Below are 144,179 nucleotides of genomic sequence, written 5' to 3' on the forward strand. Positions count from 1 at the left end.
AGGGTGGCGCAGCAGCGTCACCACCCTGTAGGCACTCACTCAGTTGGCACCCACCCTATCTGCTGTGCGGCCCCCACTCAGGACAGGATACAGCCAGGGTGATAGTGCTGCTGTCACTGCAGGCCCTCCCAACGCCAGAGAGGTCAGTAGGGCTTCCTCTGCACTGAATCACAGGTTAAACACATCCCCAGACAGCCACACTTAGACAGTTACACACACACACACACACGCTCGTGAAGACAGTCACACACGCATGTACTCATTCAGCTCGTTCATTCAGCTCTCAGCTGCATACGAAGGATTTTGTCCACACTCACAGCGAAGTGTCAGATTGTTGGTTTGGTAGAACTCACCTGGTTACTCTTGACTCATTGGCTGGCAGGACTGAGGTGACTGAATCGGTGTGGTAGGCGATATAAATGAGTGACAGGGTTCAGGTAAAAAACCTTCTGATGTCGTGTTGTCTTCAGCTCCCATTGTTATCCCCAGCCCAACAACCCAACGGGACTGACCCAGCCAGTACGGCACGGCACGTTGGTTAGATTTGAGCGGGTGCCCAGAGGCCATCTGAAATATGCTCATCTCTCTCTTCCTCTCACTCTTTCTCTTTCTCTCTCTCTAAAGGATGGAATAAGTCACTCCGGTGTGCTCTTATGAAAAATCAGCCCATGATTTCTCATCTGTTGCAAGTCTCCGCGGTCCCCGGCAACGACACAGTTAGACCACACCTGAATGACTAGGGATGGGCATTTGACATTTTGTTGACTGTTGAAGTACTCAAATTATTTTTTTTCTTCTAGTACTCGAATGAAGAAGAATAAAAACACGTTGAACACCTGGCCCCTACTGGAGAAAAAAACAAGAGCGTATTTATCTATAAGCCAACAGTGCACAACAACCCCCAATTTATCATAAACATTACAGATGACAAATCCTCATTTGCCCCATATACTGTATATTCAGTCAATAAAAAAAAACGAGTGCCATTTAAAATTCATTTATTGATGCCATAATGAGCTGTGTTACCGGTTCAGGCTCTGGCGTGGTCACAGCGGCGCTTTTGCAGTGCCAAATGATGTGACGCTCGATTGCTGCTGCTTGTTCCCCTCCGAGAAAGTTTCTTGGTGCTTGATTACCATGTGATTTGTCAGGGAGCTGATCGTGCTGTGATAGGAGAGCTTCCTAGCGATAGGGAACGAACGCAGGCCGGGGGTACATCTGTGCGCACTCAAGCGCACGTGTTCACGCCACAGTGACAAGATGGAGAAACCAGACATGTGCTCCAAACGAAATACAAGGAGGAAATTGACATAAAACTGGTAAACATAATTCAAGAAATCACAGCGTTGGGCAGTTTGTGAGCTCTCCAAACAACGTGTCCACTGTGAGAATGAGAACGGTACTATTAATACAGCACCAGTCAAAAGTTTGGACATCTCCTCATTCAAGGGTTTTTCTTTACTTTTACTATTTTCTACATTGTAGAATAATAGTGAAGACATCCAAACTTGAGAGAATGTCAAGAGTGTGGAAATCTGCCATCTATAAGGGCACAAGGCGAGACCCAAAAGGCGAGACCCAAATATTATAACAAAAGGGGTAGGCAAAAGGCAGGTCGGGGGACAGGCGAGAGTTCATAAACCAAGTCAGAGTCTAAATGGTACAAGACGATAGGCAAGCTCGAGATCAGGGCAGGCAAGGATTCAGTAACCAGGTCAGAGTCTAAACGGTACAAGATGATAGGCAGGCTCGAGGTCAGGACAGGCAAGGATTCAGTAACCAGGTCAGAGTCTAAACGGTACAAGACGATAGGCAGGCTCGAGGTCAGGACAGGCAAGGATTCAGTAACCAGGTCAGAGTCTAAACGGTACAAGATGATAGGCAGGCTCGAGGTCAGGACAGGCAAGGATTCAGTAACCAGGTCAGAGTCTAAACGGTACAAGACTATAGGCAGGCTCGAGGTCAGAACCTGCAAGGATTCAGTAACCAGGTCAGAGTCTAAACGGTACAAGACGATAGGGAGGCTCGAGGTCAGGACAGGCAAGGATTCAGTAACCAGGTCAGAGTCTAAACGGTACAAGACGATAGGCAGGCTCGAGGTCAGGACAGGCAAGGATTCAGTAACCAAGTCAGAGTCTAAACGGTACAAGACGATAGGCAGGCTCGAGGTCAGGGGCAGGCAAGGATTCAGTATCCAGGTCAGAGTCTAAACGGTACAAGACGATAGGCAGGCTCGAGGTCAGGGGCAGACAGAGTGGTCAGGCAGGCGGACTGGGAAAAGAGACTGGGAAAAGCAGGAGCTGAGACACTAAAAAGCTGGTTGACTTGACAAACAAGACGAACTGGCACGGAGTGACAGGAAACACAGGGATAAATACACCGGGGATAATAGGCGACACCTGGAGGGGGTGGAGACAAGCACAAGGACAGGTGAAACAGATCAGGGCGTGACAGTCATCAAGGCAAAGGGTGGTTACTTTGAAGAATCTAAAATGTAAAATATATTTGACACGTGTTTAACACTTTTTTTTGGTTACTACATGATTCCATATGTGTTATTTCATAGTTTTCATAGTTTTGATGTCTTCACTATTATTCTACAATGTAGAAAATGGTAAAAAATAAGAAAGAAAAACCCTTGAATGATTAGGTGTGTCCAAACTTTGGGCTGGTACTGTACATTGAATGAATAGAAATGACCGTAACCAAACATTTTAGATGAATGAGGAAATGGTAAAGACGGTAGCCTACATTTTACTGGTGATACTTCGGATGGATGGTGGGGAATTCATAAACATTGACAAACAATTCATGCCGTGAAAACAATGAATGTGTGCATTAGTGGAGAAAGACGTACCTTGTGCGTCTTCGCCGCACAGTATTTAAAAAAAAAAAAAGACCTCTCTATGACCCTATCAGAGAAGTCACGACACAGCGGGGTCACTGTGCCACCCGGGTGATCAGTGAGGTGAACGTTTTAGTCGGCACGAACACAAACACATACACAGAATGGGGATCAGGCTCATCAACACTGTAGTAACAGGCACACGTAGACCTCTAAAGCACATTCATTTCTATAATACACGTGAACTATTCAATCAATACGCAGGTGTGTAGGATAGAAACAAAGGCAAACTAGCTAGGTCTTGTACAGACAACAGATGACAGTGAATGAGAGTGGAGGGTTGGTTGACTGCGACCAACTCTTTTCACGCCACCTCGATGCAAAGTGATTGTCGTAGCAGGTTAGGAGAGCGTTTTTGCTAACCCTAACCTCAGACTCCTAACCTGCTGTTAATTATCCTAACCTGCGATGGAAAGGTCATTTTGGTTATCAAAGTGGTGTGAAAAGATGGCCCAGTGGATTATCGATCAGCCTGGGGTTTCTCCAGATCGTATGACCTTTGATTTGCTCTCACCGGCAAGGGGGATAGACGGTCCTTTTAGAGGAGGATGAAAAACCTCAGCCTATGGATGGTTTGTGTTGAAACACAGAGTTAGAGAGAGTTGTGTTTGACTTAGACCCATAGGGATTACAGGGTTCAATCCACCGGCTGGAGGAACTGCTGGCTGCAGCACTATTTGAAACCTCACAAAGCTTCTGCCTGGGCTGGCTCTGAATAATAACCCCCCCCCCCCCTCCCCTCAGTCTGTCTGCTGACTGAAAGTTTACATGACACTGAGAATCAACCGTACAGAATTACAAAGAACATAGAAAAGCACTTGATAACGTCATATTCATCCCTATGACCATCCAAATTGTTCTGGCACTGTGGAGTTAACAGTTGAGTTCAAAGCCGTGGGGAGCATAATATAAAACCCAGGGAGGGGGCATCAGAACTGGAGCCCCTCCCCTCCTGCAGAGATCAGCAGAACCCAGAAACCCTACTCTCTTTTATACAGCAACACTGGGCCAATTACAATCGGGCTCCTCTCCCACTTCTCAGTATCAGTGTACAGAGAGAGAGCGAGAGAGAGAGAGAGAGAGAGAGAGAGAGAGAGAGAGAGAGAGGCTGTCTCCATTGACTACTTGACAAGCTGAGGAAGGAGGAGGAGGATACTGCTGTACGTCCCTCCAGGCTGCCACCCAACGGTGTTTAGTCATTAGAGTCTGTAAGACACTTCTGCTGTCTGCCTGGACAAACAGAGCTCTGATCTCTCCGAGCGTCGCATCCAGAGCCGTTTCCAAAGGTTTACTATTGGACTGTCTGTGTGTGTGTGTGTGTGTGTGTGTGTGTGTGTGTGTGTGTGTGTGTGTGTGTGTGTGTGTGTGTGTGTGTGTGTGTGTGTGTGTGTGTGTGTGTGTGTGTGTGTGTGTGTGTGTGTGTGTGTGTGTGTGTGTGTGTGTGTGTGTGTGTGTGTGAGTTTTGGTGAGTTTGTATGTACCACAAAGATCCTCCTGCTGTACATGTCTATATGTAGGCTACCCCAGCTGTGGAGCTTCTGTGTGAGAGTATGGCTGCTTTTGGCCAACCTTCCTAGAAAGAAGCGGAGAGAGAGAGAGAGAGAGAGAGAAAGGGAGAGAGGGAGATTTGGAGTGCTTGTATGTGTGTGAGTGTGTGGAGAGGTTTCTGAGATGAGTGGAAGATGCTGGCAATTCTGGTCGCCTCTAAGATGAAGTCAGGACTACCCAAACCGGTGCACAGCGCCCTGCCCATCCCTCAGGCACAGAACCTTGCCAGGTCCAGGACCTCCAGCCCTCACAGGGCCAGACCTCCAGCCCTCAGACACAGCCCCCTGAAAGCCCTTCACCGGCAGGGAGAGGGCCAGGGAAAGGGAGAGACGACCCCCACCCCCAACAGAAGCCTCTCCACCGCAGAGAGTGAAGACCGAGAGGACCCTCAGGTCAGAGCACTGTTCTTCTCCATCTCATATTTGTTGCATACTAAAAAGACAAAACCTGGAGTGAACTGGGATAAAATATAGGATCTCTGCACCTGTTCAGCATGCGTAATTGGACAGCGAACACTATCGGCGTTTTGCAGCTGCTGTGTGTATAGGAGAGATGCAGGCTAATGTGTCTAAGGCACGTAATGATGAATGGCGTGTGTGTGTGTGGTAAGTAATGTAAACATATGTCACAGGTTAAAGCATTAGTCGCATGTTGTTTAAGGCAGTGAAGAGGAGGAGTTAATACTCTAATCAGACGGTCATTCAGCGGTGCACATAGAGAACGACGACTCTTCCCTTGTCTTCACTGTCACTACTATGTGGAGCTTGTGTCGTATTTAACTAGGCAAGTCAGTTTAGAAGAAATTCTGATTTACAATGACTGCCTAACCCGGCCGACGCCGGGCCAATTGCGCACCGCCCAAACTGGACTCCCAATCACGAGCCAGATATGATACAGCCTGGATTCAAACCAGGGACTGTAGTGGCAACTCTTGCACTGAGATGCAGTGCCTGACACCGCTGCGCCACTCATGGAGCCCCATGCAAGGAAGTGTTTGTTTGAAATCTTCTGTATGTAATGCATTCATTTCAATAGATATCTAATTCTCTTCGACGTACCTTAGTTACTTTCTCACGGGGAAATTTGAAAAGACTAAGGTTCGCAGTGAGAACAGAATACAACAGCAGGGTTTGGCCTCATGGCAGTTGCTGGTGTGAGAATTTTAACCCCTTATGTTGGCCTGTGTGAGTGGCAGGCAGATGTGTGAGTGGAAGGCAGATGTGTGAGTGGCAGGCAGATGGGCTTTAAGAGCTCTACACACCTGGTCTGGCTGATGTCTGCTAACGTATGCCTTTATATTCGTATATTTGCAGAACTGTACAAAGATTATAGTTCAACTGAAAGTGACTATAGATTATAGTCCAGGAGTGCCGGTCTTGTGACTATATTGCTGGCCTGGCCATGTATAGCCTATATGTAGCCTATGTGAATTTGGCCTATCCCATAGCCTACTGTCCCAGGCAGGCAGCAGGAGCTGATGTTCCTCTTCATGTGGTGGGGAGGATGAAAGATTCCTGCATAGCCTATCATTACACAGTGAGAGTGAACAGCGGTCAGGGGGTTTTCTCCAGCGCTCTATTTGGAGTGGCAGTACTGTGCTGTGGCTCAGTGTGCTCCACACTGCAGCCCGGCTACAGAGTTCATGGGGCTGGGGTGCCAGGGGGCCAACTGGAGAGAAAACGGGAACACACAAGCGTAGAATAATATTGTTGAATTTCATATTTCCTTTTTATTTTGTTGGCGTATCCTAATGGGGGACATATGGTGAAGGATTAGAATGAAAATACCTCTTTCTGGGATTGGTACATTATGGAATCATGAAGAGTTAGCCAGTGTGGTGTTTTGTGGCGTAGAACTACCAGACACAGACGTCAATTCAACGTCTATTCCACGTTGGTTCAACGTCCATTTCATTGAAATGACGTGGAAACCACGTTGATTCAACCAGTGTGTGCCCAGTGGGATTGGAGTGTGTTTGTTTTACATATTGGGAAAGTTTGGAGAAGCGACAACCAGATCTCAGTCTTCAGATCCCAGATATTTCCTGAATGGAAGCACAGTATGTTCACAATGAACACTGTACGCCCAGTGAACCAGACAAAATGAGTTATTCCTTGACACAGTCTCAGCACATCAGTGAAGAAGATCACAGTGAATCTTACTGCTGATTACCTGCATTCTCTCTACCAAATGAGAATATACACAGCTTCTCTTCCACCTAAAACGTGATTTATCAGCTACATTCACACAGTACATGACATTCGGTATAATGAAGATCGCTGGTAGTCATTTGCTACTCGACAACACCTGCTGCTGGCGGCATGAGTTTAATGAGATTAGCAGGCCTACTGTGCGTGTGGGGGGGTCTGCAACCGCTCGTTCGGTCCTACCAGGAAGAGAGAATCCCTTTAAGACACCACCACAGCCTTCTTCTGCAGTAAACACACATCCAGCTGGCCTGCACTGACTTCCAGCCGAACACCACCATAGCCTTCTTCTGCAGTAAACACACGTCCAGCTGGCCTGCACTGACTTCCAGCCGAACACCACCACAGCCTTCTTCTGCAGTAAACACACATCCAGCTGGCCTGCACTGACTTCCAGCCGAACACCACCACAGACAGGGTTCCATTCCACCAGGATGGTTACGTGTTTATTTATGTGAGGATCAGATGAACACCGCCGATGGTCTGAAGTGGTGCCGTAATGCATAAGGTTTGGTTGGGTGGAGTAGTGCTCGGTTTCTCTCTGCAATACTACAAACAAACAAAAAGTAGGATCAGACGCAGCCTAATTCTGGATGAGTTATTCGTGTGTGTGTGTGTGTGTATGTGCGTGTGTGTGTGTGTGTAGGACATTAATAATGAAATAGAGTGGCTTTGAGGGAGGAAGAGGAGGAGGGGGGAACAGTAACATGATGTGTTAGAATAGATTACCTCTGGTCCACTGACACATGGGATGCACTGGCCACACACACACACACACACACACACACACACACACACCAACACTGCCCCCTGGTGTTGGCTTTTCCCACCTGGACAGGACAGGATATAGACGAGGGAGCTGGTGGACCATAGAGTTTAGACTAGTTTATTTTATTTTAATTTTCACAAATAGAGAGACAGTTTGTAACAGCTGAAAAAAGCTAAAAGGCTACACGCAGGAGGGAAAAAGCACAAAAGGGCTTGTCGGGTAACCTCCACCTAATGACCATAAATCACACATATTTAGCAGTGTGGACAAACAAACAAATCATAAAACAAAAACTAGACGCAAAAGAGATTTAAAAAAATCCCAGAAAGAGGTTTTTTCATTCTAATCTTTCACCATAGTGGGGCAAAAAAGTATTTAGTCAGCCACCAATTGTGCAAGTTCTCCCACTTAAAAAGATGAGAGAGGCCTGTAATTTTCATCATAGGTACACTTCAACTATGACAGACAAAATGAGAAAAGAAATCCAGAAAATCACATTACAGGATTTTTTATGAATTTATTTGCAAATTATGGTGGAAAATAAGTATTTGGTCACCTACAAACAAGCAAGATTTCTGGTTCTAAACAGAAAGTCAAGCTACTGGGGGTGTAGAACTGTGATAGACAGTAGGTGCCTCTTGATATTTTGTTAAACAATGACGGTGTTAGACATGACTAATGCTTACTAATGGACACCCCAGCTGGATGGTGAAAGCGGTGCTCGCCTCATTCAATGTTATATCAAGAATATTCTCACTGTCTGCCGCACTTTGTGGTTCGTGTTTCTTGGCTCACGCAGCGTCCGCATGCTGTGAGATGTAAGAAAGAGGATCGACACCATAGCGATAGATGGAGTATGTTTTAGTATGGGAAGCGCCATTGATGACTTTCAGCATTTTGAAGTAGTTAACTGGGTGGGACTTCCTATGGGTTAAGAAAGATCATATAATTCCGTCCAGGTCATCGGGAGGGATCAGCCAATGAGTTATGCTCTCAAGCAAACATTCCATAACTGCAGGTGGCAGTAAATCGCCCACCTTGGCTTTATACCTGTTCAAACAACACAGTTCCGGTGGCAGTATTTGTCTTTTCAGTTTGTTTGCCAACTCATGGAAGTAGTAGATTAATAAAATGTACTACTCACAGACACCATAATGGGACAGATACAATGATGTAATGTCTAAGTCTATGATCTACACACGCCTTCTCTGTCTGGTTGGAGAGGTAACTTAAGCCCTGAGCCTTTTGTTTTCAGTGGTAGCTAGCTATAGGATATACATGGCTGTTCAAATCAAATCAACAGCAGTGTAAAGAAGGGGGGTGGAGCAATGCAAACAGTCTGGGTGGCCATTTGATTAGATGTTCAGGAGTCTTATGATTTGGGGGTAGAAGCTGTTTAGAAGCCTTTTGGACCTAGACTATGCGCTCCGGTACCACTTGCCATGCGGTAGCAGAGAGGACAGTCTATGACTAGGGTGGCTGGAGTCTTTGACAATTTTTAGCACCTTCCTCTGACACCGCCTGGTATAGAGGTCCTGGATGGCAGGAAGCTTGGCCCCAGTGATGAACTGGGCCGTTCGCACTACCTTTAGTGCCTTGCGGACCTGTTTAAAGGTCTTACTCACATCGTCTGCGGAGAGCGTGATCACACAGTCTTTCGGAACAGCTGGTGCTCTCTTGCATGTTTCAGTGTTATTTGCCTCAAAGCGAGCATAGAAGTAGTTTAGCTCGTCTGGTAGGCTCGTTTCACTGGGCAGCTCTCGGATGTGCTTCCCTTTGTAGTCTGTGGTTTGCAAGCCCTGCCACATCCGATGAGCATTAGAGCTGGTGTAGTACGATTTGATCTTAGTCCTGTATTGACGCTTTCCCTGTTTGATAGTTCATTGGAGGGTATAGCAGGATTTCTTATAAGCTTCCAGGTTAGAGTCCCGCTCCTTGAAAGTAGAAGCTCTAGCCTTTAGCTCAGTGCGGATGCTGCCTGTAATCCATGTCTTCTGGTTGGGGTATGTACTGTACGTACGATCACTGTGGGGACGACGTCATCAATGCACTTATTGATGAAGCCAGTGACTGATGTGGTGTACTCCTCAATGACATTGGAGGAACCCCGGAACATTTTACAGTCTGTGCTAGCAAAACAGTCCTGTAGCTTAGGATCTGCTTCATATGACCACTTTTTTTAATGACCTAGTCACTGGTGCTTCCTGCTTTCATTTTTGCTTGTAAGCAGGAATCAGGAGGATATACAGTGCCTTGAGAAAGTATTCGGCCCCCTTGAACTTTGCGACCTTTTGCCACATTTCAGGCTTCAAACATAAAGATATAAAACTGTATTTTTATGTGAAGAATCAACAACAAGTGGGACACAATCATGAAGTGGAATGACATTTATTGGATATTTCAAACTTTTTTAACAAATCAAAAACTGAAAAATTGGGCGTGCAAAATTATTCAGCCCCCTTAAGTTAATACTTTGTAGCGCCACCTTTTGCTGCGATTACAGCTGTAAGTCGCTTGGGGTATGTCTCTATCAGTTTTGCACATCGAGAGACTGACATTTTTTCCCATTCCTCCTTGCAAAACAGCTCGACAACATGAAGACCAATGAGCTCTCAAAGCAGGTCAGGGACAAAGTTTTTTGAGAAGTACAGATCAGGGTTGAGATATAAAAAAATATCAAACTTTGAACATCCCACGGAGCACCATTAAATCCATTATTAAAAAATGGAAAGAATATGGCACCACAACAAACCTGCCAAGTGAGGGCTGCCCACCAAAACTCACAGACCAGGCAAGGAGGGCATTAATCAGAGGCAAAAAAGAGACCAAAGATAACCCTGTAGGAGCTGCAAAGCTCTGGTCAGATGAGACTAAAATTTTGCTTTTTGGCCATCAAGGAAAACTCTATGTCTTGCACAAACCCAACACCTCATCACCCTGTTACCATCCCTACAGTGAAGCATGGTGGTGGCAGCATCATGCTGTGAGGATGTTTTTCATCGGCAGGGACTGGGAGACTGGTCAGAATTGAAGGAATGATGGATGGCGCTAAATACAGGGAAATTCTTGAGGGAAACCTGTTTCTCAAATCTCTGGAAGAATGACTGGGACTGAGGTTCACCTTCCAACAGGACAATTATTCTAAGCATACTGCTAAAGCAACACTCGAGTGGTTTAAGGGGAAACATTTAAATGTCTGGAATGGCCAAGTCAAAGCCCAGACCTCAATCCAATTGAGAATCTGTGGTATGACTTAAAGATTGCTGTACACCAGCGGAACTCATACTACTTGAAGGAGATGGAGCAGTTTTGCATTGAAGAATGGGCAAAAATCCCAGTGTCTCGATGTGCCAAGTTTATAGAGACATACTCCAAGAGACTTGCAGCTGTAATTTCTGCAAAGGGTGGCTCTACAAAGTGTTCAGTTTTTTTGTCTTATTTCCTGTTTGTTTCACAATAAAATATGTTTTGCATCTTCTAAGTGGTAGGCATGTTGTGTAAATCAAGTGATACAAACCCCCCCAACAATCTATTTTAATTCCAGGTTGTAAGGGAACAAAATAGGAAAAAATGCCAAGGGGGTGAATACTTTCGCAAGTCACTGTGTAGGTGGTCCAGAGTTTTTTTCCCCTCTGGTTGCACATTTAACATGTTGATAGAAATGTAAGTTTCCTTGCATTAAAGTCCCCTGCTACTAGGAGCCCCCCCTCTGGGTGAGCGTTTCTTTGTTTGCTTATGGTGGAATACAGCTCATTCAATCCTGTCTTATTGCCAGCATCTGACTGTGGTGGTATGTAAACAGCTACGAAAAATACAGATGAAAACTCTCTAGGTAGATAGTGTGGTCTACAGCTTATCATGAGATACTCTACCTCAAGCGAGCAATAGCTCGAGACTTCCTTCGATATTGTGACTTCCTTAGATACGGTTATTTAGAAAAATACATAGTCCGCCGCCCCTTGTCTTACCAGACGCCCCTGTTCTATCCTGTCGGTACAGCGTGTAACCAGCCAGCTGTATGTTGATAGTGTCGTGATTCAGCCACGACTCCGTCGATTTTATTCTCCACAGATTGTACGTTTTTTAGCAGAATGGAGGGAAGTGGGGGTTTATTCGATCGCCTACGAATTATCAGAAAGCAGCCCGCCCTTTGGACCCTTTTTCTCTGCCTTCTCTTCACGCAAATCACGGGGATCTGGGCCTGTTCCCGAGAAAGCAGTATATCCTTCGCGTCGGGCTCGTCAGTGTCGTGTAAGGCAAAAAAGCATTCTGCTAGTCTGTGGTGAGTAATCGCAGTCCTGATGTCTAGAAGTTCTTTTCGGTCATAAGAGAGGGTATGTACAAAAATAAGTGAAACAATAAGTTACAAACAACGTAAATAAACAAACAAAAAAACACAACAGGTTGGCGACACGTAAAACATATGCCTTCCTCTCTGGCGCCATTTTACTTTCAAGTTCTTCACATTAAGTTTTCACAGTTTTTGAAAGCAATTATGCACATTTGTAACTATTTATCTATATTGAGCTTCATGAGCTACTTGATTGGTTTGTGACTTTTCATTGACCCTATTGTTGCGTTGTGTTTTGTTCCATAGTGAAAGTCATAGCTTTATCTGTAGGAGACAGCCTGAGGTTTTAGTGTCAAACTCAACACTCTTTTTTTTCTCATGCAAATCCACCAGAAACAGATCAGCGAAACACCATGCAGGAAACAGAATAGCAAACCTGTGTTGTGCTCTTAGCTGTTTTGTAATGTCTTTATAGTACCTTGAAAGGTGTACATTTCTTAAAACCATCTTTCTCTGCCAGGCTACTTTCTGTTGTCCACGTTAAGCACTCTACCTACCCTCGATCACCTGTTCAGTTTTGCCATTCAAACCCACAGATTGTCTTCATCTGTTTCACTTTCATGTCCGATTACCCGTCTGGTGCCTCCCTCTTATCCCCCTGGTAACTCCTCTTAACCCCCTGGTAACTCCTCTTAACCCCCTGGTAACTCCTCTTAACCCCCTCTTAACCCCCTGGTAACTCCTCTTAACCCCCTGGTAACTCCTCTTAACCCCATGGTGAAGTACTTATCCCCCTGGTAACTCCTCTTAACCCCCTGGTAACTCCTCTTAACCCCATGGTAACTCCTCTTAACCCCCTGGTAACTCCTCTTAACCCCATGGTAACTCCTCTTAACCCCCTGGTAACTCCTCTTAACCCCATGGTAACTCCTCTTAACCCCCTGGTAACTCCTCTTAACCACATGGTGAAGTACTTATCCCCCTGGTAACTCCTCTTAACAGCATGGTGAAGTACTTATCCCCCTGGTAACTCCTCTTAACAGCATGGTGAAGTACTTAACCCCCTGGTAACTCTTCTTAACAGCATGGTGAAGTACTTATCCCCCTGGTAACTCCTCTTAACAGCATGGTGAAGTACTTATCCCCCTGATTCTCATAGAGCGTAAACTCTGGGTGGATCTGTATTATCTAGCTACAGTATAAGCATAATAATCTCATAAACAGTTTGGGGCAAAAAAGTGTAGACTATTTTCCGTCAGATCAAACAGACTTAAAATATGACTGAGATGTTAAAATGACTGAGATGTTAAAATTACTGAGATGTTAAAATGCAGCAGTAGTAATCATCCAATTATGAGCAAAGCTCCTCAGATTACAGACACCACACACCGGTGCTCTCAGCCAGTGAGTTTCTGTCTTAATACATGACGTCATACTTCCTACTCTTTGAAAGACATGATTCCTCACTCTCAGAGCAGAACGTACGTTGTGCTCGCTGGCCTGATTTCTGGAGGAATGTGAGTGTCACGCCTTGAAAAGCGAGTGTGTTCTGAAAGGGGTTATCTACAGGCTATTGCTTTGCCTGCATTAACTGGTAATGGTCTGGTATTAAGTGAATTGCTTGTATTTCTAATATGTAAAATTGTATTCCTATGTGTTTTGTTGTTGGGCAGATTTACACGGACTGGGCCAACCATTACCTGGTGAAGTCGGGCCGTCAGCGACTGATCAAGGACTTGCAGCAGGATGTTACAGATGGAGTGCTATTGGCTGAGATCATACAGGTTGTCGGTAAGGACTTGCCTGGCATTCTATTGGTAACTTTTTTTTTTTTTAAATCAGCAGATCAATTGGAATGCTTCCATGTAACCATTATGTGTTTCCTATTGGCTTTCCATTGCAATGCAATGACAAGAACAACATTTTTGCATGCTTATCATATCATATAGCCGAATATTAGTGTGCTATGATGAGTATGATATGTCACAGTGCATCTCTCTTCTCTGGCCTCCAACTCGGTGGCCTCTTGCCTCTCTCTTCTCTGGCCTCCAACTCAAGTGGCCTCTACGGGTCTTTACTGTGGAGAGGTTAGGCGGGATCTTTAGGTCAGGAGGGTCTTTAAAATCAGGAGGGTCTTTAAAACTCTTTCCTGCTCGGAAATTCAGCAATTTGAGATTCCAGCTCTGCCTTTAGCCTGCCAGGGTGGATGAGAAGTGGAGCAGCCAAGCCTGTCATTATTTCCTGTGTGTCTGCACTGTACATTATATTTAAGTGGGGTGAATAGAGGCAGCGTGGTTAGCGGAGGCTAAATGAGGATCATAGCGGTGGTATTTGACTGAGATGGCATCAGGTGCAAAACCCGGCTGCTTCCCACGGTTAGCGTAAGTTATTACTGCTTTAGGATAGACACTGTACGGGCGTCTTCAATGTGACTCGTCGTAGTGCAGGGGAAGTCCCAAGGAGGATGTGTTACGTCATCGTTAAATGTCCTCTTTCTTTTCATGCCCTCTCGCTCTCTTTTCATCATTCTTTTCTAGCGAATGAGAAGATAGAAGACATCAATGGCTACCCAAAGAGCCAGACTCAGATGGTGAGTGTTGTGTTTATTCTGTAACATAAGGGAACCAGCCCTCCAGCCCCTAAAACAGTGATAACAGGGAGGCGTGAGCCTAGCAGTACTTCATAGTACGGATAATGAGCTATCGCATGTGTGGTAATTGTGCGAACACAACCGGATGATCCGTCCCAAATCTGAAATCCTGACGCTGAGTGAGGACCCTTGGTGGCATGTGCTTCTTTCCTCACTGTTTCCTGTAAGAGAACGGCCTTTCTACTGATGCCCTACTAACACGGTAGGGAGGCTGTGGGGAGGCATTAAATAGACCGGTGTCCCGCTGACAACCAAACAACCTCCCTTGCCTATCATACTTATCCGTGGATCCATGGGTTAAACATCCGTTCACTTCGTTATTGTTGTGATCGCGCTCGACATACTCTAGAAGCCTCTATTTTGGTTGTATGATAATCCAAGATAATTAGTTTAAAGGCCCAGTGCAGTCAAAAAACCTGATATTCATGTGTTTCATATATATTTCTACACTTTGAAGTTAAAATAATACTGTGAAATTGTGAACGTTTTGACAATGCCCTTTCGGTGTAAGAGTTGTTTGAAAAGACAGCCTGAAATTTCCGCCTGTTTCGGTGGGACGGAGTTTTAGCCTGCCGGGAGGCATCACAACGCGGCAAATTAGTTAGTAGACCATTAAGAAAGAGACCAAACATCTCTTCCAATAAAAGCTCGTTTTCAGGTTTCCCGCCCTTACTCAGACCAGGCAGTCCTAGCAAAATCTTGCTTGAGTAATTGCTCTTTGCTTATTAAAAGCTACTTTTGTTGACGTTTTGACCCTTTGAATTAAAAACTATGATAGTAAAGGTACTTAATTGTTAACCAGAAATGACTTGATGTTCAGATAAAAACTGCTGTGTTGGAACTTTAATATTATTAGATATCTCCCTTGCTTTCAATTTTGCAGCTCATTCTCTTTCTCTGACCTTATTTCACTCCTACAAACTGTCTGTCACTTGGACCACCTCCCTCAGTCTAATATATCTCACTCTAGCTGACTCACCCTGGCTCACCCACCAGCACCAGCTCCCCTACACATTAAATGACAGATCCCATTGTTGTACAACATTTTTTCTCTTGTGGCGGGCCAGAAATTGGGAAAGTATTATTAAAATAAGAAGTAGCTCTATGAATGGAAGTCTTTCAGTAATCTGCGCTCCCTCAAAGTGAACTTCCTGGAGTTTAGTGTAATGGGTGGGAACACGTTTAGATTTCCTCAGAAACATGTTGCTTTTAGTTGTTGGGAAACGTCCCTGCTCTTACCAATGGGTTATTGTGAATTGCATGAAAAGATCTGTGGTAAGGTCTGAATTAAGAGAGGTTAATCATTCCATTGTGGCCTGTATGCTAGTTTAGTTCTACTCCTTTACTACTATGTTTGAACTGTCTGAAGGATGATTTCTGCTTGTGGATTAGACAGAATTATTTCACCTTGCATCACTAGTGGTTGGATATAATCCACAGAGGACCATATGGTTCTTGATTTGACTCAGGTTTTCCTACATCGCAGACGAACATCAAGCCTAATATTACCTTATCATTGTATGGGGGGAAATATTTGTTAATGGATGACTCTGCTTTATCTGCGCTGACAAAGTACCATGCCCTCCTCTCTCCTCTCCCCTCTCCCCCAGATTGAGAACATCAATACCTGCCTAGGATTCCTGGCAGCTAAAGGGGTGAACATCCAGGGACTCAGTGCAGAAGGTACGTCATCTACCGGACACTCTCCCTCATATCGACTTCTCATCTAGAGCCTCTAACGAGTAACTCCACGTTAGAGCCGACTGTGAAGAGGAAATGATACCAAAGATGACCAGCCTCTCGGTCTCTCCTCCTATTGCAGAGATCCTTCATGGGAACCTGAAGACCATCCTGGGCCTGTTCTTCAGCTTGTCCCGCTACAAGCAGCAGCAGCAGAAGGTCTTGAAGCAGCAGGCCTCTCATCACCCAGAGCACAGCAACCAGCCTGGACATACTCCCCATGGGTCACCGGCCCCCGCTCAGACCCACACCCATCATACCCACAGCTCCACCGCACCAGCACACAAAGCAGCATCAGATATGCTGTCTAGGTAACAGTACCTTGTAACAACCCAACCTCCAGCTTCCACAAATGGCAAGAGATCAATGGTTTGGAGAAGATTCAGATATAGTATGCAAGGTTATTTGTGAGTGACCCCCCCCCCCAGTCATTCCCCATAAAATGTGACGTTGATTCCTCATGTTTCCTCATGACACTGGTTCCTCAGGTTTGTTTATGTCATCCATTCGCGTGGTCTCGTCTTCTGCGCCTTCCATGCGTAGCGGGCCACCTTCATTCCACGTCTGTGAATCGCTTCGCTTTCCGTTAACTGGTCCAAATCTCTGTGATCCTCTTGGTCTCACCCAATCAGCTTTCATATCTCTGTCTACTCTTAACATTCGTTCTTACCTGTCTCTCTCTTTTCTCCTCCATGCAGTCTGTCATCCAAGGCTTCTTCCACTCAGAGTAAAGGGCTAAAGCTCTCTGTGGCTCAGAGAAAATCCTCTAGGTCAGCTCTCCTCTATCTCACTTCCATAGACACTGCATGCCGCAATCCACTCACACTGGAGAGGCACCACGTATTGTGTTTGAAAAGCTGCCACCATCCCCATTCTCCCACCTAACTTCAGGTTGTCTTGTAGTATGTTAGACTACTTTTGATGTGTTAACACTTGCTTCCTGGTGGGTTTGCTGTGTGCATGGTTTCAGTAGACTGGAAGTGCTTTTCAACTTGTCCTTAAAGAAAAAAGTATTCTGTTTTACTGTGTGTGAGTATGTGCAGTAGCTTTTGATGAGTTCGGGAAATGCCCAGCATGAGGTTATGCAATAGCACCACCTAATGGAATAACTGTGCAACCACATGCGTCTTTCTTGAACTCTTGTCCATAGATTGTCTGTTCAAGTTCTCACGAGATGCTGAATGCACTCCTTAAAAGGGAGTTATTTAGACTGATTTGAGGAATATTATGTAATCCTCTTTAGGAGATGTTTTTTATACTGTTGGGTGTTTTATTGAACCTGTAACTTTTGTCCCCCCCCCCCCCCCCTGTGGCCCACAGACTGCCAGCTCCCACCATGCGGGTCTCAGCTCCAGGCAGCGAGGGGAAGCCCCGCGCGGCCTCCAACGGCAACCGTCGCAGCCAGAGCTTCAACCACTACGACAAGCCCAAGCCCTCCAGGAGCGACAGAGGTGAGTTACAGTACAGGAGGATGTCGGGTCTGTGCTTTTAGAGGGAAACCACTTTTTAAAAATCAATGGGTGGTCGTCCAGGGCGACAACAACAGAGAAATATCTAAACACATCTGGATTGGTAACAATCCTGTCTATCGTACAGTCTATTAGTTGTGTGCTGTTAGCTGGTTGTAGCTAGAGTCGTGCTGCGAGTTAAAGACCTCTTCCTTAGAAGAATGGTGTGGGAAACAGCTGTCTGCTGGGAGAGAACCATTTATCCACTACCGTGTGACTGAACTGTCAACAGTCGCACCATTAGAGGTACATTAACAGACTGGACCACAGGGAGGTGAGAAGGCATGGTTTCCCCGAGCCGGAACACACACACACACACACACACACACACACACACACACACACACACACACACACCACACCTAAATAGCTAACCGCATAGACAGTGATCCTAAACACACACACACACACACACACACACACACACACATAGATAGATGACCTATGTAAACGTGGTTTCTGCCTTTACATTTCCTCTGCTCTTAAGAGGAGCAGGTAATGATTTAACAAACACGGGTGCCACTCAAGCTGACCTTGTGGCGTACAGGCTCCCCTGTGGATCGTTCGAGGTAAAATGTTACACGAAATGAAAGATATGAATTATTCCGGTGTCTTTCTACATTAGGTCTTAGGTTTAGGGTTGAGGTTTTATTTGAAATGCTTCAAAGAGAACCTTTAAGCCGTTGCCATTTCTGTTTGTGAAGTAAAGAGCTATTTCGGCACCTATAATTTCAGCTGGCTCGCCACCTTCTTATCCTCTATTTGAGCACTGCAAAGTGCTACATTTGACATAACAAATGTGTCACTTCCTCTCCTTTCTGAAGCCTATATTTACTGTTTATTCCTGCCTCTGTGTTGGATTATAGTGTGGTGGACGTCACATCACACCATGGCTTTACAATCGTAGTGGTGTAAATACATCTGTATGAAAAGGTGGCCTTGTTTGACGTAGAATTATACATCCCATAATGTATACTCACTGTACGACTAAGTCCTAGATTGACAGATTGAGTCCTCGGTGGTATGAAGCCAGACAGGCGGTACTCCCCAAGTACTGTGATGTATGTTAGTGAGAGCAGAGCCGAGCAGAGCAGCGTGACAGTGGGAGTTAGCGCTCTGGCTGGGCCGGGGCCTGGATAACCCAGTCTACGGTCTACTTAAGCCAGCCTGTGGTAAGCTGCTGCTGCTGTGTTGATGAGGCATTCACTGTGCATTGATTGAGCCCTAATTAGTGTACTTGTGGTAAGGAGAGGGAGGGATAAAGGGAACGACAGAGAGGGAGGGATAGCGACAGGGAGGGTGGGATAGCGACAGGGAGGGTGGGATAGCGAGTGAACGAGAGCTGAACAGATAGGAAAGGGTAGAGAGGGGAAAAGATAGGCGGTGAGGGAGAGAGCCTCATAGCTTGTTAAGTGTAGATCTCTGGTGGAAAGGACACAGTGAGAGTTACGGGAATCAGAAAAGGTTAGTGTTCACTTCTTGGGAGAGGATAGAAGCATGATTGGAACTATACAATGACCACTGTCATTCCTGACCTGTCAATCAAGGAGCATCTGAGAGGGTGAGTAGGGGGGGGGGGGGAGTAAATAGATTTGTTTTTGTTGCCAAATTTTGACTGGGGGGGGTATAGGGTTATGCTAGTGAAACAGTAGACGCTAGAGCTTGGCTGTAGATTGTTTATGTGTCTGTCTGTCCTTATGCGTTACAAAATGTTTATTGTAGTGGAGTCAACAGGAGATTTGATGAAGTAAAGTCACTGTCGTTCCTCTCTGCTAGAACAGGATGATTATCCCAGATGGTGTTCTATTTGTGTTTATTCATGTGAAGGAACTTTCACTTTTTACATCATTTAGCAGACGCTCTTGCACAGAGCGACTTACAGGGGTGAGTGCCAACATTTTCATACAAGTGCCTCATGGGAACCGAACCCACAACCCTGGCGTTGCAAGTGCCATGATCTGCCAACTGAGCTACCAGTGTCTATAAAGAACCAGAGCATTTTGTCTAACTCACTTATACATGTGCTACGTAGATGCATTTCTTTAGGCGGTGAATGAGAGACATGACGACTACAATGAATTCGCCACAATCACAAAAAAAAAAATCTTGTTCACCTCAATTCTGTCCTACTATATGATGTGAAAGGTCCAATGTGTTTCTAGTTACACCCGGTGGAACAGAACACTCGTATGTCGCCGCGAGTAACTGAGGTGAAAGGAAGTACTCATGATCGTTAAAGGGTTCCCACACAAACAGAATTACGGTCTAGTAATTGAGAATGTAAAACAGTTTCCCGCTGCACTTGACCATTAGACCCTGGAGCAGCTGCCGGGCTGGGAATGCTGTGAGCACACCTTTCCACGGCACGGGGACACTGGGAAGTATACCGTATGGAGCGTCTGAAGCTACTGAGTACATAGTGTAACTAACGGGGAGTTGAGTGCTTTTGGCCAAGTGTCCCTGGTGATTTGACCTGTAAACCTGAGCACTAGTGGTGGACACAGAGAGGCCAGGACACCTGCTGGGTATCCATTTGTTGGGGAAGAATCAACTCTTTTCGGGGAGGGAAAGGGTTTGGTGTTGAGTTGTACGTTTTGTTGGAGACTGGTGCGCAACACTGCTGATAAATGTTGCACTTGAAACACGCTACTTCCTAGCCAGGGTTATGAGCTTAACAAGTGAGCCTGATAACACGCCGAGAGTAAAAAAAACATTAAGAACACCTTCCTACTATTGAGTTGCATTCCTCTTTTTGTCCTCATTAACAGACTCAATTTGGTCTGGGCATGGACTCTACAAGGTGTTGCGAGCGTTCCACAGGGTTGCTGGCCCATGTTGACTCCAATGCTTCCCACAGTTGTCAGCTACTGTCATACCCCTTTCAAAGGCACTTACATCTTTTGTCATTCACCCTCTAAGTGGCACACATGCACAATCCATGTCTCAATTGTCTCAAGACTTAAAAATCCTTCTTTATCCTGTCTCCTCCTTTTCATCTACACGGATTGAAGTGGATTTAACATCAACAAGGGACATCCATAAGGGATCACCATTTTCACCTGGATTCACCTGGTCAGTCTATGTCATGGAAAAGAGCAGCTGTTCTTAATGTTTTGTACACTCAGTGTATAAGCTAAGTGAATTATGCATGTGTGCATGTATGTGTTACAAAGTTCAACATTGTTTGAGCGTTATTTGTGAGCTGAGGTGTGTGTGTGTGTGTGTGTGTGTGTGTGTGTGTGTGTGTGTGTGTGTGTGTGTGTGTGTGTGTGTGTGTGTGTGTGTGTGTGTGTGTGTGTGTGTGTGTGACAGTTGTATATGGTCACTGGTGTTCAGTGTTGAGTTGGCAAGAACAGACAGGCTTTCATGATTGACTCTCTCTCCCAGGTATTCTGCATAGCCTTGCACTCTAAACTGTACACAACCGGCCGCTGATGTTTGGGTTTGAAATTTAAACGTCTGCTAGCTGGGGCAGTACATTTTTGTTTACCTCCCCTCAGGCATGGTAAAAGACAGGTATGTGGCTGGGTTTACTCTGAAGGTGTGCTTACTGAGAGTGGATTAACGTCTGAAGCGAGTTTCCCTGCTTGTTGTTGCCCATGTAGACTACTGGACTTAGAGGTAGGTCAGATATGCTTAAAGGATGTTAATAACAATAGAATTCCCAGCTAATTGATCATTAAATATCTGCATGTTAAAGATTGCTGGGTACTCTAAATCATACTGAGAAATATGTATTTTTTTGATCAGAACTGTTTGCAATGAATATTTCAAATTTTGGAGTGTATTTCATGACTCTTATACCAAATTGTACACACACACCTCAGCTCACAAATAACGCTCTAACAATGTTGAGCTTTGTAACACATACATGCAGTAAATCGCACACATGCATAATTCACTTAGCTTATACACTGAGTGTACAAAACATTAAGAACAGCTGCTCTTTTCCATGACATAGACTGACCAGGTGAAACCAGGTGAAAATGGTGATCCCTTATGGATGTCCCTTGTTGATGTTAAATCCACTTCAATCCGTGTATGTGTTTACTCAGCATGTAATTCACAGAGTAATCATTTTGTATTGCATTAGATCAGTATTGTGTGAAGCCCAGTGTAGCCATGGAGACCAGTGTGAGTGAGTGAGTGAGTGAGTGAGTGAGTGAGTGAGTGAGTGAGTGAGTGAGTGAGTGAGTGAGTGACAGACAGACAGACAGACATCCCAGGGGAGAACGACTGCCGCCTCTCATTGAAGTCACAGAGGTTCAAGGCCAACTGCAGGCAGGCAGAAAACAGGATCCCCCATTATAGTGAATGGAAAAATTACAATCTTCGTGGTCAATCTTTGTGGTCAATGTTTAGAAGACAATCATGGTACCAAATAATTGCTTCTAATACATCAGATCTATGTCCTTGAACCATCTTTTTTTTTATTGCACACAGAAGAAGATAATTGTTGTTTCTAATGGCAGCTTGCAGTACTCCAGTCAGCCTTCAACTGGAGTTACTCAATGAGAGGGGGCAGCGCTGAACTAGCCTGCAATGTCACTTCCTGGAGAAAGTCAAACAGCGCATGTTATGTCTCCATGAGATGCCATCTTAACCGACTTCATTTGGCTTCAATGCGCTACTGAGTCTTCACATTGGAATGAATGGTGTCACGTGATCGATGGCTTTCGATCCCTTATCCCAATTATAACTATTCAAAGAGAGATCTCGATCTACAGCAGGCACTCTGTCCTCCCTCATCTCTCCCTGCCTCTGTTTGTGTATCTCCACAGAGAGAAGCTCCATGGCCTCCCCCATCATGACTGAGCATGGTCTGTCTCCAGGGCCCATCAATGCTTGCTCTTCTTCCTCCATCCCCCAGCCCGATGCAGGCAACAGCAGCAAGCCCTGGAGGAGTAAGTCCCTGAACGTCAAGCACAGTGCCACCTCCTCCATGTTGTCCGTCAAGCAGGACCCTCCCACCAGGCAGCCCGTGGCCCCACCCCTAGAGGTCCCCCCTAAAGTCATTGCCCAGAAGTCCATGCTGGAGAAACTCAAGCTTTTCAACACCAAAGGAACCTCCAAGGCAGCTGGAGTCCTGACTGACAGTCCGACGGGGAAGGAGACGGAAGCGATGGAGGTGCGCCCCACCGACGTGGATCCCCTGGAAGAGGCGAATGGGAACTCCCGGCCCCGCAGCTCAATGGCGACCAGCCCCAAACTGGCCCTGAAGGGCATTGCCCAGCGCACTTTCAGCCGGGCCCTCACCCCCAGGAAGAGCTCTCTGAAGACTGGGGAGGAGAAAGACAAGGCCAGGCTCAAGGAGAGAGACAAGGCCCAGGAGGAAGGCTCCAAGTTGGGGTCAGTCACAGAGCAGGAGTTACGCAGGGACAACACCAGGCAGGAGGTAGAAGGTTCAGACCCAGCGGAGCCCAAGAGGAATGCCAAGATCACTAGCTTCATCCCAAAAGGAGGCAAGGCTGGCAGTGGCACAAAGGAGAGCTCAGCCTCAGCAGCACACAGTGGAATACCAAAGCCAGGTTCCAAGGCAGGGAAGACCTCTTCTGGTCGAGATGGAGAGAGGCCCCGCACTTTGAGGGCCGGTGGGGGTGGTGGTCTCTCGGTGCACAAGGGCCAGCTGGACAGCAGAAGCTCCTGCTCCAGCCTGGCCGCCTCTGAAGGGAGGTCTCACTATCACCACACCAACAGAGTGCCCCCAGTCGCTACCACAGCCAGCAACACCATCAGTGTTCAGCTACCTCATCCTCAGCAGCAATACAACCACCCCAACACTGCTACTGTTGCACCATTCATGTACAGGTACTACGCCCGCTTTGATGTACAGAATTTGAGCTTTCATAGTTTGATAGTAGGAATATACCACAATGTCAAACATTTTATACATACCACATATCAAACCTTTTTACCGATTGTCGAGGATCTGTATAAGCTTAAAGATGATATTAAATGACTAATTGGAGAGGACTGAACTACATATACTCACTGGCAACTGTTTACTTCTGATGGAGCGCAGAGGTAGAGAGAGGCACAGAGAGGTAGACTGAGAGCGGGCTCTGTGACATCTCTCACTGTCTTTGTTGTTGCTGTCATGTCCTATAGGTCTCAGCCAGATGTGACCGGATTAGACATGATGATGGAGGCAGCAGGGTCACTGGAGTGTCACAGGGAGACTGCAGCCTACAGCAAATCAGCACACAACTCCCTGTCGGACCTCACAGGTAAGACTGGCTCACTACGATGTATGAGTACATGTGTCGCTGTACATCACAATGTCCGTTCACTGGTTAAATCTCACAGCTTTCCGAGCATACTAGACATTTGTGTTTGCTGAGTAGTTATTCAAGAGATTCTCCTCACACTGCACATGCAGATTGAAACGGGGTCTTTTTTTCACTGTTCCGGTAAAAGACTGTAGTTAAGAAGATGAGTGTTGTGAACGGCAAAAATCGAAATTCAAATCAAAATCAAATTTGATGCGCTGAATACGACTGTGAAATGCTTACTTACTTAAAAACCCTTAAACCTCTTAAGGATTCGCCCCTTTTTTATATTTTCGCCTAAAATGACATGCCCAAATCGAACTGCCTGTATGCATATTCTTGGTACCATTTGAAAGGAAACATTTTGAAGTTTGTGGAAATGTGAAAGGAATGTAGGAGAATAACACACAATAGATCTGGTAAAAAATAATACAAAGAAAAAACAACTGTTCTTTTGTATTTTTTTGTTATTTTTTTAAATGCAAGAGAAAGGTTGTAATGTATTATTCCAGCCCAGCTGCAATTTAGATTTTGGCCACTAGATGGCAGCAGTGTATGTGCAAAGTTTTAGACTGAAAATGTTGTACCAAGACTGCCCAAATGTGCCTAATTTGTTTATTAATAACTTTTTATGTTCAAAACTGAACTCTCCTCAAACAATAGCATGGTATTATTTCAGTGTTTCACCCTATGTCCTAGGAAATGTTATTGTTACTTACAACCTCATGCTTAATCGCATTAGCCCACGTTAGCTCAACCGTCCCTTGGAAGAGACACCGATCCCGAAGAAGTTTTTAACCAACAATGCAATTTTAAGAAAATAAAAAAAGTAACACAATAAAATAACAATAACGAGGCTATGTTGCATACAAGGGGTACCAGTTCCGAGTCAATGTGCTGGGGTACAGGTTAGTCGAGGTAATTGAGGTAATAGGTACATGTAGGTAGGGGGTAAAGTGTGTGTGTGTGTGGGGGGAGGGGGGGGGGGTCAATGCAAATAGTCTGGGTAGCCATTTGATTAATTGCTCAGCAGTCTTATGGCTTGGGGGTAGAAGCTGTTAAGGAGCCATTTAGACCTAGACTTTGCACTCCGGTACAGCTTGCTGTGCAGTAGCAGAGAGAACAGTCTATGACTTGGGTGGCTCGAGTCTTTGACAATTTTTTGGGCCTTCCTCTGACACCGTCTAGTATAGAGGCCCTGGAAGGCAGGAAGCTTGGCCCCAGTGATGAACTGAGCCGTTCGCACTACCCTCTGTAGTGCCGTACGGTTGGAGGTTGAGCAGTTGCCATACCAGGCGGTGATGCAAACGGTCAGGATGCTCTCGATGGTGCAGCTGTAGAACTTTTTGAGTATCTGGGAATCCATGCCAAGTCTCCTGAAAGGGAATAGGCAGTGTCGTGCCATTTTCACGACTGTCTTGGTGTGTTTGGACCATGATAGTTTGTTGGTGATGTGGACACCAATGAACTTGAAACACTCGATCTGATCCACTACAACACCGTCAATGAGAATTCAGCCCTCCTTTTCCTGTAGTCCACGATCAGCTCCTTTGTCTTGATCACGTTGAGGGAGAGGTTGTTGTCCTGGCACCACATGGCCAGGTCTCTGATCTCCTCCCTATAGGCTGTCTCGTTGTTGTCGGTGATCAGGCCTACCACTGTTGCGTCATCGGCAAACTTAATGATGGTGTTGGAGTCGTGGGTTAACAAGGAATACAGGAGGGGACTAAGCACGCACCTCTGAGGGGCCCTCTTGTTGCGGATCAGCGTGGCAGATGTGTTGTTACCTACCCTTACCACCTGGGAGCGGCTCGTCAGGAAGTCCAGGATCTAGTTGCAGAGGGAGAAGTTTAGTCCCAGGGTCCTTAGCTTAGTGATGAGCTTTGAGGGCACTATGGTGTTGAACGCTGAGCTGTAGTCAATAAACAGCATTCTCACCTAGGTGTTCCTTTTGTCCAGGTGGGAAAGGGCAGTGTGGAGGGAAATTGTGATTGCGTCATACGTGAATCTTTTGGAGCGGTATGCGTATTGTTGTGGGTCTAGGGTTTCAGAGATGATGGTGTTGATGTGAGCCATGACCAGCATTTCAAAGCACTTCATGGCTAAAGACATGAGTAGTCATTTAGGCAGGTTACCTTCGCTTCCTTGGGCACAGGGACTATGGTGGTCTGCTTGAACCATGTAGGTATTACAGACTCGGTCAGGGAGAGGTTGAAAATGTCAGTGAAGACCAGTGGCGGTCAGTCCCGTTTATGATGAGGGAGGACCATTTTTTTTCATGAGCATGGCCCTATTTCTATTACAGCATGTTGGATGTCTGTCATTCATATTCCATTCACCCAGCTCAATGTAGCATAGATAGGTTTAGGCTACTACATGATACTTGCATTTTCCTTATACCCATCATGCTACAACCTAGCCTGTGAATGAAAGTTTACAACGTTGGTGCACAACAGGTCGGGAGAAAATGTTGAGATGACAAACAGTGACACATGAACAGACAGTGACACATTAAATTCTGCCTTGCACACTCTTGCCTGCATCTAGCTTATCTAGGGTGTAATCATTAGTCCAGCAGTTACAAACGAGAGTTTCTATTGGACAAATTCAGGTATTTTTATCCCCGTTTCATTTGTTTCCGTTTAAGAAACGTTTTTCAACAGGATCGGCGGAATGAATTCACCCCTGATCATGCATAAACACAGTTCACTTTCATAGCAGCCACATTGTATTCCTTCTCGCCTCTATGCACTCTCCTCCTTTCACCCTTTCCCTTCATTTGTGGACTTCAATGAACAACACATCAGCTATATGTGACCAGGCGAAAAAACCTTTCCAAGCCAAACCATGTCATAACCGCTACACACAGCCTACATCGTTGTTCCCATATTAGCTAAAGTAACACAGCTAATAGAACAAATGCGCTAGTAAACCCGCTACAATCATGCAGTAACGTTACAGTGTACAGTCAGTAAGCAGTTACGCCGGTGGGCCCTGGTGGCAATAAAAAAGCCAAAAGATTACCTTGACTTGGAAGAGTTCTTATGTTGTGTTGTATAGTCATAGCCAACTAGCTGACATTGCATCCCTCTGTTTGAGCCGGGTGTTTGAGTAACTAAACTAGCCAGCTACATTTGTTGTCATAATTACTGTGGGGGTCAATGAAAGGGGGTGAGAACCAAGAGCAACCTAGGTTTTGTATTGAAGTCAATGTACCAAGAGGTAAAACAGTGTGTTTTAATCAGTTATTTGGTTACAAGTTAATATATTTAGTATAGTTCTATCTAAAAAGGTTAACTTTTCAATATTTTACCATTTTTATGAAATTCACTGAGGAGGATGGTCCTCCCCTTCCTCATCTGAGGAGCCTTCACTAGTAATCCATCTGGCTCTGCGTCCTTATGAGTGTTGACCTGTTTAAATGTCATACTCACATCGGCTACGGAGAGCGTGATCACACAGTTATCCGGAACAGCTGATGCTCTCATGCATCCTTCAGTGTGGCTTGCCGAGCATAAAAGGCATTTAGCCTGTCGTCGCGGCTGGGTTTCCCTTTGCAGTCCGTAATATTTTTCCACGCCCTGCCACATCCAACAAGCGTCAGAGCTGATGTAGTAGGATTCAATCTTAGTCCTGTATTGATGCTTTGCCTGTTTGATGGTTTGTCTGAGGGCATAGCAGGATTTCTTATAAGAGTCCGGATTAGTGTCCCGCTCCTTGAAAGTGGCAGCTCTAGCGTTTAGCTCGGTGCAGATGTTGCCTGTAATCCATGGCTTCTGGTTGGGGTATGTACAGTGGGGAGAACAAGTATTTTATACACTGCCAATTTTGCAGGTTTTCCTACTTACAAAGCATGTAGAGGTCTGTAATTTTTATCATAGGTACACTTCAACTGTGAGACGGAATCTAAAACAAAAATCCAGAAAATCACATTGTATGATATTTAAGTAATTAATTTGCATTTTATTGCATGATATAAGTATTTGATCACCTACCAACCAGTAAGAATTCCGGCTCTCACAGACCTGTTCGTTTTTCTTTAAGAAGAACTCCTGTTCTCCACTCATTACCTGTATTAACTGCATCTGTTTGAACTCGTTACCTGTATAAAAGACACCTGTCCACACACTCAATCAAACAGACTCCAACCTCTCCACAATGGCCAAGACCAGAGAGCTGTGTAAGGACATCAGGGATAAAATTGTAGACCTGCACAAGGCTGGGATCGGCTACAGGACAATAGGCAAGCAGCTTGGTGAGAAGGCAACAGCTGTTGGCGCAATTATTAGAAAATGGAAGAAGTTCAAGATGACGGTCAATCACCCTCGGTCTGGGGCTCCATGCAAGATCTCACCTCGTGGGGCATCAATGATCATGAGGAAGGTGAGGGATCAGCCCAGAACTACACGGCAGGACCTGGTCAATGACCTGAAGAGAGCTGGGATTCCAGTCTCAAAGAAAACCATTAGTAACACACTAGGCCGTCATGGATTAAAATCCTGCAGCGCACGCAAGGTCCCCCTGCTCAAGCCAGCGCATGTCCCGTCTGAAGTTTGCCAATGACCATCTGGATGATCCAGAGGAGCAATGGGAGAAGGTCATGTGGTCTGATGAGACAAAAATAGAGCTTTTTGGTCTAAACTCCACTCGCCATGTTTGGAGGAAGAAGAAGGATGAGTAAAACCCCAAGAACACCATCCCAACCGTGAAGCATGGAGGTGGAAAAATAATTATTTGCGGATGCTTTTCTGCAAAGGGGACAGGACGACTGCACCGTATTGAGGGGAGGATGGATGGGGCCATGTATCGCGAGATCTTTGCCAACAACCTCCTTCCCTCAGAAAGAGCATTGAAGATGGGTCGTGGCTGGGTCTTCCAGCATGACAATGACCCGAAGCACACAGCCAGGACAACTAAGGAGTGGCTCCATAAGAAGCATCTCAAGGTCCTGGAGTGGCCTAGCCAGTCTCGAGACCTGAAACCAATAGAAAATCTTTGGAGGGAGCTGAAAGTCCGTATTGCCCAGTGACAACCCCGAAACCTGAAGGATCTGGAGAAGGTCTCTATGGAGGAGTGGGCCAAAATCCCTGCTGCAGTGTGTGCAAACCTGGTCAAGAACTACAGGAAACGTATGATCTCTGTAATTGCCAACAAAGGTTTCTGTACCAAATATTAAGTTATGCTTTTCTGATGTATCAAATACTTATGTCATGCAATAAAATGCAAATTAATTACTTAAAAATCACACAATGTGATTTTCTGGATTTTTATTTTTTTTTTAAATGTACAGACCTCTACATGCTTTGTAAGTAGGAAAACCTGCAAAATCGGCAGTGTATCAAATACTAGTTCTCCCCACTGTATGTACGGTCACTGTGGGGACAACATCATCGATGCACTTATTGATGAAGCCGGTGACTGAGGTGGTGTACTCCTCAATGCCATCGGAGGAATCCCAGAACATATTTCAGTCTGTGCTAGCAAAACAGCCCTGTAGCTTAGCATCCGCGTCATCTGACCACTTCAGTATAGAGCAAGTCACTAGTACTTCCTGCTTTAGTGTTTTCTTGTAAGCAGGAATCAGGATAGAATTATGGTCAGATTTTCCAAATGGAGGGCGAGGGAGAGCTTTGCATGTGTCTCTGTTTGTGGAATACAGGTGGTCTTGAGTGTTTTGTGACGTCCTGTTAGAAAGCAGGTAAAACAGATTTAAGTTCCTGCATTAAAGGATTTTCTTGTTTGCTTATGGCCTTCTACAGCTCACTGAGTGCAGTCTTAGTGCCAGCATCGGTTTCTGGTGATAAATAGCTAACTCTCATTAGCATCAAAGGATCCTGTCCATGGAAACCATTTTTTTCAGCCTCGTATTGTTCCCAGGCACAAATGAGGGTCTCTCTTCCCAGTTATACATGTCAGTACTCTATAGCGAGGACTGAATCAAAATGCCACCATGGAGGGCAAAAGCCTCAGTTCCCTGTGGATCCTTTTTAGCCTCTTCGTAATGGATCAGAGATATTGTCTCAAAGTTCACAATGATTTGGCAGGCCCACACAAAGTCTGTCTGAATTCAATTAACAGCACTGTGGAAAAAAAAACGTTATTGGAAACTCTTAGTTTCTCAGCCAGGAAGTAAGTGGGTTTATGTTGGTTGGTACTGTTCATTTGGAGAGCTGCTCTGCTGCCACACAGGAAACAGAAAAATATTGAGATGGAAAAATAAAGAAAAGTGAAACACTGGATTCGCATTGAGCTTTGTATGAATTGCAAGACTCGTTGAGAGAGTGTGGAGAGAGAGGCTTGTTTTGACCCTGGTGTTGACTGGTGAAGTGATGGAGTTTTGTCCTGAGGCAGCCCCAGCCCGGAATCTGTGTCTCTGTGTCTAACATGGCAGCCAGGGGGGAGAGAAAAGGCCAGGGGCTGACTGAATGGAACAGGAAAAGCTCATCTGCATGTTAAAGGCTGTGGATGTCATGGAGTTGCCAAGGCTCCTCACCACACTGTGTGTGTGTGTGTGTGTGTGTGTGTGTGTGTGTGTGTGTGTGTGTGTGTGTGTGTGTGTGTGTGTGTGTGTGTGTGTGTGTGTGTGTGTGTGTGTGTGCGTGTGCGTGTGCGTGTGTGCGTGCGTGCGTTGTGGATGGCTGGAGAGGCCTTTCTCCAGACAAACCAGTCGCCACAGGAGGAGTGGGCAACGCTGGAGCAGTTGTGTCAGCGACATCATTCTCTCTCTGTCAATTCGAGGCCGAAGGATTTTCAAGAAAACGAGCACTCACTTACGTTCTGTTCCGATCCGAATCCTAACGTGTCATGGAGAGGATGTGTCAATATCAGACAGGACTTGTGTCAGAGACTTGGAGCACCTAGTAAGGACTACAGGGAGAGAGAAGAAATGCTTCCTCACGGAAACAAGGAGGGTGTTGGTAAGAATGGCAGCAGCAATGACTCCTCACCCAGCAGAGCCAGTGGCAGAGAGGTAGGACACAGCAGAGACCGAACCAGGACCAGACTGTCTCTGGGTAGTGTTACCCTGAGGGGCTCCAGCCAGCACAGCCACCCCGCCTGTCACATCCCCATCCCCACCAGACCAACGCCAGACGAAACTAGACAACCAGCCATTGAGCTAAACACCTCTGTGGAGACTCTGGAGAGTCCAGGAAGAGAGGGCGCCGAGAGCTGTGACCCTGTGACCCTGAGGCAGACAGCCAGGACGTCAGAGGTCAGAACCAAGCATGTGACCTGGGAGGAGAACTATGTGTCCAGTCGGAGGCAGAGCCGGCTGTACCAGGTGCACCTGCAGCAGACCTGTGTCTGGGACGGCATCGCTCAACTCAACGAGGAGATCCTCCTCACCATGCTGGAGATATATGAGAAACACGAGAGTAAGTGCTTGTGTATGTGTGCATGCGTGTGTCGTCCCCCCCCTCCCCCTCCACTGCCCTCTGCATGTGGTCTTCAGGGCTGCTTTCCTTTACCGTCCCAGACCTCTCGGACTTAGATGCGGCTTTTTTCATTCGCATAGCAAAAGTTTGTTCATGCTCTCAAAGCATTCAGAGCATGTTACCGTTACTCTGCCGGCGGAACATTCCGTCAGCCCTCACCGTTATGTTTCTCAGTGAAGCTGACGTGAATCGGGACTTGGTCAAGGGAGGTCAGCGTTAAAACGGGAGAAAAGTTACACAATCCCTCCATCAAAGGGCTGCCTGTAAGGAGTTAGTGGTGTTGTAGAGGTTTAGCCCTGTGAATGGGCTCGTTTGTGTTCCCTTCAAGGCCCCCCTGGAATGCCTTGACTGGTAGTGCTCCTCAACTCTCCAGCCCACGTTTCCATGTCACGGCAGCGTGTGTGTGTGTGTGTGTGTGTGTGTGTGTGTGTGTGTGTGTGTGTGTGTGTGTGTGTGTGTGTGTGTGTGTGTGTGTGTGTGTGTGTGTGTGTGTGTGTGTGTGTGTGTGTGTGTGTGTGTGTGTGTGATAGGCAAATACATTTCAATCTGCCCAGTAACACCCTCCACTCACCTACTGCTCATGTTTATTTGGAAAAAGGGTGAGTTAGTTGGCCAAGCTTTTCTCCTTCCCAGCAACTGTTTTGACTGATCGTAAGAACTTTATCAACGTTTTCTTTCCTAAAAAGCACCGAGAATTCATATGCCGTTTTTTTGTATGTATATTTTTTCTGATTGGCCCTGAAGGAGCTACAGGACGGTAATGCAACGTTTGGGACCCTCTTGTTGTGAATGGTCTGTTTCAAGTGTTAATGGGTACCTTTTGAAGGAAAGATGCACATTTCTGAGGCTGTCCTGGCGAGCCTGTGCCACGTGTGTGGTTTGACGTAGCAGCTGTTTCAGGTAGGCTGTCTCTAACAGACCCGCCCCCTCCACTCCTAGGTGAAGACCCTGAGGCCAGGCGCTTGCGGACGGTCAAGAACATTGCCGATCTGAGGCAGAACCTGGAAGAGACCATGTCCAGCCTGAGGGGAACCCAGATCAGCCACAGGTAGATCACTGACCTTGCTTCAGCACCATCTGTGTGTGTCACTCATTACTCACCCATTTTATGCGAGTGCGAGTGTGTGTCATTTCTGATGCTCTTTATGGACTGAGAGGTTTATTTGAGTGGTTTGGCGCCGCACTTCCCAAACATGATTGGATACTTACTTTGCAAAGTGCTCTCCACGGAGCATTTAATGTCGGTCTTCACAAGCTCTGTAATGCATCGTCGATCTATTACCGAGGGCAGAAGAACAGCAGGGTGAAACAAAAACATGACATTCATTTTTGATTGATGTGGGAAGGAAGCGTTCAAAATGAGGACCATTATGTGCAGCATGTGAACCATTTGGATTCCATCTTGTCTACATGACAGAGTCTGCCTTCGGGGTCTAAAGGCTTTAGCCTGATTGGCAGTTGGACTGGTAGAGCAGATGTTGATCTGGAGGCATCCTCTTTTGTCTCTGGTCTGATGAATCTGATGTGTTGCCCAGTCGCCTCGTCCTGAGGCCAGCCGTGAAAATCGTCTCAGAGGGGTTGACTGGACCCCCGTGGTCAGCCAGCACTGGGTTAAAAGCTGCTTTTGTCTTCCGAGTCGATAAAAGGGGAGAACATACATGAAAAGCACTCCTGGTGGGCTGCTCTACAATGCCAAAAGCATTTCTACACTCTTTAGCATCATATGGGAGGGAAAAGTTCAGTTCAACTCGTAGGATTGTTCAGCCAGGACAAACATGTTCATAGTATATGCATTCGAATGGGGTTTTGATGGGGTTTTGATTGACATGCTCTCTGAACGGCATGTAAATGCAGCTTTTCATGTTGAAGTGGCTCATCTCATGTCTCTCTCTCTCTCTCTCTCTCTGTCTCTCTCTCTCTCTCTCTCCGCGTTTTCGTGGTGCCTTCGCCGTGTTTTTGTGGTGCCTTCGCCGTGTTTTCGTGGTGCCTTCGCCGTGTTTCCGTGGTGCCTTCGCCGTGTTTCCGTGGTGCCTTTGTCGCATTTTGTGGTGCCTTCACCGTGTTTCCGTGGTGCCTTTGCCGTGTTTTCGTGGTGCCTTTGCCGCATTTTTGTGGTGCCTTCGCCACATTTTGTGGTGCCTTTGCCGTGTTTTCGTGGTGCCTTTGCCGTGTTTTCGTGGTGCCTTTGCCGCGTTTTTGTGGTGCCTTCGCCGTGTTTTTGTGGTGCCTTTGCCGTGTTTTCGTGGTGCCTTCGCCGTGTTTTCGTGGTGCCTTCGCCGTGTTTTCGTGGTGCCTTCGCTGTGTTTTGCTGGTGACCTGCCTTCACTGTGTTTTTTGTTGTTGCTGGTGAGCAACCTTCACTGTGTTTTGGACACTTATGCTGGTCACCAGCAAAACCAGCATCAAGTCACATCATGCTGGCTTGCAAAGTGACGTTTAATTCCTACTGTAATCTAGCCAGAGTGGGGATATCCAACAATTTGAACTTTTGTTCACCCATAATATGTTTGCAGAATGTCTGCCAGGGTTAGAAAGTATGATAAATGAGACGACACAAACCATCTAAACTGGAACAACCATTTCAGTATCCGGTGCGATAAGTCCAACTAACAGATTGGATTAGTTTAGATTATTATTTTTTTAAAACAACATGTTATTAATCTTTGTTTACTATAAGATTAATGAATCAATGTACATGCAAAAACACAACAAACAAATAAAGATATTGAAACAAACAATTCTAAAAATCAGCTGCAATAGAGAATGCTGGGAAATATGATAATGATGGGCATAGTCAGACCTGCTAGTCAGATCAGCTAGACCATGCTGGACCAGCTTTGTCACCAGCATACCAGCCTCACCAGCATAAGCTGGTATGTGTCAAAAACACAGTGAAGGCTGGTCAAACTAGAGGACGACCGATAATGATTTTTCAATGCCGATACCGATTATTTTAGGACCAAAAAAAGCTGATACCGATTAATTGGCCAATTTGTATATATATTTGTAATAAACGACAATTGCAACCATACTGAATGAACAATGACAATTTTTATTGTATCTTAATATAATACATAAATAAAATATATTTAGTCTCAAATAAATAATGAAACATGTTCAATTTGGTTTAAATAATGCAAAAAACACAGTGTTGGAGAAGAACGTAAAAGTGCAATATGTGCCATGTTAAAAAAAGCTAACGTTTAAGTTCCTTGCTCAGAACATGAGAACATATTAAAGCTGGTGGTTCAATATTCCCAGTTCTTCAATATTCCCAGTTAAGAAGTTTAAGGTTGTAGTTATTATAGGAATTATAGGACTATTTCCCTCTATACCATTTGTATTTCATATACCTTTGACTATTGGATGTTCTTATAGGCACTGTAGTATTGCCAGCCGAATCTCGGGAGTTGATAGGCTTGAAGTTATAAACAGAGCTGTGCATCCCAGCATTGCTAAGAGCTGCTCGCAAACGCAGTGAAGTGCTGTTTGAATGAATGCTTACGAGCCTGCTGCTGCCTACCACCGCTCAGTCAGACTGCTCTATCAAATATCAAATCATAGAAAGGCATTGATGTTTATGGTTAGGTACATTTGTGCAACGAATGTGCTTTTTTCACGAATGAGCTTCACCCGTTTGGCAAAGTTGAATTAGGCTGTGATTCGATGATAAATTAACAGGCACCACATTGATTATATGCAACGCAGGACAAGCTAATTAACTTAGTAATATCATCAACCATTAATGATTAATCGGTCGACCTCTAGTCCAAACCCCAGCGAAGGCTGGTCACCAGTGTCCAAAACACAGCGATAATCAGCTTGACCATGCTGGTTAGACCAGCTTGACCAGCTAGACGACCAGCTTGACCAGCATCTGACCAACATATTGAAATGTATGCTGGGCTATGCTGTTGGTTTCAGCAGGCTCCTGTCCTGACCCACTCACCCCCTGAACAAACCTTTGATTTATTTGAGTGACAGCCCGTTGCCCTGGACAGGGACTTTTTCATGTCTGGCTTCTGACTCACCACAGCCTCTCGCAGCAGGGGTCTGTCTAATTTTGAATCTGGATCTTACCCCCCCACCCTCAACCCATCCTCACCTCCCTCTCTCTCCCCAGTACCCTGGAGACCACCTTTGACGGCAGCGTCACCACAGAGGTCAGCGGGAGAGGCATGCTCAACCTGTCCCCCCGCCCCAACCCAGCGCTGCCCTGGCGACTGGGCCCCTCCAGCCCCCGTCTGCAGGCGGGCGACGCCCCCTCAGTGGGGAACGGGTATGAGGTGGCAACACGGGACAGTGCCAGTCGCATGGTGAGCCCCGAGAGCGGGCGCTACCTCCGCGGCGGGCAGACACCAGGCCAGGAGAGGAACAGTGTGTGTGACCTGGATCCGCCAGATAAGACGGAGGAGCTGGAGGGCATCGCCATGGAGACCATGGGGTACATGAGCGACGGTGACGTGCTGGGGAAGAATCTCCGCATGGACAAAGTCTCCAGTGGGTGAGTGCACACGACATCTGTACTTTTATGTATTCAACTGGCGAAAGCAACCAGGGGAAGAGCAATAACCCCGCTATGAATGGACCACCTCTGTTTTCTGCTTTCTTGTCACTAGATGGTAGTGTTTCTGTCTTCTCTCCTTGTGAGTGTGACTGTCCTCTCTGCTAATGTCTCTTAGTTGTCAGTGGTAGCTCAGAGAGAACGACAGATGAGAGATCACTTGAGACATCAGGCAACGTCTTTCGTTTGGAAGATAGCTTGGTAACATGCTGTCTTATTTGGAAAGCTCTCAGAGGGGAAGAGAGTTTTGATTTCAAAAAAATAAACTGCCCTTTGTGCGCTAGAGAGAAAGCAGCTCATGGGAAATATTCTTCTTAGCCTTGAGATGACATGAGAAAGTGAGAGCTCTTATTCATATGCAACATGCACTCCTAGAGAAAGAATGCTGGTCCCGCTTCGATTTGAATCCTCTCCTTTACTGGGCCTCGAGAGGTTCTGTGGTAACAACCTCACACAATCAACCAGAGGTCTCCACAAAGAGGTAAGTCATGTGACACGGAGCCAAATGCAGGTCAGGTTATGTCTGTAGATGATGTGATGACATAGAATGCTGTGTGTTTCATCTCAGTGGAATTGGACAAAATAGGCTGTTTACTTTACCATCATCTCCTTGTCAGCTTGAAACCGGCACTGGATGCTGGAGAACTTGGATGTTGTTCACCACAATTGTCCTTATTATCTGATTGTCCTCTAGGATCCGGAAGCAATGGAGAAGGTCGGTGGTGACAGGGTCCTTGCTCTGGAAAGGCTTTATGCAAGTTCATTATGAATGTCTTGGTGATGTGATAGCACTTTGTCAAAAAAAGGATAGGACGACCACACCTGTCAAAGGGTGCGAGTTCCCATACAAAGAAACAAATAATAATTATTCCATGTACCCCATGGTCTCCATGGCGATGTGAAATGTATTTAAGAATACGTGTACAGTAGATATATTTGCATCTTTTGCTCAAATGCGTTTAATGCCTGACAATATTCCAGAAATGCTTGGCTATGACATCGAGTCTACAGGGTGGCCAAAGTGGTTCCTAATTCAGCTTCTTAAATTACTCTTTGGAAGTGATATAAATTTGAATTGTCACATCATTCTTTACATTCTGTCATGAATAGCACATGTTCAACCTCATTAAAAAAAAAAAAGATTATCCCATCTCGAGAGGAAAAAAAAAAAGACTATAGCAAAGTGCCTCGCTCCAGCTTAATTAAATAATGAAAAGAAATCTAGTGCCTTGTATTTGCTATTTTTTATTTCTCATTTTTATCGATTTAAACAAAAACTATACATCATACAACACACCACAATATGTCAAGGTCTTGTGCTTTTAATAAGTGGTATTATACGGTGGCTGGTTAGCGGTGTTTTGGTGCATTCGTAACCAAGTGGGAAGTGGGAACATCTGGTAAAAATCCACTTGAACGGCCCCCCAACTGGTAATTACTAGTTAAATCAGCCATGAATCCCCATGTGACAGGAGGAATATAAGCGTGTTGTGTGCAACAGGGAAGGGCAATTGAATGCAAGATTCACAAAAGAAAATGTCATCATTCACACGTTTCTAGCCTGTCTAACAATGGTTAACAAGGTTAACGTGTTATGCTCAGTTTTCACCCCAAAACACCAGAAAATTGCCAAAAAGAGTACTTGCACTAGTCTTTATTCATATTGAAAATCAGATTTATTGAGCTCTCCATGTGGTGTATTTTTAAGGGCACGATATATTTGGCTTTTAAAATTCTATATGGGTGCATCATTTCTACTTAACTTATCAAAGGGACGCAACAAAAAAAGCACTCATTTCGTGGAACGACCCAGTACCTGTTAAGTTCTGCCCGTTGGACGTTAATTGCAATTCTCTCATCAAGTTAATTTGTTTATTTGTCATATGCGCATGAAAGACATGGAGTCACTACATGACCGATAATGTATTGTGTTTGTAGTCATTTTTGTAGTAATTTAAATGCATGTTAGTACTTTTGGTATGCTTTTGGAATTTGTCAAGAGCAATAAAAAATGCATTTTGACTAGGGTTGGGCGGTATGCAGATTTTCATATCATCATACCGTCCTTCTCTCACCGTATTACTGGCTTAGTACACAAGGGGGCGCCAAAAACGCAAAAAAGCCATTGGTTGTCTATTACCAGAATGCAAACTAAATTTGCACAAGTAATAATGAATTTCCATGGAGGCTGCTACCTAAATATGCTAACTAGTGCAAATGAAAATAAACAAATTGTAAAGACAGGCAGTCCAACTCAAAAAGTAATACATATGTAGGTAGGAGCTACCAAATGTTATTTTTTGGTGAGTTTGGATATTTACAAGCGAATGTGAACAAGAGGCATTGTGCAAATGAACAAAGTTTTGACGCATGCTTGTCTGAAGGAAGAAGAGTACTGTGTACACTCTGTGTCTGTGTGGTGTCTGGGAGTCTCTACGGCAACGGGCCTGCCTGCTCTGCTCAGGAGAAGATAGGGGGGAGAAGCAGACGGCCCTGAAGAGAGAGTAGGAAAAACGCAAGGAAATCAAGCTGCCGTGGCAGCTGTAGATAACTCATGCAAAGGGCTTTGACTTCTCAAACACGGCAGAAAGCTAACACACTATGATGCTCCGTGATCTTATTAATTCAGCCACTTACTTAGATAACTAGCAAGTTAAACTTAGGGGTTGCCCTAACGCAGAATTCTTCATTTTAAACGCAGGAAAAAAAGATACAAACGCGTATCTAAAATGTTTCTTATTGTAATTTCTGCTCAGCATCAAACAAATGTTGTGCTTCAGTTGCGCTTCTCCACGCGCATCTCCACTTAGATGAGAATTCACAAATGGGCTTTCTATCAAAAGACAGGGCTCTGACTGATGTGTAGCCTTTCTCGGTGTAGCCAGCCTACACCGAGAAAAATGCCATATTAACTTTAAGCAAAACATGAGGAAATGTAGCTGGTTACATTCCTTCTATGATAAACATTAGAAATATGTTGTTGTTTTTTTTCCAAAAAATACCTTGCTTTTTCATTGTAAACTAATTTACTTCTGTTGTCATCTGATTACAATGAAGCTATTTTCTGCCTAATGTGTTGCACTTGTGAAGGAAATCTATAGTTGCACATCTCTTATCACTCTATTGAAGCAAAAAAAACACTGTTGACTTTCAATGTAAACCCAGATCCCTGTCAATAAACAGCTGGACTCACCTGCTCCCGCTTTCTCCCATTGTGCAATGTACAAACAAACGTGTGACTGGCTCAACTGTCCTGGGGAACTACAGTATGGTAAGCTTCATAATGTAAAATAATGTGACAGATGAAATGAAGAATACGATCTGCTTTATCTCCTAACATATTGCACAAGTTGACTGCAGGTATTTTCTTAAAGTGTAGCTACACATATAAAAATGTATTGGAAAAACTTGTTTCAATGGTACTGAGGGTTTTTGAAAAACCAAGCCCCAGGCTATTTCCAAGTACCCTGGTATACGGTATATACGGAATCACTGCCCAAGCCAAATTTTGACAAAATATATTGTAGCAGCAGTAGCCTATTAGAAGACTTGGAGGCAGGGCGTGTTGGGGGTGTGGCTTTGTCGTAGTGCTTTTTGGCCTCACCATGTGACGGATTGTCATGCCAGTTAATGTGTTATGTTGTGTTCTCTGGTTGAAGGTTACGTTTGTGCACTGCCTGTTCTGCAGGAGCAATGAGACTGGCATAAGTGCATGTGCTACTGAAGAGCCATCTGGAGTTTCATCGTTAATACAGTCAACAGCTAGTGATGGGAAACTGAGGCTTTCCAAAGGCTTTCACTAATATTGTGCTGAAAAACAGTTCATTACTCTGAGCTCTGTTCACAATTCAATAGCAGTGTTTAATGATCAGATACAAGTATTTCTTTCTCCACTGTTTTCATCGAAGCGCTGTGGTGCAGCGATAAGTCGTTGGCTTTAGTAGCCTGTCGTCAGTTGGAATACACACCGAGTTCACATCATGCTTCCCTTTTTTGCCTTCAAGTTTACAATTTTTCAGAGACTGAATCTATGGCATTATTTAGGATGCTTAATTAAGACAGAAGTTTATACTGTACTATATAAAACAAATGATTGCCTTTAAACGGGATTTGACCTCATACCCTCAGGTCCTTGAATGTGCCATAGTTCCCTACTCTTCCTGCTAAGATACCAGTCAGGTGAAACTTTTTGTTAAATCCTAACTATATTTGTAAGTATGGTCAGTGGTGGAAAAAGTATCCAATTGTCCTACAGTACTTGAGTAAAAGTAAAGATACCTTAATAGAAAATGACTCAAGTAAAAGTGAAGTCACCCAGTATACTACTACTTGAGTAAAGGTCTTTAGCTTTAAATATACTTAAGTATCAAAAGTAAATGTAATTGCAAAAATATACTTAAGAATCAAAAGTAAAAGTATAAATCATTTCATATTCCTTATATTAAGCAAACCAGACGGCACGATTATAAATGTTTACTTTTTTTTACGGATTGCCAGGGGCACACTCCAACACTCAGAAGTCATTTTCAAACGAAGCATTTGTGTTTAGTGAGTCCGCCAGATCAGAGGCAGTAGGGATGACAGGGGTGTTATTTTGAAAAGAGTCTGAATTGGACCATTTTCCTGTCCTGCTAAGGATTCAAAATGTAACGAGTACTTTTGGGTGTCAAGGAAAATGTATGGAGTAAAAAGTACATTATTTTAGGAATGTAGTGGAGTAAAAGTACAAGTTGTCAAAAATATAAATAGTAAAGTACAGATATCCCAAAAACGACTTACTTAAGAGTCAGTGAGATGTCGCATTTTGCAACACAAGCGGTTTGAAAAAGCATGTGAAAATATATTCTAAAATACATTCTTTAATCTATTTCAGAATGTATTTTTAAATACATTAAATTCATTTTCTGATCCATTTAACATATATTGTGATATACATTTGACCTATATTTATATATACATTTTTACATGAATGCTGTTATATATTTTGGAATGTATTTCAAATGTATAAATATTTCACAACATTTTTTAAATCTATTTTGTATTTTTTTTTCTGGTTGGGTTAACACATAGGCCTAATACTAACGTGACCTTTAAACTCTACTGGGTTTCACTCTGTTTTGAACCAAGGCCTGACGTGGTCGAGAGTTGAGTGACTTAGTACAAATGAGTGACCTGCTGCAGGTTAACTGTCTCTGCTCAAACCGACCGGTGTTGTTCAGTAACCAGAGTTAGTGGATGGCCCACTGCAAGCACGCAACTCTAAAACCTAAACATTGGCAGATATTCAAGTTATTGATGTTTATGCCCTTTGAAGTGGTAGGGACCAACATCAGACCACTTCTATGAACTTATACTTCTATGAACTTATACTTCTATGAACGTATACTTCTATGAACTTATACTTCTATGAACTTGTACTTCTATGAACTTGTGCTTTGGGTTGTGTATATACATATATATACCATATACCACTGACCTGCTTGTAAATATATTGCTTTGTACTTGGTTTGCTTGCATTGAATTACATTTGCGTTATTCCTTAATAACAAAGTGAGCCAGTCAATGAGTCATCCGCTGTGGCGTGTCTCATGGCAGCAGGCGGTTAATTCAAAATCCTAACTTGTCTTTTGTTTCCCCATGTCGGTGCTGTTTTTTGTTTACAGGAAGGCATAAGGCACCCACTCCACTCCCTCCTTTGACAACGGTTAGGGGTTTTTACCTGTCCGGCTGGTTAGTCAACAACTGGTCTGACTCTGCTTTAATAGCTGCCTACAGTATAGCTCCAGTCACATCAGTCACTGTCCACCTCGAACCACTCAAAAGAGTTCGTCCCAGGAAATGTGGCTGCTATTTAGGTCTTTTGCTTATCAGAGGAAATGCTGGGCCTTTTGTTCATGCTAGTGCTGCCGGGGCTTGCGTGTAATTGGTACTTCCTGATCTTTGAGATGAAAGGTGATATTGAATTTAGGTTGGTGTCTCTCTTTCATCACTCACTATGAAGTGTTATCACCTAAAGCCCATAATCAGGTTGGCTTAAACAGTAACTTTTTAGAGAGTAAGGATTTTTTGTACAAATTATTTTGGGGAGTAATCATAGTCTCTCTGTTTGCTCAGTTTGAGGGTAATTTCCTGATTCCTACAATTCTAAAAGTTTGCCTAATTTATTTGACAAAAAAAGCAGTCATGGTGTAGAGAATAATTGTACCATCTAAACCGCTTTTAAATATATTTTCCATAACCAAATATATTGTATTTTCAGCTGTTTGAAGCTGGTGTATAAAACCGAAAGTAATAGGAAACGTAGGAATGGGCCGCATAGAAATAGCGCACATAGAACATGTCTACGGCTTCTTATACTTGCTTTCAATAAGAATGACAGATCAATAACTCACATTTCTATGTGAATTTGGTTGGGTTGCCCAAGAAGTGACCTATTGTGGCCTTAACGAATCATATCCCTCCTCCAGTTAATGGGGGAAGATGCTCTGAGGAAAATCATTCTAATCAGCTACTCCCTGACTCACAGCCCATACCCCCGAGACATTTACCCCGGCCCCTCCTCTTACCCCTACCCCTTCCGCAAACAACACCCCCTCCCCTCCTGTGCTGGGGCTCTCCTGTCCTGTACTGCCATGTCCTTCCCCTCTTCCTCTCACTCTGCCTCCGCCTGAAACACTGAGCTTGCAGCTCCCTGGTCCTTCGTCTGCTCCTTCTGTTACCAATGACCCCATCATTCCTCCTGAAGAGCTCCGCCATCTGAGCAGACTTGACGGGGATGAGAGGGGTAGAGAGCGAGAGAGAGGCAGTTGTGTTAAGGAGACAGAGAAAGATATACAAAGAAAGAGAGGATAGTAGTAAAGGAGAACTGGCTGGGTGACTCGGATGACTTTGTGTTGGACCACCTTGAGTTCACCATTCAGTAGGGAAATCTCTCCTCTGACCAACCTGCAGGATTGGCATTTTCTAGAAGCTCAATATTGACAGGTATGTTTTCCAATCTACTCAATTTTTTTAAAAAGCAGAAGAAAATAAAAAAAAATTATGTGAAAAAGCCTAAACTGACTGAAGGACTTCAGTTTAGGGTCAGGCACCTTATGCCGAGGTGGGTGTGCTAACCCAAGTAATGACTCCCAAAATGTGTGGACAAAACCCAAGTTAATCAGTAGTCCCATTGAAATCTGGCTTTCGTTATGACTCAAATTCACCTTTTCAACATTGATTTGGGAGCTGTCGTGTCTCTACACACCAAAGCCATTAATATACATGGTTATAAATGGCTCTGGGACACACAACATGACAATGGTAACGTAAACTTCCTCACTTTTTGTTTCGAAAACCAAGCCCTCAGGTTGGGTGTTGCTCAACTCTCCTAACAGTTAGAGATAGAAAATGCTTTGCAATAACAAACCCATAAACATTTTTACAAAAGTAGTACTACAGGCTTGGGAAGCAATTGTATGTGTTTAATGAGTGGTAGTTTAAACAGAGGCAGTTTCCCATGATTTCCTGTCACACTCCAAGACAAGCCGAGAATCCCTGCGTCACCTGGATTAGCGTGAAACCGTGCTCGGGATTATGTGAAGTTGCAGGGATGACAATAAAGCTGTGCTTTCAATGGGACTGCCTCAATGAATTTATCTCAACCTAAGCTGGTAAGCCTATGGCGTTGCTCTGGGCTGAAGGCATGACAATGGCCCTCGAAATGAGTAACTGAAAATGGGTAATTATGGGGGGTTAGTTGGTGTTGACTGAGAGCAAATGTGAATGTTTATTTAGCTGCGGCGGGGTTAATCGTCTCGTATGCTGAGATGACGTTGGGCACGTTCTTCTGTTTTATATGTTGTCATTTCTTCTGTCGTGTCAAACCCCCACCTCTCCAACTGCAGGGATGGTGTGACCGTTCTGAATGCCCGTGCCATATTCTGTAGCCATGTTGACAGGAGATATCGTGGTTTTTCTTTTTTTGCGGTATTATTGGCACTGACATCACACACATACTATGTGGAATAACAATGATAGTGTTACCAGATGATACGAACCAAATATGCGTCTCCAACTGAGCTGTCTCCAGTGCATTTTCCGGATGACATACGTCATGGTTGTTCTGTATAGGGGTCTTCAGGTCAGACACAGCATAAAAGTATATAACAGGATTGTAGTGTGTTGAAGGCTGTAATCCTGTCAGTGAAGTGGATCGGTTCAGCCTGTCATGTAACACAGCAGAGACAGAGATGTGACAGATACAGGGAGAAAGACAGAGACAGGGAAAGAGACAGGGACCGAGACAGAGACAGGGACCGAGACAGAGACAGAGACCGGGACCGAGACAGATACCGGGACAGATACCGGGACAGAGACAGGGACCGAGACAGGGACCAAGACAGAGACCGAGACTGAGACTGAGACTAGGACCGAGACCGAGACAGGGACCGGGACAGAGACAGGGACAGAGACAGAGACCGGGACAGAGATAGAGACAGGGATAGAGACCGAGACAGGGACAGAGACAGGGACCGAGGCCGGGATAGAGTGGCACTGAGACAAGGACAGAGACTGAAACAGGGACAAAAACAGGGACCGGGACATATACAAAGACAGAGACTGAAACAGGGACATAGATATACACGGAGACAAGGACAGAGACAGGGACTGTGGCAGAGACAAGGACAGGGACAAATACAGAGACATGGACAGAGACCAAGACTGACAGGGACTGAGACAGGGACTGTGACAGAGACAAGGATAGAGACCAGGACAGACACCGATATTGAGACAGGTACAGAGACTGTGACTGACAGGCCTGTTGTGTTGTCTGTCTGCAGCTACATGACGGACGGCGGGCTGAGCCGGTACACGCACTGCCTCAACCGCCTGCCAGATGGCATGGCCGCCGTCCGAGAGACGCTCCATCGCAACACATTCAAGGGCCAAGGGGACGCCACTGACAGGTAGGTCAGCACCACCCCTTCCCCTGTCCCCTCACCCCACCTGCAGTGTCTGGGTGAGGTGAGGCTTCTGTACAGTCACACGTTCCTATCGAGGAACCATGTACCGGACAGAGGTTTACTGTAAGTTTGGCCAGTTTTGGATTGGTTTGTGGATTAGGTCCCTGCTTCTGCCAAAGAATCCAGTAGAATGTTGAGTCATCCAATAGGATCAGTCTAGAAGCAACAGAGCTGCCATTGTTGGGAGGCTGACTGAGTCTGAGTGAAAACAGACTGCATTTTCCTCAGTGCTACAGGCTATGGATGGGTAATGGATGGTTTCGGAGTAGACAGTAGACACTCACAGTCCCCCCCCCCTCCCCCCTCCCCCCTCATTGTCTTCAGCCAACCAACTCCTTTTTGGAGGTAATTGGTATTTTGCTATTTTATTAGGATCCCCTAATAATAATACTCTTCCTGGGGTCCACACAAAACATGAAACATAATACAGAATGACATAATACAGAACATCATTAGACAAGAACAACTCAAGTACAGAACTACATACATTTTAAAATGGCACACGTAGCCTACATAACAGTACATACACACAAGGTATTGTGCCGTGACGTGAGGTTTTTCATTATCTTTAAAACTGGTTTGCTGTTCATTTGAGCAATATGAGAAGGGAGTTCTCTAATGGCTCTAGACAACGCTGTACGCTTTCTTGATTCCTCTCCCATGTGCCTGTGTTACAGATCTAGACTACATTGCAGGCTCATCTCTTTTCTGATTCCCTTGTGGTGTTTACAACCTAATGAATGGAGGTTAGAGAGGTACACAAAGACGATCCAGCTGTGTTCCTCCGCACAGAAAACTGCCCTGTGCGCTTTACGCACAAACCGACAGGGGTGTCCTGATTTATTGATGAAGGTGTCTACAGTTGTGAACAAAGGTTCACACCAGAAAGGACACTACTATCTTAAATAGACATCACAGATGGTATGGCAACACAGTCAACACTTGTTAACAGTACCGTTTTTGGTTTGGGCCTTTGTTGAGAGATCAAGAATTCAGACGGGGGGGGGGATAATTAATTAAGGTGGTTCCACGTCTTAACAAGATTAGTATAAAGCACAAACCCGGTGCCAGCCCACCTCCCACAGAGTTAGAGCTAATGGGACACATTAGAGGGGTTCTAGTGGCTATAATAATGGACCACCTTACAGGAGAGCAGCTGAGCTCACGTACTGGCAGGAATAACAACCATAACAGCAGAAACAGTATCGCTACCATTGATAATTGCACGGACTTCTGTCATGCACGTTCGCGAAAGAAAATGACAATTTTATTGCCGTACCTATGCCGTCTTTCGTGTACCTGTGAAGTAACTGTACATGTAGTCTAGACGCATGAGGGTGCCGATTTTTTTACTCGACTCTCCATCCTGCAGAATGTTAGATAGTCCCACCCCACTGTGTCCAACCTGTCTGGACAAGGCCCTCTTTACTCCAGGCATGGAAACTCAGTCCTCCTTCCCCCCTGTTACCCTGGGCTCCAGTGGAAAGTCCACAGGCCACGACTCGACACAGACACACTGAGCTTCTGCTTCCAACAGGAGACATAGAGGACCAGCAAAACTCTGGCAACATGGCAAACCAGTTGTTTTGTCATAAAAAAAATGTAAAAAATGAAATACTTTTTTCCCCCCCCCTGTTTCATCTGCTCTTTATTTTATAAATCTTTGGAATTGTAAAGATTGCTCGGCATGGTCAGGTGAAGATTGTGACAACACGAACAAGAGAGCCTTAATGAAAACCTACTTTTGCGTCTTTTTTTCTTTTTACCAACGGTTCAAATTAGGTGACGGAGAGGAAGTACGCCGTAAAATCAGACCTGTGATGTGGCTGACAGGACGGCGTAAGCTGTGTCCTAACCATGGCTGTGTAAATGTATGCATGTGTATTCTGGAGGCTCAGAGCCCGTGTGTGTGTGTGTGGGGGGGGGGGGTCTGGTGGCAGTCCGCTGCCTCGAGGCAGTCTGAGGTAGACAGGACAGTGTAACCTGGCACCCTGCCTGATTACATGCGTTCTTGTCCCCCAGCCGTCACAGTTGCTCAGCCTTATTGTCTTTGAGATGCTGACAACGGTTTAAAAAAAAGCCCCTACGCTGTGTCTCTCGGACTCTGATCGATGCTCCACTCTGTAATCTCAGCCCTACAAGGGCTTTTGGAAAGCGGCATTTTTGGAGGGAGGACTGTGTTGTCTCTGACAGAGATGCATCGGATATTTGATTTGGTGTCGAAACCTGGCCCGTTTTTATAGTTCTTACAGTAGTTCCAGAGTACTTGTGTTCGCCAAAAGTCTTTTCCGCCGGTCTGTTTGAGCATTTGCGCTGCGTTTAGCTCGGCCGCCCACGCATTTCAAGTGAGAATCCATCCCCTCAAAGCTACACCTACAGTACACCGCTACAGTACAAACATGCATTTTTATTCAGATGATGATCAGAGAGGCATACACACACACACACACACGCAGAGGAGTGGAGCACCGGCAATGTATGTGGGAGTAGCAGAGTGCGCTGGAGGGGGCTTGAATCTGGTGGAGAGGAAAAAGAGAGAGGGGAGGATCTTCCGTGTCTCATTGCTCTAGCCCCAGGACTCTCGACTGTACACACACACACACACACACACACACACACACACACACACACACACACACACACACACACACACACACACACACACACACACACACACACACACCTCAGCCAGAGAGAGAACTAGCAGGGAGGGGCTCCACTCCAGTCTGTCGGGGAGTACAATGCTGATAGCTTAGAATCCTCCGGTTTTGTCTGTCTGGGCTGAGGGCTGATAGTGATCAGTGATAACCCTGTGCTGTCTGGGTGGCTGGCAGAGGGCTGTCGTCGTGACCGTGCTGTCTGTCTGCTGGGCTGCTTACCTGTTGAGTGCAGCTCCTTGGTGTGCAGACCGGGCTCTGCTCTGTTATGCATGCAGTGGGAATGAGAGGCTGTCTGCAACGCAACGGGACAAACTGGATACAGAGAACAATATAACAAAGTGGAGAATGTAAGCTGCGGAGTAAGTGTTTTTTTTTTGTCTGTTTATTAATGTGAATTGGCATGTTTTAAATGTGATGTGTAGGAATGAGAATGTTCTCAGGGTCGGTGTGATCGGGCCTGTTTGCTATTGAAGACTTCCTATCTCGTGTAATGTTGATGAACGGTGAGCCATTCGTTATGATCTCGGAGTGGCCCACTGGCTCTCTTACCCAATCACAAGCTAGAAGTCCAGCTGTGAAAACCAGAGGAACAGCCCACTACACAACAGATAAGTGTGCAGTGTCATTGGGCTCTAACGGTACAAGCAGAAAGTGTGAGAACTTAGGACGAGAATGAGCATTCTTTATGTCCATGTGATTTGCGCCCTGGGAAGAAGTGAAGGACCTCCCTTGGTTCTCTAGGGATGACACTATGCCGCTGGAACACGGGGAACGGCTACGAAAGGTTGACGACCTCCTATGGAGTTTGCGTCAGTAGCTTCTGAGCAGATGCCACTTGTTGACACAGTTAAAGGCGGCCCATGTGATTCAGTTTAGGACACGGTGTGATATTGGCTGAAATCTCGGCAAACACTACGTGAACACAAACACCATATTGTTTTATTGTCTATGAGTTAAACCAGAGGGATAGAGGAGTCCAGGGTGGTGTGAAAGTGATTTAGCGATGTGTTGCTGGCTGTGTTTCATGCCCGTCCCCAAGAGCTGTGTCTGGTCTGGTGAGTCTTGGCTATGAGGGGGCTTAGCTAATACAGCAATGGGGCAATGGGGGGGGGGGGGGGGGGGGGGGGGGGGGGGGGGGGGGCTTTCTGCAAACACAACGTCTGGAAGAGAAGAAGAGCGATGGGACAACGTGTTTTATCCGTTCATCTGGTTAAGAAACCACCACTTCGCAGAGCAAGATCAACACAAGCGATGCGTTGGAACGTCGGCGATCAAAATGCTTTTTCGCTGACGGCTGAATGGATGGATGCAGATATATTTGCACGTGATTGGACTGTTGTATGAGAATCAGATAGAAAGCCAAGCCTATACGGAAAACAATGAATGAAAATAGCTTTTTTTTTGTTACATCTCAGCTCTTGACCTCAACATGTCATGTGGATAGGAAGAGAGGCCTCTTCAAACTCCTCGCCACGCTGATGTGAAACTACATTGTGTTTGGCCCTTCAGTCAGAGTGTTTCGAAATAGAGGCGTTTCACACCCTAAATTGTGGTAATTGAGTGCTCCAGACAATAGTCTTAATTATGCTTGAGAGGAATAACACCCTGCAGCCGATTGGCATGCAAATGAGTCGGCGTGAAAAGGAAGCAAGGAAGGGAAGGTGTAAATCGTACTCTGTCACCTGGAGCGATGGATGATGGAAGTGGATTTAATGTGGAAGTGAATGAAGTGCTCTGTCATTTCCCTGCGTCTTTCTCTGCAGAAGCAATAGAATGTTGAACACTCAGAGAGCGATAACAAAAGAACACTCAACGCTAGTGTGACTCTATCAGCGTTTGTTATTGTGGCATGTCATGTAGTGGATTTGAGCTGCATTTTGAGCTTTGATTGTGTGTGTGTGTTTGTTTGTATCTGTGTGTGCTCGCCCACGCGTTTTTGTTCTGAAATGCAGTGTGTATGTACAGTGGCGCAAAAAAGTATTTAGTCAGCCACCAATTGTGCAAGTTCTCCCACTTAAAAAGATGAGAGAGGCCTGTAATTTTCATCATAGGTACACTTCAACTATGACAGACAAAATGAGGAAAAAAAATTCAGAAAATCACATTGTAGGATTTTTTATGAATTTATTTGCAAATTATGGTGGAAAATAAGTATTTGTTCACCTACAAACAAGCAAGATTTCTGGCTCTCACAGACCTGTAACTTCTTCTTTAAGAGGCTCCTCGGTCCTCCACTCGTTACCTGTATTAATGGCACCTGTTTGAACTTGTTATCAGTATAAAAGACACCTGTCCACAACCTCAAACAGTCACACTCCAAACTCCACTATGGCCAAGACCAAAGAGCTGTCAAAGGACACCAGAAACATAATTGTAGACCTGCACCAGGCTGGGAAGACTGAATCTGCAATAGGTAAGCAGCTTGGTTTGAAGAAATCAACTGTGGTAGCAATTATTAGGAAATAGAAGACATACAAGACCACTGATAATCTCCCACGATCTGGGGCTCCACGCAAGATCTCACCCTGTGGGGTCAAAATGTTCACAAGAACGGTGAGCAAAAATCCCAGAACCACACAGGGGGACCTAGTGAATGACCTACAGAGAGCTGGGACCAAAGTAACAAAGCCTACCATCAGTAACACACTACGCCGCCAGGGACTCAAATCCTGCAGTGCCAGACGTGTCCCCCTGCTTAAGCCAGTACATGTCCAGGCCCATCTGAAGTTTGCTAGAGAGCATTTGGATGATCCAGAAGAAGATTGGGAGAATGTCATATGGTCAGATGAAACCAAAATATAACTTTTTGGTAAAAACTCAACTCGTCGTGTTTGGAGGACAAAGAATGCTGAGTTGCATCCAAAGACCACCATACCTACTGTGAAGCATGGGGGTGGAAACGTCATGCTTTGGGGCTGTTTTTCTGCAAAGGGACCAGGATGACTGATCCGTGTAAAGGAAAGAATGAATGGGGCCATGTATCATGAGATTTTGAGTGAAAACCTCCTTCCATCAGCAAGGGCATTGAAGATGAAACGTGGCTGGGTCTTTCAGCATGACAATGATCCCAAACATACCGCCCGGGCAACAAAGGAGTGGCTTCGTAAGAAGCATTTCAAGGTCCTGGAGTGGCCTAGCCAGATCTCAACCCCATAGAAAATCTTTGGAGGGAGTTGAAAGTCTGTGTTGCCCAGCAACAGCCCCAAAACATCACTGCTCTAGAGATCTGCATGTAGGAATGGGCCAAAATACCAGCAACAGTGTGTGAAAACCTTGTGAAAATGTTTGAACTCTGTCATTGCCAACAAAGGGTATATAACAAAGTATTGAGATAAACTTTTGTTATTGACCAAATACTTATTTTCCGCCATAATTTGCAAATAAATAAATTAAAAATCTTACAATGTGATTTTTTGGATGTTTTTTTTTCATTTTGTCTGTCATAGTTGAAGTGTACCTATGATGAAAATTACAGGCCTCTCACATATTTTTAAGTGAGAGAACTTGCACAATTGGTGGCTGACTAAATACTTTTTTGCCCCACTGTTTGTGTGCTTGAGTAACTTTGCGTGTGGGGTGTGTGTGTGTGTAGAGCACTACTCCGCCCTGTGACCTGCTATTCCACAGTCCGACTCCAGCTCCCACCGTCTCGGCAGAGTAACACTGGAACAAGGAGAGGGAACTCGGCTTGGGTTCACATCACAGATGTGAAGTCACAGCCGGACCAGGCCAGAGGAGCACATAACACATGATCACTCTGGGTCAAATGTTTTGCTGGTAGCAGCTAGCAGCCAATAACTTGCGAAGAAACTGGACTACTTAAGGTACTGCACATGCTCAGAAAAGAAACAATTTGACTTAGCTAATTATATTTAGGTCAGCTTGTCAGCAATGTCTTTTTTCTTCATTTCTTTTTCATTCGGAACCGAATTTATTCAGAAGTGGAATGTTTTTTTTCCCCAGGACAGCTGAAACTACAGAATACAGTGGAAATTGTGTCATTTCTCTGCTGCTTGATTACTACACTCATTTGAGAGACAGACAGGCGCATCAGAAAGAGAGAGCGAGAGAAAGACGGGGAGAGAGAGAGAGACTGAGTCCGTCGAGAGATGTGTTGTTCTGCTGAATTCCTGGCAGTCCTCCGGCTTTGAGGCAGCCATGCCATTACACACGACTGGCTTCAGAGGTTTGGCCTGCTAGCCTGGAATGTGCCAATCAAACTCCCTCTACACACTGAATCTGAAGCTAAATGTATAGCGGTCCCGTTTTATGATGCACTGTTAGAAAAAAAGGGTTCTTAAAGGGTTATTTGGCCGTCCCCTTTTTGGTTCCAGGTTAAAAAAAAACTTTTTTGTTCCAGGTAGAACCATTTTGGGTTTCATGTAGAACCCGCTGTGGAAAGAGTTCTACTGGAACCTAAAACTGTTCTACTTGGAACCAAAAGGGTTCTACCGAGGACCAAAAAGGGTTCTTCAAAGGGTTCTACTATAGGCACAGACAAAGAACCGTTTTACGTTCTAGATGACAACTTTTTTTCTAAGTGTGCGTAAAAAAAAAACACGCATATAAATATAATACTACATTTTATATTTTATGCTTGTCAAGTGCGGTTCTGCTATATGTGTGTTGTTGGTTTCTGCTTATGAAGCGAATTTAAAATATGGGTCAGTCAGCTTGTTAGAGTTTGTTAACAGTCCTGGGTGACCACCTTACTTTCAGTCATTCTAAAGATCTTTGTGAAATGCATGTCACTTGAATATCTCCACTGGGAAGTGGAGAGATATTGAACATGACCAGGGGGCTGGTTTGGCTTTCTTGCTTAATGTTGATGTTTTCCTCTGAGTTAGTGAGTCAGCCATTTTTAAAACTTGATCCCTGACCCGGGGACATGACCCTGAACAATCCTTTTAAGGGAAAGCAGGGGAAAAAAATGAGCCTCATTGGAATGTACAATTTAGATTGGCTTAGGAAAATCCACCAACGTGTCCTCCTGGGCTTGTTGTCTTTACAAATACCCCCCAAGCATACGCACCATCCACCTGGCAAAATAAAAGCATTTGGTTTGGACAAATGTGGGTTTAAAACGCTTCTTAGGTTAGCTGTTCTGAGATCATGTTAAAAGCTTATTATTGTTTGAACATCTCAGAGGTAAAGCTGTTCTGAGATCTGAGGCTTACCTACCTATGTTTGAAGGACCTCACAGGTTCTGTTCTGTTTTATCAGCTCTGACTTGGCTGTCTGGATGGTGACTCAGAAGCTGAAGTGGTGTTTGAAGTACTTCCCAGGTTAACTCTGCTCCCAGTTCAGATTACTCCCCTCTGTGGCAGTTCTGAGGGTGTGTGTGTGTTTGTGTGTGTGAGGCCGCCCCCCCCCCCCCCCCCCCCCCCCCCCCCCGTGTGTGTGTGTGGCTGTCTGTTTCGCTGCAGGGGGAGAGATCAGTCAGTAAGTCAGTCAGTGTGCTGTAGCGGAGGACTGAGTAGGACGGGGGAAGTGTAGTCAGTCCAACTTCAGCTGCTTCCCTCAGTGAGCTCCTAGTAGCTCCTACTGCAGCCAGGGGATATCTCAGTGGGCTGCTACTGCTGCTGGCTCTCTCAGGTATGGACAGACAGACAGACAGACAGACAGACAGACAGACAGACAATTCTGCAGGACCACAGCCATGTGGGTCTGAGTTGGCTTTGGCTCACTATCATTGTCTTGTTTGTGTGAGATTAGAATAGAGAATCTGTATTTGTGGTGTTGTGGAGCTATACAATTTTGTGTTGGAGTTTAAAACGGGTACATTTCTTATACATTTTTACAGGTGTGTTTGTTTCAATGGATTCTTTTTAGACGTAGTGAATATGTGACAAAACCTTCACAGGAGCTCCTAAAATGGCAGCTAAATGTCATTTATCCTTGAATGTAGCGCATGGCTTAATGTCAGGCCACGTGTTCCTATTCATGCATGCAAATTGTCCTTAAACAGTGTTGCTCCTTTTGAGTGATGTGTTTTATTCATGTGAACGGTTCATTGCCGAGTGCTGAAGGCCTACAGACAATGGTTACAGAGAGCTTCCCTCTGGGCACAAGCTGGTTGAATCAACGTTGTTTTAGCGTAATTTGTCAACGTATTGTGCCGTAGAATCTGTGTGGAAAATACATTGGATTTGCAGAAAGTCATTCACTGTTGTTTTGAGGATGACATTTCAACAACAGAATTGTGTCATAATGCTAACCAATTTTCAACATAGACAAACCTTGTTTAAAATATGTTGAATTTGTGCCTTTGGATCAACGTCAGGTCTTTGATGTTATATCCGCTAAAAAACAACAGGCTGGGCAGCACCTCCTACTGAAGAGTTGATCTATCTACAGCTATCCATTTGGTCTCCCATCCAGGGTTTTAGCGTAGCCCAGCATTGATATTTGTCAATGACTACTACCAATGTGCTGTCATGAGAATGACTATTGAGAGATCTCTTAATAACTAAATAGATTCACGGTTGCTATTGAGAAGTTATTTGAAAGGGAAGGTTTAACAGAGCAAATGAAATGTAACCAAATGTAAGTCAAACACTTAGTGTTCAAAACATTAAGAGCAACTTCCTAATATTGAGTTTCCCCCCCATTTTGCCCTCAAAACAGCCTCAATTTGGTCGGGCATGGACTCTGCAAGATGTCAAAAGCGTTCCACAGGGATGCTGACCCATGTTGGCTCCAATGCTTCCCACAGTTGTGTCAAGTTGGCTAGATGTCCTTGGGTGGTGGAACGTTATTGACACACACGGGGAAACTGTTGAGTGTGAAAAACCCAGCAGGGTTGCAGTTCTTGACACAAACTGGTGCGCCTGCTACCTACTACCAATGTTACCTCTATTTTTTTTGGTACTGAGCAAATTTCCGGTCTGCTGAGCACACACTTTTAACGTTGTGAAAATTCTGTGCAACTTCCAACGCGTGTTTACTGTGAACACTGAGGCTGAACCCACTTTGAGTTACAGTTTCAGACAGGGGTCAAGTAGGCTACCGTGGCTATTTAAGTGATAATAACCGAGAAGCTGTTGTTTGGAGGATATATTGGCACGGGTGCTGTTAGGCCAGAGACGAAGTCAAGGGCCGGCAAATCGTGCCAACATATCCTCCAAACACCGCCTTCGATGGCATTATTACTGTTGCACAGCGAGTTACCAACATATACAAATAATGATTTACATATTTTCATTCAAATCTTTATTATTATGACATTATTCATACTATTTCATCCGTCCACAAGATACAGTCCCGACGCAAATCTAGGGTTGCTACCCAAGCCGGCTGGTCGTTCGATCTATCGGTTCGGTTGCCAGAGACGACACCCAGTCGTTCAGTCATTTTGTTTGGTATCAATGGACGCAAGCCAGTCATTTGTTCGAAATGTTCCGTTGACATATTGGCTTGCAGCGTCCTTATCCCTTGCTTGCTAGTGTAACCCTCTCACCAGGCTCGAATTTGACTCTCACGATATGACCTTACTTAGAATATCTCCACGGATGTTAGGTAAGAAGGACGTCTCCAAGAAGAATCCCTATTGTAAACTCACTCGGGTGACGACAACTTGAGTATTAACTTCAGATAGAACAGACATAAGGTTCAAGGTCTATATTATCACATTTTCAATGTACCACATCAAAAGAAATAAAAGGACTCAACCCCAATGGTTTCTCACAACCTATGCCCAAATGACTTGCAAAGCCTGCTTAAACCCGTTGGCGCGCGTTGGAGCTCAAAAGAAATGACGACACACATAAAGTCCCGAAGCACCCCACCTCACGACTCGTAGATATTCCCTCGGCGAAGCATGGCAGTTCCGTGCAGGTGTCCTCACGAGATCCGCAGCAAGCACGGCTATCAATGCAGACGGTACTCCTTAGCAGCAACAGATATCCCATGGAAACATGCACTCGTTAATCTTCCACAAGCAATTCTCTCCAGAGAATTGTTGTTTGTTGCAAGGAACCACTTTACAAAATAAAATGCATCATTATTCCCATACCATTATTACAGAGAATCAGACAAATTATGCTACCCTCTGCCTATTGGCTACTTAGCTTATTCAAGACCGTCTCAAAATACAACACTGCCCCTTTAAGACAAAAAAAAAGCTCTTTACCTGACTTGCTTTCCAAAGGTGTCTAGAAATGTACACGTTTTGTGCCCTTGTAGGAAGCAATCACTCCCCCCTTGCTGACTACAAATGATCTATAACTGGGCTAATAACTCACTAACTAGCAAAGGATATGAACATAATGTGCACACGTTGCTACGTGCAGCTCTCGCTTTGATCTCAAAACAAGCGCATCAACTCATGACCACTCATGCTGTAAACACAGTCTAGTTCAAAGTGAATGGCACAGATCCATATATTTTTTATTTATTTTACCTTTATTTAACTAGGCAAGTCAGTTAAGAACAAATTCTTATTTTCAATGACGGCCTAGGAACAGTGGGTTAACTGCCTGTTCAGGGGCAGAACGACAGATTTGTACCATGTCAGCTCAGGGATTTGAACTTGCAACCTTCCGGTTACTAGTCCAACGCTCTAACTACTAGGCTACCCTGCTGCCCCCCATATGGCAATGGTCTATTTGCATACAGGCCTACTGCAGCTCTGATTGGTTATACACACCGGTATGTGTGGAGTACTGGCTGAGTGCTTGTCAATGCAACAGAATCCTACTCCGATGCCTTCTGCCTACAACAAAATCTCTTGCATAGTTCATTTTGTTTCGGTGTGTTGCATTGAAACTGGCTAATATTGCGTTGATTCGATCACAGTTGCCACAGTAAAGGGAAACGTTGATAGTGTTAACTAAGGGGGAAAACTCTCAAGTTCAATCTCGTGCTTCTCTGTGTGGGTTGATATTTCTTCTGAGCAGCAGTGCCGGGGAAGCTTGGGGGAACATTATCCCATTCAAAGGCACTTAAATCTTTGTCTTGCCCGTTCACCCTCTGAATGGGCACACATACACACTCCATGTCTCAATTTGGGTTTCTAGACGTTCGCGTTATACGCCCATCCATCCACACCGGCCAGCCACCCTCCTTTAGTTTTTGCATTAAGCAACCTTTCGTCTTATGTAACCATACCAAACGTTACATATCACACCAATTGGATTGTCCCGGATTTACATCTACTATGTTACGCCTAGTCTGTGAAACTAATGTAACAGTTTTAATTCAACATTAAAATGAGTAACTCATCCATGGCCACATTATCAATAACAAAATCGTATTATGCAAAGGTCTGTGGAGATCTTCACAATACAGGTATCTGTGCAGAATCCCGAACGGCATTGACCACTTGCACCATGTACTTTGATTGTAATCTCAACTGCGATCCAGGTCATTTAGTTGTGGTATTAGATGAAGCACAGTGAGAGCACATTATGTTGTATAAATACAGAAATATCTGACATTGTATTCCAATTAGAATTTTGTTCTGCTTTGAAAGTGCAGTGACAACACATTTACATGACAGCTAAACCAAACATCAGACATGGTTTTTCTATTGGAATCTGGTGGTGCATAATGATAAAACACTGGGAATTCAACAAGCTTCTGCCAGTCTTTTTGATTGGGCGAATAAAGGTTGAAATTCCATTGATCAACGTCTCAACCGAAAATTACCCATATTTCCACGTTGAAATGACGCGGTGTGCCCGGTGGGTTTGTCTTTGCCTGGTTTGTTTTCTCTCTAATCTGTCTGCTTTAGTGTACTGACAGACTGGCTTTTTTTTATGTCAGCAATCAGCCATTCTAATATAATTTGTTATCAAATTATAGTTATGGTCTTGTTTTTATTCCAAGCAAGTATAAAACAGTTATGTGGCACTTTTGTCTGTGTAATGACCTGAGCAGCCTGGAGTTAGGTGTTCATCGTTTGGCAACAGCTTTGAATATATTGCTGAGGGGGTGAGAAGTCTAGTAGAACTAATGTCTTCCCACCCTGACCAAACAGAGTGGACATGCAGGGCAGTGTGTTGCGGGGGCCTCTGGATTGAGCTCGGCTCACTTCCCTCCACTGGCCTCTCAGACCAAAGTCACCCAATGTCTTGTCCCAGAGAGTGTCCACTGATCCCCTCACTCCTCTGGCGCCCTGTGTCTCTAATCCTGCATTCGCCACACAGAAACAGGGGGGTATACAGTGTGTGCCGCCACACCACCCCCAACTCGCTCTATAGAGACTCCAGTCTTTAATATCTAAACAACAATATCAACTCATTTGACTCCCAACTTCCCACCTTAGTCTTTCACATCCTTTTCCGGTCATGGAATATATTGGTCATCTTTCTTTACAAGTACACATTTTTGACAAGAAACAATCTCCCAGTCAGGGGGAAACGAGAGGAGGGAAGGGAAGAGAGAGAGAGAGAGAGAGAGAGACTCTAATGGTGGCTTAGGGGCGATGTTGATTAGGGACCTGGTGTACCCTGCCAGCTCCAGTCTCTGCTCATTATTCAGACTGGAGGAAGCAGAGACAGCAGCACTGCAGCACCAGGAGTCGGGGAGGGGAGGGCCTAACCTGTACCTAACCTATATCTCCCCCAGGCCCCGGAGGAGCTACAGTATCAGTCAGCCTACATGGGTTGAGAGCTCACTCTACCCCCAGTCAATCTCTGACTCACAGCCTAGAACACCCCCAGGAGACTCCCTCCTCCATTTAACAAATAATCAGGGTTGATAGCATAGCAAAGGGTGAACCGTAACCTGTCTGAACCTCAGCCCACCAGCCATGATTAGTCCTGTGCTGGGTGGCTAGAAGCAGAATGGGTCCATCTGAAATATGTATTGTTTTGACCACTTCAGTTCTCACAAGTCCATAAAGTATACAGTAGAACTCTCCCAAGCTGAAACGGAGGAAGGGAGACATTCCGAATACTGAGTGACTGTGTCTTTGTGCTGGACCTCTTCCACCTTTGCCACCCCACTCCAGCCCCTGGCCTTGTCTTGCATGTCTCGGCCCTGGCTCAGTGAAAAGATGAATTGTTTTGGTGTAGCTGTGTGGATGGAGTTCTAGTGTGTGTGTGTGTGTGTGTGTGTGTGTGTGTGCGCGCGCGCAAAGACCAATGCAGTGAAACAAGGGCTGGATTGGGCACTGCAGGACACCGGGCAGGCATCTGGCCAGCAGAACACACCTGGTGCTTTACCACTGACACTTACCCCCACTCCAGTGAGCCGCCAGTGTTTTATGTTAATGCCAGCTCTAGTGTTATGGTGTTTCCATCAGGAGTGTGACACTAAAGACTTCTGGCGATCAGAATCAACAACCTCGGCATCATTCAAGACTGTTGCTTTGTGAGAAGGTGTTAAAGTTCACAGTTAGACATTGTTATGTAAATGCAAGCTGAAAATTACCCAGGGTACTTGCCTTGGCTCCAAGTTAGAGTAGGTCCGCCGGAGCCATGGCCTAGGGAGACACCGGTGCCAGCCCATGTAGATGGAAACAGAAAAGTCTGAGCCTTTTGGGTAAAACATTGTGGTAAATCCTCAATGGAAATGTAGCAACTGTGCCTGGCTTAGGGTTGCAGAGGGAGGGTATATTACTGGAAACTTTCACATTTTACCAGTAAACTACCAGAATGTGGGATTTTATGTAATCTATCACAAGACATCTAGTGGACATTTTGGGTACTTCAGATTATCGCAGGTGTCTGTAATTATCTTTGGCCCCCTGTCTGGCCTTATCGCATGTAAAATATATGAAATAATTAAATAAGATGATTTTAAAATACAAAATAGAATGACAAAGCTGTAAAACATTATACCTAAATACAAACCAACTGAGTGAATACCATTGATGTTTAATATGAGGGTTTCAGCATGAACCTATCTGTTATTTTCTACACACCTCATTTGACCATGTCAATGGAAGAGTTGCAGAGTTCATTGAAAATATTGGCGTTGTTGATTAAGATGCTTTTTTCATTAATTGTGCTATTTTCTCTCGAATCATATGGTCTATCTGTTACAAACTTATGGACAATACTATATATCAATAACAAATAAGTAGGTTATTCAAGTTTAAATGATCAAATACGATAGATTGCCATAGATTTTGGTTAATTACCAAAATTACTGAAGATTCTGGTAACTTTGGTAAATTACCGGTAGCTTTGCAACCCAAGCCTGGCTAGTGTTAGATTAGAGCCAAACCTCTGCCCACCTACCTGCCAGACTGGAACCTGCGGGTGATGTTTAGAACTACTGTTGAGTCAGTTCATCATTCATTATGGTCATCTATGGACTCTGATTTCCCCCTGCTACCATTTTATATTCCTCACAGTAAACGTGGTACTATACTGAAAGGGTTGGACTTAGTTGAGACAGTGGACTGAGTAGACCTGTGAATTGAGGGGTCTGTTGCTTCTGGCTGAGGTGTTAATGCTCTCACAGGGAACACTCAGCAGTGTCTGGCTGTGGCTGGCCGAGTTTGTTTTGGTTAGCTCAGCAACAATCACACTGGCATGGGAGACTGAGGACAGACAGACAGGCAGACTTGGAAGGAGTGAGTGTCCTGATCCGTGTGAACTTAGAATCATAAAGAGAACCCCCCCCCCCCACCCAACTCCCTCCACACTTCAACACCTCTGTGAGTACTGTGAAAGGAGTGGTTCTGTCACACAGACTATTGGATGATAAACTCCTCACACATCTACATGCACGCAGACACACACACACACACACATCTTTAAGTCCGTTCACACACAGATAGAGCCTTTGGCCCTGACAATAGCAACATTTTCAGTCAGACCTCCACTCCTGTAATTAAAGGTATCCTCAGTGTGAACCCAGAGGGAGGCCCTGGTGTGGAGCTGTCTGTCATCACACAGAAGGCAGCTTGCATGAGACCCAGGCATCCCAACTATTTCTTATCTCCTGGCCTCCACAAAAAAACTCCTTTAAAACGGTGTCTTGGTTAGGGCCCATCAGGGTTGGTGACAGGCAGGACGTGGTGTGGTGGGAAACTCTCTTACCCAGCAGCCCCCCCTCCCCAGGACCTGGGAGACACTCTGCTGAACGCTAATTAAAACTAGTTAGGAATTTGGAGGGAGACGTTCCTAACGTCACAGGCATGATGGGAATGCTGTCTCTGGCCAACAGACCTGGTAAAAGAGGGAGAATAAGAAAGAGGGAGAATAAGAAAGAGGGAGAATAATAGGATTTTCTTTTCTTCTTTCTACCCTGTCCAGTCTTATTAATGTTTCTCTGTCTCTCTGCAGCGCGTATTAAACTCAAGGCCCCGCGGGTGGTTTGAGTATTTGAATCGACGTTGAAATGGCTGAAACCAAATGGAAACCGTGAAGAAAGGATAACGGGCCTACGCCTAAAGTCTTTTCACTCTGTCCAGCTTGCTAATGTCGTGGAAGCAAACAGTGACGTGCGGTCAGGTCCGAGGCCGGGGCGACACTTTCTACTGTCTATCACTCACTCCACGCGCACGCACGCACCCATAAAGCGGATTTGTTGCTACGCTGTTTTTCAGTATGACGCGATCACAAAGATAACCATCAAACAACCGCAACCAACCATCAAACAGCAGCAGGTAGGCGGAACAACCTTTAGGCACACATTCACAGGCCCTAATGCGCAACTGCCCTGCACGACCAGGCAACTTTCAGCACCACAGACAGCGACCCAAATGCCAGCGAGTAGGGCTACTTGTAGACAGCGCTACACACACTAAATGCCTAGTAGTCGGTGCTACTGATTGAGATATATACTAACACAATAGACATGTAATGTGATTATAGTAGTGGCGCTCCCTCCCTCTTTCCCTCTGGGTAAAGACATCAGCGACTGAACTGTAGAACTCCTCCCTGTTGGCCCTCCGTTTTAAAAGTCTCTCGGTCTCGATTCTCAATGGTGATGATGGCAAGGGATGAGAGTCGCCCTTTATCGGCCCGGTTTCGACTGTATGTCTTTATCCGTTTCAGCGGCGAAAATGACCTCCCAACGGATGCTGTTGTGGCTGGTATAGTGAGCACCAGCTGCAGTAACTCTGTCTGTGTCTGGTCATGCTGGAAGAAAAAGCTGAGGAGCTGTCCGTGTGATTTGTCCTGTACAATCCGACGAGATCTTCCTTAGGTCTAAACGAAATCGAAGTAATTGGCATAATTTGACAGGCTCTCGTTTGCTGGTGTCGAAATGTGTGACGTTGTTTCGATTTTTTTGCAATCCTCTAAGCCAAGGAAATGAAAGTCACCAAAGTGGTCAAACCTGGCTCTCATCTGAACATTAATATTGTCCAGCATGTCGTAGTAGATTCGCCCCCTCTCTACTGATCGGCTGTTCACTATGAGTTTCGCTTTCTGCCAGGCCCAGGTCATTGGATTTCTGCTTGAATCGCTCATAGAAACGATCAACGTCTTGCCGCTGCCGTTCCAGCTCTTTCATTGTGCCGCCGTTACGGGTACGGCAGAAACCGATATTCATCTTTTTGGTTCCGCAGAACACAGAAGAGCGCGACTGTTTCTTTGAAAACTCCATGGGAGCAAAAATCAAACACGGTGGCGTCTCTAGACGGGTTGCTAACTGCTCATCTTTTTCAGCTGGGTCTTAAGGCGTGTACTAGTTCCACATGGTTGCCCCCTGGGCCTGTTTGATGAGCTGGCACTCTCATCGTTGCCACGAAATGTCATCTCCTGTTTAGGTAGCATGTAGCATTAATTAGCTAGGTCTTTCAAAATCTCATGGTTCTCGTTTACCTTTGCATATTGTGCATGCTGATGGTCAACCTCCGTTGTTCATTCAATGGCAGATCTAGCGGTGAGCCACTGAATCTCTTCAGAGCTATCTGGCTCTGGATGTGAGGCACAGATTTCTCATGCTTGTTGAGTGCTGTGGGCTAGTTGTTCAAGTCGCAGTAACCGGCTCTTGTCCACACGCTGTTGCTGGTGGAGAACAGCAGGCAGGGGAAGCAGTCGAGTTGATTGCGAGCAACGCAGCCACAGAGACAGTTTTTCCGTTGATAACGCTCAGTTTGAAATGATCCTGTTATTTTCTGTCCCTTCTTTTGCTGTATGTCCTTAAGCTCATTGATAAAATGATTATTGATAAAAAATGTGTATTTATTTATTTTTTACATGACAGTTATTTTTTTCCATTAATTTTCACAGGGTGGGTACCCCCCGACCGCATGTCGCTAGACAGCCAGGGAGGAGACCAGTCTTTTGTACATTTTGATGACAAGGACATATAACACATTTTAAGTTCCACCCTCAGAACCTCCCTGATTTTATTTGTATTTATTTAACCTTTATTTAACCAGGAAAAACCCATTGAGACTCAGAGTGTCTTATCCAATGGAGACCTGGCCAAGAAGGCAGCAACAATCAATACATGACATCATTAAAACATACAACAAAACAATACAACAACATGATCCAGCCTAAAAAAAAAGCATTTACACTCCTCTGTCACAGAGTCTCTCATCAATATTTTAAATACATTCAGTGGAACCAACACATCTAGATGAAGCATGGATTGTAGACTATTCCATGTGTCTGTTGCACACAAAGAGAAGGCGGTCTTGCCTAATACTGTGAATGTCCTGGGGACTTTAAGTAGCAACCACCTAGCAGACCGGGTATGGTGACTGCTGCTGGTGAAGGAGACCAGACTACAGAGGTAAAGAGGGAGTTTACCCAAAAGGGCTTTGTAGATGAACACATACATATGTATCTTTATGCGCAAATAAAGTGAGGTCCAAGCTACCAATTTGGTGCAATGGTGGGTGAGTGACTTGGCATTTGTAATAAAACGCAAGGACGCATGATAAACAGAGTCCAGTCTCTGTAAGACGGAAGAGGTTGCGTGCATATACAACAAGTCACCATAATCAACTACAGAGAGAGAAGTGGCCTGAACAAGCTTCTTTTTTACGATGTCAGCATCTTTGGCTTTGAAACATGAGATGATCAAAAGTAGCACGTGGGGGGGGGGGGGGACTGGTCTGACACCCCTCATCTACAGTGTCTCTTGCTTTCTCCCTGTCGTTTGGTCTATCATGTCTTCCAGCCTTTCCCGCTACGGACTCCTACCACATCACATTTGAACTCGTACTCTTTCTCTCTTCTGTGTTCCTCGCTCCCAGTTGGGACGACAGCAGCTCGGTGAGCAGTGGGATCAGTGACACCGTCGACACAGATGACATCAACACCAGCTCCTCAGTCAGCTCCTATGTCAACACTCCGTCCGTCTCCTGCAAGGACCTAGAGGGCCAGGTGGGTTCTGCCCCAATCACACTGTAGGAGGTGGCATATTATTAGAATTACTAGAAGGGTGAATGCACATGTTATTTCTAGGGTGGCAGCATCTTTGGCTTTGAAACATGTTGATTTTTTTATTAAGTAAAAAAAAAAAAATGTTTTTATTAAACTTGTATTTCCCTTTAAGAGACTTAGAGTATATAGATCACATGATGTCTGCAGCCAGACATTACCATAGTTTATATTCTTATTAGTCTAATGTATGAGCGCTTAGGCTCTCCTATGTAATATACCAAGGACTTATAGGGTATCTAAGTTTATATACTTTGATTCTCTTGGCCTCAATCATTTGAATGGGTATCTTAAGCTGGAAGGAACTGCATACACTAGGCTTCACTTCAACTTTCTCACTGCAGTTATAAGCATAGTGAAAAATACACATCTGTGTCTGTTCTGCAGTATGTGCTGATGTGGTTACTTCAAAGTGTGTATTGAAATCGCAGCCAGGCACACCACCACCCAGGTTCACGGTTCATCTTATCCCGACAATCCCATCAGTAGGTATTTTTTCTTAAGTGCACATTTTCAACTTTTTAGACCATCAATCTGAGGTGCAGACTTTGTTTGCCATACAGTAAACCTGTCTCAATCTTGGTTCTAGAGACTTATGGTGCATTTCCTTCAGGTCATGGTTCTCCAACTGGTGGCCCGCGGCCGAATTTGGCCTGCGGTTGGTTTTATTTGGGCCCGCAGTTTTTTTGAGAAAACACAAGGAAACCAGCCCCAAGTTAGTTACATTTTTTAAATCTGGCCCTGAGAACAGCAACATTTTCAGTCAGACCTCCACTTCTGTAATTAAAGGTTTCCTCGGTGTGAACCCACAGGGAGGCCCTGGTGTGGAGCTGTCTGTCATTATACAGAAGGCAGTTTGCATGAGACCCAGACATCCCAACTATTTCTTATCTCCTGGCCTCCACAAAAACCTCCTTTAAAATGGTGTCTTTGTTATGGCCCATCAGGGTTGGTGACAGGCAAGATGTGGTGTGGTGGGAAACTCTCTTACCCAGCAGCCCCCCAGGTCCTGGGAGACACGCCGCTGAACACTAATTAAAACTACACTGAACAAAAATATAAACGCAACATGTAAAGTGTTGGTCCCATGTTTCATGAGCTGAAATAAGTTCAGATTTAAGTATAACTGTATGACTGAAGCCTTTAGTGAGAGGTCTAATGCTTTCATATTTATTCATTTCTGCCCTCCGAAATCATATTCATTATATAAAATAGGCCTGTTTAATTTTGTCTGGCTTGCCGTATCAAATAAAATTGAATTTTTTGCTCGTATAATTTAAAAAACTGTTCGCTAGTTGTAGGCAAGGCCATAAGCAAAAAGGTAAACTGGGATATGACTAAAGAGGGGATTTTTCCACAAATAGACAGGTATTTTCCTTTCCACTGCAGCAAGATCTTATCTATTTTTGCTAATGTTCTGTTATAAGGTATTGTAGTGAGATCGTTTCTTTCTTTCAGGATATGAATACCGAGTATGTTCACTTCACCGTCAGACCATTTCATTGGTAAACTACACGATAATGTAAAAGTTGTATTTTTTTGTGATCCAATACGTAACATAGTACATCTATCATAATTTGGTTGTAATCCAGAGAGGTTAGATCTTCTGAGGCTGTGGAGGGATCCAAATTGTGAACATGAATCATCAGCGTACAATGACACCTTTGTTTTTAAGCCATGGATTTCTAAGCCCTTGGATATTATTGTTGGATGTGATTTTAATAGCCATAATAAATAGATATGCTGATAGTGGACAACCTTGTTTTACTCCTCTTGACAGTTGAATACTTTCTGAGAAGTAGTCATTATTTACTATTTTACACATAGGGTTACTATACATAACTTTAACCCATTGTATAAGAGATGATTCTCCACAATTGAAATTTTCCAGGCATTTATATATAAATTCCAATCATACTTTATCAAAAGCCTTTTCAAAGTCAGCTATGAAAACAAGGCCTGGTTTCCCAGATTTCTCATAGTGTTCTATTGTTTCCAGTACTTGCCTTATATTATCTCCACATTTTTGTCCATATAAAAAACCTGTCTGATTAAGTTGAATAATATGCGACAATATCTTTTTAATTCTGTGCTCTATGCATTTTACTAGAATTTTTCCATCACAACGCTGAAGTGTATTGGGCCTACAAAATTTAAAATGGACTGGATCTTTATATTTACCACTTGGGTCCTGTGCACTATTGAGTTTTGGCCGCATGAGGAAACATTTTGTACTATTCAGCTCTAGATAAGAAATAACTGAGGTGTTTTTGGTGTAACATATTATACACCTACTACTACTGTACAGAACATGCTGAACATATTCTGTTCTGTTATGTAAAATCATGATGTGATTTTGTGAGGCAAGGATTCAGCTTGGATCTAACTTTACTAAACGAGTACCATTGTGAGAAGTGATAGTCTTTTTTATTTGTAATAGCAATACTAATAATACTAATATGTGATGAGTAGGTGTAGGCAGCAGAACTTGATACGGGTTAATTTAAGCAATTTGAGCCCCCTTTAAAATGTGGTGCTGGATGACGCACTTGAAACCGCCCTACTGTCCGAGTAATAAGCTCACAGAGAAAAACAAGTTGGTCAACTCCCTAACCGGGTTGGTCACATATCGTTTTGGGTCCCACTGCTTAAGAGGAGGACCGTGGAGTTTTATGAACATCAAGGCGGACACACAGTGAATTTGGATGCTAGATCCCGTTGGTGGAATGATACGGTTCATGCGGTGGATCAGTTAGCCTGCATGCGCAATAGAGGTAGTACTTTTCCTTAAGCTTAAAACTCGGACAGTAGGGCGAGCTCAAATGCGTCGTACATGAACCCCAAGTCCGTAACAAACTGTTTTGAGGACAGACGTGTTATCACCCCCTGCACCCCCTGGTCGTGTTTTCAGTCTGTGGCTGTTCTTGCATTTGGCCCACTCAAAGAGGTCAACTCTCCCACTGACAGCCTCTTTACACACATCTGCAGTTCTTCATCATTTGCGCCACCGCCAGAGAGAGAGTGAGAGAAGGTCAACGAATTGGCAAGGGGCACTAGAAAAGTCTGCAGTATGCATACCTCGGCCTAAACATCAGCGCCACAGGTAACTTCCACAAAGCTGTGAACGATTTGAGAGACAAGGCAAGAAGGGCATTCTATGCCATCGAAGAACATAAAATTCAACATATCAATTAGGATCTGGCTAAAAATACTTGAATGAATTATAGAACCCATTGCCCTTTATGGTTGTGAGATCTTCGGTCTGCTCACCAACCAATAATTCACTAAATGGGACAAACACCAAATTGAGACTCTGCAAAAATATCCTCCGTGTACAACCTAAAACACCAAATACTGCATGCAGAGCAGAATTAGGCCGATACCTGCTAATTATCAAAATCCAGAAAATATCCGTTAAATTCTACAACCAACTAAAAGGAAGTGATTCCCAAACCTTCCATAACAAAGCCATCACCTACAGAGAGATGAACCTGGAGAAGAGTCCCCTAAGCAAGCTGGTCCTGGGGCTCTGTTCACAAACACAAACAGACCCCATAGAGCCCCAAGACAGCAACACAATTAGACACAACCAAATCATGAGAAAACAAAAAGATAATTACTAGACACATTGGAAAGAATTAACAAAAAAACAGAGCAAACTAGAATTCTATTTGGCCCTAAACAGAGAGTACACAGTGGCAGAATACCTGACCACTGTGACTGACCCAAATTTAAGGAAAGCTTTGAATGTGTACAGACTCAGTGAGCATAGCCTTACTATTGAGAAAGGCCGCCGTAGGCAGACCTGGCTCTCAAGAGAAGACAGGCTATGTGCACACTGCCCACAAAATGAGGTGGAAACTGAGCTGCACTTCCTAACCTGCCAAATGTATGACCATATTAGAGACACATATTTCCCTCAGATTACACAGATCCACAAAGAATTCAAACCCAAACCCGATTTTGATAAACTCCCATACAGTATCTACTGGGTGAAATACCACGGTGGCCCATCACAGCAGCAAGATTTTGACCTGCCACAAGAAAAGGGTAACCAGTGAAGAACAAATTACATTACATAAATACAACCCATATTTATGTTTATTTATTTTCCCTTTTGTACTTTAACCATTTGCACATCATTACAACACTGTATATCTTCATAATATGACATTTGTAATGTCTTTATTCTTTTGGAACTTCTGTGAGGGTAATGTTTACTGTTCATTTTTATTGTTTATTTCACTTTTGTATATTATCTACTTCACTTGTTTTGGCAATGTTACCATATGTTTCCCATGCCAATAAAGGCCGTTGAATTGAATTGAATTGAGAGGTCGGGAAGAAAGCACCATTTAACTACCTATAGGCTGCTACAGCCTACATATTTATTTGGTTTGTCATTCTATCGTTTTCATTGATTTTTGTAGCAATTAAATAATTTATTTAAAATGTATCCAGAAATATTATTTTACTACGCCTCCGGCAGCACTACATCCCTGTTCAACTCGCTAGTGGCTGAAACTATCTCACTGGAGAAAGAATCCGGGTGAGCGAAACAGCGCCCCTCTGTCTCACTGTAGGTGAACCATGTATCTGATGCTGTCTGGACAAAAAGAGTATGACATGCCATACTCTTGTTCAGGCAGCATCAGATACATGGGCTACACGTACTGAGACAGAGGGGCTCTTTTTCTCGCACGGATGCTTTATATGAGATTGATGTGTCGTTCTGCCTGTCGGTCAAATCAATTATTGATATTTCAATGTTTTATTTAGGACAGTCAAGGAGGTACGGTAGGGCGTGCCAGACCCCCTAGGGCCCGCCCACAACACCTGCCCTGATTAGAAGTGCATGGTGCAAGTGATCAATGCTATTTGAGATCCTGCAGAGATTATTACAGCTATTGTGAATATCTACACAGACCTGCGATGACCTATGCTCGCTATCTTGAACATGCAGACTTTATATAATGATATAAGAAGAATTGTAGAGTTACAGTCACCTCAAAATAGGACGATGGATCTGTTACTCATTTTAAGGTTGAATAAATACTGTTACATTAGTTTGTAAGATAGCCTTAACTTTAGGTTATTTACTTTGAAAGTAATATTGAATTGTGTTTGATTGACAACACAAAAACATCCAAATTTAAAGGAGCTGTATCGACTGCTTGGGTAGTATTTTTTTATTTATTAAAGAATAGGACTAAATCAAATCAAACTTTAAATGCACTTTAATCAAAGTATGATTCGATTCAGTCCTATTCTTTAACTTATATTTTTGGTTGAGATGCAGACGTGAATCTAACATATCAATGATTCATTTGTAGACAAAATGTTATTAAGGCCAGACTAAGTCAGTAGCACAGATTGAACTATCCAAGCAGAAGATACATCTCCTTTAAATGTTGATATTTGGTTGCGTTGACAACAAAAAACAATTCAAAGTCACTAAATATCATGACATTTGAAATCAACCAGAGCTTGAAACCAAAGGACAATTGTATTGTCTATTTTTAGTTTAATTCTGGGTTGAATTGAAACAATTGCTGTTGATGACTTTGTAAATGTTATATAGGCCTAAATAGCACCATTGTTGATGACTTCGTAAATGTTATATGGGCCTAAATAGCACCATTGTTGATGACTTTGTAAATGTTATATGGGCCTAAATAGCACCATTGTTGATGACTTCGTAAATGTTATATGGGCCTAAATAGCACCATTGTTGATGACTTTGTAAATGTTATATGGGCCTAAATAGCACCATTGTTGATGACTTTGTAAATGTTATATAGGCCTAAATAGCACCATTGTTGATGACTTTGTAAATGTTATATAGGCCTAAATAGCACCATTGTTGATTACTTTGTAAATGTTATATAGGCCTAAATAGCACCATTGTTGATGACTTTGCAAATGTTATATAGGCCTAAATAGCACCATTGTTGATTACTTTGTAAATGTTATATAGGCCGAAATAGCACCATTGTTGATGACTTTGTAAATGTTATATAGGCCTAAATAGCACCATTGACTATATAGGAGTGATAAAGATTGGTCACATTTGATTTGCTCTGTTAAATCTACTGTTTGGAATGACTTCGATAGCAACAGTGAATCTATTTAGTTTTTAAGTGGTCGCGCAATCAACAATCATTCTCACGACAGCACATTGGCAATACTCAGTGACAAGTACTGTCTCATAGCATGGCTGGGATTGGTTAAAACCCTGGATGGGAGACCAAAGGGTAGTGGCTATAGGTCAACTCTCCAGTAGGAGGTACTGCCCAGCCTATAGTTTTTTTCTGATATTGGATATAACATTAAAGAATTTTCAAATCCAATGTATTTTACACCTAGATTCCACATCACAATAAGTTGACAAATGAAGTTGATTCAACCAGTTTGTGCCCAGTGGGTTATGTCTGTCCACATTGCCTATGTTGAAGTCTGTGTGGTAGAAGTCTGTAGCCGTTCCAAGCAGTTCATGTTTTTCCAAAGTTAACCACATAATGCTCCTATAGAGACCGTCTCTTTTCAATGGAACATCCCGAGAACAGCACTGAATGAGTTTTCTCGGGAATAAAGCAGTTGGCATGGTTGTGATATTTATTGTACACTGTAAAAAAATAATCCAGTTGTTTTTACGGTAACGTATTGGCAGCCAGTTACCTTTAAGTGACTGTAAAAAAAACTCAAAGGTACAGTATGTTACCATAAATTCCAAAGAAACTTTGGTTTAGCAGTACATTACTGTAAACGTTAGACACTAATATACTGTTAAACCAAAGGTTCTTTGGAATATACGGTAACATAGTGTACATTTTTTTACAGTAAAGTACAGGTAACTGGCTGCCAGTAAGTTAACATAAAAACAAAATATATTTTTTTACAGTGAAGAAGACTACAGCAAGGTTGTTTCCAGTCATAGAAAAAGCACTGGTAGACGAGAGCAGAGACTGCTGCTTTGGCACCCGTTTAGTTTTCATGTTTTCTACCATTAAGATTTTCTCTGCATCCTCCTGTGCCAACGAGTGACTTAAACATCAACAGATGATTGAAGTCCGGCCCCAAAACCAGCTCTTCAAGCTAACAATCAATCATTGCTTTGTGTTGCATTTTTCTGCTGTTCTGTAAAATATAGTTTGGATATATTATTGCAGGTATAGGCCTAGAGATTAGTGTTTCAGATTCATGCTGATAAAGAACAAGGCCATTAAAATTCTTTCCCTGGCAATCCATTTTTATTAGTATTTTCAGTAGCTATTTAAACAATACCCTGTTATAACTGGGGCTTAAGTAAGCTTGGTGAGTGCCGGAAAAACACACAATACTGCTACAACACATTGTTTATTTGTAGGCCCAACGTAATGGTCCTGTCCTGCTTTTTGCACCCCCAGTATCTCTACTTGCACATCTAGCACTCCAGTGTTAATGCTAAATTGTTATTATTTCGCCTCTATGGACTATATATTGCCTTGCCTCCCTAATCTTACTACATTTGCACACACCGTACATATATTTTTCTATTGCGCTATTAACTGTACGTTTGTTTTTCCATGTGTAACTCTGTGTGGTTGTTTGTGTCGCACTGCTTTCCTTTATCTTGGCCAGGTCGCAGTTGTAAATGAGAACTTGTTCTCAACTGGCCTACCTGGTTAAATAAAAGGTGAAAAAAAAAACATTAAAAAAAAAGAATAACTTAGTCTCAGCAAGATTGAAGTGACAAGTGAATTTTGCAACCCTCAAACACAGGAGATAGATGACTGAAAAAAGACAGATCCTCAGGTGGACCTGGGCTTACGCTACTAAGAAAAGCACCCTGGTCTTAACAGTGTTTCTTCAACGAGGGCTGTGTGCTGATGAGAATGTTAAAGCATTCACAGTAATAGGGGCATGTGGAGTTGTTTGACTGGAATGATAGCATAAGGGTGAGCTTATGAGGGGAGATGCTATAGTAGATCGTTGCTTTTCTTTCTGCTTGCTCTCCTTGTGAGATGATTCACCTGTTATTGTACTGATATGGTATGTATAGTATCTACACCACTTGAATAAACAGAAGTAACAGATGTTTTATGTTTGGTTTCCCCCTCAGCTCCAGACGGACGCGGAGAAGCACTCAGCCGTCGAGCAGAACTCTGTGTGGTCCGGCAGCGACGAGGTCAAGAGGTCGGACGGGGGCTCGGACAGCGGGTTCAAAATGGAATCGGGCTCCAAGTGGTGCCGCCGCCCCTCAGACATGTCGGACGAGTCGGGCAGGAGCTCCTCGGACCGCAAAACGCCTTCCATGGCCCACACGGGCTCCTGGAGGCGAGGCCTGAGTGCCCAGGTGGGCGTGACCTCGCCCAGGACCAAGGCACCTGTCACGCCAGTCTGCGGCACGCTGAAGACCCATGGGACAGGCACGTTACATACAGAGTAGAGCTATGTTGTCTCTGTCTGCAGTCCCAACAGCCACACTGTCTGTGTATTGTGCTCTGTCAGTCGGAACTGCATGGGTTCCTGGAGCATGTGAAAAGACAGCCAACAGTCAACCACAGAGAGGTTTTATCTGGTGAGATCAGGGCTCAGGTTGCCAGGTGATGAAACCACTCTCCGGAGAACTGTTCTGAAGACGTGATCTCGTACCTTTTTATTATTGAAGTGGTAGATAGAGAGGCCTTTGAGTTGAAACGTGTTGGAACTCAGCAGGATGTCTGATGCTACTGTATAACTGCACTGCTGAGTGAATGTGCTTGGTCCATGGTTGACAGACTGTGTCATGTCTCCACCCACAGGTAAAACGGACGACACCAAGGTGTCTGAGAAGGGCCAGCATCATCTCTCGCCCCGGGCCAACAGCAGTATGCAGCGCTCCCCATCAGACACGGGCCGCAGCAGTGGAGACGAAGCCAAGAAGACCCCCTCCACCTCCAGCTCCAGCCGCACCCCCACCACCAACACGTTTGGCTTCAAGAAGCACGCAGGAGGAGGTATGACCATGGTGACGGCCAGCGGAGTCACCATCACCGGTGGCTCCGCCACCCTGGGGAAGATCCCCAAATCAGTGCAGCTCCACGGGGGTCGGGGTCTTGGTCGCCAGGCCAGTGTGGATGATGGCTACCTGCCTGTGAGCTCCCACTCCACCCTGCAGTACCGCAGCCTCCCCCGGCCCAGCAGAGCCTCTGGCGGGGTTCGCAGCGCCAACCGCTCCTCCAGCACCAGCATCGAGTCCAACCTCAGCTCCAGGTCCAACACGCACCACGGCCCCAAAAGCCGCAGCCAAGTCCCCAAGCCTAGCGCCGGTGGCATCCCTCTGCCTGGCTCTGGATCTAACCAGACAGACAAGGAGAAGGGGGTGTCCTCTGAAGCCAATCCCATGGCCCAGGGCTCAGCAACTCTACCCCCTCAGGGAGCCAGGCAGCCAGGGGGAAAGTACCCAGACATCTCCTCCCCTACTCTGCGCAGGTGAGCCCATCACCTCCATACTACAGTCTACTTAAAGTCCACCTACCCCCATATATCAGGGTCTGTCTTACACTGACTGTCGATGAGTCTGATAGTTCCTTCCCTCCAGCCCTGACAGCACTACCACACCATCCTGCTTGTGTTTCAAGGGGCGATGTATTCAGGCACAGTGCAAACAGATTTGAGTTGGGATAATCATCATATCGGCATTGAAGAACATTTAGAGAGCCCTTATCAGGGGACTTTTTTTTACCATAAACCAAAAGGCTTGTTTTATCACTAGGCAGCTAGAGGGCCTCTCTTCCCTTGTGGCCTGTGAAATAATGGCCTATCACTGCTCATTAAAAGCAGGGTGACAGGGCCCAGACTGAGAGGCCAGTGTTTTCTCTAGCTCGAACCCAGGACTGGGCTGCCTGGTGTTGCTTTAACTGATGCTGCTGGTGCTTGGACTTATCTGACTAATCGCCTGATGAGGTAATGAGAAAAGAGAGCAGCTGTTTTCCCTCAGTGGTCTGAGAGTCTCCCTTCTCATTTAAACCTTGTTGATTTAATGTTGTCAAAACAAATGTGGCACACGCTTTACATCCTGCTTTAATTCATATAAATGACCTGTTGATTAAAAGCCACGGTAGAAGATGTATGATAGCTGTTCACACGGACGCCCAAAACGGACCGGTGAATCAGAGAGAGAGATTAATTTTTCTTGTGATCATATGGTTATACCATGAAGTAGGTATTGTGTTCCCGTGGCAACGTTATGATATGTATTTGTTTCGCTTCTCTTTGCGTTAACCAGCATTTTCATGACAAATTCCTTCAACAATTCTCTACTTAAAACCCATGTACCGCATATAATTCCCCTGTCCCTCCTCTCCCCTCTCCCGTGCCATCCAGACTGTTCGGAGGCAAGCAGGCTAAGCAGCAGGCCCCAGTCACCACCGCAGAGAACATGAAGAACTCCACCGTCATCTCCAACCCCCACGCCAACTCTGGCCAGCAGGGTGGCGCTCTGGACTCCCCCTCGGCCAGTAGCGGGGGCAGTAGCCCTCTGTATGGGGGTGGAGGTCGTCTGGGTGTTGAGGCCCATTCCCTCTCCCCCCTGGCTTCCAGCCCCGGCTCGGCCCTGTCCACCCCTTCCCACAGCCTGGCCTGGAGTAGCACCCTGAGCAGGGACACCCTGAGCCCCGGCTACCCCTCCCTCAGCAGCCTTGCCACCAGCAGCGAGTCCATCGACGTGTCCCTGGGCAGCGGTGGCCACGGACACCACGGCCATGGTCACGACACACTGCCAGCCTGCGTCAGGAACAACGGCATCAAAACGGGAATCTCAGAAAGGTAGGAGCGGGGGGGGGGGTGGGTTCCAGGAACGGCCAGGTGTGGCTATGTGTTTGTATATCTACTACAAACTCCCCTCCCTTTTTCTCCCTTTGTATCTCGACCTTTAAACTGTTGTGTGCATGAGGGTTAACAGAAGTGTTTGACTGGCCATATTGATGATAAAGGAGATGATAGGAGACTGACTCCTAGCAGGTGTTGGTGGGATGAAAGCATGGATTCTATCATGACTGATGATCTCTCTGTTTTCCCCCTTCTCTTGGTGCTGCTCCTCTCTCTGTTTTGTCTACCCCTACCCCCTAACCCCCTTCTCCCTACCCCCTAGTCTTAGCCCCCTCTCCTCTCCCTCAGCTAGTCCCAAATTCAGCAGAAACACTTTACCCCGGAAACAGGACAGGTAAATGTGTCTATATGGAGCTAGGCTTGCTTGATAGTGAAACAGCTGCCTGTGTGTGGTGTACTGTGTTGTGAAGTGAAGTGAGCGTTGGATGTTTTCACTGCCTGCATCTCTTTCACCGCATGCACAGCGCCATCTTCTGGCTGAACTAGGAAGGGCAGAACTCCCCAAATTCTGCTCTGTGAATCACCATTTCCATGAGATTTTTACTCAGGAAAAAAAATAGACACATTGAGAAAAAACAGGCACTTAAACATTGTTTTCATGAAGGTACATTGACGTGCAACTTCCACCTGTGATTTGTGATTGTACTAGATGCACATTATCAGACAGCCTTGACGTTATCCACGTGGCTCCCTGTCCATCAACAACCTAGGTCATTATATCTGTGCAGCTAGTGACTTGCAACATTCACACATAGATGTGGATGTGAGGTGGCTTTTCAGCATCTCCCATCTCTCTCAAGGTACGGCCACCTGCCCCAGCTGCGTAGTCATGACGACCCCCGGGACTGGCTGCGTTCCCACTCTGCAGGAGGTCTTCAGGAGTCTGCCGGCAGCTCCCCCTTCTCCCCCGCTTCCAGCCTCACCTCACCCTCCGGAGCCCGCTTCAACTTCTCCCAGCTTGGTAGGTGTAGCCTCAACCCTCTCTACTCATCGCTATGATAATCATTGCAGGAGCAGTGATAGTCATCTCTGCACCCAGAACTAAATATTTTGTGCATGCTGGCTTAATGTTTCGTCTCTTTCAAGAGACTACAGTGATATTAGTGGTGACGTAAGGAAAAGTAGTAGTGATTATATCTATTTTATACAACGGGTTGGTCTAATCCTGAATGCTGATTGGTTAAACCGCATTCCAGTTGCCACCAGCTAAATCTATGTTAAAATGCCTATTTACTCTGTTCCATCTGACTGTGCAATCCACTGTCTCTTCAGCCCAGCCAAGCAATTTATAAACATGATCTCCTCTATAAAAATCATCCAGACATTATCTCACATTTCTTTTTGACTAACATTTTGTTTTCAAAAGCTGAGATTTGAATAAACCTTGTCTGTCTCTGCAATGTTTGCAACATTGTTTCAATATTCAAATTCGATCTCCAGCTGTCCCATAGTAATGAACGTGTCAGGAGACGGAATGAGACAGACAGACAGGCTGCGTTTCTCAGCCAAGTCATGAGTCGGCTGGCTTCATTTGTATGGATATATACAAAGAAATGTCAATGAAAAAAGGTACAACTAAATGAAGCGCAGCTAGTTTGCAGTCTTTCCGGCTTCAGTTTGAAGTGATTGTGTTAACTGTGTTGTTGGCTAGTTCCTCTGAACAACAACAGTGTCCTGATGAGTGAGCACATTTTCTATGCCAAGCGAAGATCGCACCTCATTAGCTCATTGTTATCGATGTATCCAAGTAAATGTCACTAGAAAACAGCTTAAACAAATGCGGCTACTTTGCTGTTACTCTGGCTGCACTTTTTTGAACTGTAAGTTAGCATTAGTTGGCTAGCTAGCAAGCAAGGGATAAGAACATTGCCACCCAGTATGGCAATGGAACATTTAGAATGAACGAATAGATACAGAACAAAAAGACTGAATGACTGGGTCGCCGAGTCTCTAGCAACCAAACCGATAGAACGAATGACCAGCCGGCTTGGGTAGCAACCCTAGATTTGTGTCGGCATGAAATAGTATGAATAAATTCATTAAAATAAAGTTTTTAAGGAAAATATGCCAATCATTATTTGAATATGTTGGTAACCCGTTGTACAAACGTGATAATACCCTCGAAGCTGGTGTTTGGAGGACATATTGGCACGGTTTGCACGGCTCTGGCATTATCACTTAAATGTTGTGTTTCACTCTTACTTTCCACTTGGAGTGAAGAGTAACAGACAGCAAGCAAAGATGTCTGATCAATGCCCTCTGCCCATGTCTGTTTTTAAGATAACCTTTGACCTGTGTTACGTAACGGATGTGTCCCAGCAGGCAGCCCTACCACAGCTGCACAGATCAACCTGGCCAACCTCCGAAGCGGCCTGGCCAATCAGGAAGGGCCGTATGACCCGTACAGTGAACGCCTGAGGAACTCGTCCATGTCTCTGGAGGAGAAGAGTCGCACCATGAGCAGCTCTGGGTCCTTCAGGGATGGACTAGAGGAGGGTAAGACAGACTGACACACTCTTCTACCTACAGTATCTGCTCTCACACATGGCCTCAGAGAAATACCGGTCAAGTCATTTTTTGTTTATTCAAGTTTTTTTAGAGGGTTGTTTTTGACACTCCACATGCATGACGGAACTATCATTTTACTTCTGAATGGATTATAACTCCCTTAGAAAATCAAGCTTTTGCTTTAACTAAGATCATTTTTTGAAAGCTTTCATTCTTTACAGGACGCTAGTGAAAGATTCATATTTTTCTTACAAAATGAATATTTATTGAATCGACATGCTTGTTCAACCAACCACTTAAATCACCAGTGAAATCATTCATTACATTTAGTGTGCCAGTGTCTTTTGGAACCTGTGTTGACTTTCCACACATCTACAGTTGAATTGGGAAATAGAAAGAAGCACTTTGTTCGATTTGCGAAATGTACATAGACTGAGGTTTGATGATTGACTGCACTTCTTTGGCTCTGAATGGCTTGTTGCTCTTGTGGTTTGTGCTTGTCCTGAGGCTCTCACTTTAGCTGATCCCTCTATGATGCCAGGTTCTGGCTGGTGTTGTGGCATGCAGGCCAGGGTGAGGAGGAGGAGGAGAAAGGCTGATAAGTATCTCCTCTCCTCCCCCCATCGCAGACAGGCATCTGACTCAACACCAGCCTCCTGACAGGAGATCACAGATTATAGAGTAAACATGGGGAAATCCCTGCTCCAGTAACAGTATACATATCAGTGTTGTAGGTCTCGTGTCCAGTCTCGAGACCACATTTTGAGCGTCTCGGTCTTGTCTCGGAGTCTGATGCATTTGTACTCTGTCTTGACTCGTTCTAGGACAGTGAGGACTCGTAATTTCTTCCCGAGACCACTAAAGAAAAATCCTGATTGGATATTCTTTTCACTTAATTGTTAACCCATTCCAACAAAAACTGAAAAGATTGAATCAGAACATCATTGAAAAGAAAAATGTAATTAGAATTATTATTATTAGAATTATTATATAAATCCTTAGCCCTTCTGTGAAGGTGTAGAAGGCCCTCATTGTTCGATTGGGTTCAAGTCCGCGCTCTGGCTGGGCCACTCAAGGACATTCAGAGACTTGTCATGAATCCACTCCTGCGTTGTCTTGGCTGTATGCTTAGGGTCATTGTCCTGTTGGAAGGTGAACCTTCACCCCAGTCTGAGGTCCTGTGCACTCTGGAGCAGGTTTTCATCAAGGATCTCTTCGTTCATCTTTACCTCGATCCTGACTAGTCTCCCAGTCCCTGCCGCTGAAAAACACCCCCACAGCATGATGCTATCAGAACCATGCTTCACCGTAGGGATGGTGCCAGGTTTCCTCCAGATGTGACGCTTGGCATTCAGGCCAAGGAGTTGAATCTTGGTTTCATCAGACCAGAGAATCTAGTTTCTCATGGTTTGAGAGTCTTTAGGTGCCTTTTGGTAAACTCCAAGTGGGCTGTCATGTACCTTTTACTGAGGAGTGGCTTCCGTCTGGCCGCTTTACCATAAAGGCCTGATAGGTGGAGTGCTGCAGAGATGGTTGTCCTTCTGGAAGGTTCGCCCATCTCCACAGAGGAACTCTGGAGCTCTGTCAGAGTGACCATCATGTTCATGTTTTGCTGGGTGGCCTGCTCTAGGAAGAAAGAGTCTGGGTGGTTCCAAACTTATTCCCTTTAAGAATGATGGAGGCCACTGTGTTATTGGGTACCTTCAATGCTGCAGGAATGTTTTGGTACCCTTCCCCAGATCTGTGCCTCGACACAATCCTGTCTCGGAGCTCTTTGAACAATTCCTTCGACCTCATGGTTTGTTTTTTTTTGCTCTGACTTGCACTGTCAACTGTGGGACCTTACAGTGCCTTGCGAAAGTATTCGGCCCCCTTGAACTTTGCGACCTTTTGCCACATTTCAGGCTTCAAACATAAAGATATAAAACTGTATTTTTTTGTGAAGAATCAACAACAAGTGGGGCACAATCATGAAGTGGAACGACATTTATTGGATATTTCAAACTTTTTTAACAAATCAAAAACTGAAAAATTGGGCGTGCAAAATTATTCAGCCCCCTTAAGTTAATACTTTGTAGCGCCACCTTTTGCTGCGATTACAGCTGTAAGTCGCTTGGGGTATGTCTCTATCAGTTTTGCACATCGAGAGACTGACATTTTTTCCCATCCCTCCTTGCAAACAGCTCGAGCTCAGTGAGGTTGGATGGAGAGCATTTGTGAACAGCAGTTTTCAGTTCTTTCCACAGATTCTCGATTGGATTCAGGTCTGGACTTTGACTTGGCCATTCTAACACCTGGATATGTTTATTTTTTAACCATTCCATTGTAGATTTTGCTTTATGTTTTGGATCATTGTCTTGTTGGAAGACAAATCTCCGTCCCAGTCTCTTTTGCAGACTCCATCAGGTTTTCTTCCAGAATGGTCCTGTATTTGGCTCCATCCATCTTCCCATCAATTTTAACCATCTTCCCTGTCCCTTCTGAAGAAAAGCAGGCCCAAACCATGATGCTAACACCACCATGTTTGACAGTGGGGATGGTGTGTTCAAGGTGATGAGCTGTGTTGCTTTTACACCAAACATAACATTTTGCATTGTTGCCAAAAAGTTCAATTTTGGTTTCATCTGACCAGAGCACCTTCTTCCACATGTTTGGTGTGTCTCCCAGGTGGCTTGTGGCAAACTTTAAACGACACTTTTTATGGATATCTTTAAGATATGGCTTTCTTCTTGCCACTCTTCCATAAAGGCCAGATTTGTGCAATATACGACTGATTGTTGTCCTATGGACAGAGTCTCCCACCTCAGCTGTAGATCTCTGCAGTTCATCCAGAGTGATCATGGGCCTCTTGGCTGCATCTCTGATCAGTCTTCTCCTTGTATGAGCTGAAAGTTTAGAGGGACGGCCAGGTCTTGGTAGATTTGCAGTGGTCTGATACTCCTTCCATTTCAATATTAGCGCTTGCACAGTGCTCCTTGGGATGTTTAAAGCTTGGGAAATATTTTTGTATCCAAATCCGGCTTTAAACTTCTTCACAACAGTATCTCGGACCTGCCTGGTGTGTTCCTTGTTCTTCATGATGCTCTCTGCGCTTTTAACGGACCTCTGAGACTATCACAGTGCAGGTGCATTTATACGGAGACTTGATTACACACAGGTGGATTGTATTTATCATCATTAGTCATTTAGGTCAACATTGGATCATTCAGAGATCCTCACTGAACTTCTGGAGAGAGTTTGCTGCACTGAAAGTAAAGGGGCTGAATAATTTTGCACGCCCAATTTTTAAGTTTTTGATTTGTTAAAAAAGTTTGAAATATCCAATAAATGTTCATGATTGTGTCCCACTTGTTGTTGATTCTTCACAAAAAAATACAGTTTTATATCTTTATGTTTGAAGCCTGAAATGTGGCAAAAGGTCGCAAAGTTCAAGGGGGCCGAATACTTTCGCAAGGCACTGTATATAGATAGGTGTGTGCCTTTCCAAATCATGTTCAATCAATTGAATTTACCACAGGGGGACTCCAATCAAGTTGTAGAAAAACCTCAAGTGTAACGTGTATGCTGGGAGTCAGGAAGCAAGTATAGTGAATGCGCGGGAGCCGGCCGAGGAGCCGGGCGGGAGCCGGACGAGGCGTGGGAGTCGACGAAACCAATAAAAAATATATATATAATCCCTGCTGCTGCTTCCCCTTGGGGAGGCATTATTCTATAACGTGTACGCTGGGAGTCGGGAAGCAAGTACAATGAGTGCACATTTTATAATAAAAATAACATAGTACCAAACAAGAAACACGAAAAGTGTACAGACAGAAACAGAGTCAATATTGCCTCAGAAAAGAACCAAGGGGAGTGACAGATATAGGGGAGGTAATCAGGAAGGTAATGGAGTCCAGGGGAGTGTCATGAGGTGCAGGTAACAATGGTGGCAGGTGTGCGTAATGATTAGACAAATAGCAACGTAGAGCGCCGAGGAGCGGGAGTAAGCATCAAGGATGATCAATGGAAACAGGATGCACCTGAGTAATTTCGAGTTTCATAGCAAAGGGTCTTTATATTTATGTAAATAACGTATTTCTGTTCTTTATTTGTAATAAATTAGCAAAAATGTATGATGGGTTATTGTGTGTAGATTGCTGAGGATTTCTTTGTAATTTAATCCATTTTAGAATAAGGCTGTAAGGTAGCAAAATGTGGAAAAAGTCAGGGGTCTGAATACTTTCCCGAAGGCACTGTATAGGCCTACTGCAATGATATACAGTTTATTAGGTACACCACACCGTTCACGAAAATGGTTCGCTCCAACAGACAGTGAGTCACGCGGCCACTGCTTGCTGTATAAAGCAGGCAGACAGGCATCGAAGCATTCAGTTACTGTTTGATTGAACGTTAGAAGAGCCAAAATGCGTGACCTAAGTGACTTTCAGCCTTGTAAGATCTTCGGTGCCGGGCTCGCCAGTTCCAGTATCTCAGAAACGGATTGCCTCCTGTGCTTTTCACGGACGACAGTGTCTAGGGTTTACCGAGAATGGGGCGACAAACAAAAAACATCCGGTCAGCGGTAGTCCTGTGGGTGAAAGCAGCTCATTGAGGAGAGGTCAAAGGAGAATGGCAAGAATCGTGCAAGCTAACAGGTGTGCAGGTAAAATAACAGGTAAATAACAGCGCAGTACAACAGTGGTGTGCAGAACTGAATCTTGGAACGCAAAACTTGTCTGTCCTTGTCATGGAGGAGCTAATACAGCAGACGACCACACTGGGTTCCACTCCTATCGGCTAAAACAAGAAGAAGCGGCTACTGTGGGCAAGCGGTCACCAACACTGGACAGTTGAGAATGGAAAAACATTGCCTGGTCCGACGAATCCCGGTTCCTGTTGCGTCCGCAAAGTCAGGATTTGGCATAAGCAGCATGAGTCCATGTCCCCATCCTGCCTGGTACAGGCTGGTGGTGGTGGTGTAATAGTGTGGGTAATGTTTTCCTGGCACACAATAGGTCCCTTGATACCAATTGAGCAATGTTTCCACGCCCCAAAGAATTCAAGCTGTTCTGTAGGCAAAGAGGGATGCGACCCGGTACTATATGGGTGTACCTAATAAACTGGCAACTAAGTGTATACCTGGGCTAAATGGGTTCATGGGTTTCCTTGAGCTTGTAGTCCTATAAGACCTGCCCTTGGTTTTGACACCAGTGCCTGGAAATCCAGACTGTTATGGAATGATTTTACCCCACTATACATTCACACGCTTCAGTGGACTCTGGGACATTAGAGAACACACTCAGGGCTCTAAATAATTGTACAAAGGCTTGGCAAGCAGCTAAGCATTTAGTTAAAGGCCCAGTGCAGGCAAAAACGTGATTTATCTGTGTTTCATGAGCTGAAATAAAAGATCCCAGAAATTGAGCATTTATGTATGTGAAAAGCCCTTTTATGGAGAAAAACGAATTCTGATTGGCTGGGCCTGGCTCCCCGGTGGGTGGGCCTGGCTCCCCGGTGGCTGGGCCTGGCTCCCCGGTGGCTGGGCCTGGTTCCCCGGTGGCTGGGCCTGGCTCCCCGGTGGGTGGGCCTATGCCTTCACAGGCCTACCCATGGCTGCACCCCTGCCGAGTCATTTGAAATCCATAGATTAGGGCCTAATGAATTCATTTCAATTGACTGATTTCCTTATGAACTGTAACTCAGTCAAATCTTTGAAATTGTTGCATGTTGAATTTATATTTGTGTTCAGTATAGTTAATAGACCAATAAGAAAGAGTTCCAAACCTCTCGTCCAATAACAGCTAGTTTTCCGTTTTTCTGCACCTACTCAGACCACCCCCAGACAGTTCGAGCAAAATTCTTGCTTGCGAAATTGCTCTTTTGTTTCTTTTTGACTATTTTAATTGAAAACAATCACAGTAAGGTGCTTCATCGTTACCCAGAAATGATTTGAGATAATAATGGCTGCATTGGACCTTTAAGTTTGGCACTTCCCCCTGCTGTCATTTTAGTCCTGCGGTGATGTTGTGGTTCCATTTTCATTATGATTAATGGAGAGAGAGACAGCTCATTTAGCGAGGCTGTGTTAGTGTAGTAACAGCACTCACTGAAGCGTAATGATGATGTATAGGCTGATGACTGCTGCTAAAGTGTGAATGTGTCATACTGTATGTCTCACCGGGGCGATTTTAAGTCTGGACATGTGGTTATGTGAGTGTAGTCAGACAGTTAGATATCGGGGCTGATGTGTGGATGTCAAACCATATCAGCACAATTAAAGGGTAGGCTACAACGTGAACGAGTCACAGTAACATAACAGTGCCACGCACGCACTCAGTCACACACACACACCTAGAGCAGCACCTCTGTTGTAAATGTTCACCCAGGGGAGCTGTTTATGCACGTTCCTGTCTCCAAAGTCGTCCGAGGGGAGATGAATCACAGCTTGCATGAAGCCATTATCCATGATTGACGTCACCAGAGGAATGAGTCGACTGTTGTTTTTTTGTTTCTCTCCAGTCCACGGCTCCTCTCTGTCTCTAGTGTCCAGCACTTCCTCTGCCCACTCCATGGTGAGCGACACTTTGATTCATGTTTGATGCACTGTCCAAACACACAGTACCAATGTTAATATACTTAGGGCTGGTTTCCCAGACAAAGATTAAGCCTAGTCCCGGGCTAAAAAATAAAAAGTTATTTTAATTGATGTTCTTCATTGAGCATGCTTTTTAGTTCAGGACTAGGGTTCATCTGTGTCTGGGAAACCAGCCCTCAGTGAGCTTTATGGGTGAAAGGGAAGAGGGGCCATCTCAATGTGTCTGACTTGACTGCCGAGTTGCATTGCTAATCAACTGCTTGTGTGAATCCTTATAGCCTAAAGCGGAAACTGAATATGTTCAGATTGTCTGCCTTGCTGTCTTATCCCATGCATACTGTGACCCGCATAAACCTCTCTTTTCTTCTCCTCTCCTCTTTTTCATAGCCGGAGGAGAAATCTCAGTCGGAGGTGAGAACAACTTTACCTTCCACCATTGATTACCTTTGGGACTGTAACATCATAACTGTTAATGAGCCAGAAAGTTATTTGGGTACGACATACTCTATATCCTAATATGATGTTTCCTGTCGATAAGCATTACCTTGTTTGTCTGTTCTCAGATTCGTAAGCTGCGGAGAGAATTGGACGCTTCCCAGGAGAAGGTGTCTGGTTTGACCACTCAGCTGAGTGCTAATGTAAGTTTAATGGCAAATAGTTACTATGCTAAGCACTGTGGCATCATGGTTCCGCTGGTACTAACTGTCAGGGTTGGGGTCAATTGCATTTAAATTTTGGTCAATTCATAAAGTAAACCAAATTCCAATTCCACATTTTCCTCAGTGAAAAGCACGGAAGTGAATTGGAATTGGTATTTCAGTGTACGTTGTGAATTGACTGGAATTTAAATGGAATTGACCCCAACCCTGCTAACTGTATATAATGCCTTGGTTGTGGTCATTGGAATGGATTCGTCCTAGTGTTGCGTGTTACCAGAATTTAAAATGCCTAGAAGTCAAAGAGTTCCAGCATTGCGCGTGGTGTTTTTGTTTACCTTTGCATGGCTTCCTACTGCACATTGAACATGACACTGGGTAATGGTCTGAGAGGGGAAGCAGGCGTTCAGCCCCATTATCTGCTCTCTGAATGTAAACAAACATGACAGCCCTGCAGCAGAAACAGCGTCAGTAACAGCCTAATGAAATGGTACATCCTCGGGCCCGCATCCACACTGGTTATGTGATCTCACAAACAGAGATTTCACAACACAGCAGGCTAGAGCAGCTGTGGGGGGCTTGGGTGGAGTATGAAGGCTGTAGTTCCTTGTAAGAGAACTCGGGTTAGGCTGCTAGAGTATGGCCTGAGCCCCTGGCCTTACCAGCCCTGTAAGACATACCTGCACTAGGACCTGACAGACTGTACAGCCTGATAGTGGAGGAATCAGCCAACCTGCCACATGCCCCAACACCAGCCCCTCTGTCTGATGGAAACACTCCAGATCTGTTCCCCGCCTTCTCTTCTGCCAAGCTATCAGCTCATATTCCGTGGCGGCCGGGCTCTGGGCTGTGATAGGAATCAGAACATGTGTTTACTCATACCTCTGTGTGATGATCAGAACAGAAGCACCTAAGTATCCGTCTTCAGCGTCTGTCTGCTACCGGACTCATTCTTTATCAAAGGCAGACTGGTCCCTGACTGGACCTGGATCACCCTGAGCTGAGGCGCTTTAGCCATGTCAGCCAAAAGCCCCAGTCCAGGGGCTAGCAGCCCGGTGATGGTGACGTGGTGTCCCCTGAACCACTACCCGTCCCTGGGGAAGGAGGCAACCAGAGGGAAGGCCAGACGCAAGCTGCAGCCCAGGCTGAGACGTAGCCAGAGTTACAGCCCTGCAGGCCACAAGGAGGACAGCAACATACAGCAGGACCTCACTGAGGTGGGATCTGACTGGAACCTCTGGGCTCTCACAGGGCTTCAGGAGCTTTGAGTCTCTGGATGTTTTGTTTTGGGAAGTGATCTTGTATGTTGGCCTGTGGGTATTTGTCTGTTTATTGTGGAGCTAGCAGTATAGCCTACTACTGCTAATACATCCTGGTTATTTGTCTGTTTATTGTGGAGCCAGCAGTATTGCGTACTACTGCTACTACATCCTGGGTATTTGTCTGTTTATTGTGGAGCCAGCAGTATTGCGTACTACTGCTACTACATCCTGGGTATTTGTCTGTTTATTGTGGAGCCAGCAGTATAGCGTACCACTGCTACTACATCCTGGGTATTTGTCTGTTTATTGTGGAGCTAGCAGTATAGCATACTACTGCTACTACATCCTGGGTAATTTGTCTGTTTATTGCGGAGACAGCAGTATTGCGTACTACTGCTACTACAGTACATGGCTGGGTTGTGAGCTGTAACTAGAGGTTGGAGCTCAGTGTGTCTGTCCTAGATATGTCAGAGGACAGGCTCGTCTCTGTTGTAATGCTCTTGATGTTCTGCTTTTGTTTAGCCTGTAAAGCTGTTATCAACTACCAGGAACGTGATGTTTGATTTCATGTTTGATTTTTCTTCTTTTTTTTAATTGCATGCTTTAGGTTTTCTGTGTAATGTGAATCGATTGCGCTGATTCTTGTCCTTTGCAAAGCATATCAACAACAGCGATGCATAAGAGAATATGTACTATCTAAAACCCACCGCAGCTTTGGAAATCCTAGCACCTACGGTATGGAATAGTTTTAGCATTTATCTTCTACAACACAAGCCATCCATTGATTTCATGCATTTGAGGTGGTTTCTTTGGATGCATATGATTGCCAAACTGACTGCGTACTGAGCCGGTCTGCAATCTCTTTGTACACCTTCGTCAAATTTCCAGCTGTGGCATTGATGAGTAAATCGACGTGCAGGTTGATAACCAGCATGACTTGAAGCAGCATGTTTCTCTCACACCTGTATCTCTACAGAAGATAACAAATACGTGTGATCCGTTTACTCTGCGTACGAGGAGAAAACATCCGAAATGTTTTCCGCTTAACCCGAATCCCTCTTTTTCCTTTCTCTCTGCTCGTCTGTGGCGGTGAGAAGGTAGCAAGTCTCTGGTTTCACGAAGCCCGATGGTGGCTAGCTAGAGTTGGGTTTTTTTTAGGACTCGTGTTGGCCTCATTTTCATCTCTACCAGGCTACTGAACCACGGAACCCTGCCCAGACAGGTAGACAGGTAGTCGGCAGAGAGCCTGGCCCATTATATCAGCATGGATCCATTTCTAACATGCAGTGACTCCCCCAGCTGTCCCTGTGGAGCAACCCGACTCCCGTCGTTCTTACTCAAAATACTCAACGTACACCTTGACACGGAAGCCATCATCGCCTGTGTATGTTTTTGTTTTGGCTCTGTGTCTGCATGTCGTGAAAGGTATGTGGGTGTGTTCTTACGAGCGAGACCTTTTCCTAAAACTTTCCCAGACCTGAGGGGGAAGGGGGGGGGGGGGGGGGGGGGGGGGGGGCGCTTGCGAATCTAACAAATGTGTGTCAGTTGAAGGAGGACAAATGACATTGTCTGCAGGTCAGTTTGCAAACTTACACATGGATAACTGAATGTGTACTGCTGTGTCCGTAGGCTCACCTGGTAGCAGCGTTTGAGCAGAGCTTGGGGAACATGACCATCCGACTCCAGGGCCTTACCACCACGGCTGAGCAGAAGGTAAGGACTGGAGCCGTCAAAATGTCGGTTTCCTCAGAAATATGTCTGTCTTTCCTTGGATGGATTGTGATGCTACCTGTGTTGCTTCATCGTGTTGTTGTATTTTAGGATTCTGAGCTGAACGACCTGAGGAAAACCGTAGAGCACATGAAGAAGCAGAACACAGCAGCCCAGGCAGCCATCGACGGTGTCATCAACCTGCCAGAGCTCACATGCAAAGGTGATAGGCCAGGTGAGAAGTTACCTCCCACATTAACATGAAACCCAACAAGAACAAATGACTATTTGCTAGTGAGAAAAAGGGCATCTGACACCGAATCAGAATGGATTAGAATTCTATGCTGGTCTGTGTCTCACTCTCTCTCTTGTGCATCCCACAGCCTCAGCCAATGAAAGCCCCCAGTCTCAGCAGGATCTGTGTATCCGCAGACAGCACTCGTCTGACAGTGTGTCGAGCATCACCAGCGCCACCAGCCACTCCAGCGTGGGCAGCAACTTGGAGCTGGACGCCAAGAACAAAAAGACGAAGAAGAACTGGGTAGGTCCTCCACTCTCTGTCTATCTAGCTGGCTGGCTAGTTGTCTGTCTGTCCCTCTATGTCTGTCTGTTTATCAACATGGCTGGCTAGCTGTCTGTCTGTCCCTCTATGTCTGTCTGTTTATCAACATGGCTGGCTAGCTGTCTGTCTGTCCCTCTATGTCTGTCTGTATATCATCATGGCTGGCTAGCTGTCTGTCTGTCCCTCTATGTCTGTCTGTTTATCAACATGGCTGGCTAGCTGTCTGTCTGTCCCTCTATGTCTGTCTGTCTATCAACATGGCTGGCTAGCTGTCTGTCTGTCCCTCTATATCTGTCTGTTTATCAACATGGCTGGCTAGCTGTCTGTCTGTCCCTCTATGTCTGTCTGTTTATCAACATGGCTGGCTAGCTGTCTGTCTGTCCCTCTATGTCTGTCTGTTTATCAACATGGCTGGCTAGCTGTCTGTCTGTCCCTCTATGTCTGTCTGTTTATCAACATGGCTGGCTAGCTGTCTGTCTGTCCCTCTATGTCTGTCTGTTTATCAACATGGCTGGCTAGCTGTCTGTCGTTCTGTCCGTTCGTCTGTCTGTCTCTGTCTGCACGTCTAATCTGTCAGATGTTCTTGCCCTTTCCTCCAATCCTTCTGTTTGTGCTCAGCCTTCTTGCGCAGGAGCAACGGTGAATATGGTTATTGTTGTTAGTGAGCTGCTCTAGAAACTAGATTGTGAGTTGAGAATGGTGAGGTGTTCCCTTATTACACATGGCAAAACCGCAAAGAAACTGCACGCCACTACGAAAAGGTCACCTGTAATCTGTTAGTCGGGAGACACGAGCTTAGGTCAATATACTCATGCATTTTCTGCCTGTAGAAAAGAGGTGTGGACACAGTATGTATGTTGGTTGAACACTGCCTGTACTGACCTATGAAGTCAAATGAAAATGTCTGCGCGTGTGTTCTTTTGTCCTGACATGATGCTGTTGCGTGTGCTGGAGGGAAGGTGAATGATGACTATGTACGCAGACGGTGATGATACTAGTATCTGTGTATTAGTTAGAAGTACAACCGTGGCGTACCTGACTATTTGACCACAAGGGGGGCAGATGACTACTGAGTTTAAATATCTACATCTCCCCTTTAGTGGTTGAGTAGTCGTGTCAATTAGTGAGAAGTTTATAAAAGGTGATAACTCTTCCTCCCTAGCCTTGTGTTCATTCCTTGTTTGTAGCTGTGAGGGTATAGTTTGCGTTCAGTCTCTTTAGTGAGCTGCCTTGTGGACAGCCTATTCTATTCTACAAATCCACTCTACCTCTATTGTGTCTCCACGCTTAAAGTTGAAATGGTCTATGATCAGCATGCTATGGTCTTGTCTTTCCCCTCTTGTGCTCTCCTATCGTGTGGAGGTTTATGAGGTAAGATTAACACACTCATTTCCAAAATTGACTTTTATTCCTTGATTAGGTGGAGATAGTGAAAACTGTTTTGTGATTCAAAATGTATTTCTGGGCCCCTTATATGTCTGTGTGCTTTACTATGTAATCAGGTCTCTCTGTTTTTTTCTCTTCTCTGACCCCATCCCCATCCTTGGCTGCAGCTGCGGAGCTCCTTCAAGCAGGCATTTGGGAAGAAGAAGTCGTCCAAGTCTGCGTCCTCCCACTCCGACGTAGAAGAGATGGCCGACTGTTCCCTGCCCTCCTCCCCCAAGCTAACTGCATACAACGGCTCCACCGCCTCAACACCCATGATCCGGAACTCCCACTCCAACTCTCTGTGAGTACCTGGGCCCAGGCTATTAGACACTCACCTGTTTCTAAATGGGAGGGGATAGTGGATCATAGTGGAGGCTCCCTGTTTTCTCATTTAATACAGTCAACTCAGGGGTCTGGAAGATCACATGACCGTATTAATGATTACTACAGACTCCCATAGTGTCTGATACAGCTCTCTCAACAGCGTTATATCATATATTCACTACCGTTCAAAGGTTTGGGGTCACTTAGAAATGCCCTTGTTTCCCATGAAAACATAGATGAAATCAGTAGCAAAATGAATAGGAAATCTAGTCAAGACGTTGACAAGGTTATAAATAATGATTTTTGATTGAAATAATAATTGTGTCCTTCAAACTTTGCTTTCGTCAAAATAATCCTCCATTTGCAGCAATTACAGCCTTGCAGACCTTTGGGATTCTAGTTGTCAATTTGTTGAGGTAATCTGAAGAGATTTCACCCCATGCTTCCTGAAGCACCTCCCACAAGTTGGATTGGCTTGATGGGCACTTCTTACGTACTATACGGTCAAGCTGCTCCCACAACAGCTCAATAGGGTTGAGATCTGGTGACTGTGCTGGCCATTCCATTATAAACAGAATACCAGCTGACTGCTTCTTCCCTAAATAGTTCTTGCATAGTTTGGAGCTGTGCTTTGGGTCATTGTCCTGTTGTAGGAGGAAATTGGCTCCAATTAAGTGCCGTTCACAGGGTATGGCATGGCGTTGCAAAATGGAGTGATAGCCTTCCTTCTTCAAGATCCCTTTTACCCTGTACAAATCTCCCACTTTACCACCACCAAAAATCAAATCAAATCAAATGTATTTATATAGCCCTTCGAACATCAGCTGATATCTCAAAGTGCTGTACAGAAACCCAGCCTAAAACCCCAAACAGCAAGCAATGCAAGTGTAGAAGCACGGTGGCTAGGAAAAACTCCCTAGAAAGGCCAAAACCTAGGAAGAAACCTAGAGAGGAACCAGGCTATGAGGGGTGGCCAGTCCTCTTCTGGCTGTGCCGGGTGGAGATTATAACAGAACATGGCCAAGATGTTCAAATGTTCATAAATGACCAGCATGGTCAAATAATAATAATCACAGGCAGAACAGTTGAAACTGGAGCAGCAGCACGGCCAGGTGGACTGGGGACAGCAAGGAGTCATCATGCCAGGTAGTCCTGAGGCATGGTCCTAGGGCTCAGGTCCTCCGAGAGAGAGAAAGAAAGAGAGAAAGAGAATTAGAGAGAGCATACTTAAATTCACACACAACACCGGATAAGACAGGAGAAGTACTCCATATATAACAAACTGACCCTAGCCCCCGAACACATAAACTACTGCAGCATAAATACTGGAGGCTGAGACAGGAGGGGTCAGGAGACACGGTGGCCCCATCCGATGATACCCCCGGACAGGGCCAAACAGGAAGGATATAACCCCACCCACTTTGCCAAAGCACAGCCCCCACACCACTAGAGGGATATCTTCAACCACCAACTTACCATCCTGAGACAAGGCCGAGTATAGCCCACAAAGATCTCCGCCACGGCCCAACCCAAGGGGGGGAGCCAACCCAGACAGAAAGATCACATCAGTGACTCAACCCACTCAAGTGACGCACCCCTCCTAGGGATGGCATGAAAGAGCACCAGTAAGCCAGTGACTCAGCCCCTGTAATAGGGTTAGAGGCAGAGTATCCCAGTGGAAAGAGGGGAACCGGCCAGGCAGAGACAGCATGGGCGGTTCGTTGCTCCAGAGCCTTTCCGTTCACCTTCGCACTCCTGGGACAGACTACACTCAATCATATGACCCACTGAAGAGATGAGTCTTCAGTAAAGACTTAAAGGTTGAGACCGAGTTTGCGTCTCTCACATGAGTAGGCAGACCATTCCATAAAAATGGAGCTCTATAGGAGAAAGCCCTGCCTCCAGTTATTTGCTTAGAAATTCTAGGGACAATTAGGAGGCCTGCGTCTTGTGACCGTAGCGTACGTGTAGGTATGTACGGCAGGACCAAATCAGAGAGATAGGTAGGAGCAAGCCCATGTAATGCTTTGTAGGTTAGCAGTAAAACCTTGAAATCAGCCCTTGCCTTAACAGGAAGCCAGTGTAGAGAGGATAACACTGGAGTAATATGATAAAAATGTTTGATTCCAGTCAGGATTCTAGCAGCCGTATTTAGCACTAACTGAAGTTTATTTAGTGCTTTATCCGGGTAGCCGGAAAGTAGAGCATTGCAGTAGTCTAACCTAGAAGTAACAAAAGCATGGATACATTTTCTGCATCATTTTTGCACAGAAAGTTTCAGATTTTTGCAATGTTACGTAGATGGAAAAAAGCTGTCCTTGAAACAGTCTTGATATGTTCGTCAGAAGAGAGATCAGGGTCCAGAGTAACGCCGAGGTGCTTCACAGTTTTATTTGAGACGACTGTACAATCATTAAGATGAATTGTCAGATTCAACAGAAGATCTGTTGAAAGACCCCCAGACCATCACATTGCCTCCACCACCAAAAGACAGAAATACCTTATTTACATAGGTATTTAGACCCTTTGCTGTAAGACTTGAAATTGAGCTCAGGTGCATCCTGTTTCCATTGATCATCCTTGAGATGTTTCTGCAACTTGATTGGAGTCCACCTGTGGTAAATTCAATTGATTGGACATGATTGTGAAAGGCACACACCTGTTTATATAAGGTCTGGTTGACAGTGCATGTCAGAGCAAAAACCAAGCCATGAGGTCGAAGGAATTGTCCGTAGAGTTCAGAGACAGGATTGTGTTGAGGCATAGATCTGGGGAAGGGTACCAAAAAATGTCTGCAGCATTTGAAGGTACTCAAGAACACAGTGGCCTCCATCATTCTTTAATGGAAGAAGTCTGGAACCACCAAGACTTTTCGTAGAGCTGGCCACCCGGCCAAACTGAGCAATTGGGGGAGAAGGGCCTTGGTCAGGGATGTGACCAAGAACCCGATGGTCACACTGACAGAGCTCCAGAGTTCCTCTGTGGAGATGGGAGAACCTTCCAGAAGGACAACAATCTCTGCAGCACTCCACCAATCAGGCCTTTATGGTAGAGTGGTGAGACGGAAGCCACACCTCATTAAAGACACATGACAGCCAGCATGGACTCAGACCATGAGAAACAAGATTTTCTGGTCTGATGAAACCAAGATTGAACTCTTTGGCCTGAATGCCAAGCGTCACATCTGGAGGAAACCTGGCACCATCCCTACAGTGAAGCATGGTGGTGGCAGCATCATGCTGTGGGGATGAGTTTCAGCAGCAGGGAATGGGATACTAGTCAGGATTGAGGGAAAGATGAACGGAGCAAAGTACAAAGAGATCCTTGATGAAAACCTGCTCCAGAGCGCTCAGGATCACAGACTTGGGCAAAGGTTCACTTTCCAACAGGAAAACGACCCTAAGCACACAGTCAGACAACACAGGAGTGGCCCAGCCACAAGTCTCTGAATGTCCTTGAGTGGCCCAGCCAGAGCCTGGACTTGAATCTGATCAAACATCTCTGGAGAGACCTGAAAATAGCTGTGCAGCGACACTCCCCATACAACCTGACAGAGCTTAAGAGAATCTGCAGAGAAGAATGGGAGAAACTCCCCAAATACAGGTGTGCCAAGCTTGTAGTGTCATACCCAAGAAGACTGGAGTCTGTAATCGCTGCCAATGGGGCTTCAACAAAGTACTGAGTAAAGGGTCTGACTAGTTACACAAATGTGATTGGTTCAGTTTTTTACATTTTTATAAAATTGCCAAATTCTCTAAAATGACGTTGTAGGCAGCTTATGGTAGAGAAATTAACATTACATTCTCAGGCAACAGCTCTGATGGACATTGCTGCAGTCAGCATGCCAATTGCGAGCTCCCTCAAAACTCAGACATCTGTGGCATTGTGTTGTGTGACAAAACTGCACATTTTAGACTGGCCTTTTTATTGTCCCCAGCACAGGGTGCACCTGTGTAATGACCATGCTGTTTAATTAATTCTTGATATGTCACACCTGTCAGGTGGATGGATTATCTTGGCAAAGGAGAAATGCTCACTAACAGCGACGTAAACAAATTTGTGCACAAAATTTGAGAGAAATACGATTTTTGTCCGTATGGAAAATTTCTGGAATCTTTTATTTCAGCTCGTGAAACATGGGACCAATAATTTACATGTTGTGTTTATAGTTTTGTTCAGTATACAGTGGCAAGAAAAAGTATGTGAACCCTTTGGAATTACCTGAATTTCTTCATAAATTGGTCACCAAATTTGATCTGATCTTCATCTAAGTCACAACAATAGACAAACATAGTGTGCTTAAACTAATAACACACAAATTATTGTCTTTTTCTCGTCTATATTGAATACATAATTTAAACATTCACAGTGTAGGTTGGAAAAAGTATGTGAACCACAAGGCTAATTGGGTCAGGAGTCAGCTAACCTGGAGCCCAATCTATGAGACGAGATTGGAAATGTAGGTTAGAGCTGCCTTGCCCTATAAAAAAACATTTTATTTTTAAATTGAGTTTGCTATTCACAAGAAGCATTGCCTGATGTGAACCATGCCTCAAACAAAAGAGATCTCAGAAGACCTAAGATGAGAAATTGTTGACTTGCATAAAGCTGTAAAGGGTTACAAAAGTATCTCTAAAAGCCTTGATGTTCATCAGTCCACGGTAAGACAAGTTGTCTATAAATGGAGAAAGTTCAGCACTGTTGCTAATCTCCCTAGGAGTGACTGTCCTGCAAAGATGACTGCAAGAGCACAGCGCAGAATACTCAATAACGTTAAGAAGAATCCTAGTGTCAGCTAAAGACTTACAGAAATCTCTGGAACATGCTAACATCTCTGTTGATGAGTCTACGATACGTAAAACACTAAACAAGAATGGTGTTCATGGGAGGACACCACGGAAGAAGCCACTGCTGTCCAAAAAAACATTGCTGCATTTCTGAAGTTTACCAAAGTGCACCTGGATGTTCCACAGTGCTACTGGCAAAATATTCTCTGGACAGATGAAACTACAGTTGAGTTGTTTGGAAGGAACACACAACACCGTGTGGAGAAAAAAGGCACAGCACACCAACATCAAAACCTCATCCCAACTGTAATGTATTGTGGAGGGAGCATCATGGTTTGGGGCTGCTTTGCTGCCTCAGGGCCTGGATAGCTTGCTATCACCGAAAAAGTCATTCCCAAGTGTCTTTGTCCGCCAATTGAAGCTCAACAGAAGTTGGGTGATGCAACAGGACAACGACCCAAAACACAGTAGTAAATCAACAACAGAATGGCTTCAACAGAAGAAAATATGCCTTCTGGAGAGTCCTGACCTCAACCCGATTGAGATGCTGTGGCATGACCTCAATAGAGCAGATTACACCAGACATCCAAAGAATATTGCTGAACTGAAACAGTTTTGTAAAGAGGAATGGTCCAAAATTCCTCCTGGCCGTTGTGCATGTCTGATCCACAAATACAGAACATGTTTGGTTGAGGTTATTGCTGCCAAAGGAGGGTCAACCAGTTATTAAATCCAAGGGTTCACATACTTTTCCCACCCTGCACTATGAATGTTTACAATAAAAACACGAGTGTGTTATTAGTTTAAGCAGACTGTGTTTGTCTGTTGTTGTGACCTAGATGCAGATCAGATCAAATGTTATGACAAATTTGTGCAGAAATACAGGTATTTCCAAAGGGTTCTTCTTGCCACTGTATATATACAGTACCAGTCAAAAGTTTGGACACACCTTCTCATTCAAGGGAAGACATCAAAACTATGAAATAACACACATGGAATCATGTAGTAACCAAAAAAAGGGTTCAACAAATCAAAATATATTTGAGATTCTTCAAAGTTGCCTTGATGTTGCCTTGATGTTCTTCAAAGTTGCCCACACACTTGGCATTCTCTCAACCAGCTTCATGAGGTAGTCACCTGAAATGCATTTCAATTAACCTTGTGCCTTGTTAAAAGTTAATTTGTGGAATGTATTTCCTTCTTTGAGCCAATCAGTTGACTCAAAGAAGGAAATATTTCAAATTTCAAGAACTTTGAAAGTTTCTTCAAGTGCAGTTGCAAAAACCATCCAGCGCTATGATGAAACTGGCTCTCATGAGGACCTCCACAGGAAAGGAAGACCCAGCGTTACCTCTGCTGTAGAGGAAATATTCATTAGAGTTAACTGCACCTCAGATTGCAGCCCAAACAACAAATGCTTTACAGAGTTCAAGTAACATTCACATCTCAACATCAACTGTTCGGAGGAGACTGCATGAATCATGCCTTCATGTTCAAATTGCTGCAAAGAAACCACTACTAAAGGACACCAATAAGAAGAAGAGACTTGCTTGGGCCAAGAAACACGAGCAATGGACATTAGACCGGTAGAAATCTGTCCTTTGGTTTAATGAGTCCACATTTTAGATTTTAGATTCCAACTGCCGTGTCTTTGTGATACCCAGAGTAGGTAAACAGATGATCTCTTCAGGTGTGGTTCCCCCGTGAAGCGTGGAGGAGAAGGTGTGATGGTGTGGGGGTGCTTTTCTGGTGACACTGTCAGTGATTTATTTAGAATTCAAGGCACACTTAACCAGCATGGCTCCCACAGCATTCTACAGCGATATGCCATCCCGTCTGGTTTGAGCTTAGTGGTACTATCATTTGTTTTTCGACAGGACAATGACCCAACACACCTCCAGGCTGTGTAAGGGCTATTTGAACAAGAAGGAGAGTGATGGAGTGCTGCATCAGATAACCTGACCTCCACAATCACCCGACCTCAACCCATTTGAGAGGGTTTGGGATGAGTTGGACCGCAGAGTGAAGGAAAAGCAGCCAACAAGTGCTCAGCATATGTGGGAACTCCTTCAAGACTGTTGGAAAGCATTCCCCATGAAGCTGGTTGAGAGAATGCCAAGAGTGTGCAAAGCTGTCATCAAGGCAAAGGGTGGCTACTTTGAAGAATCTCAAATATAAAATATATTTTGATTTGTTTAACTCTTTTTTTGGTTACTTCATGATTCTACACATGTTCTTTCATAGTGTTGATGTCTTCACTATTATTCTACAAATAAAAAAAAACCTTGAATGAGTAGGTGTGTCCAAACTTTTGACTGGTACTGTGTGTGTGTGTGTGTGTGTGTGTGTGTGTGTGTGTGTGTGTGTGTGTGTGTATATACACTGTATATCCCAGTACCCCAAGCTTTGTATGTATGTGTATGTTATCATTAGAGACTGCATGGCCTCATTGTTTTAGTCAATAGTTGGATGTTTGTATTGAAGCTGTTCTTCTCTTGTCCGTCTGTTTGTCTGTGTGTGTCTCTAGTCCATTTCTCTCTCCCCTGCCTGTTAGTGGGCGTGCCTGGGGCGGTATCACTGGGGTGTTGAGGACTGGTTCTCTCGCTCGGTAATAGAGTATGAAAAATGTCTGAATAACCCACATTCACTTTATGAGCAATTCTGATGATGGCTAATCCTAACAAATGTCCTTGATGCACCAAATTATTATTTAACCAATTAATATCGACTCGATCACTCATGCCATGTTGTGCCATTGCAACTGGAATTCTGAGCCAATCACACACATCCTTCACAGGACCTTGATCTTGTCCTGTTTACAATTGCCTGAACCCCTATCTATCTATCGCACAGTGATTCAGTGCCTCTGGATTAACTTGGAATAAGCGACAATAATTTTTTGCAGTGACAAACCAATCATTTGTACAGCATGTTACTGAGTTAAAAAAAAAAAATCTTTGTAAGAAAATTATAATTGTGCTCCATGAGGTTTCTCGGGGATGTGCTCTTGAGGACTAGCATTCTGTTTATCCCTGAACTGACCAGACATCTGTCTCGTGTGCAGGATCTCAGAGTGCACAGACAGCGAGGCGGAGACGGTGATGGCGCTCCGCAGCGAGCTCCGAGACAAGGAGATGAAGCTGACTGACATACGCCTGGAGGCCCTCAGCTCCGCCCACCAGCTGGACCAGCTCAGGGAGTCCATGAACCGCATGCAGGTGAGGGTGTCTGAAACAGGACCACATGTGACCATTGATATGACATGATGAGGGCCTGGAGGTTTCCCTGACCTAGTGACCTGGCATTTTCCTGGTCAAGGTTTGCATGGTCAGGGGGAAACTCCTCACCCTAGCAATGACCACGCAAACATTGGCCATCACAAAGCATGCCAAATACAAAGTCGTACGATGCTGTGAGCTGTGTGTGACCTGGTGTTTTGTAACCTGTCCGCAGGGCGAGATAGAGAGGCTGAAGACCGAGAACGATTGTCTGAAGATGGAGAGTCAGGGCAGCTGCAGCAGAGCAGCCTCACAGGCCTCAGTGGCCTCACCCTCAGTGGGCCAGTCACAGCATAGCCTCGCTCTAACAGAGTCCACCAGCCTCGGTAAGAGAGAGTGTGTGAGTGAGCGAGCGTGCGTGCATGCGATCGCGCCTGTGTTAGTCTTTGTGCGTGAGCACGTGCATTCACCTGTCCGTGTGTGTGTGTTTGTAGTCCTGTCTGCTGTAGCTAATATCTATGTCCCTGTCTCTGTAGACATGTTGTTGGAGGACAACGGGGACGGTAGCTCACGGAAAGAAGGACGACACGTCAAGGTGGTTGTAACTCTAGATGAGGATGCCAAGTGGAAAGAGGTACGAAACTTCTAACACTTCCAACCCACCAGAAATTACAATGGCTACCAAAAAAATGTATGCCTTTCACCTTATTTGTCCTTAATATCAGATCTTATGATAAGTTCGTCCTCATATTTTATAGGAGCGTAGACCTCGCCATTTCCTGATTGGTTGCATTGGTGTCAGTGGGAAAACCAAATGGGATGTGCTGGATGGGGTGGTCAGACGTCTCTTTAAGGTAAATCAACAGACACTAAAAACTCAGCCTGTTATAGGAGTGACTAGAGTGACACTTGTATCTGACATGTGATTGGTTGGTGGTCCATTGCCCTGTATCTGATGTTTGATTGGTCCCTGGTCCTGCAGGAGTACATTATCCACGTGGACCCAGTGAGCCAGCTGGGTCTAAACTCAGACAGTGTCCTGGGCTATAGCATCGGGGACATCCATCGCACACGTGGGACTGACACCCCTGAACTTCTGCCCTGTGGATACCTCGTTGGAGACAGTGACACCATCTCTGTCTCCCTCAAAGGTATGGGCAAGAATGGAACTCTCGGAAGTTTGGAAAATTAGAACTATACCTCTACCACTCGCGTTGTTTTTGCTAGCAGTCAATATTTAAATACATTTGAACCCTGTAATTCAAAGCGGTCTGGATCAGTCAATAACAACACCAGTGAACCTATACTTTAATATATGTGTCCTCTGCTGCCCCCTGCCTGCAGGTGTGTGTGAGCACAGCCAAGACGACTTGGTGTTTGAGACGCTGATCCCCAAACCCCTGCTGCAGCGCTACGTGTCCCAGCTCCATGAGCACCGTCGGATCATCCTGTCTGGCCCCAGTGGCACCGGGAAGAGTTTCCTGGCCAGCCGATTGGCCGAACACATAGTGCTGAGGGAAGGGAGAGAGGTCACCGACGGGACCATTGCCACGTTCAACGTAGACCACAAGTCCAGCAAGGTCTGTCAAACACTATCATGATTAATATGTTGAATGTAGGGATACTTTCTGTATGATAGTGGAGGTGCCAAAATGTAACCGATATGGAAATATATGAGAGAGGAGATTCACAAACGGAAATGCTTATTCCCCTTACATTTGCAAATTGGAACTGTTGGAGGATACAGTAATTGGAAAAGAGTGTTGCCAGGTGACATATGACGTAGATAGATCAACGTAGATCAACGATCAGTGGAGCGAGGTTCGCCATCACTGCTATTTACTTTTTTTGCTTTTGTAGTAATACTCTACTTCTTACTAAAATGTCTAACGTTTACAAACCCAGCAGGTTTGGTCTGCTCCAGTTGTAATAGGTTTATACATTGTGCGTGGCTTTTAAACTGTATTTTTGATAACATAGGTACATATATAAACCATGGTATAGAAGGATGTACAGTGGCTTGCGAATGTATTCACCCCCTTGGCATTTTTCCTATTTTGTTGCCTTACAACCTGGAATTAAAATGGATTTGTTGGGGGGGTTGTATCATTTGATTTACACAACATGCGTACTACTTTGAAGATGAACATTTTTTTTATTGTGAAACTAACAAGAAATAAGACAAAAAAACAGAACTTGAGGGTACATAACTATTCACAACCTAAGTCAATACTTTGTAGAGCCACCTTTTGCAGCAATTACAGTCTCTTGGGGTGTGTCACTATAAGCTTGGCACATCTAGCCACTGGGATTTTTGCCCATTCTTCAAGGCAAAACTGCTACAGCTCCTTTAAGTTGGATGGGTTCTGCTGGTGTACAGCAATCTTTAAGTCATACCACAGATTTTCAATTGGATTGAGGTCTGGGCTTTGACTAGGCCATTCTAAGCCATTTAAATGTTTCTCCTTAAACCACTAGAGTATTGCTTTAGCGTTATGCTTAGGGTCATTGTCCTGTTGGAAGGTGAACATCCTGAGATCCATCCTGACGCTGAGATTCAGTATCTTAGACCACTGCGCCACTCGGGAGTTAGCCTGCGGGTGATATATTTTTTCACTTAGCTAGTTATACCGTCTGTAAAGTTGGCTAGCTAGCTAGGTATCACGTTTCAGGTAAGATCCAGATGCAGACAGTGTCGAAGTAACAAAAGTTTATTACTAATACAGGGGCAGGTAAAATGACAGGTCAGAGGCAGGCAGAGGTCAGTAATCCAGATAGGGTTCAAAAGGTCCAGAACGGCAGGCAGGCTCAAGGTCGGGGCAGGCAGAAACGTCAAAACCGGGAAAAACTCTAAAACAGGAACTAGAACAGACAGGAGCAAGGGGGAAACCGCTGGTGGGTTTCACGAAACAAAATGAACTGGCAACAGACAATCGGAGAACACAGGTATAAATACGCTGGGGATAAATGGGGAAGATGGGTGACAACTGGAGGGAGGTGGAGACAAGCACAAAGACAGGTGAAACAGATCAGGGTGTGACACTAGATAACATTACATTAGAGGCTCATTTGGGTTAACTTTAGCCTGCACACTAACACGAAGTTACTGTAGCAAGCTAGCTAGCTAATAATATATTGTTTTTGATCATTTTCTAAATGTATGTATCTTGTAAATATAAATATGTTCTCCCACTACCTCCATTTTCTGGGTCCTAAGAAAAACGAAATAATGAGAAATCTTCCCAAGGTTTTTGGTGGTAGCAAAATGCAGCCAGCTAGTGATGGGATGATTGATACCGGAGCTCTGATGCCATTTTCAAAGCATACTGATTCGACACAACATATCAATGCTTGTATCAAAGCAAAGATTATGGATTTCCTGACAAGATACGTCTCTAACAATGGAAGCCCTTGTCTGCAAAGCGGCACTGTGGGCTGTTTAGCTCCTGCCTGTCCTTTCTTTGGATTGGTGGATACATCTCATTATTGTAATCCCGTCAACCGTCTGTATTCAATAGAGAGAGATGCTATGCTACTAGCCTCATGTCATGAATATGCAGAGACAACTCCGATATTTTCTCACAGTTGCCGGGATGTCAGGTGTCCAACTTATGTCGTTACTCGTAACAACTTCAGCATTACGAAACTTCTTTTCCACAAATAAACCTCATGTAGCAAATAGGCCATACATTTTTTTTTACCTGATGGAGGGAGACAGATTTTCCGCCGAGTTGGGCCTCTCTTCCTCTCTGATCAAAGTAACAATACCACGTGATAATGACATTCAAAGCTTTGGACGTCACACTATCATCAGACAGGTGTTGGAACTCGTAACCGAGTGCACCAACCTCTGCTGAAAGCTTTCGGTTTTTTAACTAGATATTTCACCTTCTTAGCCAACCTGGTCTCAAATTCGCGACACTCCATTTAGTATGATATGTTACGTTTGGAATGGCTAAATAAGACAGATGGTTACTTAAGTCAAAAATGAAAGAAGTGTGGTCGATCGGGGTTAATGAGCTGGCGTTATTCCAGAGTTTTGTGAGTTCGAATCTCATCACAGACAGATTTAGCATTTTATCTACATAGCAACTTACTACTTTTTATCTACTTTAAAACGACTTACCATGTTAGCTAACCCTTCCCCTAACCTTAACCCTCTAACCTAATGCCTAAACTTAAACTTAATGCAACCCTAACCCCTAGCCTAGCTAACGTTAGTGAACTAGCTAATGTTAGTCACTAGAATCCGTAATATATCATACATTTAGCAAATTCGTAAACATATTATACGTTCTGTAAATGTGTAACATATAATACTCATTGTAATTCGTAACATTTACAAATGGGTGAGGGACATCCAAAAATGAATACATTTCATATGAAACGTAACATATCATGCTCAATGATGTGTCTCGGAATTACGTACAGAATCATGTGAAATGCTCTGAGGTCAAATCGCAACATCAGGTGGAAAGATAGCTCAGGGCCTAGAGCCAAATGTCAGAGGAATCTATCCTGAAATCATAGCACACTTTTATAGAATCTTGACAGGATCGATTTAGATTTTATTTTTTTCTTAAACAGTGATTGTAAATGAAACCTCTCTAGTAGTTGTTATTGGTAATCATCAATTTATCGATCCAAAGTTTTTTTTATCACTAATCACTAATGTGATTAGCATAAGGTTGTAAGTTACAAGGACATTTCCCAGGACATAGACATATCTGAAATGGGCAGAAAATTTCAATGATTGTTAATCTAACTGCACTGTCCCATTTACAGTAGCTATAAAAGAATACCATGCTATTCTTTGAGGACAGTGCACAGTTATGAACTTGAAACTGTATTAATAAACCAATTAGGCACGTTTGGGCAGACTTGAAACAACATTTTGAACAGAAATGCAATGATTCATTGGATCAGTCTAACACTTTGCAAATACACTGCTACCATTTAGTGGCCAAAACCTAAACTGTGCCTAATCTGGAATAATACATTGTGGCCTTTTTCTTGCATTTCAAAAATAATGAAAAAAACATGTTTTTCCTTTGTATTATCTTTTACCAAATCTAATGTGTTATATTCTCCTACATTAATTTCAAATTCCCACAAACTTCAAAGGGGTTCCTTTCAAATGTTATCAAGAATATGCATATCCTTGCTTCAGGTCCTGACCTACAGGCAGTTAGATTTGGGTATGTCATTTTAGGCGAAAATTGAAAAAAAGGGTCCGATCCTTAAGAGGCTAGCTAGCCGTACACCGGTAGACAGTGTCGTTCACCCCTGCCTTTCAGGCAATGTTTTCCAGCAGTTCTGTTAACGACGACGAGAACAGCTGTTCGGCAGGTGGGAGAAAAGGACACTGTGTGCTAGCTTAGCCAGCTAATCCGAAGGAGGACTTTGGTACACAGCAGGCGGGAGCCGGGGGCGACACTGTGTGCTATCTAACTAGTAAGAGTTCATGCAGGAACCAATGGGATACTCGAGGAGAGGTGTTCTTGCAGATGCAGGAATGCCCACATGCAGGAACACCCCAAATTGCAGGCTGCAGTTGCACACTATTGGAATTTCATGAAAGCCCCAAAGGGTTCACTAAGCCTCGGTTTCCCATCACTACAGCCAGCCATGTGGAAGATTGGAGGACACATAGGCACCAAAGTTCCAGCAGACTGACTCTGGTCTTCCAACATGGAGCCTGGTGTGGTTGCTCGGTGATTTGTGACGCACCTGCAACCCCTCTATAGATGAAATGCTTGATATGTCATTAGTAATGTACTGTGGTATTTTAGAGGCTGTGTGGGGAATCATTTTGTGGTTCATGTGGAAATGATTAACTGTACTGTCTTTGTCAACTCTTCTCTCTGGTGTCCAGGAGCTGCGTCAGTACCTGTCTAACCTGGCTGACCATTGCAACAGTACGAGTCATGGGGTGGACATGCCCCTGGTGGTAGTACTGGACAACCTGCACAACGTCAGCTCTCTAGGAGAGGTCTTCAATGGCCTGCTCAGCTGCAAGCACCACCGATGGTCAGTACACACACACACACACACACACACAGAGACACACAGACACACACACAGGCGCACACACACACACAGGCTCGCATGCACACAGGTGCACACACTCACACAGTGTTTATTTGCTTGTTCTTAATCTGAAATGTATTGCCTTGTTTGTTCCCAGTCCTTATATCATTGGAACAATGAACCAGGCTACATCATCCACTCCCAACCTGCAGCTTCATCATAACTTCAGGTACATCATATCTATAATGTGTTACTGTCTTTTTTACAGTTACAAGATAATGTTATTTGATGTCATCTCTATTCTGAAATGTAAAATGTAATTGCTGCGTTATGTAGCCGCCACAAGAGGGCGGTATTTAAACAGTGATATGTCCTCTGCCTAACCCTCGTTTGAGGTCTGTTTGAACAGTAACTGATCACCCTCTCTGCTGTTGTCTGTTTCCTGTGTGTGTCCTCTCTAGGTGGGTGCTGTGTGCCAACCACACTGAGCCAGTGAAGGGCTTCCTGGGTCGGTTCCTGAGGAGGAGGCTGATGGAGACGGAGATCAGCAGCCGGCAGCGCAACACTGAGCTGGTGAGGATCATCGAGTGGGTCCCTACTGTCTGGCATCACCTCAACCGCTTCCTAGAGTCCCACAGCTCCTCGGATGTCACCATCGGTAAGATTCAAAGGAAATCACATTCATCTTCTTCTTTTCTCCTTTTGTTATTACATTATCTGGCCATGTTTTTTTACATTAGGATTTAAGAAATAGATTAATACACTATACTTGAATGAACACATACTTTTCAATTGTATATTTGAGATTTGTCAATAAAGAATATATATAAGGGACAAGATTGAAGGTTCTATGGAATGAAAGGGATGTTTTGTTGAAAATGTCTGTCTCTCTACCTCCCAGGGCCCCGCCTCTTCCTGTCTTGTCCCATGGATGTGGAGGGAATCAGAGTGTGGTTCACAGATCTGTGGAACTATTCCATCATTCCCTACATGCTGGAGGCTGTCCGAGAGGGGCTGCAGGTACAATGACATAACGTTTGAAATGTGGCATCAATTTACATTTGTAGTAGCGCTATCCCTTTTAATAATGGTTCGTAAACTAACGCACGGACACAGAGAGATACTACATAGAGTATGTACAGTGCCTTCAGAAAGTATTTACACTTTCCACATTTTGTTGTGTTACAGCCTGAATTTAAAATGGATTCAATGTAGATGTTTTTGTCATTGGTCTACACACAATACCCCATTCTGTTTTTCAAAATGCTTACAAATGAATTCAAAATTAAAAGCTGAAATGTTATCTGTAATGTCCCTCAGTTGAGCAGTGAATTTCAAACACAGATTCAACCACAAAAACCAGGGAGGTTTTCCAATCCCTCACAAAGAAGGGTACCTATTGGTAGATTTAAAAAAATTCAAGAAGACATTGAATATCCCTTTGAGCATGGTGAAGTTATTAATTACACTTTGGATGTTGTATCAATACACCCAGGCACTACAAAGATACAGGTGTCCTTCCTAACTCAGTTGCCGGAGAGGAAGGAAACCGCTCAGGGATTTCACCATGAGGCCAATGGTGACTTTAAAACAGTTACAGAGTTTAATGGCTGTGATGGGGGAAAACGGAGGATTGATCAACAACACTGTATTTACTCCACAATACTAACCTAAATGACAGTGAAAAGAAGGAAGCCTGTACAGAATCAAATATTCCAAAACATACATCCTGTTTGCAACAAGGCTCTAAAGTGATACTGCAAAAAATGTTCCAAAGGAATTAACTTATTTTCCTGAATACAAAGGGAAAGTTTTATTTTTTTTATTTTTTTATTTTTTTTAAACTTTTACCCCCTTTTTCTCCCTAATTTCGTAATATCCAATTGGTAGTTGCATTGGTTGTCCCATCACTGCAACTCCCCTACAGACTCGGGAGGAAATTCCCTACAAATCCTAGAGGAAAACCTGTTTCAGTCTACTTTCCACCAGACAATGGGAGAGGAATTCAACTTTCAGCAGGACAACAACCTAAAACACAAGGCCAAACTGGAGTTGCTTACCAAGAAGACAGTGAATGTTCCTGGGTGGCCAAGTTACAATTTTGACTTAAATTTGCTTGACAATTTATGGCAAGACCTGAAAATGGTTGTCTAGCAATGATCAACAACCAATTTGACAGAGTTAGAAGAATTTAGAAAATAATAATGGGCAAATGTTGCATAATCCACTTGTGAAAGCTCTTAGACGACTTACCCAGAAAGGCACACTGCCAAAGGTGATTCTAACATGTATTGACTCAGGTGGTTGAATACTAATCGAATCAAGATATATCACTGTTTTATTTAACATTTTTTACAAATGTTCAGATTTTTCTTCCACTTTGACATTACAGAGTAGTTTGTGCAGATTGCTGTCAAAAACTGACAATGAAATCCATTTTAATCCCACTTTGTAACACAACAAAAAGTCAAGGGGTGTGAATACTTTCTGAAGGCACTGTTTATAATAAGCTGACACACACTTACTGTTCTTAATGAAAATCACTGAGCAGTTATTATGATTCTGTCCATCCTCCAGATGTATGGGAGGAGAGCTCCTTGGGAGGATCCAGCACGGTGGGTGATGGAGAGCTACCCCTGGGCAGCCAACCCCCTGCAGCACGAATGGCCCCAGCTGCTGCAGCTCCGGCCAGAGGACGTGGGCTTCGATGGATACTCCATCTCCAAAGATGGCTGTCCCAGAAAACAGCTTCCCCAGGGATGCACAGACGGAGACCCCCTGGTACGTTGATACAAGTCTTACACCTCCTGTTAACTTTTCTGACAACCTTTAACCTAAATAGTTGGACTCTGAAATAATCAAGAAAGTATGTTTGGTATGGCATTACATAATAATCCTGAATGTGATGATGGTCTGTATGAACAAAGGTTTGACTTGATATTTGTATCCAAGAACATACTCTTTAAAAGCACCTTATTGAAAGACTATCCGCGGCTTTATGTTTAGCATGAGTGTCTCTATGTAGGCGACAAGCTATCTGACCTCTGACCTCTATACATCTCCACAGATGAACATGCTGATGAGGTTGAAGGAGGCAGCCCACTGCTCCGGCAGCACTCAGAGTTACGACAGCGACTCCAACAGCAACCAGGATCCCCATGAAGACAACATGCTGGACTCACCACGGGAGTACACACTATGAGTCTCCCTCTGTCAGCTAGTACTCACTCTGGGACACATCCTAAATGAACATACCTTTTGCGTTAATCATCCATTGATATGAGGTTCAACGTTCGGTCATGTATTTCAAGTTAGAATTTGACCTCTGCGATTTCATGTCTTTAGGCAGTCAGAGCATCTTATATACCAGTTGGAACTCACTATTTACACTGTGTACTGATACATAAGATAATAAATAGATGTACTGGGTGCAGGTAACCTGAGATGGAAATCCCAGTCAAAGTTCAATAGCCTGAATAATTTCACCTCAGTATTTCTACTGTGTTCAGTGTTTATTAGGAGTCTGTTTACAGTCACAGACAAAGACACAGCCATATAGAATGAATGACGTAGTTTATGAGACATCAAACCAGTTGCCTTGACTGTGACCTAATCTAGGCTATAGCTATGTGGTCCAAACTGAGTAGCAAAAACTGTACATACGGTCACTCCGCTTCACAGAGCTTGACTTGTGTGCATTTTCTTAGTGAAGAGACATATTTTTGGTGCTTAACTTTCAAATGATGCCTTGCTGCCTTTATTAACAACGGTGGTCACATGCATTGACAATGCCTTTGATATACTTGATTTCTATAGAGGCGGTGCAGAGTTTAGGGGCTGCTAACTTGCTCGTACTTTGATGAAAATGACTCCACATCGTTTATGTGCAGCTAGCTGGTAGCGAGAAGGTCTAGGCTTTTGTTTTGGATATCTTGAAATCAGTGATACTTTTCGGATTGTTGGTGCTCTCCTGAGGAAGATGAGAACTTTACACCTCGTGAGCGTTTCAAACAGTATCCCAAAAGCCCTTGTTTGTCTTTTCTTCAGCTCTAGACAGAGCTCCATCCCTGCATGAAATGTTCCAACACGGTGTTTCCCTGTATAGAGGCGCATTGGACATGTAGACCCACATCTGAAAGGTCTCTGGCTAGAAAAGGATCAGAGCGACTGCATGGCTTTGAGACGGAGGCTGCCGTGTCTAGTCGCTCACTCTGAAGAATTAGCACCAGTTCCATTTGCGTCCAGTGTTAATGGGATCCTCGGAGTTGCTGTATTGGAGTAACTAGGCTTTATTCCCTCATAAAATGGAGTATTCTCAGAGCAGCTTACTCTACTACGAGGTACCACTTTGGTTGCTCCCCCTCACAATGTCCACGTTATCTGTCAGTGTTGTTGCTATTCATCCCATGAGTGTTCTTAGTAACAAATTCTTTGCAACATTCATTTGGAACTTTCGACTGAAACCAAAACAGTTTACTTGTATTTTTAAGTATTGTCAAGATTTGTATTGCAGGTACATTGATCTGTGAATATTTTGCAAGGTAGAAATGTTCACTAGCATATCTTGCAAGGACAAATCAAAGTGGTCGTTTGTCTTTTCTTGGTCCCACTCAGTTAGGATGTTGGAATGACGTGAAAGGTATGCTATTGAATCTAGTGGTTGATAATTATTGAATAGTTTGAATTTTGTTTATGCACATTTTTATTTTGTAATGTGAAGATGTATATATTTGATCATGAATCCCACGTTTTCAAAAAAAATTCTGTACATCTTTTACTAAACTACAGAGTAATGTGTGTAGGCCTACAGTTAGGCTTCCTCCACAGGTTGTTCCTTTTTCTATAAGAGTGAACAACTATGAGACTGTGAGAATAAATCTGGTCACAACACGGTACTTTCCATCTTTCATATTTTTAATTCATCGAGAAATCAATAAACCAGTGTTTATTTATTAAGTTGTTTTAAATGGTTCAAGTTTTTATTTGACCTCACGTGGTTTAAAATATTGTTGAACAATGTTCAGTGTGTTGAACTCATTTCAATTGTCTCAACTCAGTAGCATTGTTGGAAATAATGTAATGGTCTGTTATTATTTAGGCTACCTATGTGACTGACGTCCTGTTGTATAGCCCTATACTGGGGTGGCAGGTAGTCTAGTGGTTAGAGTGTTGGACTAGTAACTGAAAGGTTGCAAGATCAAATCCCTGAGCTGACAAGGTACAAATCTGTCATTCTGCCCCTGAACAAGGCAGTTAACCCACTGTTTGTTCTTAGTCTGTCATTGAAAGTAAGAATTTGTTCTTAACTGACTTGCCTAGTTAAATGAAAATACCTGTAGAAGTGTGTAAAACCTAGATGGAGAGTTTTTCATTGTCATTTCTACGGCAATAGAAGACACTGCACTCTCTCAGACACTCTTGTCTTTCTTATGAGAAGAAAAGCAGTGACAAACCTTATCAAACATTGTTTACTTGGGAATATAATGAAACTTTTTAAGTGTTATTCTGTTTGTTGTACCATTGTCAAGAAAGCAGCCGTTCTTTACATTTTAGTTTTATTTGAAAAAATACTCTCAAAGTACAACATTTAAACAAAGCATACAAATAATATATTTATTTTTAAGTTATAGATGTAACATCTACATAGATTAAAAGCAATGCATCTAATATAAGCATTTAAATCAGGTATAATCCTCTTGGTATAAAAATGGCCCTTACAAAATATGGTACAAATAGCAAAAGCTGCAAGAATACATCTAATTTACTAAGTGAATCCCTTAATAAGCACTGAAATATCTACCACAACCAATATGGCCCCTACATGTATGTATAGGGCTAGGTGAATTGGTAATATCACGGACAAATAATATACTAAAATCAAAGGATGCTTGGATCTAATTTGGGTAATAATGTATTTATATACAATATACGCAACAATATATGTGACCCAACAACTTTATACAAACATAACGTGTGTATTATTCATAATTAAGACACTGTAATCTCTTCCTCCTCTGATTCTGAGAAGTCGGAGTGCTTGCTGGAGTGGCAAGGCGAAGAGAGGTGCGACTCCACACTGTTCAAAAGTTCGCGCTCTGATGGTGAGCGGCAAAAGGCCGCGCGCGGGCTGTACGCGTCTACCTCCTCCTCGCAAGACTTCTTCCCGACGTCACTGAGGTCCGGGTGGGGGTTCATCTTAGTCGGAAGGGTTTGCTCCCGGCAACCTCCGGAGGACAACAACTCCCTCTCTTTGCAATTGCGCCATTTCATTCTTCGGTTTTGGAACCAGATTTTCACCTTGAAAAATGCATTAAATATTATAAGGCTATCTAGTCATGGTTTATTCTAATAATATTATAACATGCCAGTAATCCAAATATACATACAATGAATATTTTACATTGATGTGGGTCTTATTCACTTAGGCTGCTGGTTGTTTTTGTATTTTTGTTTTATTATTTTTACCTGTGAGTCTTTAAGCCCTAGTTTTGCAGCCAACTTCTTTCTGTCTGGTTTGCTGATGTATTTCTGTTTCTGAAACATTTTCTCCAGTGCTTTGCGCTGGACATCAGAGAACACTGCCCGTCGTAGCATCCCCCTCCTGGGCTTTCCTCTTGCAGCCAGCGGCCATGAAAATGTACCGGGGATAGGAACCACTGAAGAGGATGCTAAAAGAAAAAAACATACCATTAGCTTTGCGTCGTGTCATTCCAGGAAATGCACACATAGGCTAACAAAGTAAGCCTTGCTTAACAAAGTAGCCTAGCCTTCTTTTTTTCAGGGAGTGGGTGGGGGGGACAAACGTGCATAAAAGCGAATTCTTTCGTAGTCTAAAGCAAAGTCTCTCGAAGTCTATAAATATTGACGGTTTTTTTTTGTTCTTAAGTTCTTAAATGCAGTCCGTCTGAATGAATTGGCACGAAGCAGCTAATTAGCACATTGCTTGGTCCCTTATAGCATTGGTATGGTAAAAAGGCAGAGTATCCCTTTCGAAAGCCCCAATGAAAGATAGAGGGGCTGATGAAGCGTGAACGGTAATTGTGTAGTAATGAACTAACTGAAAAAGACTTAGGACAGGACACTAAAGCCATATATTACTGCCACAAAAGAGATTTATACTTTCAAACTAAACACAACCGCATGCCTAGATCATCTGGCCCCGGTTTCCCAATAGCGATTCCAATGGTTTACCCTCTAATAAAGTACTAGCCTAAATCACAGATTTGGCACATAATTGCGCACATGTTGTTACACATCATGAAATATATTGAGGCAGATATTTACATAGCCTATGATACAGTAGCCTACAATTGGCAAAATATAACTAAGTAGATTGAACATGATATTGATTTCAAAAGTCAACTATTGGGAAAAAAAATAGGCCTATGTAGCCTACTGTTTTATATTTGAATGCAGTCCCCTCTGTTTTCATTTTAAGTCTATTTTTATCCTACGCGTGTTTGTAACAACTGCAAAGACATTGGCTAATTTGTATTTGTAGGCAACATCGTTCTGAAGTTATCGGTGGTCACAGAGAGACAGATACTGTAGGGCCTACACATCTTGATATGTTTATTGGGAATCCGCTGTATATGAAGTGACGCGAAGGGCAAAAAGCATCTAAATACGCTCTTAGCTGTTCTACATGGTCTGAGGCAGTCGGTAAATAACGAGCGTTTTCAATTGCAACTTTAGTAGGCCTATAACGATTGTTTTGGGGAAACAGCTCAGATATTTAGGGCTCTATTCAATCTGTATCGCTGAAGCGTTACTAATTGCGCCAAATGGGCTACATTTAAAAGTAATTTCCTTTTGAGCCGACATATGCAGCTTTTACCGTGAACGCTGTCTCAGCCAACGTGAACATTGCCATTAAATTTCAATCACGCTGTGACGCTTAACTTCTGTGATACGGATTGAATAGAGCCCTTAGCGATGTTCCTACAAAGGTTCTAACGATTAATAACCAGTTAGAGCTCTAGGGGCGCTATTTCATTTTTGGATAAAAAACGTTCCCGTTTTAAGCGCGATATTTTGTCACGAAAAGATGCTCGACTATGCATATTCTTGACAGTTTTGGAAAGAAAACACTCTGAAGTTTCAGAATCTGCAAAGATTTTGTCTGTAAGTGCCCCAGAACTCATTCTACAGGCGAAACCAAGATAATGCATCACCCAGGAATTAGCAGAATTTCTGAAGCTCTGTTTTCCATTCTCTCCTTATATGGCTGTGATTGCGCAACGAATGAGCCTACACTTTCTGTCGTTCGCCCAAGGTCTTAGCAGCATTGTGACGTATTTGTAGGCATATCATTGGAAGATTGGCCATAAGAGACTACATTTTCCAGAGGTCCGCCCGGTGTCCTTTGTCTAAATTTGTGCGTAATCTTCAGGTGCGGTCATTTTCTCCTGGGATTCAGGAGAGAAAGCATGTTTCCAAGAACGATGTATCAATGAAGAGATATGTGAAAAACACCTTGAGGATTGATTCTAAACAACGTTTGCCATGTTTTCAGTCGATATTATGGAGTTAATTTGGAAAAAAGTTTGCGTTTTGAGGACTGAATTTATGGATTTTTTTTGGTAGCCAAATGTGATGTATAAAACGGAGCTATTTCTAATACACAAGGAATCTTTTTGGAAAAACTGAGCATCTGCTATCTAACTGAGAGTATCCTCATTGAAAACATCAGAAGTTCTTCAAAGGTAAATGATTTTATTTGAAGGCTTTTATGTTTTTGTTAATGTTGCGTGCTGGATGCTAACGCTAATGCTAACGCTAAATGCTAACGCGAAATGCTAACTCTAGCTAGCTACTTTTACACAAATTATTGTTTTCCTATGGTTGAGAAGCATATTTTGAAAATCTGAGATGACAGTGTTGTTTACAAAAGGCTAAGCTTGAGAGATGGCATATTTATTTCATTTCATTTGCGATTTTCATAAATAGTTAACGTTGTGTTATGCTAATGAGCTTGCTGATAGATTTACACAATCCTGGATACAGGGGTTTTTTCATAGCTAAACGTGACGCAGAAAACGGAGCGATTTGTCCTAAACAAATTATCTTTCAGGAAAAACTGAACATTTGCTATCTGAGAGTCTCCTCATTGAAAACATCTGAAGTTCTTCAAAGGTAAATGATTTTTTTGAATGCTTTTCTGTTTTTTTGTGTAAATGTTGCCAGCTGAATGCTAATGCTAAATGCTACGTTAGCCATCAATACTGTTACACAAATGCTTGTTTTGCAATGGTTGAGAAGCATATTTTGAAAATCTGAGATGACAGTGTTGTTAACAAAAGGCTAAGCTTGAGAGCTAGCATATTTATTTCATTTCATTTGCGATTTTCATGAATAGTTAACGTTGCGTTATGGTAATGAGCTTGAGTCTGTATTCACGAACCCGGATCCGGGATGGGGAGATCAGAAAGGTTAACTTAGCCTTAAAAATGCTTTTAGGAAATTGGTTCCAGGAGAATAGCCTAGTGATGGCTGGGCCCTATTTTTGTCCCATCATTGTCATTAAATCAACACAAAAAGCTAGTCATAAGGCTGAAGTTGTTTTATTGCTCTTAAAATAAGTATTCTTAACACAGATCTGTACCTTATAGCGTAGCCATTTTAGATTATTCTTATCACCATCTTTATTGTTGACTATTCAAAAGCCAAAGGATGTGTGAATTCACTATAGCTATTCTTAATCTTGAAATATATAACACCTAGCATTGTAGCATTAGCTAGCCTGTCATTATATTTGAACTACGTTACTCCAGGATCCTGTGCCATTTACTGTTTGCTAACTTTAGATTTCTCACAACAGCACTATGCATAAACATGCATAACACTCTATGTGGTCTTGTGAGAATATTGAAATAGTGAATAGCCTCTAATGGGGAATTAGTCCATGACTGGTAAATGCCTATCAACAGCATGTTTAAGTCAAGTGTGGCTTCCCGGAGGGAGCTGACCAATTGGTCATGGTGCTGAAAGCTTTGTGAGTTATCAGTAGCTAAGTTCACTGGCTCGGTGGGAAAAAGAAGCAATGAAGAGACGCCAGCAGCTTCCTTGTGAGAGGGGATCCGCCTCAAATTTAGACCATGACAATTGCGGCTAATTTGTAGATTAGGGGGACTGATGCAAAATGTCAGCACTGCTAAATAGGGCATCAAATTGGCGAGACTGATTCCACGGCGTTCTGCGGCTCCCAACCTCTGAACTAATGATTGTATTCTCGTTAGGTTCAACTAATAAAGGCAGATTGTTATTAGGTTCAACAACATCAGCTGAATACATGGGCATGACAGGGTTAAGTGGATTTACCTGGAAAATATGATGCTCTGATGAAGGGATGAAACGAACAGTCAAAATATGGCAGAGGGAAGGCTTTTGCGTGCATAGCATGATGCATTAAACGTGGAGACGATGCTGTGGTTCAAAATGAAAAAAACATTTACATTAATTGTCATTTCGTTTCGTTAAATCATATAGACAAAATATACATAATCTCCATGCATTTGCATAAATTCAAAGCAGCTCGCCTGTTTGTAGGCTAAATTCACTCTTAACAATTTTTACATTAGCCTATACTTTCGCAATAATCTTACCGTTTCTCGTTGATGGTGCTAGGATGGCATTAACTCCAAACTTCAGATAGTTAGGGTCGTGGTTAATGGAGAGTGCGGTCTGAGGAGAACCAGTCCTTGCCTGTGCTAAAGTGGAGATGACAGCTTGGTGAGTGTGATGACTGCAGGTCAGCGTGGTGGCTCCTGATGCCAGGGGAGACACGCTGGGTGAGGGAATCGTCCGGTGGAAGTAGCTCACCGGACGACTGATCCGCAACAGGTCCTCCACCAAAAAGCTCGAGTGGGCGGGGAAAGCTGAATGCAAGGACTGGGGCAGAGAGAGAGCCGCCGGCGGTCGAAGAAGACTTGGGCATATAGCGGGAGGCGCAAGTGCATTAGGGAACATCATTGCTCTGTTTGGATGGGTAACGGAAAAGTAATTGTAAAGAGCCCTTTCTCACTGAATGAGTTTCCCCTCGCCTATAGGATCCAAGTGGAAAGACTCACAGTTCTCTTCTGGCCCTTCCCTTTAGAAGAAGGGTTTTATAGTGGACCTTTACGAAAGCCCTTTCGGAACTGACAGCCTAACAATGAAGTTCAACAAAGTTCTCGACGTGAATTTCTTTCAGGGGAAATTCAGTGCCTCCTGATTGGTCCGAATAAACAATTTATGATTGGATTAGACTTCATAAGCAAAGACTAGACAATGTCCTATAACAAAGAAAGTGTAGTCATCCGTTTTACATATACTTACCACTCTGGTATAACTTTCACTGTGATAATGGTGGCAGCACACACAAACGAATAAAAAATGTTATTTTTAAAGGACTCCAAAACAACGTTAGTCTGTGAATAGGGGGTTTATAAAAAATATATATATATTCAATTCATTTGAGCACCTAACTGAATAATGTCGTTAGTTTCGGACTTGTTAGAGGAACTAGGATAATATAGGGATTCCCTCATTTCTATTAGGATGCGTTGCAATGTGAGACAATTTACATGACCACAAAAGTTGATTGTAAAATGTCATAATTGTAAATATTATCCACATTCACTTGTTTTCAAAATATTGTTGTAGTTAGGCTATTGTTTTATTATTACGGTATTAGTAGTATTATTATGGTATAATGATTATGATGATGATCATAATTATTATTTTTTTTGTGAGGATTATTATCAGCCGACTGTAATTATATTTTTTTGTATGACCTTTTTCTCTTGTCTAAATTTTTTTTGTAGCATATTCAGTAGGATATTATGAGCACAATAGGCTTTGTCATCTGTACCAATCAGTTTTTCTCATTGGAAATCAGACAGGTTTCATATCCGAGCATTTGAACTGGTGTGTTAAAACTGGTGATCTGTGCGATCACGTTTGATGTCGATGGTCCCGCTGAAAATAATGTGCAGCTCTGGCCTTGGCGCTCTTATCTCTTATCCATTAAGTAACTGTCAAACTCTCAACATGTTTTATTTCTTACACAAATCTTTCTGGAAAATCGTTTTCAGCTTGATTTCAATGTGCGGTTAGAGTATCATTCTTTAGTGAACGTGAATTTGGGCTGTAAGACACCAAACGGTTTTGAATTTAAGGACTGAATTTATTCAAAATAATTGTTGTGTTCCAGTGTGCGCCTTGGCAATTAGTGTCCTATTTCTTGGAAGACCAAAACACAGGACAAAAAAAAGAAGCACTGAGCCTAATTAGATGTTTATTATCTTTTAACAGTCATTATAAGCTTTATATAGAACGAGAATGAACGCTATGATTTATCTAGAAAAAGAAAGGACATATGGCCTTCTTTATTAAAAAATTCATGATAGTTAGGGTAGTAGGCGGTAACGAGCCCCACCCCCCCCCCCCCCCCCCCCCTGTAGTTCACATAAAGAACACAAGATGTCACCAAATTATTTTCTCAACACTTTCCCTGTCTGTGACAAAATCCTTTGTGGTAAATTGATCGAAAAAAATATATACATTTTGAAAAAGATGTAGATATATTCCAGTGAAGTTAGATCTATATATTTTAATACATATGTACAAGTAGGAAGGCCTTAAGATAAATAATCCACTTGTTTAGAGAGAAGAAAAAAAAAAAAACATTTGTAAAGTAGTACAAGTTGGATGAGTGTGTTGGGGGCAACTCACCCCCGCTCCCCATGACTAGCCCAGTTAACGCTAGTTTATGCTAACTTTCTAGCTAGCAACTTCACTAGCAGTAAATGCTAGCTAGTTAGCATAAGCTGTGAGGAGTACTAGCTACTAACCTTACTACGAGATCATCTGAGGTAAAATACATTAAAAAAGATAACGTAACTTACATTTCAGTTGTAAATGTTTAAATTGGTGACTGATAGCTTTAAAGTTAATGCAACTGTATAACCTTTAAACTATTTTACACAGCATTTTATGTCATATAGCTAGGTAGCTATCTACATTTTTAAGAGAGAGCTTTTCAATTGGTATCTCTCCCCCTGTTTTTAGCCACAGGTGGAGACTGGATTAGGTGTGAGCAGTGCAGAAGGTGGGCTCATGAGTTGTGCTCCAATGTGAGTGGGAATAGCTTTATTTGGGGCCTCCTGAGTGGTGCAATGGTCTAAGGCATTGCAATACTGCAGGCTTCACCACAGACGTGGTTCAAGTCCAGGCTGTATCACAACCGGACGTGATTGAGAGTCCCATAGGGCGGTGCACAATTGGCCCAGCGTCGTCCGGGTTAGGGTTTGGCCAGGGTAGGCCGTCATTATGAATAAGAATTTGTTCTTAAAACTGACTTGTCTAGTTAAAAAAAAGGTTAAATAAAAGTAAAAGATAAAAAATGTGTGACCTACAGGTACAAATTAGAATCGTGCAATAGCAGAGCATAAGAGAGTTGCCACATCAATGTTACACTGAGTTAATTAGTTAAGTTACTGTTATATTCCAATGTTATTTAATTGTATTATTTATATTCCAATCCAATATATTATTTTTGTATTAATTAAAAACAGCTGTTGAAAACCTTTTACTCCCGAATGTAATTTGAAAGACTGCTGGGATATAAAATCTTGCATTATTCAAATCAAATTTAGTGCAATTGTACATAATGGATGGTATGGAAAAGGAAAAACAAAGAAAGAACAAATACAATTAATTTGCAGGTGAGTTAGAAAGAGGGACTTTACATCAAATCTCCTCATAGTGCAGATATTAATGGTGCAACACCATTTCCCTCCCAAATTTGATTTAAATCGTTAAAATAAGACAACTAGACTTAGCTTTTAAGTATCACTTACTAACAAAGCTCTAAATAAAACGGATTAAATGGATTTTAGCACACATGTATGAAACCCTATGCCGTAATCTTGACCTTCATCCACATACCATTTTTCTCCCAAATGTTTTTTTTTTGTGTGTCATCAATTAGACATTGTTCTTAAGGGGGACTAGTTACCCCCTAGTACCCTATGTATAGGCCTAGTCATAAATCACCAATAAACTGGGTAGCCTATAATATGACAGCTATACATAGTTTACACGGCTGTCATTCAATTAATGTCCGATAATATTTTTAAGAGTTAAAAGTTTAGAAACAAGTTGAAACAAATAGATGGAGGGCATGATTTTTTTCCGTTACTTACTTTTCTTGCACGGTATACTGCGGGTAGAGGGGGAGACATTGTTTAGAGGGCTAGATCAGACGCATGCTGGGCCACACGTGGGTTCATTTCATTGTAGTATGTCAAAGCAAACACGTTTCAGGATAGCTTGCAGGAGGAAAATGATAAACGCCCATTGGGGGAGTTAACAACAGAGTTTATTTGAGGAAGAATATACAGTATTTCGAAGTTATTTTCTGTGTGATACGACAGGAGAGGTGAATCATGAGGCCTGTTGGCTAAGACCTGCAACTAATGGTGTTTGACTGCTGCTCTCGGGTTTGTTCTCCTAAATCCTAACCATTCATTTTCAAGTGGTTACCTTACACATTTCTTTCTGAAGAGTCAACTGTTCTGCTTTGAATGCGAAGGGGAGAGAAAGAACGGGTGTCCTAAGTGATGGCGCAAAAGGTAAATCGCCATGAAATTATGCTCTATAGGCGCGTCCCAGGAAGATAGATGCATGCACTGTAAAAACAACAACAAAACAAACCAACAAATCTAGTTGTTTCAACTAATTATTATTAACTTACTGGTTCCACCTCCTTTGTTTTTGTTCACTAAACTTTTCGCTCAAAGTGTTACCTGAAAAAACATGACCAACCAACATGATAAAGTGTACTCAAACGTGAAATACATTTCAAATGATGAGTTTGCTCAATTTGTCTCATATGTTCATCCAACTAAGAAAAGGCTGTGGAACAGGCTTTTGCCATACAATGGTTTCAACTTACATATTTGACATGTGATTACATTGTTCATGTATAGAGTAATCATTATTCAATATGTCTTCACCTGGGATTTGAACTCACAACCTCTTGGTTCATGGCATTCCGATCTTCCTGCTATACACCCCATGTCTGTGTAGATTATCAGTTAATCTATTATCTCATCATTGATTCGATGTATTTGTTTACAGTTGTACAGGTGTCTCATGGTGGAACATATTAATCTGTTTTAATGTTACTCCTTCAAAATAGCTTTTCTTGAGTGTACTTTTAACAGAGCTGAGATTTACTCTGAAGTGCACCAATACAGGCGAAATCAGTTCTTGACACAGACATTGTGGGGTAACAGGAAGTTTGGAATACTGTTGGAAATGGGGGATACCTAGACAGTTGCACTCAACTGAAATGCGTCTTCCGCATTAACTCAACCCCTCTGAATCATGGAGGGCTGCCTTAATCGATGTCTCACGTCATTGGCGCCTGGGGAGCAGTTGTTGGGGGTAACTGCCTTGCTGAAAGGGCAGACTTTTCCACCTTGCCGGCTCGGGAATTCAAACCAGCAACCGTTTGTTACTTGCCCAATGCTCTTAACCCCTATGGCTACCTACCGCTCCATGAGGTTGTGAGTTCAAATCCCAGGTGAGGACATGTTTAATAGGCTTCTAATTACTGTAAAAATAAACATGCACAATGTAGTCAACGTGTGTCAAATATGTTAGTTGAAAACGTTGTATATTAAAAGCAGTGTGTGTAACTAGTTCCTCAGACGTTTTTTTAACGTAAAATGCCAAAATAATAACTTCTAGTTGAAAGTACATACGAGACAAATTGAGCAAACACATGATTTTAAATGTACTGATTTTTTTTGCCTACGTTTTATTATGTTGAAGCTAAGTTTGGGCTAACAATTTTTGTAACTTGTAATGATTTAAATATATTTGACAAATGATCTCACTAGTGGGCTGGCTACCCACTATCCATCCCTCTGATCCAGTAGTCCTGCATGTTACGCAAGCAGGGCCGATTTTGTTATTTTGGACTATTTAACCTATTTTCAGGTTAATAGCGTTGGGCTATGGCTCTTTTATGCAAAAGAGCCATGACAATAATAACATCGTCAGAAACACTTCCACATTAACATTGATGAAGACTACTCTCAGACCATTGAATCGTGTATTTATCAGGGCAAAGACAAACTGTAGCCAAACCCATATTAAGACACCTTAACACAGCACCCACCTTCACAGAAGAAAAAAAAACAGCACTGATATGTTCAAAGCATTTTATTCTTTCGCGATCCCTCGAAAATCCCCCTATTGTACAAATCAAGCAGATGGTTTGCAGGAAATATAGCTTAGCCCCCAGTGACCGAAACTAATTTCTACTAGCTTTCCAAGCCAGCACGATTGTTTTCTCTTAACCAAATATAGATACAACAGCTGGTCAGTCGCTGAATTAATCCAGTTTAAAGATTTAAACCCATTTTTTAAGATATTATATCCACATAAGGTGCACTCTCACCACCCACCCTCCTTGTCCCTAAACACAAGATGTGGCTGCATTAAAATGAAAATGATTCAGTCGTTAATACTGCCTCATGATTATTTGAACCGTTTAGCCTACTAGAATAACTGTTTTAAATTCAGGTTAATTAAGTAAAGTGATTTAACATTTTGAATATATATATATTGCCTTCTTGCAACCTCTATTTGTTTAACCGAATATATAGACTCTTTACCTGACTTTCACTCTGCCAGTCTATTCAAAATATTTAAGAGTAGCCAACTTAGTGAGCAGATGCCCATCATTTGCATTTAGACAAATTAAATTATTTTCCTTTAATCAAATAAATACCCTAATAAGGAGGGGTTTTGATCATGATTGCCAATTATGACAACATTCAGGGAAATAAAATAATAAAAAAACTATACTACCAAATCTGTTAAAAAGTAACGTGGGCTATTATTGGTTATATTATTAGAAGATAATCATCAAGTTTAAATTGTGTTTTTGCAATGGTATTTATTTTACACGCTGCTTTGCTTTGGTCTTAACACCTTCGCTAAGCCGCCTTGCTTGCGCGGGCTCTCCCTCTTCAAGTCTGGCTCAGCATCTGTTTCTGACTAGGATCCGGCCACTGCGGAACATTGAAGGGATTAGGAATGGCCTAAAATACAGAGAAGCTCTGACCAGCATTACATCGATATTAACTTTGCATTTAAACATAACCCCCGTTTTCAAACGGAGAGAGGCACAAGTCCAACGGACAAAGCGTTTCAGTGTGTGTTGCTCTCAATGCACCTGTTCCCCAATTTCATTGGTAGCCAATCTGTCTATGATGGCTTTCCTCTCGAACCCCTACCAATGTCAGTTAGTCCATGCTATATCTGGTCATATATTCATAATTATGTTTTGCTTAGTTAACTATATATATTGTTTTTGTCATTTAGAAAACACTCTTATCCAGAGTGACTTACAATAGTGAGAGCATACAATTTCTTACTGGTCCCAATGGGAATCAAACCCACAACCATGGCATTGCAAGCACCTTGCTCTACCAATTGACACACGGGTTTCGTGGTAACACTTGGACTGCACTTGAAGAAACTTTCAAAGTTCTTGACATTTTGCGGATTGACTGACCTTCGTGTCTTAAAGTAATGATGGACTGTCGTTTCTCTTTGCTTATTTGAGCTGTTCTTGCCATAATATGGACTTGGTATTTTACCAAAAAGGGCTATCTTCTGTATAGCCCCCCTACCATGTCACAACAACTGATTGGCTCAAACGCATTAAGAAGGAAAGACATTCCACAAATTAACTTTTAATAACAAGGCACACCTGTTAATTGAAATGCATTCCAGGTGACTACCTCACGAAGCTGGTTGAGAGAATGCCAAGAGTGTGCAAAGATGTCATCAAGGCAAAGGATGACTACTTTGAAGAATCTCAAATGTAAAACATATTTTGATTTGTTTAACACTTTTTTTGGTTACTACATTGATTCCATGTGTGTTATTTCATAGTTTCATTGTCTTCCCTATTATTCTACAATGTAGAAAATAATACAAATAAAGAAAAATCCTTGAATCAGTAGGTGTGTCCATACTTTTGACTGGTACTGTATATGGGAAACATTTGCCTCAATATTGTCTTTTTGTACCCTCCCTTAGCTCAACTAACCATTTCAATTCAAAACTTGGTTATTTTCTCTCACTAAGATAGATGGCTAAAAACATTGGACTTTTTGAAACCCTCATAGAATGCTCATTAGTCTTAAATCAGTCATGGGAGCTCAGGGGACATATTTAATAAAAATTCTAATATTTTTGGTGCTCATAGCATTACACTGCCTAGTTGGATCTTTAGGGATCCCTCTGCACCTGGCAGGTTGTTTAGAAAAGTCTTGTGAACGCCTCTGGTTAAAATTTGCTGCCACAAAGCCCAAAAAAGGGCGAATCTTAGTAGTTGTCAACACCAGTTTAAATGAAAGGCTGGTTGCTAACACCTCTTAGTCATGCTAACTGTGGAATTATTGTTATTGATCATTATAATGTCCAGAGGCGTCGTGTACCCGAAAAATCTGAGGGTGCACAAAGTACATGAGGCTGGGGGTGGTGCGGAGGGGGGCTAGTCCCCCTGCCCAGAAGTTGTAGAATTCTGTATTTTTCAAACACCTGAAACAGCTTTATCCTGTTTTCTAGAGCCATAATCAGTGTGCTTAATGTTATGTAAAAAAAATGTGTATATTTTTCTGCGTATCTAAGCATACCTCTTGACCTGTCTGTATCCTCCTGACTGGTGGTTCTTTTTTCAAATAAACTAAATATGCTTCTCTGCATCTCTGCTAAAACCTGGGTAAAGTCTTATTCAGTACATTAAGTTATTGCTTGCTTTTCTAAAGTCTTACCAACCTTGCCAGGAGGCATACCACCTAAGATACAGGAAACTGCCAAATAATGGAAACACTTGAGTAAATGAGGGATACAAAGTATATTGAAAACAGGTGCTTCCACACATGTGTGGTTCCTGACATAATTAAGCAATTAACATCCCCTCATGCTTAGGGTCATGTATAAAAATGCAGGGCAGGCCATTATTTTGGCTACCATGGCTATGCCCCCATAGGATGACAATGTCCCCATCCAAGATTAGTCACTGAATGGTTTGATGAGCATGAAAACAATCTAAGCCATATGTCATGGCTGTCTCAGTCACCAGATCTCAACCCAATTGAACACTTATGGGAGATTCTGGAGAGGTGCCTGAGACAGCGTTTTCCACCACCATCAACAAAACACCAAATTCTGGAATTTATTATTGAAGAATGGTGTCGCATCCCTCCAATAGAGTTCCAGACACTTGTAGAATCTATGCCAAGGTGCATTGAAGCTGTTCTGGTTTGTGGTGGCCCAACACCCTTGAAGACAATTTATGTTAGTGTTTCCTTTATTTTGGCAGTTACCTGTAGTTAGACAAGCTAGCTACTCTAATTTGATTGATACCCTGAAATGGCTTCTTTGTAGCTAGTTATTAGGTTGGGAGATCTGGGCTATAAGCCAACTTCCTAAAATTACTATGTGGCTAGTAGTATTACACAGAAACAACAATATTATTATTATATATATATATATATATATATTTTTAAACAGGACAAATCTGAGGGGGCACGTGCCCCTGTGCCCCCTATGGGCATGGCGTCTCTGATAATGGGAACACATTGGGAAAACCTAATCAATAAGATGGCACACCGAAAGAGCCCCGAGTCCTTGGAGGGGAGAGTCTTTTTTAAACCTGAGTACTTGTATGTGCTGACGGGGCTGCAGTGGGAGTTTGGGCACGTCGACACAATCTTTAGCTTTCTTTTAGGCCGTTGCTTGGAGAGCTGAGGAAAGCACCTTGTCGAAAGGGCTCTTTTGAGTTTCGCTGATGGGTTGAGCGTGGGGGCTCTGCAGCGGCAGCGAGGGTGCTTGTGTACCAAGGAGGAGCTGGGGTTGTTCTCTGGCAACTTGAATGGGGGGACACTAGCGCCTGTTGGCTGGATGGTATATGTGGTTTAGCCGAGTAATTGGATTGAAAGTGAGTCATGTCGGTTCGCATTTCGCCAAGTGCATAATATGCGTGGCCGCGGCGTGGGGATCCTGTATTGAGACTTCGCCTTGCAAATCAGTTATAGGAAGCCAAAGACTCATTTAATTCAAATATAATTCGGATTTAACTGTTTACCGACTGATATATTTGCATAACAGCAAAGGCCGTTTGCCTTTTCTGTGTGTGAGTATGTCTTTTTCTGAAGGGTTCCCTGGCCTAGCCCCTATTAAGTGTAAAGCGTAATTGGAAGTGTATACTATTCATGTACTTTAGGAGGAGCAGGGTTTCTCACAGGGATAATCAAAAGGGAGAGGGAAAATTCCAGACAATGACATTTCACTTTTCCCACTAAAGGAGCAGTAATGTCAGGCTAAGGCACTGTAATACGGCTGAAGTGCTGTGAATCTCACGTGATATCATTTCACCAACAATTGTTTGTTGTTGTTCTTTTTGTTGTTTTTACAGCTTATTTATTATTTTTCTTTTTTTTTTAAAGGTAGGAGGCCTGCTTTTCTAAATATTATAATTTTTAATGGAGTTCATTGTTTGTTATTATACAAATGGACCAAGGAAATATGATCAATATTAAACAATATATGGTCTCAGGAATTAAGATTTCAGTTCTGGTTCTGGAGCACAGTGTTGTTTGACTCGTCTGTTTTATTTTCAAAAACAGAGTAGGCCTATCGAAAGGCTGGGTTTACCTAAAGTCCCTGGGTCCATACATGTGAACATTATAAAAAGTTTACGTTTCAACTTTTTCTCTGTCTCAAAATGTGCATCAGCCAATTGAAATCGTCAACGTAGTTGCACGTGATAAAACGCTACGTGTTAGCTGTTCCCACCACATAACCTGGCAGACTTAGCTCTATATGCTAACCTGACCAGCTGGACATAATTATTTCCAGTAAAAAATTCTGCATCAGCCAATTACAGATGTCCACGTCCACCTACATCAACGTGATTGAACACTTTTTCATGAAAACGTCCTTTAATAGAGAGGTCAAATGGCATGATCTGATAGTCAAAACTAACAAAAACGTGTGCAAAATATAAACTGGACAAAAAGCTCAGTGGTTCTTGGTAATTTTGAATCCCAGGTGAGATGTAGTTTCTTCCTTCGAAATGTATAATTATATTTATTGTGTTAAGTGTGGTGCGAAGGGAAGAGCTGCCAAAACCTTGAAAATGTAAGATTAAGAGGAACAACATTTTGACATGAACAACATTTGATATGCATTATTATAAATCATCCACTTCATCCCATATGCATTATTATAAATCATCCACTTCATCCCATATGCATTATTTGAAACAAGCATCGAGGACTAGCAGTGAACAGGGTTTTGCTTAACTTCACACAAGGGGGGCGCATAGCAACAGTTAACGTGTCGTGCAAATTTCAAGTCAACCACTTTAGTGATGCGAATCCATAGGCACTTAATCTTTTTTTTAATGTACAGTAAACTTACATAGAGTGCAAATTACGGGGGAGACATGAGCTCCTCTTAAGGAAACAAAAGTCAAACTTAAGTGGGGAGGGGGGGTGTCTCTAAATATGGATAAATTGACAGCAAGAGCATCAATCTCACCGGAGAAAGCATCCAAGCGAGCGAAACAGCGGCCCTCTTTTTGGCCAGACAGAAACAGGGGGGGCGCTGTTTCGCTCGGATGCTTTCTCCGGTGAGATTGATGCTCTTGCTGGAGGCGCACGTTTCGGTCAAATGATCAATATTTAGAGAGGAGCTCATGTCTCCCCTGTAATTTGCACTCTGTGTAAGTTTATCGTCCATCAAAACAAAAACATGAAGAGCCACTTGCAAATTGAAGGACAATTATGAAAAAAGAATTCATTATTTTTAAAAAAAAATTCTTGTTCCCATTTTTGAGAGGCATGGCTTCCCTTGGCATCTGTGATTATAGTAGGCTTAATGACAGTCGCCGAATGTCACTTATGGTTTTTGTAACAGATGTCTCTTTCCATTCAGCAAATGAAGTGGATGAATGTGCGCTGCCGCAGGTCGCCTACTTTTTGAAGTGATTTGTTTGACAACCAGATTAATTTCATTCATCATTTCTACAGTTAAATGACATGTATTCACACTCTGAACCTAATTTCAAATGTTTGCATAAAAGCACATGGACGTGTGTGATAAGCAAAAATGTCATATTTTATCATATATGAAAAAACGTGCCTATTTAATTTGGTCTAACGTGCCTCCAGAGTTGTCTAACGTTAGTAGTTAGTAGCCTAGTCAAGGATGCATCATGCAACTTTGACACACTACAATTGTGACAGACCAAGAGGAACAAAAGTGAACCTTGATTTTGGAGGCATAAAATATATATGTCTCATGGCCAAGTTGCCCTTTTTAAAAAAAAATGCCATTGGTTGTAGGATACAAAGTCTAAGATCTTTGATTGGCTAATGCAGGATTTGTTATCGTAGGGCTAAGTGTGTGAACAGCTAACATGTGGCGTTTTATCACGCGCAACCACATCGACGATTTTCATTGGTTAGTGTGCATTTTGAGACGAGAGAAATAATAGACCTAAACTATGGAAGCCCTCTCTTTTTTTCCCCGTGGCAATTTGAACCCACATATCCCAAATCAGATCAGTAAAAGAGTGATATTGACACTATATTGTCCTCTGCCAAAATGATTCTCCTTCTGTGTCCATCACAAGAAAACCCCTTTGAACCTGCCCCCTTCCTCTCTAGGAGTAATCCAGGGCCCAGACTTTGATTTTGGCCCCCACCCCTCCTTCCTTTTTCACAAGCCCAAAAATGTACAGCAACTAAAAGGAAAGACAGAAAAAAATGGTGTTAATATCAGCATGTCAGACGCAAGATTAATCCTAATCTCCTTTTCTGTGTGGCAGGTCGCGGGGGTTGAAAGGCATGGGGGAGCAGCGGACGGGGACTGGCAGCCCTGGATCTCCTCCTCCAACGGGATAATGCTGCCAGCCGCTGTGCCTGCTGGCTGTGTGGACTCCACACGGCCGTGGGGAGCCCCTTCCCTACTACTCTGGGCTTTCACAGTACACTTCCTGAAGAGGTGGGTGATATTGCCCCCCCCCCCCCCCCCCGTCCTCACCCCCATATGGAGAACCTCTGATCCCAAGCTGCTTGTGCTGGTATCCTTGTTCTCTGAATCAAAGGTATAATAACTTCTGATGTGGTTGCCCCACTGAATATCATTGTTGTCATGACACCATGCGAGGGCAGGATCTGTTGATCCATACAAAGTGAATGAGATGAGACATCATTTTCAGCATATGCTGTTCCTTTCTGTCCGACTTTCTATGATCCTCTAGTCATTCATTGAAATCACTGGAAACCTTCCTGGCTGCGGCTTTAAAGATATTTCAAGTTGTCTTTTTTCCACCTGTTACCACACTCTTTTCCAAGACAGAAAATATTTTACAAACGGAGTAAGTACCAACTTTTATAGGACTATTCCATGCTTTGTTGATAGCCCAAATATGAATTTGGCTCTATCCATTCTTTATATCGTTATAAAATAGTGGTGAATTTACCATGCTCGTCAAATGTTCTGAATAACCTCTATGACATAGAGCTCGCCAGCTTGTAGTCCTAAAAAACGGAAATGAGTCACCTCTGGTTCGTTCAGACATTCCTATGGGGGAATTGAATGGGGCTTTGTGATAAATGCCGAAAATAAGGTCAGAGGATAACACAGGCTTTAAGGAGATCTTATAAAGTTTGGTCTATGAGATAATATCAGTCAGTTAACATGACCTTTATGAACTATTGTGATTACACAAATGCTTCAAAATTCATAGAACAAAAACGGATACGATCTCCTAAGTCTGTTTACCACAGACCTCATTTTCAACGTTCATCCCAAAACTCTCCAAAAAAACCACTCATTTCTCCATAGGCTTTGGCCTCCTTTAATACCTACAAAAAGACTCTGTTACTATTGCTCTCCATTGTGCATCCATCTGAGAGATAATGACAATAGCATTAAGAGTAATTGACAGAAGTAGAATACATACAATTCAAACAATGTGCAATGAGTACGGTTTCAAACTCTGAGAAATCCTGGCCCTTTCGATGAAAGGTTGGAGCGCTGCTATAGATTATACAAACAGTGGCCAGGGAGAGCACAATGCATGAGAAGGTGGAGGTATAAAGAGAATAAAGAAATCGCCCCCAAAGGGACTTCTTTTGGCGTGGGACTTCATGAAGTGACCAGCCCCTGAAACCTCCAGTGGTTCTCCTGTCCTCTGATGGTCAAGACTGCGGACAGAAAGGTCCCAAACATTTCTGCAGGACCTTTTGAACTCTGGGATGCCCTCTAAAGAGGGGCTTTCAGGGTCCTCTGTATTCAGTTCCCTGACGGACAGACACAGAGCAGGGTGCCTAAAATACTGCCTGGAGAAACCTGAAAAGGCAAGCCCTCTGCAATAGCCTAAGCCACCCACACCAAACACACTCCGCTATGAGTAAAACATCATTTAGTCTTTTCTCATGTTTTGTATCTGTGTGAGTAAAAATGAATGGGGATAAAGTGAAGTAGAATAATATGCCACTGTGTCTATACGCTGAGGCCTGCATTCCAAGAAGCTAGCAAGCTCTGTAAAAATACCCACAAGGTGAATTTATAGTCACTCTCTGTCAGAGTGAGTGAAACAGAGGCTTCTGAATCTGAGCTTTGTACAAAACCCATCCAAGAGTGAAGAGGCTGGACTGAGTACTTGGCCTGCCCAGCTGCCTTGAAGTGAATGGGTTTTCTTTCGGGGGCCATTGAATGCTCTCTGTCTCTCTGAATACAATGTAGGTGTTACTGCTCAGAGAGAAAATAACAAAAATAGTCACAAGAGCTGAGGTTTGTTCTTGAGGGGTGTTTTTTCATTCTTACTCAGTCATGAAATCATTCCTCCTTCAGATGAGGAGGGGTCCCCTTTACAAAGGTCCTGGGGGTCCCAATGGCCCTCCAGACATTTTTACGGGACCTTTTCTCAACTTGATACTACATTTGATTCTGAATAAAACATGAATACTTCTGTGTATTTTTAAACAGGTGCCACGCTCTGGATGCTGACCTTCAATGGACTGAAGTCATTTTCTGAAAGAGGGAGAAAAGGTGAGGAGTTTTAGGACACTACTTGCTTCCTCATATGCACCTTTTTCTTGTCCACATCCAGGAAACATTGCCTTTTCTCTTTTAAAGTGAATCACTTTCGGACAAAAAAAACAAGCCTCCTTTTTTCCCCCCCCTTTGCCTTATAATTCTCTCGGAGTGTGACAAAGGGGAGTCTTTCAGCAGTCTATAACGCTCGCTGGGTCAGAGAGAAATCTAAAGACTATTACGAGCAGAGAGAACACAAAAGGTTGGTGGGGGAAGCTGTTAAAAAGGAAGTCCCCATTCTTAGGGAGCTGAATGTGATGCAGAGATTGAAAGTTTCATTTTAGATTTTGCTGTATTCATGGAAGCATGGCTGTGAATGGAACCCACAGAGGGCCACAGTGGCTCCTTGGACTTTCATTCTCTGCCACATCTCAAGACACAGTTAGCTTAGCGCTTCACACAGGGTGCAGCAGAAGAAATATGGGACTTGGCTATAGGATGATTTGCTTTCCTCGATCTGTGTGTGTGTGTGTTTTCATTAACAGGTTTTATCAGATGGCCTGCCTTAAAGGGGTTGTCGCAGAGAGGCCAAGAAGTTGCTTTCCACTTCCTTTCCCACCCCAGAGGTGCATTGATTCTGAATGAAAGGCTTGTTTGCACTCTGCCGTGTCACCGTTAAACTGTCTCATGTGAAAACACATTCAATATAAAAGGCAGAAAAACACTTGCCACTTATAGAGTATTTTTTTTAAACTAAAATATACTTTTTTTTTTTAAACAAAAGGACGATCTTGAAGAAGTATGAAATCGGTTCTTGGAATCCCACAGAATTGACAACAAGCAAGATGACAAATGCTACAAAACAGAACAGAGAATTCAGTATTCAAACTGGTAATATACAAATAGGGTCAAGGCTAATACAATTCCCTTCACAATGTGAGTGGATAAATACATGCTTTTTCATTTCATTTTCACTTTGAAAACGTTATCACGTCCACCACAACATCATTCACCAGATTATAGTCACACGCTCAGCATGCTCTGCTTTCATTCAGGTTCCTACACCAGCTTTGTTTAATAATTTCACAAGGACTAAAGTCACACACACCCACACATACAAAGAGAAAGAAAGGCGATACGGAGGATATTCTCAAGCGGCGCTCATTCATCCCATATCGCCGCTCCTTTGAAAAGGGCTGGGGGAAATGAAAGCGTGCACTAAGCTATTCACCTCCCATTTGAAGGTCTTCGTTTGGTGAAATGTGCCGTATCTGTAACACTCGAGGAGGTCCAAAAGATTTCCCTCAGAGAAAGAGTGGGTGCTCATTTCAGTCAATGTCCTGGCGGTTCTGGTGTGTGCCCCCTCTTTGTGCCGGCCCAGCAGGAGGCCTGTTGTCCTGCCACATTCACGTGCCGATCCCAGTCATCCCACACACAGGGCCCTTCACCTGTTTGAAAGCCACCACCACACTGCAGACACAGCCAATCGCCTTTCGTTTCGCACCCGCTCGGTCTCTTTCAACGAACAGACTGTAATTTCATCCATTTTTCATGCCCATAATTGCCATGAATACTTTACATTTCCATGTCTAAACATCAACAAAAAAGGGATTTCATGGCCCCGACTTCAGCCAGGCAGATCCACACTGGCAGGGAGAAGAAAGAGAACATCAAATCCAGAGTCTCTGTTACAGTCTGGATACAAATGTAAAAAAAAAAAGCTTGATTTGAGCTGCAGAATTTAGCAGGCCGAAAATCCTACAATTCTATTGTCTATCTCATCACAGATGACCACAGTTGAGTTAAAGGAAAACACACGTTGTACAGTGCCTTGCGAAAGTATTCGGCCCCCTTGAACTTTGCGACCTTTTGCCACATTTCAGGCTTCAAACATAAAGATATAAAACTGTATTTTTTTGTGAAGAATCAACAACAAGTGGGACACAATCATGAAGAGGAACAACATTTATTGGATATTTCAAACTTTTTTAACAAATCAAAAACTGAAAAATTGGGCGTGCAAAATTATTCAGCCCCTTTACTTTCAGTGCAGCAAACTCTCTCCAGAAGTTCAGTGAGGATCTCTGAATGATCCAATGTTGACCTAAATGACTAATGATGATAAATACAATCCACCTGTGTGTAATCAAGTCTCCGTATAAATGCACCTGCACTGTGATAGTCTCAGAGGTCCGTTAAAAGCGCAGAGAGCATCATGAAGAACAAGGAACACACCAGGCAGGTCCGAGATACTGTTGTGAAGAAGTTTAAAGCCAGATTTGGATACAAAAATATTTCCCAAGCTTTAAACATCCCAAGAAGCACTGTGCAAGCGATAACATTGAAATGGAAGGAGTATCAGACCACTGCAAATCTACCAAGACCTGGCCGTCCCTCAACTTTCAGCTCATACAAGGAGAAGACTGATCAGAGATGCAGCCAAGAGGCCCATGATCACTCTGGATGAACTGCAGAGATCTACAGCTGAGGTGGGAGACTCTGTCCATAGGACAACAATCAGTCGTATATTGCACAAATCTGGCCTTTATGGAAAAGTGGCAAGAAGAAAGCCATTTATTAAAGATATCCATAAAAAGTGTAGTTTAAAGTTTGCCACAAGCCACCTGGGAGACACACCAAATATGTGGAAGAAGGTGCTCTGGTCAGATGAAACCAAAATGTAACTTTTTGGCAACAATGCAAAACGTTATGTTTGGCGTAAAAGCAACACAGCTGAACACACCATCCCCACTGTCAAACATGGTGGTGGCAGCATCATGGTTTGGGCCTGCTTTTCTTCAGCAGGGACAGGGAAGATGGTTAAAATTGATGGGAAGATGGATGGAGCCAAATACAGGACCATTCTGGAAGAAAACCTGATGGAGTCTGCAAAAGACCTGAGACTGGGACGGAGATTTGTCTTCCAACAAGACAATGATCCAAAACATAAAGCAAAATCTACAATGGAATGGTTCAAAAATAAACATATCCAGGTGTTAGAATGGCCAAGTCAAAGTCCAGACCTGAATCCAATCGAGAATCTCTGGAAAGAACTGAAAACTGCTGTTCACAAATGCTCTCCATCCAACCTCACTGAGCTCGAGCTGTTTGGCAAGGAGGAATGGGAAAAAATGTCAGTCTCTCGATGTGCAAAACTGATAGAGACATACCCCAAGCGACTTACAGCTGTAATCGCAGCAAAAGGTGGCGCTACAAAGTATTAACTTAAGGGGGCTGAATAATTTTGCACGCCCAATTTTTCAGTTTTTGATTTGTTAAAGTTTGAAATATCCAATAAATGTCATTCCACTTCATGATTGTGTCCCACTTGTTGTTGATTCTTCACAAAAAAATACAGTTTTATGTCTTTATGTTTGAAGCCTGAAATGTGGCAAAAGGTCGCAAAGTTCAAGGGGGCCGAATACTTTCGCATGGCACTGTATAAATCTGGAGACTTTATTTTGCGCTGGTATATTCTCTGAAGACATTCAAGGGACAGAAGAGACAAGTACACCTGTAAAATAGCACCGCAGGTATTATGCTTTCTCACTACACCATGAAGTTAGAATGGTGGACTAAAGTGTGAGAACAAATAAAAACCCTGTGGTATTTGTGGTCAGTTGCCTGTTCTAGTGGACAGAGGTTTGAGGTGGAGGAGATTCTTCTGATCAGCTCAAAGGTAATTACTTTTACACAATGAAAGCTGCCTGCCTTTGTCCCCTGCTTTATACGAGGGAACATATTTAGGAATCAAGGGCCCAGTGCCTGGATGCAGGAAAGCCATTCCAAAATGTGTAGAAGGCGCCAGAGACAGACGGCATTACACTCTCCAAATGTCCAAATGCTACGCGTTTGCATTTGAATGTGTCAACGATCCCCGTCCCTTAGTGGCTGCACCACTAAACATCTTTAATCCCTAAAATATTGTGAAACCCAATGAATGCCTCCCATCTAAGCATATGTGTAATTATTCTGTAATACTCCCCAAAATGTGATTTATATCGTTTGCTCCGTGAATCCCCCCCTCCACATCTCCTTTGTGGTCCAAATAATTGTTTCTTTTTTTTTGGGGGGGGGGGGGGGGGGGGGCGGGGTGAACAAAAAAGAAGGAGAACAACAACAAAAAAGGCCTCATATGTACCGACAATTTACATACTGACATACTCTCTCATCTTTCCACCACCCGAAAGAAAAGAGAGCCTGATTTGTTTGAAGGGGCACGTTGCGGTCGTGAAAAGAAAAGTTAAAATGAGGATGAATTCGAAAAGCATAGTCTCAAAGAAAACGAATCCTCTGCCTGGGAATAATAGAGTGAGCGGCCAAGTCATGTATAAAGTCATCAGAAAGTGCGGACTCCAAGGCTTCTGGATCGTTCTCTTTGTGCCACTCCACAGTGGAACGGGGAAAGGATTCAGGGGACTCGAGCCTTTCATTTTGGATGGATTGAGTCACATTATTTGTTTATTAACTGGAATAAAGAAGACATCCGTCCTCCTTAAAATGGCAACTGCCTATTTTACTACACTCCTTAAATATCTACAGTATTTAGAAAGCGTGTTATTTGTTTGTCAAGTGATTTATAGTTCTACTTCCTCTAACCATATTCCACTTTAATCCTAGAAAAACACGTCTAAGGTGCTTTGGAATATGGAGTTTTGTGTATGATCCACATAATACAGTTTCTAAGTTACAGTTGTCTGTATCCCACATAAAATGAACATAACTGTCTTGTCTTATCCCCATCTACTGTGCATCATATTTATCTGAACTGACTGACTAGACCAAGTTCTATGAGAAGTTATGTAGCAATTAGTTCATTTTAAAAATGACAATATAGTGTAGCTCCATCCAGGCTGGGCAGGGTGAAAGCCAATGAGTGTCAGTTATCCATTAAGTTATTCGCCCTCACTTTGGGGCTTTTCTCTAGGCCCACTAAACCCTTATATATACATTGGTTTGCGACAATAAGTCTCTGTTAATTAGCATCAAGTGTTGCCATGCCGAGGATTTGAAGAAGCCACATTCAACTCCCTCTCGCTTTCTAATTTTGGAAATAATGAGCGGGGATGACATAGACAGAGGAGTTTTAGTTTTAGTTTGAGCCCTCTCTCTGTCATTGTATCTAATGGGACTTTCTATTGGCGGTAGAAAACAAGGAGGCCTTCAAGTGGGATTGGACCATTCCTCCTGCTTCTCTGGGCCTGGAAGAAAGGAGCAGGGAGAGGTGGAGGGCGCTGGTAATTCTGGGCTTTAATTAAGACACTTCACTTCTTCTATGGAGCTTTTCACTCCCCTATAGTTCAGCTCCCGAGTGTGTTGAAAACAGTAAAAGAGCCGAAGGATAGGGTATTTTGAGAGAAAAACAGGGATTAATTAATGGCCAACTTTACGTTAAAGGCCATGTGCTTGCCGTTTTTGGGGGACTTCACATGGACATCTGGTGTGCAATGTTTTGAGTTTCAGCTCCGAGAGATTCATCTCTTGCTGACTACACTCAGAAAAAAGGTACCATCTAGCACCAAAAAGGGTTCTTCGGCTATCCCCAGAGGAGAACTCTTTGAAGAGCCCCTTTTGGTTCCAGGTAGAACCCTTTTGACAGATAGAACCCTTTTTGGAACCCTTTTTTTCTTAGTGTGTATAGTACAATAAACAAATACATACACTAAACAGAAACAGGCATTAAAAAAAGCCTGCGTTTCAGGTACAACCTTTCTTATCTGGTCAACTGTTGATGCAAATTGAGATTTAACTGAACTAAGTTATAGTACCCCAGAAGTTTTCTCCAAGGAAACACTTTTTTTTTTACATCCCTGTAATGATTGATACAGACTTGGAAGAGTTTCAGTGTTGGATAGCCATATCCAGCTAGCTAACATAGCATCCTTCTCTGTTTGCGCCGGGTGTTTGAGTAGGCTAAACTAACTAGCTGCATTTGATGCTAGCATTTGATGCTAGCTAAGTGCTGACACTTTGTAGAGGTCGAAAGGACACTTGAATGTACCCTGGATACCCCATAACACCACCACAATGTTTGAGTGAGGTTGATATGGTAGAAATTGTGTATTTATTCTGAACAAGTGGCATTTAGGGATTGCAAATATGTAATAGCACTGGAAGTATCTAATTTACAGACATATGCCACTTTGGAGAGGTTTAGGGACACTTGGAAACGTCCCGAGACCACATCTGATACCACTTACTAAAACATCTAGCCATTTCTAATTGTTAGGTCTATCAATCCCATTTTTTTCTGATATTGTTCACATGTTGTGGAAGCCATCTGATGTGTTTACAGCTTTGGGAATCAATAATTCACTTATAGCTTGTCAATGAAAGATTACTTTCAAAATACATATTTTGCGTGTGCTTGATCTTATGTATTCTGAACTATGTAACTCCTATCTTCTGATCAATTCCTCATAATCTCTCAGATGTCTTCTTTCCAAATATGGGTATGTCTATTTAGGCGAGAATCTACATTATGCCATTACATTTAAGAGGTTAAAAATATAAAACCTAGAAGTGTTTGAAAAAGTGTAAAATACAGATGCACTGTATCGCCACTCAAAGTTTTTACTTCCTACTTTACATCTTATGCTCCTAGAACCCTTCTCTATGTGCATCAACCCATTTCTATGTGTTCACTCTTAAGGAAGACAGGGGAATTTACTCTACCCCCCCAGCTCTGGTTCAGGCAGCCAGGGCAGGAAAACAAATTGTGACGTGCCACCAAGAACTGTCCCCGTGTTCTAGTGTGTCAACACTTATCACGGCTCAGGATAAGACCAAGATGCAGACACAGGAAGCAGATAGTGCGAGTCTCAGAGTTTATTAAAGTACAAGGGGCAGGCAAAATGTAGTAATCCAAATCAGAGTCAGGCAGGTACAGGACGGCAGGCAGGATCAGGCTCAGGACTGGCAGAAAGGTCAGAACTGGGACGACTAGAGCAAACAGGAGTACGGAAAGGCTTGATGAGACAAGACGAACTGGCAACAGACAAACAGAAAATGCAGGTATAAATACACAGGGGATAATGGGGAAGATGGGAGACACCTGGTGGGGGGTGGAGACAAGCACAAAGACAGGTGAAACAGATCAGGGTGTGACAACACTGCACTTTTCAACAACAAAAAAGTCCCTGTTGTATCCAGGCATCATGCCAAGCACACAGAGCAAAAATACAATGAAAGGGCAACTCGCTCCATCACCACCACAGGACGCTCCGGCACCACTGATGAGCGAGAGTCTACCGACCTGTGGGGTACTCGCTGCAAGAGCAGGGAAATGGCGCGCATGCACAGTCCAGCCCTGAGTCTGGTCCATGGTTACAGACTGCAGTTTGCGCTGAGACCACCCGCTTTTCGATCCCGTTTTTAAGAGGTACATGACACGACTTCCCTTGTAAACCCACCTCTCCGAGCTAGAGTTCAAGATCAAATCAGATAAAGGGCTGTTTGGTGCCAACACAGAGAATAGAATACCTCTCTTTCTTATCAGGCAACCCTCTCGGATGACCGCATGTTCAACAGGGTGTGATCAACACGTCATTCCGGAGATGTTCAGATTTCAGGGTTAGGTACCCAGGTGTGTTGTGTGTGTCAGTCACCAGATCTCAGACCAACTGAACACTTATGGGGGATTCTAGAGAGGTGCCTGAGACAGCATTTTCCACCAAATTAAAGGAATTTCTTGTGGAAGAATGGTGACGCATTCCTCCAATACACACACGAGTTTCAGACCACTTGTAGAATCTATGCCAAGGCACATTGAAGTTGGTCTGGAGGCTTGTGGTGGCCCAACACCCTGTTAAGACACTATGTTGGTGTTTCCTTTATTTTGGCAGTTACCTGTATTTCACCGCATTCCCCTACTAGCATAAGTGTGAGGAAGTTCGGTATGTTCGAGAATGAACAGAGGGCGGCCGAGTGGCTCCTTGTAATGAGGGGAGGGGCTCACCTCATTCGTCACTCGACCTGTCTGTATCCAACAGACGTGTGTGATAGGTTCTTTCAAGCTTCTGAGATTCTGGTGAATCCCACATGTGAGATATCTCACTCATAATATCAGAGAACTTGGGTTCCGCAAGTAACCTTGAGTATTTTTCCCCCCTCATCCTGCTTTGATGTCAGCTTTCTCGGGTTCCCTTAAAGTCAATGGACACATGGGGTCAAGGCCAATAACAAAGGTTATGAAAATCTTTTCTTTCTCATGTTTCTTTGAGAAATACTCTAAGCGCCCATGTTGCTGCTGAATGAGTCAGCAGTAATAATGCAGATTAAAGCAGTAGCTTCAAAGTCCTCTGGATGCCCTCTGATCTGTTGAGCTTGGCATCAGCTCATCAGCTCAGGGATTCGGTGATGCCAGTTACCCAGCATAGCGCAACCTGTCATCAACATCTGGCTCGGAAGAGCATTCCTCAGAGACGAGGCCTACCGCAAACTATTCAATAATATTCCATATTGTATTCCGTCTGTTGTCATTCAGTGAAGTCTGAACTCGACTGAAGTGAGGTTCTTAGTGAGGCTCACTGTCCTTTTCATTTTTCTCCATCTGAAACACCCGTCTATACGTACTGGAGAGAACGAGAGGAGACTGGACGGATGCCTATCAAGAGACGCCCGGTCCAAATGATGGACAGATTAGCAAGAACAGATGGAAGGGTCACAGTCGAACAACTCTACACGGAACACATAAATACAATGTTTAAGTGGAGTTCATTGTCCCTGACAGACACTGTCAATCAAAGTGGGTGCTCCTCGCTCCACTGCTATCACGAGCAGGTCCTTCTTTAACTCACCCCATGGCCCAGGGAAAAAGAGCATTGTTAGTGTGCTGAAATCTTCCTGGTGGCTATCAGCATTCTTCTTTGTGACTTTTAACTCTCCAAGGGAGCCAACAGGCTGCATGAGTGAGGTCACACTAAGAATGTGCGACTATGTCATAGGTCTTAGAGTCTGTGCAGCTAAGTCAAGACTGAAAGGGGATCAAGCTCATGCCGCATTTAATACACTGCCCCATGTTGGGACGCTAACAATGCTGCCATCTCCCCCAGTGATGTCATCTGAGACCCTGCTCGGCTGTGAAGATTCTAGGGCTGCTGGTTCCTGATGTAGGGTCAACCCCCTTGGTCATTTTTCTCTTTACCAAAGCGTTTGTTTTATCAGTGACATACATACTGTACATACCTTGTCACGATCGTCGTGGGAAGCATACCAAACTGTTTGTTTTATCAGTGACATACATACTGTACATACCTTGTCACGATTGCCGTTGGAAGCATACCAAACTGTTTGTTTTATCAGTGACATACATACATACATACCTTGTCACGATCGCCGTTGGAAGCATACCAAACTGTTTGTTTTATCAGTGACATACCGTACATACCTTGTCACGATCGCCGTTGGAAGCATACCAAACTGTTTGTTTTATCAGTGACATACATACATACCGTGTCACGATCGCCGTTGGAAGCATACCAAACTGTTTGTTTTATCAGTGACATACATACTGTACATAACATGTCACGATCGCCGTTGGAAGCATACCAAACTGTTTGTTTTATCAGTGACATACATACATACATACATACCGTGTCACGATCGTCGTGGGAAGCATACCAAACTGTTTGTTTTATCAGTGACATACATACTGTACATACCTTGTCACGATCGCCGTTGGAAGCATACCAAACTGTTTGTTTTATCAGTGACATACATACATACCGTGTCACGATCGTCGTGGGAAGCATACCAAACTGTTTGTTTTATCAGTGACATACATTCATACATACCTTGTCACGATCGCCGTTGGAAGCATACCAAACTGTTTGTTTTATCAGTGACATACATACTGTACATACCTTGTCACGATCGCCGTTGGAAGCATACCAAACTGTTTGTTTTATCAGTGACATACATACATACATACCGTGTCACGATGGCCGTTGGAAGCATACCAAACTGTTTGTTTTATCAGTGACATACATACTGTACATACCTTGTCACGATCGCCGTTGGAAGCATACCAAACTGTTTGTTTTATCAGTGACATACATACTGTACATACAGTGCCTTGCGAAAGTATTCAGCCCCCTTGAACTTTGCGACCTTTTGCCACATTTCAGGCTTCAAACAAAGATATAGAACTGTATTTTTTTGTGAAGAATCAACAACAAGTGGGACACAATCATGAAGTGGAACGACATTTATTGGATATTTCAAACTTTTTTAACAAATCAAAAACTGAAAAATTGGCCGTGCAAAATTATTCAGCCCCTTTACTTTCAGTGCAGCAAACTCTCTCTAGAAGTTCAGTGAGGATCTCTGAATGATCCAATGTTGACCTAAATGACTAATGATGATAAATACAATCCACCTGTGTGTAATCAAGTCTCCGTATAAATGCACCTGCACTGTGATAGTCTCAGAGGTCCGTTAAAAGCGCAGAGAGCATCACGAAGAACAAGGAACACACCAGGCAGGTCCGAGATACTGTTGTGAAGTTTAAAGCCGGATTTGGGTACAAAAAGATTTCCCAAGCTTTAAACATCCCAAGGAGCACTGTGCAAGCGATAATATTGAAATGGAAGGAGTATCAGACCACTGCAAATCTACCAAGACCTGGCCGTCCCTCTAAACTTTCAGCTCATACAAGGAGAAGACTGATCAGAGATGCAGCCAAGAGGCCCATGATCACTCTGGATGAACTGCAGAGATCTACAGCTGAGGTGGGAGACTCTGTCCATAGGACAACAATCAGTCGCATATTGCACACATCTGGCCTTTATGGAAGAGTGGCAAGAAGAAAGCCATTTCTTAAAGATATCCATAAAAAGTGTTGTTTAAAGTTTGCCACAAGCCACCTGGGAGACACACCAAACATGTGGAAGAAGGTGCTCTGGTCAGATGAAACCAAAATTGAACTTTTTGGCAACAATGCAAAATGTTATGTTTGGCGTAAAAGCAACACAGCTCATCACCCTGAACACACCATCCCCACTGTCAAACATGGTGGTGTTAGCATCATGGTTTGGGCCTGCTTTTCTTCAGCAGGGACAGGGAAGATGGTTAAAATTGATGGGAAGATGGATGGAGCCAAATACAGGACCATTCTGGAAGAAAACCTGATGGAGTCTGCAAAAGACCTGAGACTGGGACAGAGATTGGTCTTCCAACAAGACAATGATCCAAAACTTAAAGCAAAATCTACAATGGAATGGTTCAAAAATAAACATATCCAGGTGTTAGAATGGCCAAGTCAAAGTCCAGACCTGAATCCAATCGAGAATCTGTGGAAAGAACTGAAAACTGCTGTTCACAAATGTTCTCCATCCAACCTCACTGAGCTCGAGCTGTTTTGCAAAGAGGAATGGGAAAAAATGTCAGTCTCTCGATGTGCAAAACTGATAGAGACATACCCCAAGCGACTTACAGCTGTAATCGCAGCAAAAGGTGGCGCTACAAAGTATTAACTTAAGGGGGCTGAATAATTTTGCACGCCCAATTTTTCAGTTTTTGATTTGTTAAAAAAGTTTGAAATATCCAATAAATGTCGTTCCACTTCATGATTGTGTCCCACTTGTTGTTGATTCTTCACAAAAAAATACAGTTTTATATCTTTCTGTTTGAAGCCTGAAATGTGGCAAACGGTTGCAAAGTTCAAGGGGGCTGAATACTTTCGCAAGGCACTGTACCTTGTCACGATCGCCGTTGGAAGCATACCAAACTGTTTGTTTTATCAGTGACATACATACCGTGTCACGATCGCCGTTGGAAGCATACCAAAGCGCAGAGTGATCTGGGTTCCACTTATTTATCGAAGTGAAACTTTGAACAAGAAAAAATAAAGAAACAACGAAATGTGATGTCAATGAAGTGCTCAATGGCAACAACACAAAAACAAGATCCCACAAAACACAGTGGGGAAATGGCTGCCTAAATATGATCCCCAATAAGAGACAACGATAAACAGCTGCCTCTGATTGGGAACAATACCAGGCCAACATAGAAATCAACAACCTAGTCAAGTCTTTTTATTTTATTTTTATACTTAGTTTTTATTGTAGGAACACAAAGAAAGTACAAACAAAGTCAAATAAAAGAACAAAAAAAAAAGATCTGGCAGTTACAGTGCACTTCATACCTTCATCATCATATCATCATATTAGTTACATTGACATCTTTGTATTAGACCTTTTCCAAGTACGAAACCCATTTTCCCCAGTATTCTTGACCTCTCTCCTGTTGAGTTTTTAAAGCAAAGGTCATACTCTCCATGTGGTGTATTTCTTCTATAATGTCTATCCATCGTGTCACTGTGGGAGGGTCTTTTCGTAGCCATTTCCTAGTGATAGCCTTTATACTGGCTGCCAGTAGGACCTTCAAGAGGTACTTTTCTCTATTGTGTAAGTTATCAGGTATTTCACCCATGTACAAAGAAATTAATGTTTGTTCTGTGTCAAATCCCATTATTTTTCCAATGTTCGATCTTATTTCTCCCCAGTAAGTTTCGATTGCGGGGCAAGTCCAAAAGATATGAGAGTGGTCCGCTCTCAATAGACCGCATTCTCTCCAACAAGGGTGTAGTGAGCCAGTCTGTTTTGGATTTCAGTTTAGGTGTTATGAAGAAACGTATAACATTCTTCCAACAGAATTCTCTCCGTGACCTTGAGTTGGTGGAGCTTTGTTGAGTCTCTAATATGTTCAACCATGTTTCATCAGTTATTTCAATGTTAAGTTCCTCCTCCCATTTATTTTTAATATAGTTTGTAGAATGTTTCTTTGAGGATTGAATACCCAAGTAGAGATTTGTATGCGTTAGTGAATACTTGGATTAATTTTGGAGGTGCTCGAGGGTCAGTCAGTCACTTTTATCTACCTTAAGAAATAATGTCGAACTTGTAGGTATCTGTAAAAATCTTGTTTATCCAAGCCATGTTTTTTACTTAGGTCCTGGAAGTTATCTAGGTTCCCATTCCTTATAATTGTACTGAATGATGTGATGCCTTTCTGCGTCCATTGTTTAAACCTGCTGTCCTGAGTTGCAGGGATGAAGCTGGGGTCGTATGCGGGCCAACTCAGCAGTTTGATCTCTCTGTTTAAATTATTTTTGCTTAACTACCCTAAACCATGTCTTCAGAGAGAAATTAATCCACAGATTTTGTCTATTGTATATTTATTTTACCATGTACTTATTTCCCAAAACTGACTGTATGAGTATCTCTGTCAAAGTAGTCTCCATGTCTTTCCATTTGGATTCGTATTCTGAATTGCACCAACACACCAGGGGTCTCAATTGGGCTGACACATCATAATCTTTTAGATTTGGTAAGGCCATACCCACACAGTTTTTTGGTAACTGTAATGTTGTATATCTAATTCTTGGTCTCTTACTGTTCCAGATAAACCTTGATATCCGTTTATCCCATTCCCTAAACTGTTTAGGCGGGATTTCTATGGGCAGTGATTGGAACAAATACAGCAACCTTGGCAGGATGTTCATTTTGATTGTTTCAATTCTACTACTAAGATCTAAGGGAAGTGAATTCCACCTGTCTAGGTCATCATATATTTTCTTGTTAATGTGATCGTAATTCATGCAATAAAGTTTGGGTGTATCTTTTGGTCAATTTACTCCCAGATATTTAATGGATGAAGAGGTCCAGGTGAAGTTATACCTACTCTTCAGCTCTTCCTGTGGGGTATAATTTTCTACTAGGCTACTTGTGTACGTTAAGCACATACCCTGAATATGTTCCAAATGTTAGTAAAACATCCATCAATCTAGATACACTTGAGCCTGGGTCTTTAAGGAATAACAGAACGTCATCAGCATACATGCATATCTTATGTTCAATGTCTCTTATTGTTATTCCCTCTAAGGTTGGGTCCTGTCTTATTGCCTGTGCTAATGGTTCGAGGTACAAGGAGAAGAGCGTGGGTGAAAGACTACAGCCTTGTCTTGCCCCTCGCTCTAATTTTATCGTTCGTGTCAAATGTCCATTTATCTTCATTCTAGCGGTCGGACATGAATACAGTGTTTTGATGCACTGTATCACTTCTTTGTTGAAACCAAATCTTTCCATAACTTGGAATAGGTAATCCCATCCCACTGAATCAAATGCTTTTTCTGCATCTAGGCTGATTAATATTGCACTTGTCTTATTCTGAGTAATGTGGTTCATGACATGTAGTGTTCTCCTTATATTGTCCTGTGTCTGCCTATTTTGTATGAAACCAGTTTTATCTCCGTTAATCAATTCTGGGATTATGTTCTCCATTATTTTGGCTATGATTGATGCATATAGTTTATAATCTGTGTTAAGAATTGCGATAGGTCTATATGAACTGCTTATCTTTACCCTCTTTTGGGATTACTGATATGATGGCCTCTCTCCCTGACGGTGGGAGACCCCCCTCCCTCCGAGTCCAGTTGAAACAGGCCTTAAAGTAGAGGTGCTAATTGTTCTCTGAAGGTCTTGAACCATTCTGAAGGGAAGCCATCAGTGCCTGGAGACTTGTTGATTTTTTGTTGAGATATTGCTTTATTAATTTCTTCGGTGGATATTTCTAAAGTTAGTCTATCATTTTGCTCTGTCCCAATTGAGGGGAGATCAAGTGAGTTCAAAAAGTGCTCTATTGTCTGTGCATCTGCCTTCTCTGGTTGCTTGTACAGATTTGTGTAATATGATTGAAATGCATTCTGTATTTCATCTCATTTGCATGTGATCTTTTTTGTTTTGGGGTCTTTTATTTTGAAAATGGTATTCTGTGCTTGTTGTTTCCTGAGTCTCCATGCTAGTAATTTGGTTGCCTTTGAGCCTGCTTCATAATATCGTTGTTTCAGGAACCTAAGCTTTTTCTCTACTTCTTCTCTATAAATCTGGTCAATTTCCTGTTTTACCTTTTGAATCTCTCGTAATATAAGAGGGTCTTTGTAATGACTATTAGATCGTTCTAAGTTTCTTAGGGTTTCCTGTAATTTCAGCAGTTTCTGTGCTTTAATCTTTTTCTTGAGAGATGATGTGGCTATGATCTTCCCTATAATAACCGCCTTAGCTGCATCCCACAATATAGCGGGAGATACTTCCCTGTTATCATTATTCTCCAGATAATGTTCAATTCTGTCTTTATTGATTCCTTGAATGCTGGATCATTCAGCATGCTTGTATTAAGTCTCCATATAGTATTTCTTGGTTTGCTATCAAGGTGTAGAGTTAGGTAAACTCCATTATGATCTGATAAGTCGCTCTGCCCGATCCTACAATCCTTAAGCCAGTGTCTATCTGCACT

At 43.5% G+C, this 144,179-nt stretch overlaps 2 protein-coding genes across 9 annotated transcripts; one reads left to right on the forward strand and one right to left on the reverse strand.

Moving 5' to 3' along the window:
* Positions 1–4,301: 4,301 nt before the first annotated feature.
* On the forward strand, positions 4,302–108,730 carry LOC110524008 (neuron navigator 2). Of its 8 annotated transcripts, XM_036978702.1 has the most exons (40): positions 4,302–4,845; positions 13,394–13,511; positions 14,258–14,310; positions 15,981–16,053; positions 16,193–16,421; positions 16,809–16,880; positions 17,431–17,561; positions 22,400–23,426; positions 23,727–23,845; positions 32,263–32,371; positions 35,447–35,827; positions 44,710–44,835; positions 63,667–63,796; positions 71,955–72,261; positions 72,637–73,306; positions 74,201–74,641; positions 74,967–75,038; positions 75,505–75,665; positions 77,024–77,200; positions 83,711–83,763; positions 84,174–84,197; positions 84,350–84,424; positions 87,334–87,417; positions 87,526–87,649; positions 87,798–87,955; positions 89,339–89,347; positions 89,530–89,705; positions 97,043–97,123; positions 97,580–97,733; positions 97,969–98,119; positions 98,270–98,367; positions 98,492–98,587; positions 98,716–98,884; positions 99,078–99,313; positions 103,609–103,763; positions 103,921–103,992; positions 104,225–104,421; positions 104,665–104,783; positions 106,341–106,544; positions 106,831–108,730. In XM_036978702.1, the coding sequence occupies exons 1-40, from the start codon at positions 4,588–4,590 to the stop codon at positions 106,963–106,965; spliced, it is 7,224 nt and encodes a 2,407-aa protein (XP_036834597.1). In that variant the 5' UTR covers positions 4,302–4,587; the 3' UTR covers positions 106,966–108,730. The 8 variants fall into 8 exon arrangements, with proteins under 8 accessions (XP_036834597.1, XP_036834623.1, XP_036834607.1 ...); XM_036978728.1 differs by lacking the exon at positions 16,809–16,880; XM_036978712.1 differs by lacking the exon at positions 89,339–89,347 and having other exon boundaries at positions 4,303–4,845.
* Positions 108,731–109,301: 571 nt separating this feature from the next.
* On the reverse strand, positions 109,302–114,900 carry LOC110524015 (homeobox protein DBX1-B-like). The gene is made up of 4 exons (XM_021603297.2): positions 114,368–114,900; positions 114,084–114,188; positions 110,229–110,431; positions 109,302–110,060 (listed from the first exon to the last, which is right to left on the reverse strand). The coding sequence occupies exons 1-4, from the start codon at positions 114,732–114,734 to the stop codon at positions 109,752–109,754; spliced, it is 984 nt and encodes a 327-aa protein (XP_021458972.2). The 5' UTR covers positions 114,735–114,900; the 3' UTR covers positions 109,302–109,751.
* Between the last annotated feature and the right edge of the window lie 29,279 nt (positions 114,901–144,179).

Source organism: Oncorhynchus mykiss, chromosome 1, assembly GCF_013265735.2.
Source record: "Oncorhynchus mykiss isolate Arlee chromosome 1, USDA_OmykA_1.1, whole genome shotgun sequence".
Taxonomy (NCBI): Eukaryota; Metazoa; Chordata; class Actinopteri; order Salmoniformes; family Salmonidae; genus Oncorhynchus; species Oncorhynchus mykiss.

What these genes read in the sequence shown, in the direction of transcription:
- LOC110524008 (XM_036978702.1), top strand. Translation starts at nt 4,588, where the DNA reads ATGCTGGCAATTCTGGTCGCCTCTAAGATGAAGTCAGGACTACCCAAA. An exon ending in ATGGACAAAGTCTCCAGTGG is followed by an intron (nt 35,828 to 44,709) that starts GTGAGTGCACAC and finishes GTCTGTCTGCAG; the next exon opens with CTACATGACGGACGGCGGGC. An exon ending in AGTCCATGAACCGCATGCAG is followed by an intron (nt 97,734 to 97,968) that starts GTGAGGGTGTCT and finishes ACCTGTCCGCAG; the next exon opens with GGCGAGATAGAGAGGCTGAA.
- LOC110524015 (XM_021603297.2), bottom strand. Translation starts at nt 114,734, where the DNA reads ATGATGTTCCCTAATGCACTTGCGCCTCCCGCTATATGCCCAAGTCTT. An exon ending in AGCACCATCAACGAGAAACG is followed by an intron (nt 114,189 to 114,367) that starts GTAAGATTATTG and finishes TTTGAACCACAG; the next exon opens with CATCGTCTCCACGTTTAATG. An exon ending in CAGAGCATCATATTTTCCAG is followed by an intron (nt 110,432 to 114,083) that starts GTAAATCCACTT and finishes TTTTTCTTTTAG; the next exon opens with CATCCTCTTCAGTGGTTCCT.